This window comes from Bos indicus x Bos taurus, chromosome 25 (assembly GCF_003369695.1).
Source record: "Bos indicus x Bos taurus breed Angus x Brahman F1 hybrid chromosome 25, Bos_hybrid_MaternalHap_v2.0, whole genome shotgun sequence".
Taxonomy (NCBI): Eukaryota; Metazoa; Chordata; class Mammalia; order Artiodactyla; family Bovidae; genus Bos; species Bos indicus x Bos taurus.
In genome coordinates, this window is record NC_040100.1 from 41693198 (window position 1) to 41815093 (window position 121896).

Below are 121896 nucleotides of genomic sequence, written 5' to 3' on the forward strand. Positions count from 1 at the left end.
AACCTCTCTGAGCCTCAGCATCCTCCTCAAAAACCCAGGATCATAATTACTGTCCCTCTGGTCCCCTCCTCTGGAAGTTTCCAGGAGAGCCCTGCCCCTTCCCTGAGCCTGGACTGGGGTCCTTGCGGCCCCTCGGTTGGGTGACCCCTCCCCAGTGTTTCCCCGAGCTCCTCTCCCTGGGGAAAGCCTTCCATGGGGCACCCTTCTCTCAGGGATTAGTGTCAGAGGCCTCAGGGCTGTGTGGTGGCCCGGATGGAACAGGGGAGGGGGCGCACCTCTCCCCACTCCTCGGAGACCTGCCTGAGGGCCTGAGTCCACTGGTCCATGGCCAGGCGGTGGCCCCTCCCGCAGGGGGACCACCATCCTGCACGGGGGCCAGCTGATGCCCAGTCACCTGGGTGCTGGGCATACCCATTTGATACCCGTTTGGTGGGGGCCAAGCCCAAGGGTGGCCCCCATACCCCCCGAGGCTCCTGGTAGCACTGAGACCCTGTCTGGTTTGAGGCTCCCAACTGGGGGCAGCCTCTCCTCGGCTACCTCCTCTTGCCCAGCCCCCTAACCCTGTCCCTCCATGAGACAGATCAGGTCCACCTCTGAGCCTGTACCCTCAGTGGGCCACAGCACAGCACCACACGGGGCTCCCTGATCCCCTGGCACCCTTCAGCCTCTGTGAATCCCTGCGAACAAAGCTGGCAGTGGCCACTGGGAGGTGTGAGCAGCTCACAAATGCTCCTGACGCAGCCCCAGCGCCTCAGGGCCCTGCGACCGAGGCTGAGACGTGGGGCTGGGGCACGGGTCTCTGCTTGCGGCGCCTCTTTTCTGATGGACGATGAAGATTTCCCACCCTGGATTGAAAACCGGGGGTTTCAGGCCAGCCGACCGCTCCGGCCGTCCGCAGGGCCCAGAGAAGCCGGTTGCGGTCCCTGCTCCGGTGGGGCAGCAGTGAACCCTGCGGGCTGTGGGGGCCTCCTGCCACCCCCGTCCGCCCTCTGTTGGCTTTGCTGCCCGGGCGAGGGGCCAGCCTGGCTGCCCCGCACCCTCCAGCAGCTGGCTGGCAACTCTCCGGGCGGCCGGTGCCTCTGCTCAGCTGGGCCGGCCACACCTGCCACAGCAGCTGGTTCAAAATCCCCGAGTCCTGAAAACCGGCCCCACTTGGCCAGGCCAGGGAGTCCTTGGCCCTGACGGTTGGCCTGTCCTTTGCTGAACTGGCTGGCAGGGACTGAGGCCAGGCAGGCCAGCAGACAGCCCCAGGGCCCGGAGAGGCCAGGGGATCCAGGCTGGGCAGGCTGTGCAGACCCTGGGCCTCTGGGCAGAGTGGACCTGTCCTCACGGCAGGGCTGGGTCTTGGGGGCCTGCAGATTCATGTGTTAGCAGAAAGGCCTGGAAACATTTAAGCAAGAGTCTGGGCACCCTGGCCACCTCGGACCAGAAGTCGGAGATCTGGGTACTGTCCCTCCGAGACAAGGTGGCCAGTGGGGAGGCTTCAGCCCACAGTCATGATGGGGACCTCAGGACCTACATGGCTCAGAGAGAAGGCGCCAGCGTTATCGCAGCTCCTCGGCTGGAGCTTGGTATCTAGTCTGCTCCCAGGCCTGGGGTGAGACCCATTGTCCCTTGCTTGGGGACCCCCGAATCTCAGGCATGGGAAGTGAGACCAGGCACTGCAGGAGTGAAGGACAAGCCTGGGCCGCTGACACCTGGAGAGCCGATGGGGTCCTGCCATGTTCTGGGGCGCCCACAATGACCCTGTGGCCCCCACGCGGGGCAGCCCCTGTCACCCCATCCGCCAGGCTTGCCCCACCGAGGCCCCCAGCCTCCATCTTGCCCCCTGCCCTGCCCACCTCCACTCAGCCTTGGGGAGAGGGTGGGGGATCCCATGTGCTGCCCAGAGGGTTAGTGGAAAGGGGTCTTCCTACATCCTGGGCTGCAGATGGCTGCTGATCAGAGATTCAGACCTGGAGCACGGGAGGCTGAGGGATAGTTTCAAGTGGGTGGCAGGATCCCTGGGCCATGGGAGGGGGTGGACAGCCACGTCCATGCTGACCCCCACCCAGGGGAGTCCTGGTGTCACACCTGGGGACTGGGCAGGGTGCTCCCCTCCTCCACCCCGCCCCATCGTCTCCAAGCATCTGCAGCCGCTGTAACCAACCCCCAGGGGGGCCGGGGGCAGCCTGGGCTCTGCTCTCCTGGCTGTCCAACCTCCGGCCCAGCTGTTGCTGGGGAGGCTGTGTCTGTCCCAGGGACTAACAGCTGCAGCCCCGGAAGCCCCCCACCCTCCCCAGAGCAGGTGTGCCCCCCATGGCCCAGCCCAGCCTGCCAAGGGCTGGTCCCAGGGGTACAGGAGGCCCCACACCCTCATCTCTTCAGTCTTGGAGGGGCCCTGGGCTGGGACTGGCATTCAGGGTGCTTGGGCCTGTGGTAGCAGAGGCCAGGCCCTCAGTGGCCAGCCTGTGGGCTGTGACCAGTGCCAGGAGTGGGCCCTGCCATGTGTGCACACCAACACCTCAAGGCCGGCCGTGAAAATGCACACAGGTGTCTTGTCCAAGGTCCCCGGGGCAGAGAGCAGGAGGTGCCCCGAGGCCCCCTGAATGAGCAGCAGTGAGCAGCCCCGGGAGCCCGCCCCCCACCCTCTGCCCAGGCTCAGCCAGGGCCCTGCCCTGTGCCACTGCCCACCCTCAGGGCCCAGCACCCGCAGTGTGCTCCCCAGTCTGTTCCAGGACAAGGGGCCCCTGAGCCGTGGAGGCCACTTGTGAACATTGGTTGAGGGCCCTCCCTCTGCCTGGGGTGCTTCTAGCAAACTCTTCCTTGCTCCTTGCAGCATGGCCGCCTGTATCTCGGGCCTTCTGAGGCCACAGTGGGAGGAGCTTAAGGCTTCAAACCAGGGCCCAACTTGGGGATCCCATTCCCTCACCCCACACCAGCACACTGACTCCCCGCCCTGACACCCTACCTCTGCCCGGCACCACATCTTTGGCCCTCGGAACCCCCAGCACACCCTCCCAGAACAAAGCGTGATTCCTGCATACAACGGGGCCTGGGACGGTTGCAGGCAGGTGGCCCTGCTTCACAGAGGAAAGACCGGTACTCGGCGAGGGGTCTTGCCCCACAGGCGGGCACGAGCTGCCCCTCGTACCACTGGTGCCTTGACTGGGTTGAATAGTGTCCCCCAGATTCACGTGCATCTGGACCCCCCGCTGCGGTCCTATTTGCAGGAGTGGTTAAGTCACGGTGAGGCCGGGCGGGGCCGAGGGAGCACCAGCGTCACCAAGTCACTGATGTCACGGGCATGGTCTCATCCTGGAGGGATGTGGCCCCAGACCAGGGGCTGCAGAGGCCTCCAGGAGCTGGAGCCTTGGGGGGACTGAGTGGGGCCTGCCCACACCCTGACCACAGTCCTGGCCTCTGGCCTGAGAGGGTCCCTCCTGCTGCTTTAAGTCCTGTTTGTGAACATTGTACAGTGGCCGGCCCCAGGATACCAGCACACACCTGTCCCTGGACGTGGCAGACGGGGGCTGGGCTTCCTGGCTGTGGCCCAGTTGTGCTTCAGTGCCTGGTGCTCTGGGGTGCCCAGCAGGCCCCCCTCTGGACGGTCCACCAGCCCGCCTATCTCTGCCTTTTCCCCAGGACCCTCACCTGGGCCAGCTTGTGGTGGTGGCTCCTGACGGGGCCGGGCCTCCACAGCCCTCGTGCGTGGGCAGCATCACCTGACCTGTACACTGGGTTTAAATTTATGTTGTCAACTGAACTGCTCATTCTGGGGGCAGGAACCCAGATCAGGACCAGCCCTGCTGTGGAAGGGGCCCTCGGGATGTCAGGGCTCTGAGATCGAGGCTCACCTGTGTGGGCTCCAGCCACACCTGGTGGAGCTGCCTCATGTGCAGACAGGTGTATTTCTACTCACCCCGGGGCCTGGAGGCCTCTGTTGCACGTGGGGGGCTATAAATCTTCATCTCTGTCGAGCCCCAGGTAGTGGGTGGGGGGATAGAACAGGTGGACCACACATGGGGCCTGAGGACAGCGAGCAGGCCAAGGGACCTGGAGGGGTGGTTCCTGGCGCTACAGCCGGGCTGGGCAGCATGGCTCCGGGCATCAGGCCCTCATCCTGCTCCGTCACCCCACAGAGAGAGGCTGTGATCCCCCTGACGTCCACCTCTCCTCCGCAAGACTGTCCCCTCTCCAACAAGACTGACCCCCAGGCACAAAGCAGGAGCCCCCACCAGGGGGAGCATACAGGGTGATTTATCTGGGCTTCCAGGATTGAGGAGGGTGGCATCAGCCCCTAGGTGGGTACAGTTCTGGGGAGGAGGAGAGACCCTTTTCTCCTGAGGCAGGGACTCCCGGGGGCTGGGGGTGGGCTGGACCTCTCTGGCCAGCACCATCAGACCCCCAGGCTGCCTGGAGGGATGTGCTGGGAAGGTCAGGAAGTCATTTCTGCAGGAGTATGTGCAGGGCTTGATTAGTGATGTCTGCCCGGGCACCACAATGAGCAGTGATGCTATGCTGGTGTTTGCTGCCTGGCTGAGATGGAGTGGGAGATCCAGACAGCCTCTGATGATCCTTCCAAACCAGCTGCCAGCCTGGGAGTGCTGGGGCCTTGAAACAGCGCCAGGCGCCCCCTGGGAGCTATCTCTTCCAGGCCAACTTCAGGCGTCCAGCCTGGAGTGGGCTGTCCAGAACCCCAGGTCTCCAGGTGAGTCCAGGGCTGCCTGGCAAGACAAGGAGGGAATGGGCACACCAGCTCCCCTGGCTGGTCCCCTCCTGACCCCCCAGGAAAGGAGGCCTGGGCCAGACACGTCTGGTCAGGCAGACAGGGTCCCCACGCCGCTTCCGGGCCCCCGGCACCCCCAGTATCGGTTTCTGCAGCCCCTCCTCGGCACTCAATCCATCAGCAGCCTTCAGCACAGGCCCAGAGCGAGTGGCTCATGGCTGTAGGCAGGTGATTTATCTGGGCTTTGTTTCTCCCCAGCATCTTCAAACCGACATCTGACGGTTTTATTTCTGCGGGGCGGCTCCACGCGGTCTGCATTTCCCATCTCCGGGATCGTGCACTTCTGAGCACGGCTGAAGCCATGCATGTTTCTTTTATCGCTTCTCCCCACGCAGGAGTTTAATAATCCAGCCGCAGGCTCGAGGCAGCTCTGCACAGACCTCTCTTCTTTTCCAGACCCCTGTGTGCATGTGCCGGCTGGCCGCAAAGCATGTTTTCCCTCGAAAGACGTGGCTTTGCTATTAAGATCTTCATTTCAGCTAGATGACTCTACCATTCCTCGTGTGAGCCCAGCTGCCCGGGGCCAGCAGCAGCTCCCCGGGGCTGGACCGGCACCCATGGCAGGTCAGCCCCGAAACGCCTGCCCGAATCTCAGCCCAGACGCTTGGGCCACACTTTCGAGCCAGACGCTAGAAAGCAAAGCTGGGCCTCACGTTGGCCCCTCCCTTGGGCACCTCCCTGCTCTGGAAGACAGCCCCCAGGGTGGCAGCCACCTCTTGGGACTCTTGGGTCTGGCCTGGGCCAGCGTCCACTAGCGCTCATTAAGCACCTACTGTGTGCCCCTGGCTTGGCTTGTCCATCTCTAAACTTGACACTTGTGGCCTTCCCTTCATAAGGAGGGGTGCGAGGCTCAGAGAGGCGTTAACAAATTCTTAGAGCGCTCCTGTGCACCATTGGAAGGCCTCCACGGAATGTGCCCCGTTCTCTCCACCACAATCCAACACGTGTATGACTATTAGCCATTCCCCAGATAAGGGAACAGAGGCCCAGACAGGCTGAGCACCCACATGGCAACCAGAGGTGGCAGGTGGGCAACTGGGCTGTCCCCTCCCCCTGCTCTGCTGTGTGTGCATTGGGGGAGGGGTTCTGATGAAGAGGAGGGGTTCAGGGGCGACTTTAGGAAAATCCACTGACTGAGGAGGCTTGGGGGTACCCTCCTGGCCCAGACATGGAGGGGCCTGGGTGGGGTGGGCCAGGCACGTGCTGCCTTGGGGGGCAGGGAGGGCTGAGGGACTGTCCCCCTTGTGGGTCCCACACCCTTGAGGCCCTCCCTGTCTCATGACAGACTTGGCTAATTGCCATCAAAACTGGATTGTAAAGCTCAGAGCTGCAGGCCCTGTGTTCCCGGGCTCACCCAGCCCTTCTCAGCACCTTAATTTAAACTGCCCTGCCCAGCAACCCCCACCCTGAACAGAATCCATGGCTGGGGACCAGGCTGGGTCTCCTCTCTCCACCTGAGTCCTGGGGCTGGAAGAGTGGACGGCTGGCCTTGGGGGAGCTGGGCCCCTGGAGGACCCCCTAGGTCATGGGGACCCAGGAGGCGCGGGGTCAGGTACAGGTCCTGGGCAGCCGAGGTTATCAGGATGACACGATGGGGACCCCCCTGGCCCCGACGAGAAGCAGCAGCTGCAGCTGGTCTGGTCCCCAACAGCCCCAGGCACCCCGCTGCACCGATGCAAGGTCCCGGACCCTGTGCCACCGGTGGGCGTGCCTCCTGCCACCAGCCCGTACCCAGACCTGGGTGCCCAGTGCAGAGGAGACATGTGCGGGTGGTCAGGAGCCTCAGGAGAGGCCGAGGGTGGCCCCAAGCTCCAGGCCCTCTGTGTGTGCCCAGCCAGGTCCCCCAGATGGTGGTACTAGGCTTCCTCCTCAGACGCAGCCCGACAGCCCCTCTGCCCGCAGATGCAGGCTCTCAGGCCACGGCGCTGGGACCGGCTCAGCCCCAGCCCCCACCAGGCCCCCCCGAGCTGCCCGGCGGGAGGGGCTCCAGTGAGCGCCCGCCCGCAGCCTGCCTCACCCCTCAACTCGCACACGTGTGAGCGCAGCTGTGGGCCCCCGGGCCGGAGGAAATCCTCAGCTTTGCACAGGCCCCGGGGGATGCTGCTAGTCTAGAACAGCTGGGAGGGAGCACGGCCGGCGGGGGGGCCTGCTCTCCCACTCCTGGGGGGCTGGGCTGGGCTGGGCTGGACTGGGGGCACCCTGCCTGAAGAGAGGGCAGGCAGGGGCTGCTCTTCCACCAGCAAACTTGCTCTCAGCCGCTGAGGAGACCTGCTAGAGGGGCCTGTGTCAGCATCACTGGGGGAGCACCTCCACCTCAGGGCAGGGACGATCTGCCCTGAGCAGCTGTGACTGTCCATCCTCCCCTCGCCAGGACAGAACCGTGTCCCTGGCTCCTGAGACAGCCAGGTTCTGGGTGCAGCCCCCACTGAGGGCGGAAGTGGGGGCAGAAGGGGCTCCTCAGGGTCCTGAGCCTGAGGGGAGGCGTGACCCCTCTCCCCGCTGCCCTGGAGCAGGTCTGGGGGCCACACGGCCGTGGCCTGGGGTGATCAGGAGACACAGGACAACCCCCCAGGGGTGCTGGCCTCTGGTCAGGTGCGGGAGTGACCCTAAGAGCCTGGAGGTGCAGTCCATGCTGCTGAGACCCCGCCAGGCCCTGCTGGACGGATGCATCCTCATGGGGCCCCTGGCGGCCGCAGGGTCTCCCTGCCCGCTAAGTGTTGCCCTGAGGGGCAGGTCCCCAAGGAGGGGGGCTATTTGATGGCCCCGAGGGGTGGTGGGCCAGAGTGGGGCCGTGATTCTCCTCAGGCCCATGCAGGGGCAAGGGCACAGGCTGCTGAAGCCTGACCACCCAGAGAGCAGAAGGGGCCAGGCTCCTTGTCACATGTCCTGAGCGCGTCTCAATGCCCCTCCCCACACCCAGGGCCCACCCCATATCCTGGAGCAAAGGACAGAGGCATCAGACTCCCGGAAATAAGCGAAAAGCACCAGCTCCCAGATCACGAAGTTGCAGCTACAGCTTCAGGCATGGCTGGATCCAGGTGCTTGGCTCAGTATTTCTGTGCTCTCACTATCCAGGGAAGATGGCCCCCTCCACGCACTGAGCTCCTGGGTATGGGAGGACCCATCTCTCCTTTGTCCTGCTCTGGGGTGGCTCAGGTTGGCCCCGTGGTCACATGTCACATCCACGGTGGAAAAGAAGGCTCTGTGATAAAGCCCCTGTCCACCACATGGAGCCAAGGTGGCCAGTGGGGAGGGCCTGTGGGCCTCTAATGTCGCAGGGTTGGCATGTGGAGCTGTCGGCCTACAGATGGGGCATCTCTGTGCCAGCAGAGACCCTTGGCCTTTTGGGTGACACCCCAGGGTATTCGGCAAAATCCGAGGATGAGAGCCCTGCACTTCGCAGCTACACTAGGAAGCAGCTCAGCCCTGAGCCTTGAACACCCCGTGTCCCGAGCTATCTGTGCCTGGTGTCCCAATAGCCCCACCCGGGGGCACAGCCAGCCCTCCTCTGCCGGGTGCCCCCCTACCCAGAGCAGCACCTCACTGGCTCTCTGGGGACCCTCCCCAACAGGACGTGTCCACCAGCCACCTCAGACCCCTGGGAGCTGCGAGATAACTCCTGGGGTGGCTTTAGAGCCACAAAGCACATCCCACCACCACCCTCCCTACCCTGGCCTTGAGGAGGCAAGGTCTGGGGGCCAGGGGCAGACAGTGCCTCATGGTGGGTGCTCAGCCGCAAGACACCCCAGACTCCCCAGGAAGGGGCCCTGGCATAGAGTCCTCAGTCTGGGGAAGCCCACCTCTCCCTAATGGGCTTCAGGGGCAGGAGCCACACGGGGCTGGGGGCCCAGGCCTGGCAGCCATGGGGCCTGGGGCGGTGGGGCCCGCCCGTCCGGCTCCGTGCTGCCCAGCCTGGGCAGCCGCCCCACACAACAGGGCTCTGAGCCTGGGGTGGGCCGGGAGGCGCTGCCCGCCGCCCGCCGCCCGCCGGCGCACAAGGGCCCCATTGTGTGGCTGCGGCTGTGGGCAGCAGGTGGCTGCCCGGTCCCACACGGGGAGGCCCTGCCGCCAGCCGCGCGAGCGGAGGAGGGCACGGCGGGCACCAGCGGGGCGGGGGGCGCAGGCAGGCCGGGGCGCGGCACACACGGAGCCGGGGCTAGAGCATGAAGGCGCCTATTCTCCTGGCCCAGCCCCGCCCACTCGGCCTGGACAGCATGCAGCCAGGCGGCCCCCACCCCACCGCAGGCCCCTGCCAGTGCCCGGCCGCACCCAGGACGCGGATGCTGGTGCTGTGGCCTGCCAGCGGCTGGGGCTGGGGACACAGGGCTGGTTCTGAGCAGAGCAGTCCCAGCGGCTTCCTGGAGGTGGTGAGAGGTGAGAGGAGCCAGAAGTGGGCCTCAGAAGGGCCCAGTGTGACAGGGAGGCTCCCAGGATCCAGGGCGGCTGTCAGACCCGCTAGGGCAGTGGGACACCCCTCGGACAGAGCAGCACAGACACCGCCCTCCTGGCCACCGTGGGCTCCGACAGTGGATGCCCCTCTCTGCCTTAGTCTCCCTGCCCGCGGAAGGCACACAGCCCCAGGGTCACCTGGAGGTGTGGGGAGCGTGACATGAGGCCGCCCACCGACAGGCCCGGGTTGGGGGCTCCTCCCTCCCTTCAGGGCCGAGCACAGGCCAGACAGCCCTCCCCTCCCCCATCAGCCCAGGAAGCCCCCTCTCCCCCAAGCTGGCTGGTACTCCGGCAGCTGGCAGGGAGGGACCCCAGGAGGGGCTCGGCCTGCGGCCTTCCCTGGCCCCCAGCTCCTCCCAGCCCTGCCCCCCGGGGCCTGTCATGCAAGCAGCGAGCCGGCGCCTGGCCGCCCCACTCTGGACACTGGGCAGGCCACTCCAGGGAAGGCGGGAGGCCTGGGCTTGGCTCCCACCCGGCCCCCAACCCCACGGCGGCCGGGAACACATGTGGGGGCGGCCGCCCGGCCTCCCGCCCCGCGGCGGCATTAGGTAAGGACAGCTGGAGCCAGCCGGGGAGGCTGGCGGGTCCGACGGTCAGGCAGGCCTCTGGCAACCGGACACTGGGCCAGTTTCCCCACTGCTCCCCAGCTGGCCCGGGACTCTGGATCAGGCCGCCCCTCCTTACCCACCCAGCAGTCGGAAAGGGCTGCCCAGGGCCCAGGCCAGCAAGCAGGCGGCCCCCCCCTCTGGGCTGTTAGTACAGTTGTCCCTTAGAACAAGAGGTTGGAGTTAACACAGTGTTAACGTTCAGGATGTAACGGAAATAAAAGGTGAGAATCATCAGCCCCAGTGGCAAGATTGGAATAAAAATAAAATTTGGCCCAGGGCCTGAACACCCCCAGGAGTGCGGGAACTGCACACCAACCCAGGTCTTGCCACGGCGAACGCAGTATCCCAGGGGCGGGACCCAGGGTCGGGGCTGCGAACGGCCACTGTCGGGGGGGCCGCTGCCCCAGGTGCGGCCCCAACCCCCAGGGTGACACCGAGGCCAGAGCCCGCCACGGCCCAGGGGCTGCTGCTGGACCACCCCGACGGCCTCCTTCTGCGGAGGGGCCGCCCCTTCAGGCTCCAGGGCTCATCCCCTGCACGCTGAGGGCCAGGTCCCCACAGAGAGTCCCTCAGGGACAGGCGGCCAGACTTGCCTGGGGCCCCCCGTCCCCGGCCGGCTTCTTGGCTCAGCCTCCTGGCAGCCCTGCCCGCCTCCTCCCGCCCTGGCCTGGCCACAGAGGAGGCCCCCCGGGGCCTGCTGGGCGACTCGGGCGCTCAGGGAAGCCGGGCGTTGGGGAGAGACGTTCCGGGCGATTGAGAGCACTCAGCCAGGCATGAGGCGTGCGGTCGCCTCGGGGCCCGTGGGAAGAGCACATTTGGTTCACTGAAGCCGGAGCCTTGAGGGCTGCCCGCCCAGGGCCCGGCCCACTGAGTGGCTTCCCTGCAGCCCAGCCCGCTGCTGCTTGTCACCGGGCCCCTCACCAGCTCAGGGCTGCCTCCTCCAGGAAGCCTGCCTAAGGCCGCCCTCCCCTCCCTGAAGCTCACAGTAGGCTGTGAAAGAGCCCAAGAAGGGGAAGTGGCTGCGTCCATCCATGGCCTCCCTTCATCTCTGACTTCGGCTGCCCAGGCCTGGAGATGCCCCTCAGTCTCTGACACTCCCCACAGGAGTGTCTCTGTCCTTGGGGGATTCAGGCCAGGGCATGACTGCCGTCCCTGGGTCCCGTGCCCAGCTGAGTGCTGGCTGGCAGAGCAAGCCACCTCGAGACCCTGCTGGTCTCCTGCCTTTGGGGGTGAGCAGGACCCCGGTGGGTGGGCCCGACCCACTGCTCCCAGCTCCACCTTCCCGGTGGCGCCAGCAGGCTGTCCAGGGGTGTCCCAGGGGTATGTCGGGGGGAGAGGCGGGGACAGGATGGCGGGGGACGGGCAGGGGGCTCCCTGCCTGCAGTCCTGGATGGGGCACAAATCAGTGCTCCCCCAGTTCCTCTCTGGGCCCATCTGGAGCTGGATCAGAGGAAGAATTCCACGGCTGGCGGAGCGGAGCCAGGCTTGACGCCGAACAAGCCAGCTCCCCACTGCCCCGCCCTCCCCAGCGAGAATCACAGCCAAGGCCCATTACCCGCTCCCACCCACCACGCCCTGCGGCTCAGGGCGGGGGGCAGCCTGATGCCCCCAGAGGCCCCAGAGTTTCCCCCCTCCAACTGCAGCTCAGTCTGCCCACTGCCCCCTCCCCCCGCCCCCACCAGGAGAGGCGGGCACTGGATGCCAGGTGGGGCCGTGCTGTCCCTGGAGGACCAGGCTGGCCCCTCCGTCCAGCAGGGCTCCTGGCAGCTGCCCAGAGCTGCTCCGGCACGTCAGCTCCAGTGGATGCTGTGTCTGTCCAGACATGGGGCCCCCCGAACGTGGGCTCCATGGCTGCAGAGTGACACCACAAGGCACATCCAGAGTTCTCAGATTTTAAAATGTGCCACCGGCTTTGGCTTTCGAGCACGTTGGTTGGACGGGTGTCCCTGGCCAGGAGGGTGCACCTGAAAACTGCACGTGGGCAGCTGGGCAGAGGCTGAGCTGGGCTCCCACTCAGCGGCCCCAGCACCGTCTGGGCTTCATGGGGCCACCCGCGCCAGGGAGCAGCTCAGCCTCCCTCCACTGGGCCCCATCTGCGAGGAGCCTGCTCCCGGCCCCCACAGCCACACGCACAACGGGCCTGGGGACAGGATGTCCTGGCCGCCTTGCTGATCTCTCTTGGCTCACGGGTCCCTCTTTCTGGGGCCGACGCCTCCTGCTTCTCTGGTGGCCCTCCAGCCCCCTCCCTGCTCGGGGCCCTGCCCAGGGGATGGAAGCCCCAGGGCCTTTGCTCTTCCTGGACGCGCTCCACCCCAGAGCGCTGTGCCTGGGCTCCAGCCTGACCATCAGATCCAGGCAATGAGGCCACCTCCTGTGTCTTGGTCCCCTCCAGCTGCTGTGACAAACCATCCCAGACTGAGCACTTTAAATAGCAAACCTAGATTTCTCACAGTCCTGGAGGCTGGAAGTCCCAGGTCAAGGTGCTGGCAAGAGTCTGCATCTGGGGAGAACCTAACCCTGATTCAGAGATGGCCAACCTCTTGCTGTGTCCTCCTCATGGAAGGGCAAGGGGCCCTGGGATCTCTTTTAGAGGGCACTAGTCCCATTTGCAAGCGTCATGGCTTAGTCACCTCCTAGTGTCCTTTATCTCCTGACAGCGTGACCTTGGGGATAGGATTTAACATAAACATTTGGTCCACAGCATACCCTGAGGCAAAGAGACGACTCATTGGAAAAGACCCTGATGCTGGGAAAGGTTGAAGGCAAACGGAGAAGGACAGGGCAGCAAAGGATGAGATGGTTAGACAGCATCTCTTTGAGCGAAGTCCGGGAGATGGTGAAGGACAGGAAAGCCTGGCGTGCTGCAGTCCATGGGGTCACAGAACTGGACATGACTCGGTGACTAAACAACAACACAGGCTGAGAAGCCCTTCCTAACCAGCCACTCTGCCACACTGTGCTGTCCTCTCCCCACCCTGGCCCTCTGATCTCGTGTCTTCCCCCCGGTCGCCCATCTCCTTCCAGACCGTCTGCACCTCAGCTCCACGCACTGTCACGACCCTGAGGTCCAGTCCGGCCCTGACCCTCGGAGGGTGGTCAGTGTGTGACGCCCTGTGAATCGTGCACGAGCGGCCCTCAGCACCCCCTCTAAACGGAAAATAGCGACCCGGCCGCTTGGTTACATGATCCGCTGACATCTGGCACGTGATTCTTCTCACTGAATTAACCAGCTGTTTCAGAGTCACGCATAACCGGGCTGGTTAAATTCATTTTTGCGGGTTGATTTGAGTTGATGGATTGGAACAGAGGGTTCAGCAACAGGTCTCACACACGGAAACTTAGCGCGTTGAGAGTCGGTGAGGGAAGCAGGGGTTCTCCAGCGACCGGTGCGGGTGTGGGGACAACCGTCTACCCGCAAACACCAGTACGCTCAGATCCCTACCTCACGCCACACACACCGTGAATGCCAAGGGGTGGCGCTTAACACGGCCAAGAAAGTGAGCACTAACCCTGCAGTCCAGCCCGTGGCGCCTGACGCCAAGGGGGCGGACCCCGGCCCCTCACGGATGCATCTGATACCTCGGGAGTGGCCCTGCCACCCGCGCTGGAGAAGGTTACAAACAGTGGCAACATCGCCTGAGGAGCCGCTGGGAGCAGGGCGGGAGTCTGAGCTCGAGAGACACAGGGGCAGGAGGTCCTGGGAGGTTGGCCCTTGATGGGGCGTGAAGGGACGGGGGTCCTTGGCCGTCACTGTTTCCAGGGGGCACAGGGCTCAGGAGGGCAGATGGAGGAAAACCTGGCGGTCACAGGCACGGGGCCCCTCTGAGCACACAGGACCCCCAGGCAGCCCGTCACCCTGAGTCCAGCTCACAGGCCCCGGGGACCGTCTAGTCACACGGATGCCAAGTGCCCGGCGGGGAGAAAAACCAGAAGCTCCGTGTGGCAGGGCTGTGGCCACACGGCGAAGAGGCCAGGAAGCCTCAGGGTGACACTTGTGTGAGGCAACAATACCCTGTCTGAGGTACAGGTCAGCGCCCCAGGGCGCTCACACGGAGCGTCAGGGCTCCCATCTGGCAAGAGGGAGTTCACCTGCCTTCAGCTCCTGGGTGACAGAGGGAAGTGGGGAGGGCATGATGGAGATTCTGGGGGGAAGGTGGGCAGGCGTCCTGGGAGGAGAGGTGAGGGGGGTCCCCAGAGGAAGGCGGGGCAGGCGTCTGACCTCCTGCTCAAGCTCAGGCAGGAGGCTCTGGGGTCACTGGCTGGTAGCTGGGGAGCCCCGGCCCCAGGCTCCTCGGCCTGAGCAGTCCCCCAGCCCCTCACAGCATGGGGTGTCGTACAAACACCCTTCGGGCCCCCAAGCAGCGGCTGACGTGCTCTCGGACGCTCCTCTCTCCAGGCCCCAGCCCTGCTGGAAGCCCACTTCCCTAATTACACGTTGGGCCGCGGTGGGCCAGCCTGGCGGCAGCCTCGCCCTACCTGTTGTCTCAGAGGGAAGTTTCCGGGCTCTGGGCCCCAGGGGACCCCGGACACGTCCGTGGCTGGTGGAGTGGGAATGGCTGCGCCCTGAGGTCCCACGCTGGGCTCCCACGGCCAGGCCAGGATCTGCCCCCGAGAGCCGCTTCCCTTCGCCCCAGCGACAGAGCCTCCTCATTCTCGGACTGGAGTCCCCACCCAGCGCACCCACCAGCCGTGTGACTCTGGCCAGGTCGCTTCACCTCTCTGAGCAAGTAAGGCGGGAATTCTACTAAGTGCGTCTCCCAGGGCCAGGCTGGGGCTTGAGGCCAAGGAGGGGCAGGCCGCCGGGGGCATGACCTTCAACCTCACCGGAAAACGGTTACCAAGTGAGCAGGGATAAAAGATGGACATGGGAATAAGGCCTCTCTCCTGCATCCAGGAGGGCCACGCAGTGCAGGGTTTGGGAGGGCAAACCCAGAGACGCCCTCCCCCGCTGCCATGGCACCCATATTCCCAGGGTCCGATCTGAAACACATCACAAGTGGATGGGGTGCAGGACGTGGTCCACCCAACAGCAACCACAGTGCACAAAAATTAACACCCTGGATGCCCGTAGAGGGGGATGCTTCTGCAGGATGGGCCAGCTGATAACGAGAACTCAATGGACAAAATAAGGCCACACTGAGGCAAAGGCCAGAATGAGGGCAAAAAAGGGTGGTGTGGTGTATTCCCCACTGCTGCTGGGGGCTGGGCGTGCCCCCAATTCCTATGTTGAACCCCTAACCCCCAGTTCCTTGGGATGCACTTGTATTTAGAGAGTAGGTCTTTGAAGAGGTAGTGAAGGTACAATGGGGTCATGCGGGCGGACCCTAATCCAGTGGGAAGCAGAGGTCAGGGCACACATGTGCAGATGGCACCACGTAGGGGGACACGGGGTGGGGGGCGGGGGAACAGTTGTCTGCACCCCCAGGAGAGAAGCCGCAGGAGGAGTCGGCCCTGCCACACCCTGGTCTCCGCCGTCGGGATCTCTGTGTTCTCTGGGACAGTGAGAGTTCCACTGTATAAACCGTCCCGTCTGTGGGGCTTTGCTGGGGGAGGGGGGCCATAACACACTAGGGGGGCTGTGCGAACAATCGCCCCCAAACTTGCCTGCCTGAAACAACTAGACACACCCCCTGTCCACACAGCTTCGAGTCCGGGAACCCGGGAGCGGCTCCGCTGGAGGGTCTGGCTCCCAGTCCTCGTGAAGACGGGATCACGCTGTCGGCTAGGGAGCATCCTCTGGAGGCTGGACGGGCCCTGGAGGGTCCGCTTCTACTGGTCCCAGCTGTCACTTGGGGGGCTGGCACGTCAGTGCTGGTGGGCAAGTCAGCACCCCTCTGGCGTTCTCCCAGTGCGGCAGCCAGCATCCCTCAGGCGAGTGACCCAAGAGAGGCTTTTAGGACCTGGAGACAGACAGCACACTCTGTCACTGCCCTTTCCTGCCACCCATGCAGGCTAGCCCTACTCAGCACGGGGCCCACACCGAGTGGGAGCACCAGGGAATGAGAGCCACTGGGACCACCTTGGAGGCTGGCTGCCCACTGGGGTTACAGAGACTTGATCCCAGGATGCTCTGCAAGAATTCAAAATTCAAAGACACTTGCTCCTTAGAAGAAAAGCTATGACATACCTAGACAGCATATTAAAAAGCAGAGAAGAGACATCACTTTGGCTACAAAGGTCCATCTAGTCAAAGCTATGGTTTTTCAAGTAGTCACATATGGATGTGAGAGTTGGACCATAGGCTGAGCACCAAAGAATTAATACTTTTGAACTGTGGTGCTGGAGAAGACTCTTGAGAGTCCCTTGGACTGCAAGGAGATCAAACCAGTCCATCCTAAAGGAAATCAACCCTGAGTATTCACTGGAAGAACTGATGCTGAAGCTGAAGCTCCAATACTTTGGCCACCTGATGCCAAGAGCCGACTCACTGGAAAAGACTCGGCTGATGGGAAAGATTGAAGGCAGGAGGAGAAAGAGGCAACAGAGGATGAGATGGTTGGATGGCATCACTGACTCAATGGACGTGAGTTTCAGCAAGCTCCAGGGGATGGTGAAGGACAAGGAAGCCTGGCGTGCTGCAGTCCATGGGGTCGAAAAGAGTTGGACACGATTGAGTGACTAAACAACAACAAAATGAACATTCCAGCTGCATTTATAGGAAAGTCATCTGGACAGACATGAATCCCAGAGTTCCCTGGGGTCACACGTGTGTGTTTGGCGGCCACGGTAGAAATCTTGGAGCTCTCTTTGCTGTAGTTGCGCGTTCTAAAAGGGTTTGTGATGAGCCTGTCTTGTTTGTATAATACAGTTTCAAGCTTTATGCAAAAGATGAAGAATATGAGCAAGACCAGAGATGCCCGAGGCCCGACCTTGAAGCTGAAGGCTGTGCAGGGGGTCAGACCAGCCTTCCCAGAGTTCACCGGCCTCCTGAGGAGGCAGGAGGCCTTTAGTCCTCCAGTGCGAAACTTCTCGTCATCCATGGTCACCTCTGAAGCTGGGCACCCGGCTCCGTCTTCCTTCCCTATTGAAGGCACTGGGGCATGTTCCTTCCGGGGGTTCTGCTGGCACCAGGGCCAAGTCTATACACAGAAAAGCTGACTGACAGTCACTAGCAGGAGAAGAAAGTCATGTACGGGAGCCAGGCTCTCAGCTAAGACCTAAGACTGACACCTCCTCCCTGTAGCACTAAAGCCCTGGGGGCGGAGGAGGTGGGGATAGAAGTCGGCCTCGGTCAGGACCCTGGTGTGCTCACGTGCGCTGTGCCCATGACGACAGGCCCAGAAAGAGGGCCGAGCACACGGCAGGCACTGGGCACAGGCAGATGCCGCTGCATGTGAGCACCTACGCTCCCTGGAGCCCCGACCCGACCCTGAACCCAGCACACCGGCCGAGTCATGAGATGTGTCATGGTGGCCGCTGCCCTGGCAGCTCCTGGAACCTCCATGGCTGATGGCCGTGCAGGGAGGACAGGGGACCCCATGGAGGTACAGGAGGATGTTGGGGATCACCTGGCTGGTGGGATAGGATGGGGACGCCCTGGGTTGAGCCCCCGCCTTGCAGCAGAAAGCACCTGCGGGCGGTAGAGGCCGGGCCTGCCCAGGACCCTCCGGGCCCCACCAACCAGGTGCCGCCAGCCTCTGGCCCTCTGGCCTTGGTGCCCCCTGTCAGTCACGGGCTGTAACCAGCAATTACCAGGGAAAACCACAAATGGCTGCACGAAATGGTCCCAAATCCCCAAAGCAGGGAACGCACAAACCTCCCAGGGACGAGGGCATCTGGAGGTGCATCCGGCTCTCAGCGCCCCCTCAGACCCCTCCCGAGCCACCTCCGGGCGGCCCCACTTCCGCCCCCTCCTCATTTTGGCACCTCCAGGACTCTGGCTCTCCCGCAGGAAGCCCGCGGTCCCCGCAGACGTCGCGGCTTCCTTCGGAAGTTGCTGGCTGGAGCCTGAGGTTGGCGGCGAGGGGAGCAAGTCCTGCTAATTACAAGTGAGCAGCGATGACCGACCATCGGAAATGGAGCGATTACACGCTTGGGGCGGAGCGCTGCACAGGGCAACCTGAGTTATAGCCGTGGGGCGACTTCCCCGGGACTCGGCTCCAGGGTCCCCTCCTGACAGCTGCTGGACACACAGCCCCCTTCCCGGCCGGGACTGTCTCCCTCACATTTGAGGTCCCCCAGGGTGAGAGGGACACCCTGATGAGCCCCAGGACATGGAGGGGTGGTCTCTCACACCCCTCCCTGAAGTTGGGGGCCCATGGGCAGGTGGGGAACAAGGCAAAGCTTCCCAGCCCCCTCCCTCTCTGAGATCCCACATGAAGCAGCACATGGGGAGCAGTGGGGGTCCCAGTTCGGCCCTCTGGGCCACTGGGCAGGAGTGCCAGAGGGGAACCCCAGACAAGGCCTCAACTCCTAGAGCTTCTTTGTGGGGGGAGGGGACAGGGCAGGAACAGCAGCCAGTGAGGGGCTCCAGCGCATCTGTGGGGTTGGAAGCCGGGGTGTTTATGTGCCAATTCCCGGGGCCTGTCCAGTGTCCAGAGGGCTCCTGGGCTGGCCAGCTGTGGCAGAAGCAGAGGGAAGCACCCCTGTGGGGCTGGCAGTGCCCCCTGTGGGTCCCTGGTGCAGGGCAGAGAGCATGGCTAGGGGACCATTCCTGAGCACTCAGGCATACAGTAGGTGCTTAATGAATGCAGGTAGTCTCCTGGGAGTGAAAAGCAAAGTGAATGAGGGAAGCTGCTCCCTCTCCTGCTCCCTGCCCGGCCCTAAGGGGTTAACAGCAGGCTGGCAGGCAAGTTCCCCCGTGCCAGCCCCTCCCCACCCCCATGCCCATTCATCCAGTCCACACAGGGCTCCGTTGTCCACCAAGGCCCACGCTGGGAGGAGGGGACTTCAGGCCACCGTCCGAGCACACGCGGGCTCGGCAGGACCACAGAAGAGGCCGCTGGCCTGCTCACTGAGCTCCTGGGGCTGCCGGCCGGTTTGAGGGGCCCCCAGGATGGGGCTCTGGATGGGCCCACCCACCCCTGCCTCTCACTGGCCTCTATCCGCAGTGGCAGCCAAGAACGTCGGCCCTGCCACTCCCCACTTGCGTGGCCCAGAGCCTCGGTGCCACACCGCCCCTGCACCTCCCAGGGAGTCTGGGAGCGTGAAGTGGCCGTGTGGGTGGCAAACGTCCTCCCCTGCTCACAATCCCTCCCAAAACCAGGGTCTCATCTGAAGCCAAGGTGCTGGACTCCTTGCAGCTGCCTGTGGCCAACTCTCCCCTCAAGGCTCCAGACTGGCCCCCTGGGCAGCCCAAGGATCACTTCCAAGCCTAGCAGCCTTGGCTCATCCATGCTGGTTTCAGGAACTTGCAGAGAGGGTGTCTGGTCGGAGTCAGAGGTCACTACACCCCAGGGAGCATCCACTTGGGGCCAGAGGCCCCGGTGATGTGTCCGTGCTGTGAAGCCAGCCCCACCCCAGGCCCAGCACCCTTTTGCTGGGTTCCCAGGGCCCTGGCCAGCAGCTCCCCCTCCTCAGCCAACCCGTCCCCCAAGGCTGGCACCATGTCCTCAGGCCCCCGCGGAGCCTGGATGGATGGATGCTGGGAGCTTGCAGGAGTCTCTCCCACCTGGCACCCCTGCACTTTCACAGCCACCTCCTTGTGCCCTTGAACTTCTGCCCAAACCTCCCTCGTCCAGCCTTTCTGTCCTCTCCCTGGTCTGAATCAGCTTGGACCAGCACACACATCTTCCCGCCCTGAGGCCACCCCCCACCCGTCCAAAGGAGGGTGAGTAATTACACTGCTGTGAACTGGAAACACTTCTCAACTGCAGCGACAGAACAAGCAGGTCCAGACTCCCACCCAGAGCCCACAGCTGCAGGCTGGGCCGCCTGCCTGGCGGCGGGGAGGGTGGACCATGTGGTCTGTCTGGGGCTCCCCTCCCCTCCCACTCATTCAGTCACCCAAGGTCAGACACTGAGGGACGGGCCGAGAGAGGGACAGACAGACAAACACTGATAGACGATCGGATGGACTGATGGACAGACGGCTGGGTAGATGGACTGGTGGCCGGGTGAATGGGGGACAGATGGATGTTTGGGTGAATGGACGGACAGACAAATGAACCAAATTAACAGGGCCTGGGAGGCAGTGGTCTGGCCAGGCTTTGGTGGGGTGGTGCAGAGCCTTCAGCTCCTTTCTCAGGGGTTCATGGTGACAGAAGCACCAGCTGGGGGCTGAGCCCAGCCCTCGCCTGAGTCCTGAGTCATCCTAACCTGCCTCTGAACTCGGCGAGGGGGTCCTACAGGTGAGCGCATCGAACGGGACCCCCACAGCTTCCTGGGCTCTCTCTTTCAGAGGTCAGGCAGCAACCTCTGTCCTCCTGGGTGACGGGCACCCAGGACAGGAAGGCCCTGGGTGGATTCCAGTCCTTGTCACGTCCGGACCCCTCTGTGTGCCTGGCCAGGGGTTGCTGAATGGTAGCCCCAAATTTGTGTTTGCCAGAACCTGTGATGGGGCCATGTTTGGGAAAGGGGTCTCTGCAGATGCAATGAAGCTAAGGCTCCCTGGATGAGGTCATCCTGGATTGCCCTGGCCAGCCCCAAATCGAGCGCCAAGTCTTCAGAAGAGATGGAAGAGACACCCAGGGGAAGAGGCGGCTGCTTGCCGAGGAGCACCAAGGATCGCCAGCCTCCACCAGAGCACCTCCTCCCTCCACCCGGGGCAGGCTGCTCGTCCCCTGCCCCCTAAGCCTGGCCCCAGCCACAGAGGCTGGGCACCCAGTTCACCAGCTGCGCCCGGCGCCTGTCCTGGGTGTCTCCCCAAACCCTGAGCCCCAGGCAGCAGCTCCACCGGCCCCACACTACCCCCAGCCCTGGGGAGGGGGCCTGGAGGGAGACTGTGGGCCCAGCCCACCAACTCCACCCACACCACTCCCCCTCCCCTCCCTCCAGCCTGGGGGGGCCAGGCGGCTGCTGCCCATCCCTGCACGCGTCACCCCACTCCACACCCCCATCGAGGGGAACTCAGCTCCCTCTGATGAAAACGCCTTGGGAGGGGTTCTCTTTCTCAGCAGGACCCTGAGTGAAGGGCAATCCTGCCAGGAAGCCTCATACTCCCCCCACGGCCCAGGGCCACAGGTTGCGACCGCCCCACCTCCACCTGAGGCCTCCTGAGGCCAAGGACACAGGCAAGCGCTCGCACCTGAGTCCTGCTGCGTCCTCAGGCATCTAGGTCATGGGAGTGCCCCCCACCCGGCCCCCAACCCCCTCCTCCCAGACAGGCCCTGGTACAGGTCGACACGGGCCAGGCTGAGTGGCAAGGGGTCTTCTCAAGGGCTGTGAGCACGAGGGTCCAGGCTCACCCCGGAGCCCGGGGCTCGGGGCATGGTGCCTGTGGCAGGGCTCCCAGTGGAGGACCCCAGCCCAGCCCCCAGGGTGCCCTCGGAGCTCTATAGGCCTCCCCGGCCTCCCCACCCTCTGAGGTCATTTTCCGCTCGGCCCACACCCGCTGGAAAGAGAGACCAGGACACCTCACTGCCAAGCCAGGGGGGCCGCCGGGGAGCAGCGGGAACCCGACCAGGCAGCAATTCAAACCGGGAGGCGCAGCCCGCCAGGGGAGGGGCTGTTGGGGCTGGCGGGTGCCCCGCAAGGACAGCGGCCTCCCCTGGCCCTGCCACGGGGCGCCGCCGCCCCCCCGGCCCCACCCTCACCGCGTGGCACAGACTCACAGGCTCACTGTGCCCACGGAGCACGGCCTCACTCACACCCAGTGGCCCAGATCTGGGCTGGTCTGGGAGCCCCGCCAGCAGGGGGTGGGCGGGTCAGCCACTCAGTCCTGGGGCCACTGGAGCAAAGGACTGTAAGGCTGGACGGCCTGAAACAACAACACTAATCTCTCGAAGTCTGCAGCCCGATGTCCAAAATCGAGGTGTCGCAGGGCCGGGCTCACCCAAGACTCCAGGGACGGCCCTTCCTGCTTCGTCCAGCCTCTGGGCGGCCGGCGTCCCCAGGCTTGTGGCCACGTCCTTCCAGCCTCTGCCTCGTGGTCACATGGCCACCCTCTTCCCCGGTGTCTATCGGCTCTCCCTTTTTTCGCAAGGACATCAGCCACCTTCCCCCAACCACGCCAGTCCGACCTCAACATAACCTGCTTCGACTGCAAAGACCCAATTTCCCAAGCAAAGTCACTCTCTGAAGTTCTGGGTGGATTTTGAGGGGCCTGTGCAGCGTCCCAGGATGTGAGCAGAGCCCCTGAGTCAGGAAGCTGCCTCTGACAAACATGGGGCAGCTTACAGAGCCCAGGCCACACGGTACAGGGCAGGTAGCACCCGGTCCTGAAGCCCAAACGCAGCTGAGTGTCAGGAGCCGCTGGAGGCCGGGGCAGACCCGCTGGAGGCGGGGAGCCACTTCTGGGTGCTCAGCTCAGGCACGTTCTCACTGGTGCCACCATCACCGCCGCCTGTCTCAGAACGTCCTCTGTCCTCATCTTCCCCAACTGAGATGCCATCACTGGCTACATCCAAAATACCATCACTACTGTGTGTAATTAATACTAAAATTATTGATGAGATGGCTTACATTTTCCGCATTTATTTTTCTAAAGATTTTTTGACGTGGACCACCTTCAAAGTCTTTATTTGAACATTGCTTCTGGTTTATGTTTTGTTTCCTTGGCCAGGAGGCATGTGGGATCTTACTTCTCCGACCAGGGATCGAACCTGCACCCCCTGCAATGGAAGCCAGGGTCTTGACCACTGGGCCCCCAGGGAGGTCCCACAGATGTTCAAACCAGTTTTACTGAGATATATCTCACATACCATACAGTTCACCCAGTGAAAGTCTGCACTTCGATGGCTTTTAATATATTCAGAGTGATGTAACCATCTCAATTTTATTTTTTACTTTTTAAATACTTTGTTTGGCTGTGCTGGATCTTAGTTGCGACCCACAGGACCTTACTCACCAGGGATCGTACCCAGCCGCCTGCCCTGCACTGCGGTCCGTAGAGTCTCAGCCATTGGACCACCAGGGAAGGCCCTCCACAGTCAGCTTTGGAACATTTTCATCCCCACAAAGAGCAGCCTCCCCCAGCACCCGCTCCCCTCCCAGTGCCGGCACCACTGAGCCACGCTCTCCCCCCATGGACATACCTGTTGTCGATGCTTCCTGTACGTGAACCGCACAGTCTTCCGCATCCAGCTTCTCTCACTGAACATCGCATCTTTGAGGTTCACCATGGGGTAGCCTGTGTAAGCGCTTCATTCCCTCTTCTGGCTGTGTAATGTCTCATCACGTGGGCTGCCACATTACATTCTTGCTCTCGGTCTTGCAAACCTGGCCAGCATGTCACACAGATGGTTCATCTTGACACGGACAGGCCACATTGCGGGGCAGCAGCCGAATGGCCCCTTCAAGCCCTGACTGTCCAACGGCTGACCATGCTGTGCCTTAGACTGCACCAAGACGAGGTGAAGTCAACAGCTCTGATGTTTCAGAAAGGAGACTGTCCTCGAAGATGTTTTCCGACTGGCTCCTTGCCTTTGGTCTTCTAACGCGACAGTTTGCGTCTCTGGGGGCAGGTGGGCGGGAAGCCTGCCGTGTCCTTTCAGGTGAGGGGTCCTGATCACATTGTCACGCTGCTCGAGAGGGGCTGGGGCATGGGACAGCGCGCCTGGACCAGAGGCCACCGCCCCGCTCCTGAGAGACGCAGACACTGCCCACACCTCTCCTCCGAGGGTACCCCCTGGGCCTCAGCCGTGTCCATGGGGACATCAGCCTCAATGCCCCAGAGACAGTGGCTTCTCAGGGGTGCCTGGCGTCCCAGTCGGTGAGCTGATCCCAGGTGAGCCCTGGCCCACAGGGTCCCTTCACCTGCTAGACGCCAGCATGTCCACCCACTCCCTGCCTGCAGGCAAGGCCACTAGAGCGTCCGCATTTGGCTGTGACCCTGGGGTGGACACACAGACCCTTTTGCCCCCGGTCCCCCGCCGTCCCAGCACTCCAGTCTCCAGAGTCTGGATCCCATGCTGGCCCTGGGGCTGGGTGCTGGCGCCCCTTTTACAGACAGGGAAACTGAGGCTCGGGGTCAGGTCAGGGTCACCCCTGCTTGGTGGGGCTGCGCTGACTCAAACCCAGGGTGTTTGGCTCCTGTCTCCTCTGCCTCCTGATTAACACTCATTGTGACCACTCCTCACATGTGGGGTCTCCTCAGCAAGGCCAGGGGTCGGTGCGGCCACTTCACATCTGAGGACTGAGGCTCTGAGAGACCCCGGGGACCACCTGGGAGGAGGGTCCCCACCAGCTCCCTGCTCAGTGGATGGACAGCCCGTGCTGTGGGGTGGGGCACGTCCCACAAGGAGGAAACCGAGGCCTGGTGAGAGCCCTGCAGTGCCCGGCAGGCTGGTCTCCCCTGGCGTTAGCCTGAGCCGCCCCTCAGGGCAGCTCCGCAGCTCCTCGAGGAGGCCTGATGTCTGCAACCAGTCCCTGACTTGGCCAGTCATTGCACAGGGTCAGCGGCCTCCGGCCCCAGCCAGCGTCTCAGGGCTGAGGGACAAGGATGGTCTTATCTGAGGCCTCTGCCCAACCCAGATGCCCTGGGGTGGGCCTCTGGGCTCCCAGCTGCACTACGCTCCCTCCAGGAAGCAGAAGCCTGGGTCCCTGGCCCAGGACGTCCTGACAGAAGGCCCTCACGCACCAGGAGGGGCTGCCTGCCCACCAGCTCTGCGTCCCCACCCCCAGCCCCACAGAACTGGGAGCTGGGCACCCATGAGTCACCCTATGGAATTCCACCGCACATCCAGCAGGGTGGGGCCTCTGGGTCCCGTTGCTCTTGTTAGAAGCAGAAGGAACGTCCTATAGAGGTGCCCCGGCTGCTTGCCAAGTGGACTCCAGGGTGTTTTCCAGGCAGATCAGGAAGTGAAATCGCTCCTCATGCAGCCCTCTGGGGCTGGGGCAGGGGAGGCACGGCTGGCCCCCAGGCAGGGAAGGAGAGCCACCCACCGACTCACCTTTACCGGGGCCGCTGGCTGCATCCCCTGGACCCTGCTCCCAGCGTCCTGCTGCTAGGAGCCATGTGCTGGGCAGTCAGGGAGCCCGCCACGCCGCGCCTGGGCGGAAGGGACAAAGGACACCTTCCAGGGTGAGGCCCATCCCTGCAGAGCTGAACCCAGGCTGGAGCAAGGGTGGGGCGGGTGGGGGGTCGTAGGTCAGACCCCGAAGGAGGTGCAAAGACCCCAGTTCTGGGGGCAGGAAACTGACCAACGAGCTCAGGCTGAGCTGAAGAACCATGGAGGGATCTGACCCCCTGACCAGACCTGGAGGGCTGGACGGGGTGCAACACAACGCCCACTGCCCATCCCCCAAGGCGGCCTTGGCCACCAGAACCCCCTGCGCACCCTGCATTCCAGCCAGGAAAACCCCTCTTCCCTCTCTCTGCTGGGGTTTGCCCAGAAGCAGAAGTGTGTTCAGGTCACCTGGGAGCCTGGTGAGGGTCACGGCGGGGTGAGGGTCATGGCAGGGTGAGGGACACAGCCTTCCACACCACGCCCCTGACAGGCCCCTGGGCACAGAATCCACTGCTGGAAGTTCAGGGAACCCCTAACACCACGGCTCAAAGTGAAACCCGGGGGTCTCGATGGCTGAGCCGATTCCTTCTGGGTGGAGGGGACACGGGTCAAGGATCAGGGTCTCCATGTCTCTGAACCTGCGTTGGCCTGGCTGCAAACCCTGGCTAACTGGGTCCCTCTCCCAACTTGGGGGCAGTGTCTGCTGGGTCTGTCCTCCGCCCCTCTGGCGCCAGACCTGCCTGCTGGGGAGGGGCTGCGGCCAATTAATCTATCAGTTCCTGGTGTATCCTGGCTCCAAGCCCCGGAGAGGCCAGTAGCTGCTCACGTGGAGCCCGCGGGTGGGCTGATAACCCAGCCCCTCCTGGGACGACCCCGCCAGCGGGCTGGAGCCGGGGCCAGAGTTCAAACTCATTAGCACACGCAGAGCTCAAGGCGGGGCCCAAGGATGCCCTCCAGCCCTGACCTCCCAGGTCTCCTCGGGGAAGGATCGTGGCCCTCCTCCCCGCTGCAGCCCTCCTCCGAACTCCCTGGTACACAGGGGGTTCTGGTGGCCAAGACCGCCTTGGAGGATGGGCAGCGGGCATTGTGTTGCACCCCGTCCAGCCCTCCAGGTCTGGTCAGGGGGCTCAGATCCCTCCGTGGTTCTTCAGCTCAGCCTGAGCTCGTTGGTCAGGTTCCTGCCCCCAGAAGTGGGGTCTTTGCACCTCCCTCGGGGTCTGACCTACAACCCCCACCCCCGCCCCGCCCCACCCTTGCCACCAGGCCCTGGGCCGCAGTCACCCTGAGTATGAGCCCCACTAGCTGGTGCGGCCTAGGGGTGAGGCCAGAATGCAGACCAGGGCTGCCCCGGGTCCGCCACGGCTCACCCCCCAGCCTCCACCCCCACACCTGGAAGGCCCCCCAGAGACGTGCCCTCAGACTCAAGGTGGCGGGAGATGTCTGCACACAGACCACCCCCCAGCTGCTGGCCCGCCACACGGCAGCACACACACTCCACGTGCATGTGCACGCCCTGCTCCAAGCACAGGGTGGAGAGGAGCTGCAGAGACCCTCAGGCCAACATCCTGCATCCGCCTCGAGAGTCCTGGTGCAGAGGCTGTTTTTCTGGCCAGGCCGGGGCGGGGGTGGGGGCCTGACGGGGGAGGGAGGTGGTGTGCTGCCGCCGACCCAGTGAGGAGCCTAGGGGACAGAGAAACTGTCAGAGCACTGCCCTGGGAGGTGAGTCTGTACCTTCAGAGATCTCTAACTCAGGGCGGGATGCCCTCGCAGGTTGGCCACGAGGCTGCCTGGGGCTCTCACACACCCCGGCCTCAGACCTGTCCATTTGCACGGCAGGGCAGGTGTCGGCCACACCCCGGGGAGGGCTGGTGCCCCCACAGACTTCCAGGGCACGGGGAAATCACGGCCACACCCCCGGAGGCCGCCCCAAGGGCTGGTCCAGGACAGCTGCTGGCATCCCTCAGGCTGTGTCCAACAGGGGGGCCGGCCCCGCCCTCGCACACCTGGACTCCAGTGACCTGATTACCGAGCTCACACATCCTCCGGGGGCGGGCCACTGGGCTCCACTGTCTCAGCCAAACCCTGGTACCTCCAGACTGCAGTGAGACAACCGTGAGCATCTCAGGGTCCCCACCAAGAGTGGCAGGGTCCCCACAATTCCTGAAGATGCAGGAAGAGAGAAGGCTGTCCAGGAGGACCCCAGCCTCTCCTGCACCTTCCGCCTGGGACTCAGATGGCTCTGCCGTCCATCCACGTGGGTGCAGACGGCCTCGGCTGGCGGGCTAGGGAGTGGTGAGCCTGTGGGCCCAGCCGTAGGCACGCTGGGGGCCGAGACGCCAGCCCGGCCGGCCGTTGCCCTGTCTGCCGCCGGCCCATGGCGCGGCGCGCTGAGGCTCAGCTGCCTTCTGAGAGCGGGGTCCCCTGCTTGCTGGTTTGTGGCCGCCTTAATCCCGCACTAATTAGATTTCTGCGTTGGTGGTGAAAGGGCCCCGTGCGTGCCAGCCCCCGGGTAGCCCAGCCCTCGGCTTGTTTTGCACAGAATTTTAATTGTTTCCAAATTAATCCTCGGACTCAGTGAGCTCAGCGCAGATAAGCCATCGCAGGGAGGGGAGCGGCCGCCTTCCCAGCTCCCGGCTGGGGCTGGCCGCCTCCAGCGGGGTGGCGAGGGGAGGCCGAGCCTCGGACATGACGCGATCGCCCAGAAATGTCCAGGCCTTCTCTCGCCTCCGCGTCCGAGGACACGGCTGGGCTGCCCGGCCCGGGGACTTTTCCTTCTGTTTGCTCTTGGCTCAGCTCCTCTCCTAATCCTATTTTCGCCAGTTTCTATCCAATTTAATACAGCTTCTGTAAGTCAAAATTAATTACCCTGTGTGCTTCCAGCCCTCCATCTCCGCTTGCTGTTCCGGGGCTAGGCTCAGAAACGAGGGGCTTGGAGGGCAGGCAGGTGCGGCAGAGGAAGACAGCCCCACACCTGGAGGACACTTTGGGGCCCCACTTCTGCCCCAGGGAGCCCCGCCAAGCTGAAGGGGCCAGGTCCTAACGCCGCAGCGAGAAGGACCAGCCTCTCCCTCCAGGAAGCCTTCCCTGACCACCTTGGCCTCCCTCAGCTCCGCTGACAGCCACGTGTGCCAACACCGAGCCTATGCTCCCCACTACCCTCAGGGAAGGACCCATGAGGGATTCACCTTACAAAATGTGTCCATTACAGTCGGATAAAAAAAGGAATCAAGATACCAAAAGCGTAGATGACAAAAGAAAAAAAAGAGATAAATGACTTCGGCAAACTAACAGCTAGCATGCTGAGAGATCCCTGGGGGCGTAAGAATCCACTTGCCAATGCAGGGGGCATGGGTTCAATTCCTGGTCCAGGAGGGTTCACGTGCCACGGAGCAGGTAAATCCATGCGCCACAACTGCTGCGCCTGCGCGCTGCAACTACGGAAGCCCTGAGCTCCGCAACAGGAGAAGCCCGTGCGCAACAACCAAGAGCGGTCCTCACTCACCACAACTAGAGAAAGCCTGGGTGCGTAGCAGTGCAGACCCAGCACCACCAAAAAATAAATAAGCTAAAAAAACCCCACAACTTGTGCTGCAAAGGCACCCCCAGGAGAAGGAGAAGGCGACCTGCAGGTCAGGAGACGTTTGCAAATCAGGTTTCTGATAAAGGAATGGTAAAGGGGTCTAGATTACACAGAGAACTCAAACAACGCAACAACAGGAAGACAAACCGCCTACTTTAAAAAACGGGTAAAGGATTTGAACAGACATTTCTCCAAAAGGAGACACACAAGTGGCCAGTGAGCACGTGAAAAGATTCTCAACATCATCACTCATTCAGAAAATGCAAACTAAAACCATAATAAGATACCACCTCGCACGCACTAGGAAGGCCAGGATCAAGAAACAAAACAAACCAACCCCAGAAAATGACGCGTGTTGGGGAGGATGTGGTTCGCGGAAGCCTGTGCCCTGCTGGCGGGGACGGGAACGGCGCGGCCCCGGGGGAGACAGTCACTGTGCCTCCTCCAGAGGACAGACGCAGAGCTGCCACGAGACCCATGATTCCAGGTGGGCACCCAATATAATGGGAAACGTCCACACAAGAACTTCTGCACACGTGTTCATGGCGTGATCCACACCAGCCCAAAGTGGTAAAACCACCCAAACGTCCAACGGAGGAGTGGATGACCCTAAAGTGGCCCATCCACACAGTGAGTCTGATTCAGCCACGGAAGGAAGCGCTGATACATGCTACACACGGGTGAACCTCGGAAACATCGCACTCAGTGACATAAGCCAGACACAGAGAGACACATACTGTGCGGCTGCCCCCCCATGAAGTGTGCTGAGACAGAACGTGGACTAGTGGTTGTCTAGGGAGAGGGGCTGAGGGAGTGCTGGCCGAGGGGTGGGGGCTCTCCTTCAGCGAATAATGAATCGTTTCAAAACTGGCTGTGATCCTGGCTGCCTGACTCTAGCATCTGTCACAAGGATCAAGAACCACTGAGTCTTACACTTTAAACTGGCAAATCTTATGTAGATGAAGTACGACGTGTGCATGCTGCGTCGCTTCAATCGTGTCCAACTCTGCGACCCCATGGACTGTAGTCCACCAGGCTTCTCTGTCCATGGGATACTCCGGACAAGAATACTAGAGTGGGTTGCCATGCCCTCCTCCAAGGAAATCTTCCCAATCCGGGGATCAAACCCGCATCTCTTACATCTTCTGCATTGGCAGGTGGGTTCTTGACCACTGCACCACTTAGAAGCCCACAGGTGAAGTATAATAACAGAAATGATTAATAAGAAATGAATAATGAGTGGAGAGAGGAAGAGGAAATATCGAAAGAAACCAACACGTTGAGGGAGTGCCCAGAGCCCCCAAGGCAGGTTGAGCTGGGTCACACCCTCTGCTTGGCGCTTCCTGGTGGGCAGGGCAAAGACAGAAACATGCTCACAATGATGCCCTTTGCTTCTAGGCACTTCTCTTGTGTCTGTCAAGTTTGACCCCAGCAGAGTGGGCAGGAGGCTGGCTTCACAGCGGAGAACCCCGAGGTATATCCAAGGTCACGAGCTGGCCAGCAGCAGAGCCCAGGCAGGCACTTCGCACAGTCTGCAGCCACCCCACCTGCCCGCTTGTGTCCATGGAGGTGTGCGTGGTCACCACCAGCAAGAGGTGCCACACAGGGCCTTTCCAAAGGGGGTTCTGTAACCTGTTCTTGAGGGCGGGGAGGGAGGGGTCCACCCCCGACAGGGTGACCCACGGGACTAGCCCGGTGTCCTTTGCACAGAGGGCAGCGGTGGGGGCAGCCCCAGGGAGCACCTCCAGGGCTCATTACAGATGGCTGCTGGCCAGAGAGGCTGCCTCTGGTCACCACCGTGACTAAAGCCTAAAGAATGCTTGAAGCCTTGAGGCTTTTACGAAAGGACCATTCCCAAGGGTGTTTGGGAGCGTCTTGGTCCCTGGGTGGGGAGACCCTGGCTCCTGAGGTCATCGGCCGGGTCCCCTCGGATGTGTACACCCCATGGATCTGAGCAACCCTACAGACGTGGCTGTCTCTCCGAGGCCCCGGGCCCTGGGGGGGTCTGGGCTTGTGGTCTCAGTGGTGTCTTCCTCTTCACCACTTTTCCCTAGCAGAGGGGGGAGCGGGCGCCAGGAGGCCACAGTTCCCACGGTCAGCGGCCCCTCAGAGGCCTCCCCAGAAGCCCTGGCTGTGCCCCCCCAGAGGGGGAGGCTGGGGTCCCCACAGTCTGCACTTCTCCCGCTCTCTCTCCTGGGGCCCTCAGCACAGGGCTCTGCCCCATCTGCAAATGCCCGGCGTTGTGGTCCCGCAAGCGACAAGCTGACCTCAGGTCTCCAGCAGCGCCTGGCTCAGGGGCCAGGGCCCCGCAAACCCCAAGGCCCTTTGCCAAAGGGAGCCACGTTGCTGCCTGCACCCTGCTTCCCTCTACAGGACTGCGGCAGGAGGGAGCGCCCAGGCCTGCAGCAACCCCGCCTGGAGTTTAGACGAGTGGTCAGGCCTGACCTCCGATGACTGAGCTCTGAAGGGGCCCCCAGGGTGGACGGGAGGGCAGGAGGCTCCCCGGGCTGCGGCAGGGTCTATCCTGGGTCCTGTCCAGTTGCTGGCAGATCCCAGGTGCCAGGCCATAAGTCCCAGTCTCCCCGCATGCACTGTGTCTACAACCTTCCCCAAGGATTCCAATCCCCTGGGTTAGGGTCCGCCTCACTCAGGCATAGCCACCACTTAGCTTCACTATTAATGCAATGGCTGTGTTTCCAAATGAGGCCCACCTGGAGGTCCTGCGGGTCAATGCTTCAGCACAGGGATTCAGGGACACAGTTCAGCCCTTAACACTCCTGCCAGAATTCCACCATCAACATGACTTGCATCTGAGGAGTGGCGCTGGCCACCACCACTGCCGGCCTGGGTGCAGACTCTGGGCATGAGTGCAGCTCTCCCGGGCTTGGCGCGGGGAGCGGGGGGCGGTTGGGCCGTGGTTCCTAGGGGTGCAAAGTCCCCATGGGCTGCACTGGGACCAGAGAGCATCTGGGTGGGCCAGTGTCATCTCAGGGGTCTTCAGACATAGAAGAGGGGGCCGGGGAGCCGCAATGCCATGAGTAGGACCCAACCGGCCATTTCTAGCTATGAATGTGGAGGAGGGGCCACAAGCCAGGGACGGAGCGTCTGCAGACACTGGAGAAGGCAGGGCACGTGTTCTGCCCTGAGCCTCTGTGGAGCCCGGCCTGTAGATACTCCGATCTCAGCCCCTGAGGCCCAGGTGGGGCTTGCAACCGCCAGCCTGGGAGAGAATGAGCTTCTGTCCTAAGGTGCTGAGTGTGGTGGTTTGTTAACCAGCGCACCCCTGCCCACTGGGGCCCCAGGATCCCACAACCAGGCCCAGAGCCCTGAGCCGCCACACAGATACAGCAAACCAGGCACACAGCGTTCTGACTGAGTGCCGGCCTAGCGCCACGGACGGTTCCGCAGAAGGACGGCCACACACCTGACACCATGAAAGGCCAGACCCCATGAGCGCCATCTCAGTAAGGACCGCTCACCTTGCTGGGTGACAGGGGCTCTGAACGTACCTGTCCTCATGGCTAGGGCCTGGGGCCGCTTTAGGGGCCCTGGAGCACATGGGGGCCCATGGGATCCCGACAGGGCTATGCACCCTCCTGTACCACCCCAGGCCCTGGAGGCCTCTGTCCTCTGCCAACCCTGGCCCGAGAGCCAGCCATCCCAGCTGCTCCGAGCAGATGCGGCCACAGAGGGTGGGCCCAGACCCAACACACATGGCCCCGAGCTCTGGCTGTGAGCAGCACCCCAGGGCAGGGCCACCAGCAGGCAAGGGCACTGTCTCCATCACTGAGACTGGTGGGGTCAAGCTGCCCCAAACTCTAAGCTTGGGCAGCGTGCACTGCGCTCCAGGCCAGCCCCCTGCTCAGACAGGGAGACTGAGGCTCACAGGGGCCACCAGCTCAGAGGTCCACCCCTGAATCCCCACCCCCAGGGACAACTCAACCATCCCCCCCTGTGGACAGACTCAGGGAGTGGCCATGAGGTGGGTAGACACCCAGAGTGTTCAGGCTGCTACTGGGTGGGGCTTCTGGACCTCGGCCCCCACCTCCCAGGAGCTGGAAACAGCTGCTCGAGAACTATCAGGCCTGGAGGAACCCCAGGCCCCTGGCCCATCTCCAGGAAGCGCAGCTCGGGTGGGTCTCCAGGGCCCACCCCTTATCAAGTGAGCATGGTTCTCCCAGGGACCCCTCCAGCCAGCCACTGCCCATTCCCACAGACCTCACCTGTCCTACTCACTGCCCCATCCTCCTGGCTAAGGCGCCCAGGGCCTTACGCTGCTCAGAAACAGAGCTCCACCCAGACCCAGAGCCCACCCCCCAGCCCAGCTCCTCAGAGCCCAGCACACAGTAGGGCCCCGTCAATACCTGTCACATGCAGGCAGAGGGAGGGTCTCCTGGCCGCTGGGACTGAGCAGAACTGGACTGCTCCCCTGGGCCCCACCAGCCTGTGCTCCCCACCCTCGGCCAGCTCCTTCTGGAGCCGCTGGAGGTCAGAACAGCCCAGGAGAAGCCATTAGGGGTCCGGATGCCCAGTGGGTCTGGGGTAGGCAGGACATTCGAGTAGGAAGACTCTGGCACCTGCTTCACAGGCAGAGGAGGGTGCAAAGGGAATCATGTTGTACCTGCTAACTGCATGGGTCCCTGTGTGTGTGCACACGCGTGTGTGCACAAGAGCACGGCACTGTGTGTACACGTGTGTTCACACATATGCAGGCGAACTCAGCACTGTGTGCACACGTGTGCATACATGTGTGTGCATCTAACTTGGGAGTGCTCCGGAGAGCTTTGGGCGCCATGGAGGACCCAGCCCAGCCCCAGGATCCCTGTAGGCCATGGCCACATGTCCTCCGTGGACACTGCTGGTACCTGGCCCTGGGCCTGGGGTGGGCTGGGCGGGGCCCTGGGCCCTCAGCCCCTCAGCCGTCCCCCTGCCTGCTCTGTGGCCGTGGGAGGGCCTGTGGGAGGGGGGTGAGCAATGGCACAAACAAAGCCAGGGAGGTGGGAGCCAGCTCGGCCTGTCCCAGGACCGGGCAACATCAGGGGGACGCGCCTGTGTCCCAGGACCCCGGGTGGCCCCTTGCAGCGCTCTGTGGCGATCCCAGGCTGCCTTCCCAGAGTGTGGATTCCGGAGCAGCTGTCCAGCTATCAAATCACCTTGGGAAACACAGGCGGAGGCTGCCAGGCTGTGCGGGTAATCCGCGCCTTCCCGGGGACATGGTGGCCACCGGGGAGCCCTGAAGACTGATTTTCCACTCGATTTAACCAGCCCTCATCCCTCCCAGTGTGGCCCCCACCGTGCTCAGGCAGAGCTGCACTGGGCCTCCCCAAACTCAGCCCCGCCTGCCTGTGGGGTCTCCTGGGTGTCAGCAAGCTACCCTCACCCCAAACAGGCCCCACGCTGAGCAATCAGGGGCCTCAGTGAGAACCCGACTGGCCAGCAGGTCTGTGCTTCTTCCAGTGTGTGTGGGCCAGAAAGAGAACTCCACCAGTGTCATGAACCACCTCTGGAAGCCTCTTTTCTAACAGGCTTGAACTCAAGTGGATCATCTTGAAGATAAGCAGGTCCCAGGCCGCCACGGGTCCAGCAAGGCGAACAGCACTGACAACATCCCCCTTGAGTGCGGTCACATCCAAACAGGTGTCAGGCGGGCAGATCAGGTTCACTGGCGTCTTTCAGCACCTACAACACTCCCAGCTCTGTGCCATCCCATGAGCAGCTTCAGGCAGAGAAGCATGTCATCCCTGAGGCCCAGAGGCTGGGGTCCCCTCTGAGGTTGGGCCAGGGGCAGGGGCCAGATAAGCCCCCAGGTTTCCTGACCTGGGTTGGGGGGCGAGTGAGGTCACAGCCCAAGGGGGAGGGAGCTGAGCCCCTGACCTCATGGATGCCCAGCCGGTCAAGCACAGAGATGGCTTCTTAGGCTCCCACAGAGCCTGCGGGGGCCACGTGCCTGCTCACCCCTCCTCAGCCCCAGGGCCATGGGAGTCAGGACAGAGTTAACCCCCCAGGAGCCTCCCCTGCTGTGTGGTGCGGGGCAGGGAGCTGGCGACAGACAGAGGCAGACTGAAGGGATGCGGCCACCAGCCAGGAGCACCACAGACGTCCCAAGACCAGGCAGCTGCAGGAAACCTGAGCAGACGTGGGCCAGGAACCCAGGATCACAGATAGGCTTAAAATGGGAACATACTCTATTGCACTCTGGACGCCAGCTAGGAAATCGACAGGTCAGCAGGGTTGAGTTCTTCCTGAGGCTCTAGCGGAGGGTCCTCCTGGCTCGTCCGGCCCTGGTGGCCCCTGGTGGCCACATGGCCCCGGCCTCTGCCCCGTCCTGACACAGCTGTCCTCCCCCGTGTCTTCACAGCGTCTCCCGTGGCAGGTGAGCCCGGGCGGTGCCCTGTCCTGCACAGACGGAGCCCACTGCCCATGGCTCTCAGCTGCTTGCTTGCCAGCACTCCTGGGGTCACAGTCCTCCTGGAATCCCCGTCCTCCTGGAATCCTCGTCTCCAGAACCCAGGCTGGGATATGCTGGGCTCAGACCAGCTCCCTTGACACCTGGAGACCAATGAGGGGAGACGCTGGCTGGGAGACACACTCAGAGCTCAGTAGCCACACATTTCTGATCCTTCTCCCATGGAGGGGAGGGTTTCCTGCCCGCCGACAGGCCATGTGGATGCATCGCCGCTACCCCGGAGCGGAAGCAGCCGGGGAACCCACCGCGCTGCGCGCTCACCCATCATGCTTGCGAGCACACCTGCGCTGTGGCGCTGTCTGGCTTCCGCATCTGGCGCAGGCGTGTCCCAGGGGCTGCCCTGCTGGTTAACAGTCTTGTTTTAAACTCAGGGTTAATACCACAGTCCAGCACCCGGCACCTCAAACTGACAACAGGAAGTCCTTCAAGGTCCCTCCACGCCCGGCCTTTCTCATGGCCTCACACTCAAGACGCCAGATGCCCCTGCCCGCCCCACCCCAGGGAGGCCGAGGCGGGTGGACATGCTGGATCTGGATGCAGGATGGGGCACTGGTCGCCTGGAGACACAGCCTCGGCTGGGCCGTGCTGGCCAACAGCCTGAAGCTGTTGCTGCTGCAGCCTCATCAGGTCTGGAGCAAGCCAGTCGGGTGCCCCGCAGCCAGGCCAGAGCCCCACCTGGGCAGACCCCATGTTCCTCCCTCCGGAAGGACCAGGAGACCCGCCTGGTGGGCGTTGCGCCCACCTGTCCTTGTGCAGGCGCCCCAGGCCGGGGGCATGTGATCTGCAGGTATGCGGAGGACGGGGCTCTGACCACCACAGCGTTCCTGGGCTTCGGGTCTCCCTCTGCCAGCATCAGGGTGTCCTCTCATTCCCACAGAGCCCCTTCCACGGCCCCTGTCTGGACACCTGCTGGGCATCCAGCCGCAGATCGGGCGTGCACACTCGCTCCAGGACGCCTCGTGCCCTCCATTGCCTCCTCTTCTCAACAGGACCTGCCACCACCCCACCCTCATCCCCGGGGAGGAGGCTCTGCCCTCAACTTCCTCTCCTTTTATTAAAAGCACAAGCCAGGGAATTCCCCAGGGGTCCAGCGGCTAGAGGACTCTGCATTTTCACTGCTGAGGGCACAGGTTCAATTCCTGGTGAGGGAACTGAGATCCCACAGGCTGCACAGTGCGGCCAAAAAAATAAATAAATAAATCAGGCCAGACCACCTGCAGAACAGGCTCTGGGTTTGCCATCTGCCTGGTCCATCGGGACCCCCCAGTACCCCCAGGAGGCAGCTCCAACCTCACCTGGGGGTCCCTCCTGCCCACAGGCCCCAGTGCCCCCAAGAGCAGCCCCTGGCCTGGCCTGAAGGATGGTCTGTGAGCAATGAGGTCCTGCCTCCCTTGGGCAGGCTGACGGGGGTTGCGGGGGGTGAGGGTAGGACACCGGCCAGGATGCCCCGGTCACGGGTGGACCCAGGAGCCTGGGGGACAGGGCCTGAGAGACCAGGATGAAGACCCCTGCCCAGAGTCTGCAGGCCCAGGTGGAGGGCACAGGAGACCCTGGGGGTTTGGGGACCCGCAGAGCCTCATGGGTCCTAGGAGCCCCACCACGGCCCCAGGGAAGCAGGCAATTGGGCCAGGTTCCCTCACTGAGGGCCTGGCAGAGCCCACAGGGGTGGGAGAAGGGCATGGAGCCTCCCGAGGAGGACTGGGGACAGCCAGCTGCCCCCTGCGGGCTGCACCTGGGCCAGAAGGGTGTCCCCGCCAGGCTCTGGTCACCTGGCCTGGCAGAGCTGCCCGAGGCTCCGGGCACGTCCGTCCTACTGGGCATCCATGCTCTCCTCCCTATGCTGGATGCCGCTGGAGCTATTTCAGGCGCCTGGTGAAGACATGAGCCGTCTGGCCAGACAGAGCCATGCCCCCGCCCACAGGGCCCTCCCTGCAGGGGCGTCCTGGCCCTGCGTGCTGTGGTGACTCACACCCGCCATTGGCCCACTGGCCGGCTCAGTGCAGGGCGGCCCCCAGGGGCTGCTCGCCCAGGCCCACAGCAGGGAGTCCCTGGTGTTGAGGACCACCGGGCAGGGGCCACCAGGCTGCTCCTCCCGGGGTCCTGGGCCCAGCCTTATGCCCCCGGGCACCAACGCACATCCCCACCAGATAAAAGAAGTCATACGTACAGCGACGTTCTTCATGCTCCCTCGGGGTCCACGCCCCCCACCACGCAGCACACCATCTTGCTCTGGGCCAGCTCTCAGACTGCCCCCCAATGCTGGGGGATTGAGTGAAGGGCCCACCGCCAAGGTCCCAGAGGCCAGGACAGCCATGGTGACAGCGTCCCCTTGGACGGGGTGGGACTGACCGGCTCCAGGGCTGTGGCCACGGAGGGAGGGTCAGATGCTGAGACTGGTCCCCAACTGGCCGTCACGCCCCAGGGGACAAGACCGCAGACTGCCAAGGTCCTATGCCCCTTGGGGCCGGCATGAGTTCTCATTGGTGGTCCCGGGACCCCAGCCCTCACGGGCACCCGGCTGGGAGGTGGGTGCGAGGGAAGGGCTCTGGGGCTGAATCTGAGATGCCACCCTGCGGGTCAGGCCCTTCCCAACACACGCGCCTGCTCCCCTCAGAGCAACCCTGAACCCAAGCCAGCCAGAAGCCCCAAGCTGGGTGCTGTGGGCACCAGCACCTCCGATCCCAATGAGGGGTTCTGCCCACAGGGCAGAGCAAAACTCAGAACCCGCACCCACCTCCATCACCTCCCCTTCCTCCCCACCCCGTTTTCCGAGACTTCAGATATGCACAGAAGCCAGAAAAGGAAATTTCTTCTGCCCAATTCAAGCTGCAGTTCCCGTCCCACTCTTGATGTACCAGTTACTGGAAAGCAATTCCACAAACGCCTTTCTGTAAAGGATGTGTTTTTGGCCAGTTTATACAGCTACCCTTGTTCACCCAAAAATCTGGAAGCTGCCTTCCGCGAGCTGGACCCTCCCCCTCGGACACTCAGGGAGGTGTTTCTGCGTGAAATATGGGCCTGCTCTGAGGCAGAAGACGAACGGGCGCAGTAAATTCTGGGGTGGAATTTGTTTAACCTATCAACCCCCCCCCCGACCCGCTGGCAGTAAGTACGACTCTGGGCGGCCGGAGCACTGATGTATTTTTATGACACTTGGCAAGGCTGCTCAGGAGGCTGGAGAAAACGCGCCAATCGGAGCTGCCGCAGAGGTGGGCGCGCTCCCCGGCCGGCTCCTCACCCAGAAAATGTCCTGAAGCCTCACAGACTCTGCAGCAAACCCGTTCATTCATTCATGGCCGACTTCCCTCTCTAGCCAGGCAGGCTGCTGCTGCTGGACAGAACCAGGAAGACACTGCCCTCAGCCCAGTTCCCCAGCCCCCTGATGTGATGGGACAGGCCCCAGCAGGCGGGAAGTTTAGTAACAGCCCAGCAGGAAGGCAGGAGAGGCCTGCCCTTCAAGACATCCTTCCAGGTGCCTTCACAGGGAGTGAGCCCCCTGTCTCTGGTTGTAAGCAAGGAGAAGCTGGGGACCCCAGAGAGCAGGCTGGGCCAGGTGAACCTGGGCCTCTCCAGAAGTGCCCGTCTCGCTGCTCAGACGTGGTGTGCTGCCCAGGCCTGTGTCTGTAGCCACGGGGCAGTGCTGTGTCTTCCTGCCCAAGGCCGGGACTTAGGAGGAGGTGGTGGGCAGGTTGCGAAGGTGGGAATTTGACCCAACACACACATCCATGGTAGAGACACAGCCCCTTGCCAAGAGGCCCAACTCACCACCCTACCGCCTTGGGTCTTGTGAGACAGCGACTTTTCAGCTCCAAAGCACAATTCAGGCCTGGGTGACGTCCCTCCATGGCCACCAGTCCCCAGGGGCTTCTGTGGGACCTGGACCCACAGGGCACTCAGGAAAACGGGAACAGTTTCAGCTCCAACACCCTCCAAATATTGATGTTTAATCATCTGAATCTTAATTGAAATAAATTAGGAAAATTCTCCCCCACTTTGTTTTGCAGAGAAAAGAATTGATGGATGTGAGATGGGGAGGGGTGCCCCATGCAGGTGCTGTAGCCCCATCTCTGCCCAGCTCAGAGCCCCCAGTTCCAGCTCAGAGCCCCCCAGTTCCAGCTCAGAGCCCCCCAATCCAAGTTCAGAGCCCCCCAATTCCAGCTCAGAGACCCCCATCCCAGGGCACAGACTCCCATCCCAGGGCACGGACCCTATCCCAGCTCACGGACCCCCCATCCCAGTTCATAGACCCCCCATCCCAGGGCACAGACCCCATTCCAGCTCACGGACCCCCATCCCAGGTCACGGACTCCCTATCCCAGCACACAGACCCCATCCCAGCTTACAGTCCCACATTCCAGCACAGAGACCCCTTCTCTGCCCAGCCCAAGGACTCTGTCCAGCTCAGGCCCCGGGCCTCTGGCAGTATTTGCGTGGCCGTCCTGTGGGCTCCCTGTACCCTGAAGGCCTGTTGGGCACGACCTCTGCTCTGCATCAGTATTGACCTGGGAGTGGGGGGCCTGGCGGCCCACAGGCAGCTTGCAGAGTCACTCACGCTTGCCATGCTCCCCGGGCCCCTGAATGTTTATGGAAGACTAGAACCCACTCTGGGCTCCACATTTACATCAGGAAAAATAACATTTTTTTTTTCTTCATGAAGTTAGTTAAGGGCTTCTGGAGGAAAAGAAACCTTGAGTCCTTGGTATTCAACTCACCAGGGGTGTGAACCGCACCGTTGTGCCCGCCACGCGGCCCGGCAGGCATCGAGCCAGGGCGGAACATTCCGGGGCGGCCTCTCCTGGAGTCCTGATGCCAAGGTCTGGTTTGGGGGAGGGCCAGTGTGAGACCAGGCACAGTGTGTGTCCACACCAAGCTCCCTGCAGGGGGAGGGGGGCTGCACAGGCAGCCTGGAACCCCGATGGGCAGATGTCAAGGTCACAGAAGCTTCTGGAACCCCTCCCAGGGTGTGGACACAGCTGCCTGTGTTAGGCTGTGCTTGACCAGCAAGTATTTCAGTGGCTTCTGCTGGCTCAGGCCGCCAGAGCAAAGCCCCACAGACCGGCTCAACGGCAGGAGTGTGTCTCCTCCCAGTCCTGGTGCTGGACATAGAGACCAGGTGGTGGGCAGGGCTGGTCCTCTGGTGGCCTGTCCTCAGGGAGCACACAGCCGCCTTCTCCCCGGGTCCCCGGGGTCTCCCCTGTGCCCTTCTGTGTCCTGACTTCCAAAGGACACCGGTTATGTTGATTAGGGCCCCCCTAATAACCCCAATTTCGGAGAAGGCAATGGCACCTCACTCCAGTACTCTTGCCTGGAAAATCCCATGGACAGAGGAGCCTGGTGGGCTGCAGTCCATGGGGTCGCTAAGAGTCAGACAGGACTGAGCGACTTCACTTTCACTTTCCACTTTCATGCTTTGGAGAAGGAAATGGCAACCCACTCCAGTGTTCTTGCCTGGAGAATCCCAGGGACGGGGGAGACTGGTGGGCTGCCGTCTATGGGGTCGCACAGAGTCGGACACGACTGCAGCACCCTTTATGTTATGTTTAACAACCCCAATATACCTTCTCCACCTCTCTAAAGGCCCTGTTCTCCAAATACAGTCACGTCCTTGGGGAACCAGGGATTAACCAGGAACTTGAGGGACACGCCCTGCCCATGAGCGCTTCTGTCTCTGACAGTCACCTGGGGGCGATGAAGACAAGTCCTGGTCCGCAGGCTTTCCTGGTGGGCCCATGGTTAGGAATCCGCCTGCCAATGCAGGGGACACCAATTCGATCCCACCAATTTGAACCCTGGTCCGGGAAGATCTACATGCAACTAAACCCGTGCACCACAACTTCCTAGCCTGCGCTCTAGAGCCCCTGCTTAGCAAGAATAACCACAGCAATAAGAAGCCCACACTCCACAGTGAAGAGCCACCCCCACCCATCCCGCTCACCACAACTAGAGAAAACCCCGCACAGCAACATAGCAACAAGGACCCAGCACAGCTGTAGATAAATAAGTCGTCACCTTCTGGGCACTAAAAGCTGTGCAGGCGCGTTACCCCCTCAGCCCTACAAACAGGGCACCGGGATCCCCCACCCCATGGACATGGGGACACACTCGCTTGTCCAGGGGTCCCGGGCCTTTGCTATGGGAATCCCAGGGGACAGGCAGGACCACAGGGTGAGGAAGAGACTGGAGATGACTCTTAACTCACTCTGTACCCCCAAGGATTCCTAGGGCCTGCACCAGGTGCCACCCCTCTCTGAGCCTCAGTATTCCCATCTGTAAAGTAGGTGCAACCAGCATCCCCCAACCTGGAGGTCACAGGCAGAGGTGCTTTGGCCGGGGCTGGAAAAAGCTTCCTGTCTGGGGCAGCTGTCATCATCATCACGGATCAGGAAATCACATCCAGGTGCAGAGGCAGGTGGACAGCACACGACTCCTACCAGAGGCTGCACGCAGACGGGTGCGAGTGACCCATGCCCTGGGAAGCCTCTTCTCCCCAGGAGGGCTGCTGCCTGTGCCCACCCCTGCCACACAGGCCTGGCCTGTACACCACAGAGGAGCACAGCCTCCCAAGATGTCACAGGCTCTGGGTTTCCAGGGGCCACTGCCTGAGGCCAGCACTTCCCGGGGGACCAAGGCCTTCCCCCATGGAGATGCACCGGCCTCTGCCTAACTGTTACTGGGGTCTGACAGCCAGCACATGGTGGGAGGGGACACTGCATGGGGCCCTTGGTGGGAGGTTGCCACGTGCTGCTGTCTGGGGAGCTGGGCGAGCGGGGCTCCGGGTGACCAAGGGCCACTGCAGCACCTTCTGGGGCTGTGTCTGGGCTTCTAGCCCCGCCGGGCGGTGCAAGGGGCCCGTCTTGGACTCCCACCACCGGCAGCACTTTCTGTAAAGCCTGGGAAGTCTCCCTGGAGCCACCCCTGCCCCAGAGAGTGTGCGACTCGGGGAGTGAGCTCTGAGCCCCAAGGGACACGCGGATGAATGTGGGCGCAGGGGTGCCTGAAGCCCTCGGGGCTGGACGTGGAGACCCCAGGGTAAGGGTCTAGTCTGGCCCCAGCCCCGCACTCTGAGCCTCATCCTCGGCGCTGGGCAGGATCCCTGGGCACTGGCCAAACCCAGAGAGGCCAGGCCCTTCGTGCGCCTCTGCAGCCCCCTCTCCACGCTGGCTTCTCCACACCCCCGGCCTGGCCCAGGCCCGACAAAGACTCACTTCTCAAAGCCGCCCCCTGCCCTGGGGTGGCCCAGCCTATGTCCACTGCTTGGGGGACGGAACGCTTACGCTCCAGTTCCCTCCTGCCTTGGAGAAACCCCTGCGTCAAGCCAGCCCGGCCCCTGCTCAGCCAGGGTGCCTCTCTCCTCCTCAGCCTAAGCGACCTCACTTGGGTCTTTCAGTTTGTGGAAAAGTTTGGATCTGTCTTTAAGCGACCACAGTGCAAATGCTCTGGATGAGTTAGCCCCACACCTGAGTCATCTTGGCTGCCACGAATCTTTCTAATTTATCGAGGTGAGATTCCCGTAACACAAAATTAACCATTTACAAGGAACATTCTCGACGTGATGCGACCACCACCTCCATGCAGCTCCAGGATGGTCACGCCCTGCCCAGCCCCCGGGGACCACTGACCCACCCTCTTTGCGGATCTGCCTGCCCAGGACGCTCCACATTCGGGGCTCTCTCACCGTGTGGCCTTCTGCGTCTGGCTTCTCTCACTCAGCGTCGTGTTTTCGAGGCACACTCCTACCATAGCAAGCGCCCACACTCCCTGTTCGGGGCCGAGTGAGGCTCTGTGTGCAGGGGGCCACACACGTCTCCCCCTTGGCCTGGCTGGTGTCACCCGCTGTCCCGGGGCTGCGGCAGTGCGCACGGCCGAGCCTCCCTGCGCGGTCCTGGCCCACAAACCTGGCCGGCGCACACCAGGTGTCAGCTTCGCACCTGTTTATCTTCCGCACGGGCTCTCCAAGAACAGGTTGGATTGGAATCATTTTAATCAGCCCCCGGTGAGGCGTATCAGGGCTTCCCAGGTGGCTCAGTGGTAAACAATCTGCCTGCAATGCAGGAGACGCAGGAGATGAGGGTTCAGTCCCTGGGTGGGAAAGATTCCCTGGAGGAGGGCATAGGAACCCACTCCAGTGCTCTTGCCTGGAGGATCCCATGGACAGAGGAGCCTGGCGGGCGACAGTCCATGGGGTCTCTAAGAGTGGGACACGACTGAGTGACCGGGTGAACACACACACACACACACACGGTGTATCGGGGTCCTGGGGGCTATACAGGCTGCTCCTCTATGCAGAGGCACTAATTCCCTGCCTGCAGAGGTCACACATGCCTGCTGTCCCCACCGAAGGGCAACCCCGGTCATTCCAGAAGTAGGCTCTGAGGCCGGCATAAAGGGGCTGCCTGTGTCCTGTCACCTGATCCCCAGGGAGCACCCCGATGAGGAGCAGCGCCCAGACAGGCCGAGAGCCGTGTCCAAGACCAGGTGGCCGGCCGTAAGCAGAGCTAGGAGGCGAGCCCCCAGCCCGCCCAGGGTCCGGCGTCCCTCTCTGCTCTCCTGAGCTCGGCTTCCAGCTGACCATCCTGCTGGCATTCCGAGGAAAATCAGACCCTCCCGGGTGGAAACAGCGTCCGTCCAAATGAGTTTTCCGAGTCTGGTTTAAAGCACTCTGAGAAGCTCCAGGAGAGAAAATGTGGTTTTGATTTTCTGGGGCAGCCAGAACCCCGAACTCAGCCCCTGCGGCCCGAGAGCCCCTCGCTGCTTCTCAGCCAGACGCAGCCGTCACGGGGGGAGCTGTCGACAGGCAGCCCCTCCCTGGGGCCTGGGGCTCCTCCAGCCCCACTTCAGACAGAGCCAGCAGCTGAGCTCACACCGGCCACTTATCGAGGTCACTGAGAAACTGGGGCAGGGAAAGAGTTGACCCCGTGGGGCTTCCGGGAGGTCAGGCTGGGGTCAAGCTGCCGCCTCCGGCCTGGGATGGCCTGGGATGGCCTGGCCAGGTGGTAAGCTCCCCGGCACAGGCAGGATGCCAAGGCAGCCGGGCGTGAGGACAGAGGGGAGGCCCTCCCAAGGACCTGTGCCCACTCGTCTCATCTGAGCTCAGGAGGTGTCGCTTGTATACACCTCTGGCTGGAGCATCCCAAGTCCAAAGACAGCAGGAAGGGTCTGGCCACCCAGAGTCTATGTTGGGGTCCCCAGGGGCTCCTGCAGACTGTCCCAAGCCAGGTTCTTGGAAGTCCACAGGAGCAATCTGGGGGAATCTGGTGGGCTCCCGGGACTAGGATCACAAGAAAAGCCCTCCTTCTCCCAGGATCAGTCCCCTAAACCTACATCAGCTGAAGGGCAACTCAAGAGGTCTCACCAGGCACTTTGTGACACGAGACCCCATTCTCCATCGACAGATCGGGGAGACCCCCACCAGGCAGGGAGTCTGAGTGATGTCATGAGGGGCGCTGGCCAGAGCTCAGCCCACGGACCTCCCACCCAGATGCTATCCCCGGATCCCCTGTCCACCCTGATGGTCAGCTCATGTGCCTGCATGAGGTGCTGAGGTCAGCAATGACCACAGTAGGCTCCCCGCTGCCCTCTCGGGGCACATGGCATGTGGGCAGGACTGAGTCCCACCCTTCCTCCCCAGATGCTGAAAACAAACAGGTAGCCCTCTCAGTCCCCTTAGGTCTCCTGGGAAGCGGAAATGACCATTCTGGCTCCAGCTGAGCCAGCTGGCTTCCTGCTACTCCATCTCTGTCTTGGGTACAGGGCCTGCGGGGAGCCCGCTGGGCTCTCCCTCTGGACTCACCCCCCCCCAACACACCTCCTCCGCTAGCCCCGCAGGCCCCGCCCACCGGGCCAGGCCCCGCTGCATGTCGCTTGATGCCCAGTCGGGAGCCAGTCCGCACAGCAAGTTAATTATTTCCACGGTTAGGAGTCCCCCTTCCACGAATCTCCCTCAGGGAGCCCCTCAGCCTGGTCCAGCGCCTCCAGGACCCGAGCTGTCTCCATTCCGCAGGCGTTTCTTGAGCTTCCTCCCTGGGGGCCCCCAGCCTTGCGGTGCGGGCCCCAGCACCGTGGCTCTGGCTTCTCCACCATCTACGGCTGAGCAGGAATCTCACGTTTTAGTTCCGTTTAGGCTCCGTGGGGCCCAAGCCTCTGCTCCTTCAAGCTGACCACCTTGGCTGCCCACGGGAATATCGCTCCTCTCTTCCCCTGGTGGCTCCCTCGGCCCCCGTGGTGCCCAGACAGGTGGACCCAGGTGCCCATTTCCCAGATGAGTAAACCGAGTCTGAGCCTCTGGGACACGCCCGGCACGGGGGTTGGGGGTGGGGTGGGGTGCGAACCAGCAGGGAACAGAAGCGGCCTCTGGCTGGGGTCCCAGCATCCTTCCGGATGGCGGGGTGGCGGGGCGGACGAGGGGCTGCATTTTGCAGACAAGCTTCAGGGGCTCCACACCAAGGAAAATTTGGGTGGGGCCTCTCCCGAGCTTCATGCAAATGCGCCTCCGCCGTGCTGTTTTGTACCGGCGCGGGGAGCAGCCGCGCCCACACTCCGGATCTGCCGCGCCCGCCGCCGCCCACGCGCCCTGCGGAATTAGCTCGCAAATGGGAGGAACAGGTGACGGGCGCCCGCGTGGGGTAGCAGCCCCGCCGAGCGCACACACGGTGTGCGGAGCTGGAGGCGGGAGGGGGCGAGGGCCCGCGACCCCATCGACCCAGCACCGTCGAGAAGGAGTTGGTCTGCTTTCCAAAGGCACCGGAGCGGGCTGCGTCCTGCTTTGCAAGAATACAGCTTCCATGCCAGATGGAAGCAGGACGCCCACCTCCCGGAGCCCCAGCGCCGGCTTCCTCCGCGACAGCGCCTGCTCGCTGCAGGCGCTCCCGAGGCGATGGAAACCCCCGCTCGGCCGGCCTGCGACTTCCATCTGCCCGCGGGCGGCCGGGCTGGTGTTCCAAGGGAGGAAACACTGCCGCCGGCGCTTCCCGATCGGGTCCTGGTGCCGGGGCACCTCCCGCCGGTCCGGCTCCAAGTCCCGCAGCCCCCGGTGTGCGCCCCACACCCCCCGGTGTGCGCCCCACACCCGGCCGGCTCCCAGGGGCCAGCCTGAGTATCCAGCCGTGCCCACTGCGCTCCCGGGGCGGGCAGAGGGATCCAGAACCTTCTTAACTAAGACACCAAGAACGCGTCCCCTGCGGGTGATGCCAGCGCAGGGGGCTTATGGGCAGTGGGACCTTGGGTGGGACTCAGGGAGGCCGAGCCTGGGAGCAGCGCCTTGGCCCACAAGCCCCTCTGTCCAGCTGCTGGGGCGAGGGCACTTCCCCTTCCCAGCCGGCCAGGGCCAGACAGCCCACGCCTCTCGGAGTGCAGACGGTGCAGCGTCCATCTTCACAGCGGCAGAGCCTGGCCCGTCCCGCCCCCCGGGCCTCGCCCCACTTTGTTCCTCTGCCCGGGGCTTGGCCTGGGCCGGCCAGCAGGGTGCCTGTGGGGAAATCACAGACCCTCAGGCCTTGGCTGAGATAGCACAGACCCGCCCAGCTCACCCGGCTGGTGGCCGCTATCCTCACGGCCCCTGCCCCCTCCAGCACACCCAACTGCCCCCCAGCCCTTGTAAATGGCTTCCCCAGATTCTCACGCAGCAGAGCGCGGAGATGTCCTCCTTTCACAGGACCGCGCTCATGCCTGGACATTCCTCTCTGGGGCCTCAGGCAGCTGTGCGGGGGGCTCCTGCCCTCCCCTGCCCCCAGCAGAAGAAAGATGCCCAGGACACCCGGGACACAGGCTCTCCTCACCACTACTCTCCTGTCTTCAGCGTAGTTTCTCTCCATCTGCTGAGTGAAATGGAACCTTCCAGAATGTGGAGACTTGGGGATGTGGGTCCCCCCACTGTGGGGAGAAAAACTTCCAGAGACCCCACTTCCCGTAGAGAGGTCAGCAGAATTTGGGGTTGATCTTGGGAGAAATCCTTCCGTGTGTTTTTCTCACTGCCCTGCCTTTAAAAACAAGAAAACAAAAGTCCTCATCCTGGAAGTGAATGGAGTCTTGCGAGATCCCTGCCCCTGGGGGCGCACCCCGAGGAGCCCAGCTCCTTCTCCTAGCTGCGTTGGACCACAACGTGTGGAAAGACATTCCCTTCCTTACTTGAAGGGCATGTGGGAAGCTCCCCGTCTATCTCGTTAGCACGAGTGCTTTCATGGGTGTGCATGTGCCTGGAGCGGGCTGCCACGCCACAGGGTATGCGCATGCTCGCTGCTGGAGGACGGAGCCCATTTCAAGGGATGAGGCCCCGGTCCCCACGTCCTCTCCAGAGCTTCATGTTTTCCCTTCTCTAAATGTTGGCCGTTCTGGCAGGCGCCCTCCCCGCCATGCCTTCTGGAGAAGGGAGCTCAGCACGTGCTTCAGATGTCTCTCGATCATTCGAGGTCTCGATCATCAGTGATCCTTATCATTCTCTATTAAACAGCTCAGAGCAGGCCAGTCCCCCACAACAACCACTGTGTGTGGGCCACCAGCCTACCACCCAGGGATGCCCAGGGTGCCCAGGGTTCCTTTGTGTCTCTGGTCCCACCAGCCACCCCTTTTCACTCCCTGCTAGGCCTGTACAGGGAGCCGCTGTCTGAGGCCTATTGAAAGAGAAACAGCCTGGCTTCCTGCCCTTCTGGGGCCACTGGGCAGTCATCTGACTTCAGGCTTTGGAGAACTGAGACTTGCCCCATCTTCCTCCATTCATGCACGGATTCACAGTCAGCAAACACTCCCTGAGGATCTGGTCTGTGCCCAGAACAGCCTAGGTCAAAGGTGAAGTTCAAGCACAGCCAAGGCTCTGACCCTGTTGAGCTCGTAAGGCCACCCAGGGGCTCACTGCCCGTGTTGGGATGGGGTTACTCCTCCCCTTGCCCCCATCCACACCCCGAAGTGTGTGTTTTCCATAGCAGGGCAGTGTGTGAGCTCCCACCCCTGTCTGTTGGGTAGCCATCGTTCAGGTTCTCCAGGGACAGAGGGCCTTCTCGGACACGTGACAGTCAGTGTTGGGAGAAACCAGAATGAGTTGGGACCCAGAGCTGTGAGAGGCTGCGCCTGAGTCCTGGCCTGGAGATTTCTGCCTGCCCCAGGCATGGCTTGGGGCTGTGTCTCCTCACTGCTGCTTCCCACTCATGCCCAGCAAGAAAAGAACCAGCCAGATGGGCCCCTGGCACTGAGTGAGTGTGCGTAGGATGGTACCATTTACAGGGCCAGCCCTGCCCAGCAGGCCGACCCCTGGCTGAGGTGTGATCCCAACTTCAGCTCGAGATCCACTCTGGGGGATGTGTTTGCTGGCTGCTCCGAACCCAGTCCCGTGCTGAGCACTGTCCACCTGCATCTCCCATGCCTCTGAGCCCTGTTCCTGGGTGGTCCACATCATCCTTCTCATTTTACAGTGGGACCGCAGAGGGCAGAGAGGCCCTGGGCAGGGGTGGGGGCAAGCTCCCCAACGCTGGGCACCGGACCCCGCCGAGATGACCCTCTCTTCCTGTCTGGGTAAGGTAGACGCCTCCAGTTTCTAGAGCCAGGGTCACTCAGGCCCTCTCCACGTTCATCTCATCCCTCCCTTCCCGTCCTTTAGTGAGCCGGTTCCCCAGAGGACCCCAGTGGCCCCAGAAAGGGGGGAGAAGGGAGAGGAGGCCCCCTTTTAGGGGTGATGCCCAGAGGGTCCAGGCCGCCTCAGTCCCACACTTGTGTGTCAGAGGGGATACACATCTGACACAATTGTGGGGGTGGTTTGTCCAGAGGCCCTGCCGCCAACAGGACCAGGTCATCTGGAAACAGGTGTGGCCTCTGCTCCGTGCAGCCCTGATCTGACAGAGCCCCCATCCTCAAAGGCAGCCAGCACCCCCCCTCCGCCTGTGCGGGGGCAGGGTGTGCGGCAGGGGGCTGACCGTCCCTCCTGTGAAGGTCTCAGGAGCCCAGGAGCCCCCCGGCCTGGGCTTGAGTGCCGAGACCAGGGACGCGGCCTTGGGCTCTCCTCCTCCGTCAGCCAGATCACGAGCTGGGCAAGCAGTCCTGGGGTGGTGCCACCTGTCCCTTAACATCCAGGGACAAACCCTGCTGGCCCCCCACACTCCCATCACCTGCGTGGGGAGACCCCTTTCCTCCCACCTCTGAGAGGACACCCCGCGGGGCACAGGCCATTCTGTAAAGGAGCAGGGGGCTTCTAGCAATTACCAGCTCCAGCCCCCTGGGGAGCGGGTGCACAGAGGGGCCGGCCAGCCTCCCCCAACCCTCCCCGGTGCACTCCTAACTCGCAGGCTCTCTGCTCTGCCCTCCCAGAGCAGCTCAGCTTTTCTGGGTGGGAGAGCTGGATCTGTAGGTGGCACTTTTTTTTCCTTGTGACGTCTGAATAACCATGACAGCAGCAGCAGGCGCTGGTGGAGCCTGGCTCTCGGGAGAGCTGCTTCTGGGTTTTCCAGGCTCCCTCTCCCCTCTGCACTCGCCCCCTCTCCTGTCTTTTTCCCCCTCCTCTCCTCACCTGTCTCCTCCTCTTTCCTCTCCTTTCAGTCTTTCTCCTTCTCCCCAACCCCCGCCTTCTGCTTCTCACAGTGCAGGGAGTGGGGGGCACCCCCTCTGCTGGCCTCTGTCCCCTGAGCCGGGAGTCGAGTCTGGAGGCCAGGACGGCCACCCTAAAGTCCCCTCTGCCGCCAAATATTTACGCTGTGTCTGCACACAAAAATTAATACATCGATTTTGTCAGCCGATTCCCACTGCCCGCGTGACCACCATGGCAGGGCCCACAATGCCGCCCAGGCCGGCTGGTCGCGCATACAAAGCACCCGCCCGGCCATTATGATTCCAGAGCTGAAATCCACCCCTGCGTGCATCTCATCGGTCATTCAGCAGCCCTTAATGACTTGTCAGTTCCTTGCCCTGCCATTTTCTGTCTAATTAATTCTTTTATTGTGCACCGGATAAAGCAAGACAAAGGCCTCCCGGCAATAATGATTCATTAAAATGCAGCGCCTTCGCCGGCTCTTGGCCCCGCACCAGCCCGGCTGCGCTCCACCCGGCCTCCAGCACCTTAACCCTTTGCGGGGTCCCGTGGGGGGCGCCCTGGCCTGGGAGTGGGTGAGCAGGGCCGAGCTGACCTGGGGAGGGGCCTCGCGAAGAGGTCTGTCCAGGGACCTTGCGCTTTCCCAGGGCAGCTGGAGCCCCAAGCCCCCCACATTCTGGCCTCAACCCCCTAGGAACAACAGGGGCTGAAGAGAGCTGGGGGGCGCAGGGAGATGTTTACGGCTCACTGGACTGTTCCCCGCCCCCCCTGCATCCTGGGATAGCCCTGCCCGGGCGGGAGGCAGGAAGGCACCCTGGCCTCCACCAGCCGGTCTGGGGCTGAGCTGAGGAAGTCACTGGGTGCCTGGGGGGAAATGAGGGGAGGGAAGACCCCAGGGGCCCAGGACGAGTCCGTCCGCTGGAGGGGGCCGGAGGGCACTGGTCCTGTTTGTCCGTGCTGGCCCTGGCCTCTCTGAATGCACCCTCAGGGCACCTTGGCAAGGCCGTCGCCACCCCGTGGTCATGGGCGCAGAGGGGCAGAGCTTCCAGCCCCTGGCACGGCAACCTTCCTTCAGGCACTCAGAGCGGCAGGAGGGGTCCGGGGCGGGGCTGGGAGCGGGCATCCCAGGCCCCCCGCCTTGGAATGCACATTCTCTGCCCATTTCATTTCACTTGATTTTTTTAAGCAAATCTGCCTTATTCTGCTGAGCACGGAGCCGCATGGTGTGACTGGAGGTGGTAATGGCTCCAGGGGCCGCTGTCAACCGTCTGCTCAGGCCCTAAACTTGCTGGTTCTGCCCAGCATGTTAGGGGGTCACTTCCATCTTACAGGTGGGGAAGCCAAGGCTCCCAGAGGGAGGCCAGGTGCCTCAGAACCAGCTGGAAGAGGCACGAGAGAGGACAGCCTCAGAGCCTGGGTGCCCGGCACACGGTCCAGGGTGGACGCGCTGGGCCCTCGGGGCCAGGCCGCGGCCCTGCTCCCTGCTGCAGGACCGTCCTCGGTGGTAGCGGGGCCGCAGCCCTGGGTGTATTTCTGCCTTCTGCTCCTTCCCTCCCTGGCTTTTCTCCTTGGAGGGCCCCCACGCCCCATCGGGGCCAGGGGCCTGAGTTTGAGGGCAGAGTATGGCTACACACCTCCTTCCTCAAGAAGGAACCCTCCTCACCCCAAGCGCCTGGCAGAGCACCCCGTCTGCCCTGTCTCAGGTCTACACTGGCCCCGGGGTGAGGGTGGGGTACTTGGCACCGCTGGCTTTGTGGCGTCCAGACTGGGTCGTGGTCAACACGGGCTTTCCATGAAGCCTGTTGGAATGTGTCCACCGAGGCCATCCACACAGGGTGTGAGGGCTTGCCTGGTGCCGGGTGGCCCTGAGTCACCACCTGGAGACATTGTCCACCCACCGCCCCTGCCCCACCTGACGCCACAGACCAGACGTCGGGGAGGAGAGAGTGGCTCCACACCAGGCCAGAACCCTCCATCTGTAATGTCCCATCCAGGCTGTTGTCCCATTAAATGTGGCCCAAAGTCACAGCAGGCTGGGTGGGTCCCGAGCCCAAGCCTCGAGATCTGCAGGTGAGCAGGCTTTCGGGCCTTCCCCAGGCAGCTGCCCAGAGGACCCAGGCCTGCCCGGGAGCTGACGCCACGTGGGCTGTGAGCTCCCATCCAAGCAGGAAGTCCCCTTCTGAGAGCCAATGTCATTCCAGGAAGGGCCTTCCTACTTCACCTGAGCAGGGCTGGGTCGTGAAGGCCAGTTCCCCTTTCTCCCTCACCAGAGGCAATGCTCTCGCTTCTGGGTGAGGAAGTGAAAATTGAGGAACTTCTGCCAGGCTGGCCCTGGGGTGGGAGGCCTCCCGAGAACAGGACTCCGAACCAGCTTGCAGCCCGGCTCTCCTGGACTCAGGGCGAGGCCGGGCGAGGCCGGGTGAGGCCGACCTTGGAGGGAACATTGTTAGCCAAGCTCTCCTCAAAAACCCTTCACCAGGGACTTCCCTGGGGGTCCAGTGGTTAGGACTCTTCCTTCCACTGCAAGGGGCTCGGGCTCCATCCCTGGTGGGGGAGCTAGCATCCTGATGCCTCGTGGGATGGCCAAAAAAGAAAAAAAATCCTTCTCCAGCCTGAGGACCAGGACAGGCCAGGGACCCCTCCCAGCAGCCCTGACCTCTCGGGTGTCCACCCTGGATGCCTTCTGAGAGTGTCACTGAGGGGTCTGGCATTTGGGGAAACAAAGATTCCCATCACTTCAAGGCCCTTGGCTGTGGGCTCAACCTGTGATGTTGGAAAATGCTCCCGGCGGGGGCAGGAGGTGAGCCACCAGCCTAGCCCCCAAAAAGGGGAGGGAGCCCCTGGAGGGGCAAGGACACAGCATCTCCAGGCCCTAGGCCAGGCAGGGGTGGGGACTCACCTCTGAGCCTCCGGAGCTCAGAGGTCTGAAACCCATGGGAACCCCACCCAGGGTGAGTCGGCGGGAGAAGACCGGGCCCTGGGGAGTTAACTCACAGGAGCCCCTCCAAGTCCAGACAAAACCAGCAGAGCCGCCAGCTCTCGGGAACCAGGGCCGTCCCAGAGCAGCACAAGGGAGGCCTCCTTTCCTCTTGTCAGCAAGCTGGACGCCGGGGCCTTCCTCGATTTGGGGCATCAGTATGAGGGCTCGGAAGGCCATATGGACTTGGACAGCCCTTGGCCGGGCACAGGCCGGGCGGGGTTGGCTCCGTGAAGGCAGCCGGCTGTGAAGGCCGCGGGCATCCGTGAGCCTGGCTTTCTGCAGCCCCTTCCCAGACCTGGGAAGCTTGGCACACACTGACCTCACGAACCCTCATAAATCCGGGCAGCTCTTCCCAAACGCTGCTCTTGGCAGGCCCTGGACGCAGCTCCCTAGCGCGGGGCGAGGGACGCGCCCTGGACTGCAGCCACGTGGGCGGCTGGGCCGGCGAGGGGACGGGGTGTGCGCCCCCCTGCCTGCGCTGCCCCATTAAAATTACAGAGGCAGCTGCCTGGCGTATCTCGGTTCTCATGAGAAGTATAATCTCCCTCTCAACCTTCTCAACCCAGCCGAGTCTGCGCAGCTCAGAGGTGGGTGCCCCCGGGCTTGTGAAGCCCCCGCATGAGCCGCATGTGCGGGAAAGGCCCCTCGCTTGTCGTTGCTCCCACAACCGTCTCTGCCTAGAAACCCTTTCTGCTTACCAGACAGCCCTGCCCAGGGCCTGCGGGGCGGCTTTTATCCAGCTCCCGGCCTGGCTCCGAGCCAGCGCCCGAAAAATGCCGTCAGCCACCCAGAGACCAGCTCTGGGATTCGCCCAGGAGGAAACCGCCGCCCGAATCTGGCTCATCTGGACCCATTTTTCCTCCTGAGGAGCCTCCCCCCAACACCCGCAGGAAGATGGAGGGTGGTCTAGCCAGCCGGCCCCTTCCCGGGGAGCCTGGGGTTAACCCTCACAGAGCCCCGCTTTAAAACGGGACCCCCTCGGTCTTGGAGACCCACAGCTCCCAGGCTTACAGGAAGCAACACACAAAATGCAGCCCACGTAGATAAAAAGCATTTTTTAATTTTTATCAAATCAATCTGTACAAAAGTTAGCGTTGCTTGGTCAGAAAGGAGCGAAACACAGCAGGTAAGTGACAGCGAAAGTTCAAACTTGACACCAAAAAATAGATTGCATAAAAAACAGTTTGCTGCAGCCCCCTGCCCCCACCCCCAGGAAGACATATGCAAAAAAAAAAAATTTTTGTTCTAGAAAAAGGTAGGAAAAAGTAGAAAAAGTAAAAAGAAGCAACATCTCAGATGTACTTAAATTTACAAAGTTTTAAAGGCACAATTTTCCAGGAAGTAGGCGGTTATCGTCGCTCAGCGCACAGCGGAAGCAGGACAGGTAAATCCGGCATTTTTTTTCTAAAACTAAGAATCTAAAAACGCTTAGTGGAGAAGGTTCTAGTTTCACAGCTTGTAGGTGGCGCCTGGTTCCTAAGAGCCAAGATTAATGCGTTTCTGGAGCCACCGAGTCCCAGGAAATCCCCGCCTCCACCACTTGGCACGGCCTCGTGCAGGGATGAAATTCAGTGGCGCTCTGCCTCCTAAACCTTGACTTAATGCCCGTGCCAGGGGTACCCCAACCTGATCAGAGAAACCACAAGACAAGCCCCTTCTCCTGCCTAGGTGCTCCGGCCACCTCCGGGGGACCCGGAGCTGGGGCCCTGCCACTCAGAGCAGGGACCCCCACCCTCTGCCCCGCCCACGCCTCACCCTCAGCTCTCCGGCTTCTGTTTCGTCTTAAATTCTACTCTCTGCACAGATTATTTCATTAATTAAAGATAAAATAACACAGAACATAAATACATTTTAACAGCTTTCAAAACAAATCAAACACATTGAAGCTTCAAAAATAAAAATTAAAAAAAATAATAAAATAAAAAGAGAGAAGTGTTAATCACAGCCAAACCTTGCTCGGAAGAACCCTAACTACAAGGAACACCTCCAGTCTAATGGGCTGGTCCCAGGAGGTGTTCCCTCGGACGCCTCCCGGCCACGGGAACGTCATCCGTGGGCCCTGCCCGTTCTCAGTACCAAGGCTGGCCGGGCCTTCGGAGCTCAGGGGGCCCGGAGCCCCCGCGCCTCTTCCCTCCTTTTGTCTTTTGTGCTGTGGCTGCCGCTTTGCAGCCATGGAGAGGCAAAACCCAGGCTCCCGTGCCTGCTCGGAAGAGGGGCCCGGCTGGGCTTCCAAGCCGCAGTCCCCACAAAAAGAGAGGGAAGGGAAAGAGGGCTTTGTCCGTGGATGGGGGTCTGGGAATCTGGAAGCAGAGGGGGCTCATTCACACAGCCTGGCTCCTCACGGACCTCGGCAGGCACTTGACACAGCCACGACTCCTGCCCTCGCTGCACCTTCCAAGCCCCTGGAGGCTGTGTGTCTCTACCAGGGCGAGGAGGTCCTCGGCCGGCGCCCCTCCCACGGCCGCACCCTCAGGGTCTGGTCAGGGTGGTGTACACGGGCTGCTCCCAGTTACTGGGGGGGCTGTGGGCGGGCGGCACAGACAGGCCCCCGAGCAGGGGCGAGGCGTAGGGCCGGCGGGGCGAGTGGAAGTAGGGGTACTGGTAGAGGCCTGACGGGTAGCCAGGGAACGGGCCGTAGTAGCTGGGTGCCTGAAGGTCGGTGTAGTCGCACTGCGAGCTGGTGAAGGAGCTGGCGGCTGCGGCGGGGGCGGCGGTGGTGACGCTGGCCTGCGCGCTGTAGGAGCCGTAGTCGGCGTGGCCCGGGGAGCCATGTGACTGGTCGCCGTAGTGCCCGGGGCTCAGCTGCTCCGTCTTGATGTGCGGCCGTGGGGGGCCCGCCTCGGTGGGCGATGCGGAGGCCGACGGAGTGCCCTTGTGAGCCCATACAGGGGACGCCCCGATGCCGGCCGCCCCGGAATGCGAGTAGGACGTGCCCCCATAGGAGCCGGCCGCCGCGGGCTGGCCAGGCTCAGCGGGCAGGGCCGAGTGGCCGTTGAGGGGCAGGTACTGGTCAAACTCGTGGACGTCGAAGGTGTCCATGTTCCCGATGACCTCACTGCTCAGCTCGGAGATGTCCACGTTGCTGAAGTCAATGTTCTGACGCCCACTGTCCACCAGGCGGCGGCCTTCCAGCTTCAGCTCCTGCTTGCCCCCGTGGTGCAGGTCAGTCTTGGGGGTTGTGGGCGGGGTGGGCGGCCCGTGGGTCTGCCCTGGGGACAGAGCACATTTCAGGGATGAATGCCCCTTCTGTAGGGGGCAGCTGGGCTGGCGACACACACACGGGAGGAAAACCCGCCCCGCTAACTGCCGCAGGTAGGAATCAACGGCTTTTTGTTCCCATGTATTTCCCAGAAATTCCAGTAAAGCCAGACCCAGACCTCACTCCGCAGCCAAGGAAATTCCGTTAAGCACTGTTCTGGGGGAAGACCTGGGGCCAGGGAGGCCCTGTCGTGACCACCAAGGTGGGGGTGGGGGGAGGAGAGGAAGCACCCAGTCCCTCACCCATGGCAACCACAGGGTCCACACCAAACCTGTCTCCCCAGGCCCATTGCTTTCGCCAGCTCGACTGAGACTGCTCAGCTGGCCGGGATTCCACCCGGGTCAGTCTGATCCTGAAACTGAGCTGCTGACCACCAGCCCAGCAGCATGAGTGAACCCGAGGTCACAACCAGTAAAAAGGCCAGGGGAGCAGAAAGGCCTTCCTGAAGGACAGAAAACGCCCAAGTCACAGGGCACTGGGCCAGGATGAGCCCTGAGGCACCCAGTGTCAGAGGAGGCCGAGCAGGCCCCGTGGGCGTCGGAATAGCTGCCTCTCGGGGCTACAGGCCTTTCTCAGGGGACCCAGGGAAGGCCTGGTTCTCTTGTGGGCCCTGACCTGCTCGCTGGCCCCGGGAGCCCACCTGTGTGGTCACTGTGGTGGTGCGCATCCCCCAGGCCAGCGTCGGTCTTGTACATGCTGCCCGGGTGGTGGCCCAGCTCGGCGCCCGAGTCCGAGTCGCTCTGGCCGGTCTTCACACTCTTCCTGCGGCGCGGCTGGTACTTGTAATCGGGGTGGTCCTTCTTGTGCTGGACACGCAGCCGCTCCGCCTCCTCCACAAAGGGGCGCTTCTCACTCTCACTCAGCAGGCTGCGGGACAGAGGGCAGGGGTGGGATGAGCAGGCGGCCGGCACCACATCGGTGAGCCTGGGAGGTCCAGGGGAGCTGTGTGCCTGCCCGCACCTCTGTGGGGGTGGGGGCCCCAGGCCGTGCGCCCCTGCTCCGAGGTTGGGCGGGAGTAAGCCAGGGGAGATCGGAGGAATGAGCCAGGAAAGACTCAGGTCCTCCCGTTTCCATCTTCTCCCTCTTACTTCCCCTCCCGAGCCTGTTTGTTCCCTCCCTTTGGGACTTTCTAAGGCAGGCGGGTGCAGAGGCCAGGACCCAGCTGAGCATACACTTGGACAAAGGGAGGCTTCCTGGGAGCCAAGCCGAGACTCCGGGCAGTTTGGCTTCCCAGGGCTCCAGAAACACTGGCATGACCCAGTGGTCCTCACTGAGTCTGTGAACACACACTGGCCCCTCATACCCTTCCAGAGCTCCCCTCTAACTGCCTGTGGGCCAGGGTCTGGGGGCACAGCACTAACTGGACAGGGGCAGGAGCACAGAAGACACAAACACAAGGTCTGAGTGCCCACTCGCAAGGTGAGGGGCAGGAAAGGGGACCAGTGCCCTGACCCCCAAGCCTCCCACTGTCAAGCCCAGTAGAGAGCATTTGGTGGGGGTGGGCTGCCCCGAACGAAGAGCAGTCCTGTCGCTGAGGCCCACTACCGCCGTAGGGCAGCTACTTTCTACAGAATGGCCAGCCTCATCATGCCAATGTGGGCACCAGCGCTGAACAGCCCCTGCGTTCCCCTCTGTCCCCGCTGAGGGTGCAGAGGTGGAGAAGAGGGAGAAGCTGCAGGGAGATGCCATCAGGCAAACCACACCCTTCCATCTGCCTCTAGACTCCTGCAATGGGGTGGTTCGGGCGTCCTTTCCAAGGAGAGGGCACCTCCAGAGATGGGTCCTGCTTCTAGAAAGAGGCCACTTTCCACTGGGAGGGACAGGCCTCCAGGCTCTGGGGCCATTCACAGCTGAGGTCCCCTAACTCAGCCTGCCATCATGGCCTAGAGGGGGCTGTTTCTGGACTCTAGGCGTGTTCTCGGGGGCACACTCCTCCCGCTGCCCTCTGCCTGCCCAGTCTGTCCTGTACCCCGCACCCGACCGGCTGGCCAGATCGGGTTTTTCCACTAGGACTCGCCCTGGGAACAGCCACTGGGAGAAGGGCCGAGGCCGGGCGCTGCGCCACCTCCCAGCTCCAGGCACCCCAGGGCCCGGTCCCCGCCCCCGGCCTGAGGACAGGCACTCACCGCCACAGCTTGCCCAGCGTCTTGCTGAGCTCGGCGTTGTGCAGGTGCGGGTACTGATCCGCCAGCTTGCGGCGCGCTGCCTGCGCCCACACCATGAAGGCGTTCATGGGCCGCTTCACATGCGGCTTGGCCTTGAGAGCGCCGCCGCCGCCGCCGCGCACGGGCATGGGCACCAGGCTCCAGTCGTAGCCCTTGAGCACCTGCGACACGGCGTCGCGGATGCAGGCGGGGAAGCGCTCATCCGCCGCCTCGGCCGCGTCGCCCCGGCCGCCGCCCCCCGCGCCCGCCGCGCGGCCCAGACCCTCGGAACCGGCGGGCGAGGGCGGCGCATCCGAGTCCGAGTCCTCCACGTGCGACATGGAGCTGGCAGTGCCAGACGGGCTGCAGGGCGGCTGGGCGCGGGCCTCGCTCATGTCCAGCATCGGGGCCGCGCGCGGAGAAGCGCGCACCAGGGAGGCGCACCGGGTCGATGGCCGCTGCGCTGCAGCCGCTCTGGGACCCGAGGTTGCCGTGCGATGGCCCGACCCCAGCCCGCTTACAGCCGCCGCTGCCGCCGGAGATCGGTCCCCGCGGGGCGACCCGCAACAAGTTTCTTTAAGCGGCTGCCACAAGGCTCCGCCCTCCGTCCTGCTCCCCATTGGCCGGCACGCACCCCACTGCCACTGGGGGCGGAGCTTGGCCGCCCCCCGCCCCCTCCCCCCACCTTAAAGAAAGCGCCGCGATTCCCGCGGCGCCCCCGCCCGCCCCGCCTGGCGCCTCACCACGTGGGGCCGGCGCGCCCGGCAGCCGACGATCGGAGGCCGGACTGTGCATCACGCCGTGGGCCCCCCTTCCAGACGGGGAGGGAAGGGGAAGGGGGCAGCGGCGGGGAGCACCGAGCGCTCGGGGCGCCCTGTCCCTGCCGGGGTGCTCGGCGGCGCTCCCTCTGCTGGCGCGTCCCGGCCCTGGGCCCAGCCCCCAGCCCCCGCTGCCCGCTGCGCGAGGAGGCGGGCCCTCAAAAGCCTCCCCCCGAGGCCTGCGTCGAGCCCCGACGTCTTGCCCACAGCCCAGAGGCGCCGGGGTCAACTGCCCGCCAGCCTGCGGCCCAGGGCGGGGATCGGCTCCCCGCCCGCAAGGCCGGCGCGAAGTGGAGGAGCCTCCCGCGCGCCAGTCTGCACGCCGCGCACGTCCAGGTAACGCGCGCTCAGGGGACACGGCTCGGAGCTGGGCGACCTCAGGACCGGTCCCGTCCCGGCGTGGAAAGTGCGGCGGGGGCGCGGCCGCGGGAGCAGCGGCAGCCAAAGTGGGCGGGAGCGCTGGGCGGGGCCTGGGCTGACCCTCGCTGCAGAGTCCCTAGGGCGGCCCGGCGGATGGCGTGGCCGGACGCGGGGGCCTAGGGCCTTCCGGACGTGATCCGGGGGTTGGGGGCACCGAGGCCGTCCGGCGGGGCGGTCCTGGGTGGTCTGGCGGAGGCGGAGGTCGCTCCGGGCGCCTGGAGTGGAGGAGGTGGGCGCGCCAGCCAAGGAGAGAAGGGGGCGGGGTGTGCCGCCCTGGTGGGGACCGCGGGGTCGGAGAGGGGACATTTCCCCGGAGGCAAGCGCCGGGCCGCGGCTCCGAGTCCCCGCCCGAGGCCGCCCCCGCGAGTTGGCCGCGGGCCCGGCGGTCCCCGAGGGCGGCTCGGATTCTTTCGCCAAACCCGCCCTGAGACGACGGACCAGCCGCCCAGGCTTCGCCAGACTGCACCCCTTGGGCAGCCAACTCTGAACGCGCCTGTCTCCGAACTTGTGGCCCGCCCAACCCGAGTGACCCAAGGCAAGGGTGCCCAGTCCCCAACCACGCACCTCTGGTTCGGGTCATGATTCCCTGACTAGCAGCGGTGCAGCCTAAGGAGTAGAAGGGGCTGGTCGGTTAACTCCAAATTGAAAGTCGGTGATGCTTTTACCAACTTGAGGGCTGCCACTGAGCCTCTGACCTTGTAGGGAGAGCCTCTTGCCCTCACCCCACTCCTTAGCCAGACGGTGCCCCCAGTACCTGGTCCCTCCCCCTTCCTACCCACAGAGCCCGAGCACCTGGGCTGTGATCCCCTTAGAAATGAAGATTCTGCACACTCCACCTTGGAGAAGGCCTAGTTTCAGGCAGATGCCAAGTGGGCTCCAGGGGCTGCCTGGACCCCACAGCCTCACATCTGGAGCCGCTGGCACCAGGGCCCAGAGGCAAGTCCCTGCCACTTTTGGGTCAGGGACGGGCTGCCCCACTTGCCCTGGGTCAGTGACCCTGATCTCCAGTCTCCCAGGAAAGCACCCTGAGGCGCCTTGCTCTAAAGGTGCTGGAGAAGGCCCCGACGGTGGAGGGAGAGCCAGCCTCCAGAGGGGCCTGTCCCTGTGCCTCCCCTCCCATCGCCTGCCCATCTTTGCAGAGTCACATTCCCCTCGTCCGGTGGCTTCCCTCCTGAGGCCCTGCCCTCCTCTTGGGGCCCCACCCTACAGCCAGAGGCCCAAGGCGGGGTCAGGGGGGGTACCCCAGGGCAGCCGCCGGACTTTTGGCCCATAGGGACCCAGGCACCCTGTAGATGCGGGGATGTCGGCAGGGATGACAGACCTGCCCTGGGGCCCGGATCCCACCCCGCTGTACTGCGTGTGCCCTTGGGCACCAGGTCTGTGTTTCCATGAAGAGGAGAATGGAGCCCAGGCTGCATTGGGCACACTGGGCAGGGCGGCCTCTCCCTGCTCCCACCGACCTGTGGAGGGGCACCGCACAGCTAGGACACAGACCGGTGACTGATGGGACCCCTGGAGGAAAAGAGGCTGAGCTAGAGGAGCCCAGCGCCTGATCCAGGCCACAGTGTGTGGCATGTGACCACCCTGGGCATCCCCAGGCTGCAGTGGCTGGGACTGACACAGTGCTGTGGGCAGCTTGTCACGTATGTGCAGGCCACCGTTCCCCGCCATGGGGCAGCAGACCCCTGCCAGGGCTCGGCTCGTTCCTGCTGCTGATGCCCAGAAGTGCCCCTCAAACCCCCTGGCTGGCGTGAAGGCTGTAAAATTCTCCGGGTGCACTCCAGCTCCACCCATGGGTGCTGACCTGGGTTCGTCTCCTGAGTTTCCAGGCAGTCTCTGAGTGGACCCGGGATGCAGCCTGCAGAGGAGGCAGGGCCATAGCTGGTTCCTGTACCGATGAGGTGCCCGCTGTGTGCGGCAGCCTTTCTGGGCAACACACAGTCCCAGCCCAGAAGGTGCTGGCGTCTGAGGAGGGCCAACACACCAAGCTGCGAGATCTTACCACCGGTGGGCACGGGCGTGGGCGGGGTAGTCCAGGAAGGCGGCTCTGAGGAGGTGACAAGTTGAGGCCTGAAGCTTCTGACCAGAGAGGAAAGAGTATGGTGAGGAGGGGGCACGGAGCATGTGTCAAGGCCCTGGGGCAGCAAAAAGCACTGGTGGTCTGTGAACACAGTGAGGTGGGGGCAGCTCCCAGTTCCCCTCCTGGCCCCCCCTTCTCCTAGCTCTTCCTTCCTGTCCTGCCGACCCCAGTCCACATGCTGCACCTTTACAGAGCGGGCTGTGCTGTTTCAGGGAGATGATCCGATGGGCCAGGTTTGGAGCAGGACCCTGACCCTCGACCATCAGCCTGGGAACACTGATGTAAGCAAGGTTTCTAGGCCAGCATCCCCTGGCAGAGGCTCCAGGGCCCTGCAGAGAAGGGGGTGTGGGCTGCCAGGCGCCCCTGTGCCTATGAGGCCCGCCAGCAGAGGGCTAGAGAGCTGCAGGGCAACCCCTTCCAGGTGTAGAGACCCCCCCGGCCCACCCACCGCAGCTGCTGGACCTGCTTGGGAAGTCCCTATCTGAACGGGCTGCTGAGGGCCCCAGGCCACTGCAGAGAAGGGTACCCTGCCCATCCCCGCCCGTCCCCTGGCTGGCTCTCCTCGCCGACTGTCAGGGAAGCCATGTCTGTAGTTGGCCTTGTGGGGCGGGCCACGTGGGCCCCTGAGCCCCAGCGGCCGTGTGTCCTCTGTGTGTCCGCAGCCCCGGCCTGGGCCTCTTGGCAAGCAGCCCGAGGCAGTTGGCATGACATCCTGGGAACCCCAGCTGAACCTCAGGGATTAATTGGTACTTTTAATTACTGGCCGGTCTGCAGACACCAAACACCCAAGCCAGAGATGAGGGGGCAGCTCTGAGCAGAGGCCCCATGGAGGCAGCCTCATCCTGGCCCACCAGGTCCCGGAGAGAGAAGACAGGCGCCCCAGGGTTCCAGCAGCCCTGGTGACAGACCCTCGGGGCTCGGAGCCAAGCCTTTTGCTCAGCCGCCCTCCCCAGCATCGTTGCCAGCTGCTGTGGAAGTTCTGGTCTGGGTGGAAACTGGCCCCTGGGTTGGACCAGTGTCCCCCAGGGGTGGGCAGTGGTGGCCCTCATCACTCTGTGTGGAGGACTCTAGAAGGTCGCACCTGGATCTTCCCGTCTCTGCCCGTAGGGCAGGGTGTTCGGGGCCGCCCATGGCAGGTGCAGGCCCTGAGCAATCGCTGCATCCAGCGGGCACCTCCACAGGCGCCTCCCGGGCTCCAGGCACAGGGCCCAGCCCAGGCTATCCCTCTGCACCTTGTCACCAGCTCCAAGGCCTCCTGATGAATAAACGCACAGCGCCTGGGGGTGCCTGCAGGCTGCCAGTGGGACCCCCGTGCTGTGGCCGTTCTTCTTTGGGGAGGGATGATGCTCAACCCAAGGAGATGGGCCCCCATGCCCAGTGTCTGCCCAGTGAGATGTGCGCACAGGTGTGTCGGGACAGCTGCGGTCTCTGCTCCGCCTGCGTTCACCCCCCCACCCCCACCCCAGGTCCCCGAGCCTCCGGCTGTGCCCATCCGTCTCTCTCCAGCCAGCAGGCTTGGAGCTGGCTCCACCCGCAGCCATTAGGTCTCTGATGGCAGGAAGAGGGTGATTCTGCTGCCAAAGCCGCCTTCAGGTGGGGTCCCCAGGGTAGAGGGAGCCCCAGGGGGTCCAGCCAGGGCCAGCAGCATCTTCCCCGGAGTAACTGGGCGCCGAGGAGGCATTGGGCTCTGCCTGCCTCTGGACGGCCCCTCCCATCAGCTGGTAAATCCACTCCCTGTCCCTGCAGAAGGGCTCTGCATGCCACTGGACTCCTGGATCTCCGGACCCCAGCCCCATTCTGGGCCCTCACCCTGGGGACCCCAGCAATGGGACTGGAGGGGTTTCCTCAGTCCACCTGAAGGAGGGGGACCAGGGTGTTGAAACTGACTTCAGAAAAACAGCTTTCTGAGCCCAAACAGGCTGCCAAGAGCTATGCTTTTCCCTCCAAGCTTGACTTTCTGATTTAATGAGGCTTCTTGTCCAAGTTGGGCTTCCCTTGAGGCTCAGCTGATAAAGAATCTGCCTGCAATGCAGGAGACCTGGGATCAATCCCTGGGTTGGGAAGATCCCCTGGAGACGGAAAAGGCTACCCACTCCAGTATTCTGGCCTGGACAGTTCTGTGGACTGTATAGTCCGTGGGGTCACAGAGTCAGACACGACTGAGCGACTTTCACTCACTCACTTGTCCAAGTTGGGCTTTCCAGGTGCTTCAGTGGGTAAAGAATCCTCCTGCCAATGCAGGAGACACAGGAGATGCTGGTTTGATCCCTGGGTTGGGAAGATCCCCTGGAGAAGGAACTGGCAACCTACTCCAGTATTCTTGCCTGGGAAATCCCACGGACAGAGGAGCCTGGCGGGCTACAGTCCATGGGGTCGCAGAGTCGAACCTGACTGAGAGACAGAGGACGCACTTTGTCCAAGTTCAACTGCTCAGCACCAGCCTGTGTCAGGTGAGCCTAGGGCGGGCCAGCGTGGCTGGAAGTAGACACGTCACAAAGAAAATCCCCTTTCCTAGTAAGGGGCTCCGGCTGGCCAGGCCCTGGACACCTCTGGAAGTTTTCACAGACCCACTAGTGTCCAAGGCAAGTTAAAGCACACTCTGTCACAGATTTTCACTCAGGTGTTTGTCTTTCTGAGCACGGTGAAGGGGGTTTAACCAAGGTGTTCTCTGGGGGAGATGCTGGGGGTCGCGGTTCTCCCGCAGGGAGGTGGGAGGTGCTCAGACGCGGGCCAGGCAGAGCCTTGCCCCTGGGGCGCCAGGCTGCGGCAGAGCCCTCGGGGCCTCCGGGCCTGGCGGGGCAGCAGCCGGCTCACCCCCTTCTTGGTGGGACGCGTGCAGGATACGAGCAGCAGCCGCCTGCTCCTGTACCCGGGACCCCAGGACTGCGAGATGGGGGCCGGCTTTGCCATTCACACTGGTGGTCGCCGCCCAGTCACCTGGTGTCAGCTTGAGAAGGAATAGGCTCCCTGGCCAGGCATAAGCAGGGCACCGGCCAGTCATCAGAGGAGGTAGCTGGGGGCCCGGGGGCAGATGGATCGCAGCCTCCTAACGGCTGGGCCGCTGCTCCCTCTCCGAAGCCCCTGGACACAGGGCCCTGCTCAGGCTGTGCGGAGCTGAATGCCAAGGGCCCTGGATGCACCGACTCCCAAGGCTCTTGACCATGGAACCCCTGAGCATCCACTAGAGGATCAACCCGAGAGGTTAGAGGCAGTCTTCCACAGCTTTCAACACTCTGTAGTTAAGAAACGGAGAGCACCCGTGGCCACTGAGCAGGTCTGTGAGCTTAGATTGGGGGTGAGTGTGATGTGTTTTGTCGCTCGTTCTGCAAACACTTCCAGGGCTTCCAGGCCAGACCTGCGTTGGTGCTGGGACAGCGGATGACACTCGCGGGGTTGGCCCTGCAGAGGCTTGGCCTGCAAAGCGTTCCAGGAGGTGTGGCTGGAGGTTTCCCAGCCGGCCTGTGAACAGGAGCTGAAGGCTCGTCCCCGCCCAACCTCCTGCCCTGGGGGGCTGTGGGGCTCCCCCAGGGAGCATTGGGGTCCCTTCAAGGAGGGCGCTCCCAGCTGCGGATCCTGATGCCATCCTCTGGCCTCTAGCTCAGGCGAGTTCTGGCATTACTCTGGGCAGCAGGGAGCCCGCGACACCTGCGGGAGTGACCCTGCTCCGTAGGATGCTGGGTGTGCCATGGACAACACCCCATGTGTCTTGTGTCCTCCCTGTGAACTCCGTCACAGGAAGCTGGATGCTCTCCGGGCACGTTGCCCATGGGCAGGTCTGCTGGGCGTCCTGCAGGAGAGCCCGGGACAACAGTGCTGCTCGCCCCTTCCGGAAGTGCAGGCTCTGCTTCACCACTGGGTGAGAGTCACAGGAAGGCACGACCAGGTGCGGCTGGCCCTGGACACAGGTTCCCCCGCCCAGCCCTCAGCACCCCGAGGTCTGGGCCACATCAGGGGTCCTGGAGGCAGGTCCCTTCAGGAGCCAGGCAGGGAGGTGGGCGTGGAGGCCACTGTGGGCGAGGCTGTAAGGTGCTTGTGCCAGGCTGGCTGGGGAGCACTGCCCACCAACCGTGACCTGTGGCTTTGAGGCTGTTTGTTATATGGCATTACCGTGGGGTTTGGTAACTGATACAGCCCCATGGGCCAGATTCACCTATGGGGTCCTGACTGTGACCTTGGAGGTTTCCAAGACTTTTTCCCGTTCAGAATGTGATTCCACAAGCTTAGCTGTCTGTTCTTTTCCCCTCAGGGCTGTGCAGCCAGAGAGGGTAACTTTCTGCCCATTCTGCCTGGCAATACTCATGTCCCACCGCCCTGCAGGGCCGCACGGGGCTGGGCTCCTCTGGGGGTGCAGGGTAGACTGCCCAAGCCGCGGGGACAGGAAACGGCGAGCCAAGCAGAACAGCCGCCCGTGAGTCACCGTTCCAGAACAACCACAAATGGCCCGCACCTGCTCGTCCACCCCCTCCCGCACCTGCCAGCCTCACCAGGGGCTTTTGGCTGCTGGACAGAGTGGAGCTGGTGCACACTGACCACCTCCAGAAGACAGTGACAGATGTTAGCGCCAGCAGGTCCTGCCCCTCCCGTCAGCAGATGTCAAGACATGAAAAATTGGGGTAAATGAAGGGTGCACGATTAGATTCGGGCGCAAGCTGGGTTCTTGTGGGTGCCAGAGACAGCTGCAAAGGCACGTCGGGGACAGGTGCCCTGATGCAGTGGGGGCTGCTCGGCCCGGGTGCCCGGGGACAGCTGGACGAGGTGCCGACGTGGCCCTTCCTCCGTGGACCGCCCCGCAGCTGCTGGGAGCACCGCCAGCCATGAGCCGTGCGCCCCAGCTCCGGGCCCACCCCGGGGTTCCCAGGACCCCAGCCTATCTCAAGCTGATGGCTCTTCTCAGGGGGCCCCTGTTCTCTCCTCCCCTTCTTTCTGGGCCCTTTCTGGTTCTGTCTAGGTGGGGTCGGCTCCGGATCTTCCTGCAACCAGCCGAGAGGGCAGTCAGGCCTCTTCTCAGCACCTCTGGCCTTTCTCGTATCTTTTTGACTTATTTTCATACAGTAATCTGCTTGTAAATGTGGGTTCAGGAGCCTCTCCAGGCCCTGGCGTTGGCTAGTTGGCAGCTCCACCAATACTCGTGCAGGCGTGAGCTGGGGAGCCAGAGAAGGCACCTCAGAGCGCCATCCAGCACCAGGCCCACAGCCCTGTGGCTCAGGGTTGCAGAAAAAGGTTTGTTTATGAGTGGGTTACCCTTGTGGGGCACAATAATATCTAAGATTATTTTACAACTGTTAGCCACTCCCCACACTTTGGCCACCTGATGTGAAGAGCCAGCTCATTGGAAAAGACCCTGACCCTGGGGAAGATTGAAGGCAGGAGGAGAAGGGCACAACAGAGGACGAGATGATTGGATGGCATCACTGACTCAATGGACATGAGTTTGAGCAAGCTCTAGGAGTTGGTGATGGACAGGGAGGCCTAGTATGCTACAGTCCATGGGGTCACAAAGAGTCGGACACAACTGAGCGACTCAATAACAGCAATATAGATCAAGATGTAAGTTTAGTATAAATGACAAGACCTATTGTGACTGGTAAAGCAGTGCCTTTTTAAGTGATTCTGAAACTAGGACCAGAGCAGATATCTTTTTTTTATTTTGGTGAAACCCACATAGCGTAGAAGTAAGTATGTTTAGGCGTACAATTCAGTAGCATTTCGTACACTCGCCATGTTCTGCACCACCTCTCTATAGAGTGTTTCCTTCATCCCACAAGGAAACCCTGCCCCTGTGAGCAGTCTCACCCCCCACCTCACTCCCTGGGGCCACTGGTCCACTTTCTGTCTCTGTGGATGGACTTAACTCTGGATGTTTCATGTAAATGGACTCGTATAATACGTGGCTTTATGTGTCTGAATTCTCTCACTGCACACATTTCAGGATCCATCTATGTTGTAGATACATCAGTACCTATCTCTTGTTTTATGGCTAAATAATACACCAGTGCATATTTTATTAAATGCAGGTTGAAACAGCCAAGAACTTGAGTTTCTGGCTGGCCTTTCTATGGCCAGGTCCTGCTCGTCAGCGTTCATTCCCATGGAGGTTCTAGACTCTCAGATGGACTGGACCTCTGTGGTCAGCTCAGGAAGGAGGACCCTGGAGGGGACATGAGAACATGAGCTCCAAGAAGCCCTCTCTGGTGGCCTCGCCCACCCTGGGCAGACCCGAGGAGGGAGCCCAGAGCCCCGGGAGCTGGAGGCTGGACAAGGGGCCCTTTTCTGCTCTGCACAATGTCCCATTGTGCCCTTCTGAGGGGGGGGGACAATGCAGCGCCGGCCAGGGGAGGCTGAGGACAAAGGGCCCTTTGTGGCTCCATCCCCACCTGAAAGGCAGCGCCCGGGGTCCCACCTTGCAGCAGCGCAGCCCTCCTCGCCCCCGGCCCCTGCGCTGCTCCCACTGCTCGGAGCGCTCAGTGAGGACCCAGGGATGCTCAGGCAGGCTTGGGCCAGGGGCGCTGGACTCTCCCTCGCTCCCCCCAGATGGCTGCGTGGGCTCATGGCCCACTGCGGGGGGTGACAAGGCAGGATGGGGGAAGTGCGGCATGTGGGTTCCTGTGGAAGGACCTGGAAGCAAGGCCTGACCAGGTCCTTGGGCACACGCTTGTCTGCTGGGGGCTCTCCACGTTGCGGGTGTTTGCACCTCTGTCAGAACTCTTAGAGGTGCTACTCTACAGACGAGGTCTGAAGGGAGGGCTTTTCATGGAAAAGAAAAGGGAGCATTTTAAAAGAAAAACACACACTGTAAGAAGCATGTGTGTATGGACGCTCAGTCATTCCGTCGTGTCCAACTCTTTGCGACTCCATGGGCTGTAGCCCCTCTGTCCGTGGAATTCTCCAGGCAAGAACACTGGAGTGGGTAACCATCTCCTTCTTCAGGACATCTTCCCAACCCAGGGATTGAACCCGAGTCTCCTGCATTGCATGTGGATTCTTTATCACTGAGCCACCAGGGAAGCCCAGTTCAGTTCCTTCACTCAAAATGCTACCAACAGCAACAGCGGAGGCTGGGGCGGGGGGTCCAGAAGTTGCTGATCAAGCCTATCTGGGAGAGCCTCTGTTCAGAGGCAGCCCCTCTCCTCATGGAGTCCACATGACAGGTGGTGAAGATAGAATTAAACAAGCCAGGAAAACTGGTCATTTGACCACATAACTATTGGTAACACACCAAACATTAGGAACAAGACAAAAAACCCAGAATGAACATTTGTAACATACATAGAAGAAGAGGATCTTTCTTGACAAAATTCACCACACACTCGTCTGGGCATGTGTTGGGGGCATTTCACATGGTATGACAAGGTGGTTGTCCCTCCCCGGCTAGACTGTGAATTCTTTCAAGATCAAGAGCTGTTTCATATTTACCTTTGAATTCTCAGTGAGCAACACAAAACTGCTGCATATGCTCAGGGAATAATTAGTTACAATGAGAGCTATACCTCATGGACTTTGATCTGTTTAGAAATTGAGGACACTGTTCTACTTCCACTTTGGAATGGAAAGATAGTCTAAAATAAAATCTCAAGCAATATGTGTGTGTGTGTGTGTTAGTCACTCACTTGTGTCCGACTCTTTGTGACCCCATGGACAGTAGCCCGCCAGGTTCCTCTGTCCATGGAATTCTCCAGGCAAGAATACTGGAGTGGGTTGCCATTCTCTTCTCCAGAGCATCTTTCCAACCCAGGGATCAAACCAAGGCCTCCTGCATTGCAGGCAGATTCTTTACCATCTGGGCTACCAGGGAAGCCCTAAAGAGTATGTTTAATACATAAAGAGCTCTAGCAAATGAATAAGAAAAACCCACACCTGTCTCAATCATTTCCTTTCAGGTGCTCCACAGTTCACCCAGTAACCCCAAAGGCTCTATGCCTGCCCTTTCGCACACCTCTTGTTTGCTCTGAGGAATGCCTGCGACTCCACCTGCTCAGAGGCACCTCTCCTGTGTCCTCAGAAGGTAGCATTGCTGGTGTCCTCACTGGGGTGATGCTTGGGTCATTCATTCGTCAGTAAGTTCTTCCTTCCTCTGAATCCTCAGCCCACCACTGTCCCTTGTGGCTGGAGGGCCAGAAGGAGCGCTGACTGCCTAAGGGGGCTTTGCTGTCCAGTGCAGAGCTGTGGGCTTGGGGCCAGGGGGAGGGCAAGGAAGCTGGAGGGTCTGAGATTTAGGGCCAGACGCAGCCCGCACTGTCCCTCACTAGTTCTGTCAGGGTCCCCCCAGCGCCCTCCTCAGGCAGCAGAGATGGGGCGCTGGGCAGGAGACACCTGTGCGGTACCTGTACACACCCCTGGAGCCCTGGGGCGCAGCGGCTGCTCCAGTCGTCCGCACACAGCCAGGGCCCGCTGAGGAAGCGCAGGACCCACCGGCGGCCTCCCGATGCCCACATCTCAGCCACTGTGGACGCGGACCAGGCCTGCGGTCAGATTCGTGCTTTCCAATCACCTCTTTCACGTTGCATTTCTGCTTCTTAAGTGCCTTTCCGCCCTCTCTACCGTGAGGGTCCCGGAGGGCGGGCGCCTAGGCAGGGGAGTGCCCAGGAAGCCCCTGCAACGGTGGCCGAGGCAGTAAATGAACGGGCGGGTGGGGCGGGGGCGCGGCTGTACAGGCTCCCACGCGCTTATGCGGCGGGGCCTAGCGGAGCGCGCGGCAACAGGCCAGGAGCTCGCCCCCGGCCGGCAGGCCTGGCCTCAGGTGTGGGCGGGGCCTCGCGGCGGGGCGGGGCTCGCGGCGCCCCGGCGCATGCGCCGTGCTGGCCCAGCGATGGCGGCGCCCAGGGAGTCGCTGAGGAGACGCAAGGCTGGGGCTGGGGACCCGGAGCCCGAGGCTCCGCCGGGGCAGGGGCGCGACCTCAAGGGCCGCCCGGCCCGCCTCCGCGCGGGCACTTTCTGGCTGACCAGGATCGTGCTCCTGAGGGCCCTCGCTTTCGTTTATTGTGAGTCCGCTGGGCCAGGCCCCTAGTGTGGCCCCTCCGCGCGCGCCCCGTCCGCCACGCCCAGGGCGCCCCTGAAGCGTGTTCGCGGCCGAGTCCCGGGGTTCCCCGGCCGATCCCGCGCTGACCAGAGCCGGTGAGGCGGTGACTGCGGCCCCGCAGCTTTGGTGCCGGGGCAGCAAGTGCGGGTTCACCTGCGGGGCGCGGCCCGAGCCAGGCGTGAGCAGGTGGAGAGCCGCGCGCCCCGCGCCGGCCTCGCCCACCGGGCCGCCCCCCAGAGTACGACTGGGCGCCCGGAGACCCCCAGCGTGTGTGCGTGCCCCGCCCCGGCCCCCACGCGCGGAGGGGCGCAAACCCCCGAGACCAGCAGTGGCACCCGACGCCAAACAGCTTCTCGAACGAACGTGGCAGCGCGGGGCCGGCAGGGCTGGGGGCGGCCACCGGCAGAGTGGCCTGGGCCCGTGGGCAGCCTGGTCCCAGCGGGTCCAGAGGGCACTGGGCACCGGGCGTCCCCGCGTCATTTCTGAGTCGCTTCCGCACACGACTTCGAAGGGGGCGCGCGTGCCGCTCTCTGCCCGGCGACCTTCTGCCAACCCGGAGTGGGCACCCGGGGCCCCGGTCCGGGGAGGGGAGGGGCGGCAACTCAGCCACGACTCTCGTCTGTTCTCCAGTGCTCTAAGTTACTGCAAAAAATAGTTCTTGCTGCTATGCTCTATCCTCCACGGGATTAAACAGGCATTCTAAACGTTTGAGCTGTCACTTAGGGAAAGATGAAGTCAAGACAATGTTAATCTGCGAGGCTTTAATAGACCTGGCGCCGTTAACAGTGGGAAAAGCCCGCTAGCGCCTCGAGCAGAGAGCGCGGCTTATAGAACCAGCCCGGCTGGCTTTGATCTCGCGAGGACCCTCAGTTCAGTTCAGAAGGAAACCGTTCTGAACCGCTGGGTCAGGCAGATAGTTTAAGCCTGGCGCTGAGCACAGAGTGAGTTGCTTTGGTGTATGAAATTTTTCTCCACCTACCTTTTCTCACTATGTGGAGTAGGATTGGAGTTTGTCAGCCGCCTTAAGGAACCAGTTTACCATCTTCGGCGACGAGGGTCCCTGGCTGAGACGGCTGGCAAGTAGGCAGCGTCCTGGGTTGGTCTCTTCTGGAGGCTGCAGGTCTCCTGGGGACTGCCAGCAACCTCAGCATAACTTAAGTCCCAGGAACTTCCCACAAGGCCGTGGGGTCCACACCTTCTACCTGGTGTTGAGTGTAACCCACCAGGAGGCTGAGTGATGGGCCTTAAGCTTCCGCGCCCTCTGCACACGTGACGGGGTTCTTAGTGCCGTTGTCCTGCCTGTCTGTGCATCTCCCTGGGGGCTCCTGCAGTGGGGATGGTGTGTAACACCTCTGGCCTCTGTCTTCTGGGAGCGGCTCCTGCTCCATAAATTTCCCTTGACTGTTTTCAGTCTCTGTCATTGCTCTGTGCCACCACAAGACCCTTTTCCACCTGTGTCCTCCCCCCCGCACCCCGCACCCCAGCCCCTGGGTGTGACACTCAGGTCAGAGACTGCCCACCTGCAAGGCCCCTAATCTAAGCCCCAGGAACCGGGCAGCGCCTCACACCTTCCAGCAAAGGGAGGGCCACGCCTGTCCTGGCTCCCGGGTCACCAGTCTGCTCCTGCTGGCAGGTACACCCCGTGGCCAGCCATGCCCCCCACAGGCCCATTGCCGACCTGGCAGCTCCGCCTTCTTGGCAGCCCTGTCTCAGGTCCCGGCGGCCCGCAAGTACCCCGGGAGGAGCGCGGGGAGCCGGCGGGCAGCCCACCTCCAGGCACTCGATGTTGGCCTTCAGGCAGGGCATGCAGGACCTCAGCTTGCTGTTTTCCTTGTCCAGCTGCTGCAGCCTGGGCACAGGAACTAGGCTGGGACCCGCAGAGCTGTCCCCGACCACCACACGCGCCCACACAGGGGCCAGAGCTCCTCACAAGCCAGGACGGCATCTACACCTCAGGTGTGGGGACGCCTCACGTTTACAGAAAAGCTGTCACCACCAAGCAATTCCCTGGACCCCGAGCCCCTAGCGGCTTCTTGAGGCGTCCGCTCACCCTCGTGGCATCTGTCACACTCACACTGGAAACACGGGTGACCAAGCCACGGCCTCGACCCAGCCTCCCCCCAGCGCCCCTTCCCGTCGGGTCCCCGCACCGCGACACCGTCACGGCTCCTCTGTCCCCTCAGGGCTGCAGCATCTCTGGGCTTCCCCGCTCTTCATGACCTTGATGTACTGAGCGGGCCTGGCCCTGTGTTTGATGGACGCCCTTCAGGCTGGGCTCATCTGGGGTCCTCTGGAGACTGGACAGGCTGTGGGTCTGGGGAGAGCCCTACTGGGGCCGGGGAGGAGCTCAGCTTCTCCACTGGATCCTCATTTAGCTTCAGGCTCTGGCCTGAGCTGGGGGGTCGCAGCAGGTTGGTGGTTCCCACAGGGTGCGTGTTGGGCCCACTGGGGGTGTCTGCACAGACACGGGCCTGGAGTCTGCAGCCTGGGCGGGGCCAGAGGAGTTCATCCAGAACTTGGGCAGGAGTCTCACGTCTGAGCCTACCCCCACTTAAGACTCCAGTGTTTCTCTACGGAGCCCTTTGTCTTTGACCTTACATTTCATAGTTTTTACTCAAAACGATTTCCGAAGTTAATTAGGCCAGCCCTCCCTCCCGCCTTCCATGCTGCATCTGCGTGGCCGTGTTGTACGTCAGCAGCAGAGTTGCACTCACGTGTCCTGGTCTGCACTCTAGCCTGGCATCCCCTGGGGTCCTGTCTAGGTTGTTTTGATAGTTTAGATAAGGTTCCTGTTTTGTGATGTACAGTTTTATGGGTTTTGACAGATGCATAGTAGTCCATCACCCCAGGACTAGACAGAACAGTGCCATCCCTTCAGAGTCCTCCGGGCGCGTCACCGACTGCTCCCCACACCAGCGCCTGGCGCGCTCTGACCGTGTTCGGCCCCGGGGTCCGCCTTTCCCAGGAGCCTTTGGGTCTGCTTCCTTTACTCAGCAACACGGCCTGGAGGTCCTCCCATGCTGTTGAGTGAATCAACATTCCACTGATGCTCCCTGATGCACCACACTTTGTTTACATATTCCAACACTGAGGGACATCTATGTTTCCAGTTTTAGCAATTATGAACATGTAGGCCTTTGTGTAAATCTAAGTTTTCAGTTCACTTGGGTGAATACCTAAGAGTATAATTGCTGGGTTCCATGGTAAATCTGTGTTTAACTTTATGAGAAACTGCCAAACTGTCCTCTAGAGTGACCGTACCGTGTGTGTCCCACCAGCAGGGAATGAGAGTTCCCCTTGTTCTGAATCCTCTGGAGCATTTGGTATTTTCAGTTTCTCGGATTTTGGCTGTTATGATAGGTGTGTGATGATATTGCATTGTGGTTTTAATTGGCGTTTCCCCAACAACAAATGATATTGAGCATCTTTTCATGTGTTTATTTGCCATCTGTGGATCCTCTGTGTGAAGCAGATGACTTTCAGCGTCTGCTCAGATCTTTTGCCCTTTGAAAACCTGGGTTGTCTGTTTTCTTGTTGAGTTTTAATGGCACTTTGAGTATTCTGGATGCAAGTCTTTCATCAGATATGTGAGCTACAGATATGTTTCCTAATCTGCAACTTGTCTTTTCATTCTTTTAAAAATATGTTTTACAGAGCAAAACTTTCTCATTTGATAGAGTTTACTGGCTTTTTCTTTCATGGATCATGGTTTGATTGTTCTTATCTAAAAACGTATTGCAAAACCCAAGTCACATCCATTTTCTTCTATATTTTCTTTTGGAAGTTCTATACTATTATGTTTTACACTTAAGTCTCTGGTCCTTTTTGAATAAATTTTTGTATAAGATGTGAGTTATATATCAAGGTTCATTTTTTTTTTTTTTGCATATGATGGCCAGTTATTCCAGCACCACCTATTGGAAAGACTGTCTTTCTCCATTAAACTGTCTTTGCATCCTTGTCAAAAGTCAGTTGACTATCTTTGGGTAGGTCTACTTCTGGGTTCTAGACTCTCTTCCATTATTTATGTATCTATACTTTGGCTAATACCACACTGTCTTGATGACCATAGCTCTGTAGTAAGTTTTGAAGTTGAGTAAAATAAGGCCTTGAACTTTGTTCATTATCAGAATTATTTTGCCTATTCTAGTTCCTTTACTTTTACATACACATTTCAGAATCAGCTTGTCGTGTCTACGGAAAACTTTACTGGATGTTTTGATTGAGATTGCGTTGAATCTATAGATCAAATTGGGGAGAAATGACTTTTTAATGATGCTGACTCTTCCAATTCATGAACACAATGAATCTTTGTATTTATTTTGATCTCCTTAGATTGCTTTCATTATGTTTTGTAGTTTTCCACATACAGATTCTGTGTATATTTTGTCAGTGTTTTTAGTCTAGACCCTGTGTTTGGTGATTGTTGTAATTTTTTAAAAATTCAGATTACAATAGTTCATTGTTGGTATATAGTAATACAGTTGACTTTTGTTTGTCAATCTTGTATTCTGTGACTTTCATAAACTCACTTATTAGTGCTATGAGGGCTTTTTTTTCTTCTTTTCAATTTTGGTTGATTTTGGGGGATTTTCTACAGAGGCAGTGTATTAATAGAAATAGTTTCCTTCCTTCCTTTCTAATCTATATAGCTCTTATTTTTTATACTTGCCTCATTGCCCTGGCTAGAATATCCTATGCAGTGTTACTGGAGTAATGAGAGAAGAGAGAGTCTTGCTTTGTTTCAAGGCTTCAGGGAAAAGTATTGCCATTAATCTCTAAGTATGAACTTGGGTGTAGGTTTTTTGTAGCCACCATTTACAGATTGATGAAGTATCCTTCTATTCCTAGTTTGCTAAAAAATTTTTTTATCGTGAATGAATAAATTCTTTCATGTACTTTTTGTGTGTCTATTGATACTATCATATGGTCTTCTTATTTAGCTTGTTAGTATGGTGATTGCATTGGTTGTTCTTTGAGAGTTGAACCAGCCTTGCATTTCTGAGATGAAATTGGTTGGTTGTGATGTATTATCTTTATTTCTTCTTTTGTGAGTTTTGGTAGTTTATGTATTTCAAGTAATTGGTCTGTTTCATCTAAGTCATCAAATTTATGATCTTAGATTTGCAGTATTCCTGTATTATCTTTTTGTCTGTGAAATCTCTAGCAGTGTCCCTTTTTTCATCCCTGATATTGGTGTCTTCTCTCATTTTCTTGGTTATTCTGACTAGACTTCTATCAATTATATTCATCTTATCGAAGAAGGATAAGATTTTGATGGTTTGGTTTTCTTTTTCCTGTTTTCAATTTCATTGATGTCACCTCTTTTTTAAAATATCTTTTCTGATGCTTGTTTTATATGTAATCTGCTCTTTTTTCTGATTTCTTAAAGTAGAAGTTTAGATTTGAGGCCTTTCGACGTTTCTGACATAAGTGTTTTATTGTAAATTTTCTTTAAGCAAAGTTCCCTCTGGGATGGTTACCTAACCATTTTGTGTAGCCGGTCACATACTTCCTAGAGCCGCGTGTGTGCTGTATATGCACACACACACCGTGCACACGCAGGAGCAGCACACAGGTGTGTGCCTATACCTGTGCCCTGTGACTTTTCCGGGTCGGATCTTCTACTTTCTCCCCAGAGACTTGTGAAACACTCAGACTCCTCGAGTCCACACTTTGATTCCAAACTGCTGCTCAGACCCTGCCCAGTCTCCTCCCGTGGCCGGGCCCCGCACGTCCGGGAAGTGTCCACAGACGGCTGTGCTCCTGCTCACACTGCTCTGTCTTCTCTTCCTTCCAGTTGTGGCATTCTTGGTGGCCTTCCATCAGAACAAGCAGCTGATCGGAGACAGGGGACTGCTGCCCTGCAGGGCGTACCTGCAGAGCGTGCAGCGGCACTTCGGAGGGCGAGTCAGCTGGGATGCCCTGAGCTACGCCCCCACCATCCTCTGGCTGCTGGACTGGTCTCACATGGATGCCAACCTGGACGCCCTGGCTCTCCTCGGGCTGGGCATCTCCTCGTTCATCCTGGTCTCCGGTTGCGCCAATATGGTCCTCATGGCTGCACTCTGGGTCCTCTACATGTCCCTGGTCAACGTGGGACAGATCTGGTAAGAGGGCGGATGGGGCACCTGGGATGGGGCACGGTGACTCGGGGCCCCAGGGGCATTATGCTGAGCCTAGCAAGGCCTCCTGGCAGCGGGAGCGAGTGAGCAAACTGTCTTCTTATATGAGTTCAGAAAAGACCACCCGTTTTCTTAGGCTTTGGGGGCACTGCTGGTTGCATTCAGCCCAAACCCAGGAGCCTCCTGCTTCGGGAGTAACTTTGATTCTGTTGGGAGTATCACGGCCGCACCTGAGACCATGCTGCCCGCCTCCTGTGCTGGGGGACTGTGCGATGGGGGGAGTTGAGTGTCCTGGGGATCAGGGACACTGAAGAGACACAGAGCCAGAGCTCAGGGACTGCTGCTGCAAGTGACTCGCAGGGACTGACCGGCCCGGCACTGTCCTGCTCAGATGCACGGGAAGCCCGAGTTGTCCCTTTGGCCCCAGGCTCCTCGGTTAGTGTCAGCTCCCCCAGAGGCTGGGTTTCTGGTTCTGTTATCTGTGCTTGGCCATGGCAGGAATCCTGAAGGGCTTCTTTGTTGTGCTTAAGGCGGCGTGTGGCCGCCCTCCCCCCTCTCCACCTTCCCGGCCCCCACAAGGAAGAAAGGATTATCTCTGGAAACTTGGAGCGAGGTTGGGCGCTCCGGGAGTCCCTTCCTGCAGAGGAAGCCGCCTTGGCACTTGCCTCTGGCAGAAGGGACAGAGGATCGACTTCAAAGGGCCGGGAGCTGATGCCCAAGGGCCACAGAGGTGCTGAGGGACCCCTGCATCGTGGTCGCTAAGGAGGAAAACTTTATCTTGGCCTAAGACTCCAAGATGTCCAGGCTCTCCTGCCCGCGGCCCTGGTATAGACGGATTTGATTTGGAGAAGTGGATTTGATGCTATGGTTTTTCAAGGTCTGGGCAGCAGTGCAGTGCCATCCCCACCGCATGGCTGTGCAGGGGGGCCCTGTGCCCATGGGGACACCCCAGGCCTTGCGGGAATGGTGGCTCCCCACTGCCCGTGGTCATCGGACGTGACATGGGCCTTCTCTGCTCCCGCTGACGGCACTGGACGTGGCCTTCTGTGCCATGGTGGCTCCTGTGTTCCTTAGCTTGGGGAGGAGGGGCCGTCACCCACTGGCTGCATGGCCAGGCCACTGCTTTAGCTCCTCTGGCCTTCCCGTCCAGCGCTGCTTCTGTTCAGCTGTCTTCAGGGGCGCTCATAGGCTCAGCCTGAAAGAACCTGCTTTGTTAGAAATTCCCGTCCACCTGCTTCCCGAGTGGAGAAATGCTCCTCTGCAACAGGCAGGAAGAATTACGCAGATTCAACGCTGCCCCTCCTCGCCCCCTGCCACCAGCCAGGGGAGAGCAGATAAAATATTTATCCCTGATGCCCTCCTACAAAGTGAAACATCTCCAGGAACCCGGTTCAGTGTTCCAATCACCTGGCGCAAAGGCCTCTGGGTGACTCGAGGCCGAGGGCTATGCACACAGAAGCGGGGGCGGGGGGCTCCCCCACCTCAGTTCTCTGCCTTCCTGCCCGTGGAAATGAGTGGTCAGTGAACTGTGGGCCACCCTTGGTGGTGGTGGCAGTGTTGTCTCTAGCAGACAGTTGGAGGTGAGGCGCTCACACAAACCATTTGGGAGCAAAATCTGAATCTCTTAGAATAGGGTGCACCTGAGTTTCTTTAAAAACCAGAACAATAGACCATCCCCCAAACTGGTTCTGTGAATGGCTACCTCTTCTAACATAAGTTCCGGCTGTTAAAAATACAATAAAAGCTGTAAAAGTCTAATGAATACCTTTTAGCTTTTCACATAATTAGATGTAACTACCTATTTAAAAATCTTGTATCAGGCAGCCTTGAGATTTAAAATTCAGAATAGGCGCAGATACGAAAAGGCATTTCCTAACGCCCTCAGCAGAGGCCTGTCATCGAGTCCACTGAGGGACGCTGCTCTTGTGGCCAGGCTGTGGGCGGGGGCCGGGCTGGCCAGCTGCCCTGTCAGCTCCCAGGCTCCTCCAGCTGGTTCTGAGAGACACCGGCAGCGTCCACTCCGTGAGGTTCGGACAGTCAGCCCCTTCTTCTCCTCTGCTCACCAAGGTCACTTATTGGAAGAATTTACTTCTTCCATCAGGCAGCGTGTGACTGGCCGTTGTAAAGGGTTTACTGTGGAAACTAAGGCTCCTGCTCATCAGAGAGCTCAAGCCGTTTCCTGTCTTCCTCCTCCAAGCGGTGTTCCCTGTGGGAAGCCCGCCTCTCTCGGGCTGGATGGATGAGCACCCCAACTCCGTGAGGAAGGGCCCCTGGCCTCACCGCGTGTCTGGTTGCCAGGCTGATGGGGTCTGCGTCCTACCTTCTCCGGGGGAAGGTGCCTGGTGTAGGAAACAGGCGCTCGGGGGCCCCTCGGACCTGCCCTCCCCTCCCTGGGGGCTTGCAAATCTCGGACTCCCTGTCCTTTCACGTGTCAATACTTCATTGAACAAATGTTTGTCCTAAAGCATCTCTATTTACATACCACAAAATGTAACTAGTTAACTTATGCAAGAACAGCCACCATCTACCTCTAAAACGTTTCCTCAGCCTGCGTCCCCACTCACCCTCGGCACCGCTCTCCGTGTCCTGTCTGTGCCTCACACGGCTGGGGACACCTGTGGCCTCCGCGTCTGGCTGCCACCACCGAGCAGGCATGTGGCTTGTCCGTGGTGCAGCCAAGGCCAGTGCCTGGTCCTCACTCACGGGCACTCGCTGAGCCAGGCAGTTGTGCCCTTTATCCCGGGGTCCGCGTGCTGGCGTTGTGTTGACCTGGGGAGAGGATTCATGGTGTGAGGAGTATCCTGGGTCCACTCACGTTACATTGTGGGGCTCCCTCCCATGACCTGGGGTCACACACGTGTGTGCTCCCCAGGGCCCCAACTCCCTCAGGGAAGGCATGTCTGACACGTGCTCCCCTTAGGGCTGCTTTTCTAATAATCTGTGCTCAGCGTAACGTGGTGTCATTTGAAATGAACGATTCCGGGGTAGGACATTTTCACAGTGCTTGAAGGAGATCACTGCAGTGAAACCAAGCGCAGGTGACCTTTGAACGGGGATCAGAATTGCCTGAGCCCCATCTACACAGGCTTTTCACCAAACCTCTAAGAAAAACCACTCCACTGCAGAAGCATCAGCCCGCCTGGCTCCAGGTTGTTCAGGGGTGAAGAGCGTTACATGTACTTTTCCAAACAGACTTACTCATGCCCTGCTGTGGGCATAGGCCTGCAGTGCGACTGTGCGGTGGGGCCAGTAAGAAACTCCTGTCAGTGACGGTTACCTGGGAACCTAAGGTGTGCCCCAGGTTCAGTAAACAAGGGCAGGTCTCCCCTCACCTCACCTGCACTCAGACGCCCAGGGCAGGTGCGCCTCACCGAGCCCCCCACTCAGACACTTGAGTGCAGATTTTCCTCAGGTTCACCTCCACTCAGACCTCTGAAGACCGCTCTCCCCCTGGCTTCCGCTTTGCTCTGCCACCTGAGGGCCCTTCTTCCTTGTGGCTCAGTAATGTGACCTCTGACCTCTGCAACCTGTGCCTGTTCTGTTTGGAGACAGTGGGTCAGTCTTTCTTTAGCAGGTAAAGCGATGCATTAATTTGAAGCTGTTTGGTGACAGCTCTTCTCCTCTTGTCTTTCAGGTACTCCTTTGGTAAGTGGCGGTCACATAATCCCGGTGTCGGCTGCTCACGCCAACGGGTCTCGTCTCCCGCGGCTGCACCAGCTGCCTCGGGCCTGAGTCCTCACCCGCAGTCTCCGCCAAATGAGGCCAGATGCCGCCTCACGCCTCTGCCCATCACGCCTCCCATGCTGGCTGTGGGCACCCAGCCGGCGTCCAGGATGTCGGCACTGGCGTTCCTGCTGGTGACTGAAGGGCCATGGTGCCCTGCAGGCCGGCCCTCACTCCCCGGCGTGCACGGGGACACCCCAGAAGGCGCAGGATTCCTGGGGCCCCACAGGCTTGGGTCTTCCTGGGTTTCTGCCGGGAGACTGCGGGTCCCACTGTGCTTTGTGGGTAGCGCCACCCCACGGGCCCCCGAGCTGGCAGAAATGCAGGGCTTGGGGAGTGCGGCCAGTCTGGACCCCAATCCTCTGAGCTTGGGAGCAGAAGCAGGGGCTCCCTGTGGCTCTGAGGCCTGCACTGGGTGGGGGGCGGCGGGGCGGCGACCTCCCACGCTGGGTGGTGGTGGGGGCGACCTCCTGCGCTGGCCTCACCTCAGCATCCAGGGCCACCCCCGTCATGGTCTCTGTCTGGCCTCTGTCGGAGGTCAGTGTCTTCAGCTTCACTCCTCAAAGGTCACTCCCTCACCAGCAGAGCAGGGCCACCTGCGATGAGCAGGACAAATGACCTGGGGCTTGTGGCCTCGAGCAGGGACTGCAGATGGGCTTCCTGGACTGTCTCGCAGCCATTACTGGCACAAAGTGGTGCACATCATCTCTCTTTGGTTCTGTGTGGGTTCCCTTTGGGTTCTGTCCAGTGGGCTCCCAAGGGAAGAATGGCCGTGGGGGCGGGGCTGGTGCTGGACAGAGGCCCCGGGTGAGGATGGAGGCGGGGGTGTCAGGGTGGAGACTTGGGTGGGGTCTCCATGAGTGTGAGTGCTTCTTGAAGGCTGGCGTGGGCATACGGTTCTCTGAGGGAAGCCTGTCCTCTTTGGCTCTGAGGATCCAGGAGGAGCTGGGGGTCGGGGGGAGCCGGTGGAGGAGCCACAGATTCTCCTGTGGGCTCGGGCCAGTCCTGCTGACCCCAGGCCTGCACACGCGTGTACAGGTGGACTGCCAGGGGCTGCCCGCACAGTTGAAACAACAGACGTGCTCTCCCAGGGGTGTCACACCCTTACCCACAGCAGGATCCCGAGCACAAGGGGATGAAGGACTAGGGCCACAGGGGAAAAAACTACAATGTCTGGAATAAAAGCTCACGGGTAGGGCTGGATACAGGGGGTGGGGTCAGGAATGAATGGAGGAGGAGGAGCCACCAGCCCAGGGGTCTGGACTGAGGAGCAGAGCCCAGCCTTTGGGGGGAGGAACGGAGCCCACAGGGCCTTGCACCTCGGGGCACAGGTGCAGGGGGCCGAGGGGCACTATTTGTGGAGGCGCAGTCCAGGGGCAGGGTGGCAGGAGGGGAACCATCCACCTGCCGGGACACGAAACCTGCGTTTCCTCCTCTCCTGCTCCAAAACACGGGACAGGGGCTTTCTGGTGGCCCAGGGGTAAAGAACCCACGTCCCAGTGCACGGGACATGGGCTTGATTCCTGGTTGGAAAACTAAGATCCCACACGCCTTGGGGCAGTGAAGCCCATGCAGCTGGAAGGACTGATGCTGAGCCTGAAGCTCCAATCCTTTGGCCATTTGACGTGGCTGACTCACTGGAAAAGACCCTGATGCTGCAGAGACTGAAGGCAGGAGAAGGGGACGACAGAGGATGAGATGGTTGGTTGGCATCACTGACTCAATGGACATGAGTCTGAGCAAACTCCAGGAGTTCGTGATGGACGGAGGCCTGGCGTGCTGCAGTCCATGGGGTCACAAAGAGTCAGACACGACTGAGTGGCTGAACCGAACTGACTGCAACTAGAGTCCATGTGCTGCACCCCAGGTCCTGCATGCCGCAACTAAGCCCCGACACAACCAGATAAATAAACAGATGTAAAAAATAAAGTACAGGAAGGTTTAAAGCGAAAGTAGGCACGTGTCTTGCAAGGAGGACGCCTGTGACAGACACGGTGGGGGCAGGACCCTCCTCCTCTGTGGAGTGACTCGGTGTGAACTGAAGGTAGGTTTGAGAAGTTAACGGTGGACGTTGTGTCCCTAGGAAAGTGTACTTGCAGCCAGAGCACCAGTACTCAGTGCCCATCCAGGGGACCCACAAGGGCAGGATGGACAAGCAGGGACAGGACTGAAGTTTACAGGGAGCAGAAGTCAAGTGTAAGCTAACCGGCGGTGCAGCAGCCGTGCTGAGACACCGGCAGCCTGTGGTCCTCAGGGTGGTGGCGCAGGCCACAGCCCACGGAGGGGCCACGTTTCTGGGTGACTTTTTACCTCAGTAGCTGCTGTTTCTCCACACACGGTGTTTGACACCATGACAGATTACTGGAGATGCACAGCCCACAGAAACAGGCCTGCTGCAGAGTGGGCACACCTGAGGAAAACACTAACAAACCTGAAGACGTGGGCCTGAAGGACGGTCACAGCCTGAAGGTGGGGAGTCATGTTGTATCAGGCGGGAGTTTTTAGGACTTAGGCCCAGGAGGCAGCATCTCTAGTAACTCTGAGAGGACTCCTCCAAGGGGGCCGAGGCAGTAGCCAGGTTATGTAGAAGTTTTGTAACAAAGGGCCAATGGTATAGCTGAGAAGAGGAGAGAAGCTAAAGGCAAAGGAGAAAAGGAAAGATAATACCCATCTGAATGCAGAGTTCCAAAGACTAGCAAGGAGAGATAAGGAAGCCTTCCTTAGTGATCAGTGCAAAGAAATAAAGGAAAACAATAGAATACGAAAGACTAGAGATCTCTTCAAGAAAATTAGAGATACCAAGGGGACATTTCATGCAAAGATAGGCTCAATAAAGGACAGAAATGGTATCGATCTAACAGAAGCAGAAGATATTAAGAAGAAGTGGCAAGAATACACAGAAGAAATGTACAAAAAAAGATATTCACGACCCAGATAAGCACGATGGTGTGATCACTCACCTAGAGCTAGACATCCTGAAATGCAAAGTCAAGTGGGCCTTAGGAAGCATCACTACAAAGCTAGTGGAGGTGATGGAATTCCAGTTGAGCTATTTCAAATCCTAAAAGATGACGTGACAGTGCTGCACTCAATATGCCAGCAAATTTGGAAAACTCAGCAGTGGCCACAGGACTGGAAAAGGTCAGTTTTCATTCCAATCCCAAAGAAGCAACACCAAAGAATGTTCAAACTACCGCACAATTGTACTCATCTTACCTGCTAGCAAAGTAATGTTCAAAATTCTCCAACCCAGGCTTCAGCAGTATGTGAACCAAGAACTTCCAGACATTCAAGCTGGATTTAGAAAAGGCAGAGGAACCAGAGATCAAATTGCCAACATCTGTTGGATCATAGAAAAAGCAAGAGAGTTCCAGAAAAACATCTATTTCTGCTTTATTGACTACACCAAAGCCTTTGACTGTGTGGATCACCACAAACAGTAGAAAATCCTTCAAGAGATGGGAATACCAGACCACCTTACCTGTCTCTTGAGAAATTTGTGTGCAGGTCAAAAAGCAACAATTAGAACCGGACATAAACAATGGACTGGTTCCAAATTGGGAACAGAGTACATCAAGGCTGTATATTGTCACCCTGCTTATTTAACTTACATGCAGAGTACATCATATGAAACGCTGGGCTGGAGGAAGCACAAGCTGGAATCAAGATTGCTGGGAGAAATATCAATAACCTCAGATATGCAGATGACACCATCCTTATGGCAGAAAATGAAGAGGAACTAAACAGCCTCTTGATGAAAGTGAAAGAGGAGAGTGAAAAAGTTGGCTTAAAACTCAGCATTCAAAAAATGAAGATCATGGCATCTGGTCCCATCACTTCATGGCAAAAAGGTGGGGAAACAGTGGCTGACTTTATTTTTGGGGGCTTCAAAATCATTGCAGATGGTAACTGCAACCGTAAAATTAAAGACACTTGCTCCTTGGAAGAAAAGCTGTGACCAACCTAGATAGCATATTAAAAAGCAGAGACATAACTTTGCTAACAAAGGTCCATCTAGTCAAAGGTATGGTTTGTCCAGTGGTCATGTATGGACGTGAGAGTTGAACCATAAAGAAAGCTGAGTGCTGAAGAATTGATGCTTTTGAACTGTGGAGTTGGAGAAGACTCTTGAGAGTCCCTTGGCCTGCAAGATCAAACCAGTCCATCCTAAAGGAGATCAGTCCTGAAGGACTGATGCTGAAGCTGAAACTCCAATACTTTGGGCGCCTGATGCAAAGAACTGATTCCTTAGAAAAGACCCTGATGCTGGAAAAGATTGAAGGCGGGAGGAGAAGGGGACGACAGAGGATGAGATTGTTGGATGGCATCACCGACTCAATGGACATGAGTTTGAGTAAGCCCCAGGAGTTGGTGATGGACAGGAAGGCCTGGCGTGCTGCAGTCCATGGGGTCACAAAGAGTTGGACACAATTAAGCAACTAAACTGAGCTGTCTGAATGTCAAAAGATTATTGTAAATTAAAGAAAACCAGATATGCCGAGTTCAGCGCTTCTCTGTGTGTGGGAAGACGCATGAGTCTGCTCTCACTGAATCACTCCTTGATGGGCACCTCAGCTCTTGGCGCTGGTGTCCCGAGTTTCCACATCCTGAGTATCCTCGGGGCTCACCAGCTCACATCGAAGGGGTGCAATCAGTGAGGGCTGTGACAGCCTTTGTTTACTGATTTGGCAGGAAATACTCCATTTCTCAGTTTCCTCCTCTTAATCTGGAATTCGACAAATATTTGGGAGACATTACATGACCAAGTTCTGTCCCATGATACTGGAGGCTCATCCTGCGTCAGGTGAAAGTTCCTGTTGATATGCTGTTCCAGCTGCTAATTTCTGGATTAGGCCCCATTGATAATTAAAGATTCTCTGGATCCTCCATCTTATTACTTACCACTATGATCCAGGAAATGTTTTCCCTTGTTGCTTCTTCCCATGCCTGGGAATCACACTATCACAGTTATTTTACATGAATCCTAAATGTGATCTGTTTCCCCAAGATGTTTAACCATCCTCAGTAGCGTCCAGGCTACACAGTGGGCGCCTTAAGAGACAACAGGATCCAAGTAATGCCACCAGCACCCCTGACAAAGCCACCATGCAGCAGGGAGACATGGAGCACAAACAATTTGGAGACAAAACAATGATTTGTGTAACTAGTTAAAATCCAGTTGCAATAAACCATGAAGTCCACAGGAGAGCCAGCTGGAAAGCGAATTCTGGCAGGATCAAGTAGAGAAAGATAAAATGTTTTCATCTTTGTTTACAAAGGCATATTTTATCAAGTTGTAGTAGGTCACAGCATAGGAGAGCAGGCTTTACTGGAGAACGAAGGTTTGAGCTGGCGTGTTTTCCCCAACGGAGCCGGTGGGGGTGACCCACGTGAGCTGTGCCACGTGTTGTGCACGTGAGCCGAGAGCACAGCGGATCCTCCAGGCGGCACCTCAAGTGGTGAACCACAGTGTTTGAAATAAACATGAGTGGGCTGTGCAGGAGGCCGTAGCGGGGCTGGCAGGGGTCTGGCAGGGAGCCTGGGCTGCAGGCCGGCTGAGTTGGGTCACCTGCCGCCGGGTCTCTGGTGCAGAGCAGCGCCCGCCCTTGCCCCCGCCTGTTAGGTTTGCCTCCAGGCTGGTCAGGCAGCCGCATGTTTAAGTGGCCTGGATGCTTGACCCCCGTTCCCTGTGACAGCGGCACCTCCCGCCAGCTGTTGCAAATTAAAGGCTCCCTGTGACCCTTACCTCTCTTAAATTCATGCTTTAAAAACAGCTTAATGAGGGCTTTACTGGCCCAATTGGAAGTTTTTATTAAAACCCGTCAGTGCTGGAGTGGAGCCTGCCTGCAGGAAGCGATTGGCCAGCCTCGAGTTCAGAGCTGCTACGGCCACAGCAAGGCCACCAAAGCGTTTTCAGACCCTTGCCAGCCAGCTCGAGCTTTGCCTGGCCCTCACATCAGCCCCATGTCCCAGAAAGCAGTTTCTTGTGATTAAATTCCCGTGATCAGAGGCAGTTGAGGACACCCTGCCATGAGCTCACCCTTCCAGCGAGCCCTGCCTCCCTTGTCCCAGCCCTCTGACCTCCCAGAGATGTGGGTGCTGCTGGGCTGTGTGGTTCTGGCCTCATGTCTGGTCGTGTCCTTGGAAAGGACTGAGAGCCTAGGTCAGGTGACTCGGGGCTGCCATGCACCCAGAGGAGCTGGTGGTTCCCAGAGGGAGGCAGGAGGCGCCACTGTGTCCTCACCGTGCGTGGCCGGGAAGGGGCCCTCGCTGGGGTCCCAGCGCCACCTGCCCCTCTGGCCTGAGCCTCCTCAGGCTGCTCTGGGCCTTGCTGTCTCCTCTCTGTCCCCTCCCGGCCACAGGGAGCACAGTGCAGGAGACCCACTGCCCAGGGGAGGGGCTGGGGTGGGGGAACCAAAGGCGCCACCCCATGTTCAGCACCTGCCTGACCTCCGTCCTCACCTGGAGCCCGCTCAACTCTGTAAGCGTGGACACAGCTTGTTGGCATCCCCGCACGACCATGTCGGGTCCCGCCTTTCTCTTTTCTCACTTGGCAGAATCTGGTGACCGTCACTTAGTGGAACTGAGAAGAAAATATATTTTGAAGACTTTTTTCTTGTTTACATAATTATTGAGGCTTTAGTTTTTCTGAATTTCTCCCATTACATCTCGTTACCCGTTTGTTTCTAAAACAGAATAAGCAGAATTCTAGAATACTGAAGAAACCCTGAATTTGAGGGCTTTTGTCTGGAATCTTCTAAATTGCCTCGTACTTTTATTCAGTCGCGTAGGTGTTGGGCCAGTGTTTCCTTTTCAGTTCACAGTATAGCTGATGATGAGCATCGCAATGGGCAGAAGGCTCCTGGGTGCCATCGCCCAGGCTGTCGAGGCAGGCTCATCGGCACCCGGTTCCCAGAGGCCCGCGGCTGGTCTTGCAGCCCCAGTCTGCTTGCTGACCAGCCGCCCTCCCCCTGCCCCCAAGCCCAGCCCCACGTGACAGTCCTGTGACGACCAGAGCCTGTGTGGCCCCTCCGCCCTCCCACTGCACAGTAGCCATGTGGCTCCTTTCAAAGAACTGGTTTTATTTATCAGATTTTTTTAAATGTGTTTTGGCTCATTAAATTTTACTTTTTATAGGTCGCTTCCTTCTGGGAGGAAGGAATTTAGTATTTTCTAAGATCTTGAGTTGATTAACTCATTACTTGTCCACTCTTCTTACCTGAAATGAAAGCGTGGAGATGGGTGGTCACCCCCCTGTGACTGGTCCTGGGCCCCTGTGGGCTGAGGCCCGGTGTCCCCGACAAGGGACAGACACGCAATTTCATAACCTTCAGGTGTTACTGCCTCTTTAGCCCAGGTGCTGTTTAAAGAGGGTCAGAAACTCCAAACGCTTAAGGCTTTGTAGCTTATCTCTGGTTGGTCAGTTTCTGATTTTATTACACTGCAACCAGAGAGCATGGCCTGAAGATTGTTCATTATTCTTTAAGTTAGGTGTGTGAAGGGATTAGAAATTCAAGACGTATTACACAACCTGTAATACAAAGAGCTCACCGTGGTTTTCCTGCGCTCACCCCATCGTCTTCTCGGGGTGACTCCATCTCCCCAAGCAGTTCTGCCTTTTGGGTTTCCATTGGGTTTATCCAGTCGTGTTTCCGTCGGGTTTACCCGGTCGTGTTTCTCTTGGGTTTACCCGGTCGTGTTTCTCTTGGGTTTATCCGGTCGTGTTTCCGTCGGGTTTCTGTCGGGTTTCTCCTGTCGTGTTTCCTTCGGGTTTCTGTCGGGTTTATCCCGTCGTGTTTCTGTTGGGTTTATCCGGTCGTGATTATCTGGTTGTGTTTCCGTTATCCGGTCGTGTTTCCGTCCGGTGCCTCTGCTGTGTCGCCTCTGGACGTCTTCCGTGCACTTCCCGCTGTTTTTCTCCCACCTCCCTAACGCTCTTCCTCCATCTCAGGTCAGCCATCACAAGTGTCATTAAGTTAATATTTGGTCTTTACGCTGCAACTATGTGAATATTGTTGAGTGCTAAGCTGATAGTGAAGTGTAATAATTTTCTCTAATTGGCGGGATCCACACAGCTTGTGGGATCTCATTTCCCCAACTGGGGAGTGAACTCAGGCAGTGAAAGCCCAGAACCCTAATCACTGGATGGCCAGGGCACTCCCTGGCTGCCTCTTCCTTTGCTTTGCTTTTCATCTCTGATCATGCTAAACTCAGCAGCTTTTCCACACTCGCCAGCACAGCGGCTCGGCCCCTCCCAACACTGTTTATTTCTTACCAATGTGACACGTGAGAACCTGTCAGTGCCCCTCAGTCCACAGAGGCTCTGCTTGCTCAGTGTTACCATTTGGAGTGGGGACTTCCAAGGCCTTGGATTGGGGTAGTGGGCAGGTGGACGCTCTGTCTGAGCAGGTACCACTGATGACTCGCTGCCCTGTTCATCCCAGGGCCCTTGTGGTCTAGGGCCAGGAGCCTCACTGTGCTGGCATGAGGCCCGAGGCGCAACACCTCCCTACCGCCTCCTCCCGGAGGTGTCCCGGAGTGCATCGTCAGGGTCGTTTTTAAGAAGCCCTTTTTTTGATCACATTTGCACAGAACAGCTAAAAGCAGCTGGCGAGATGGTCCTCGTCCTTGTTTCCTCAGCACTGATCGTCACCTGAGGCGAGGCCAACAGGCAGGCTTCATTCCCATCGCCCCGGCGCTGCTCCCGTGCCAGGGACATGCCTGTGTCCTGAGCCTGAAAGGCTCTGAGGAGCGAGCGAAGGCCTTAGTCTCAGTGAGCCCACTGCGGCCCGCAGAGAAGGCCCTGTCTCTGAGCCCACTGCGGCCCGAGTCCGGAGTGCGTCCCTGGAGCATCTGGCTCCCACGCCCCGTCATTGGGCGCGGGAGGAACACAGCGTCGGCAAGCCTACCCTCTGCCAGCACGGTAACAGGGAGAGACATTGTTAGGTCGGCCTGGGTCAGCAACTATGTGCCAGTTCCTTTTGTGAAAGCTTTGATATTTTAAAACAGCAATTTTAAACTAGGAAGCCATGCTTTGTTGCTGTCACAATAGCAGCTCTTGTCCGGGTGGACCCGCTGAACGGAGACCGACACCGGCACAGTTTCCTCCCGTGAGCAGCTCCCAGTGCGTCCAGCAGGCCTGGCGGCCATGTCCTCTGCTTACCGGGGAGGGGCCACCTCCTTAACCCAGGATTCTGCACTCGTCATGGGATGCTGGCTCGTCTCCAGTTCATGTCCAGTTGACACGGTTTTCCATTTGGCTTCAGCCTCAACGCCTGTCTTTTGAGCATTCAGAAGACAGACCGGATTCAGGGGTGAAACCTGCGTGGTGTCCATGGACCCACGTGGGCCTCAGCAGGGACTGCTCTCCCCAGGGGCTCCTCCAGCCCCCTCTGGCCTGCACCCCCACTACCTCTGATGTAGGTCTTTGGTGGGTGCCAAAACCCTCCCCACAGCGCATCGGCCTGGTGCCCGCTGGAGCGCGTCTCCGCTCCAAGCCTGCAGGGGGCGTGGGGCTCAGGTCCTCTGAGCGGTCACTGGCAGCAGCGGGCAGCCCCCTAGACAGGAGTCTCAGTGGGGCTCCAGGCACCTGGCTCAGAAGCCGGGCTGGTGGTGCGCTTGCTCATCATGTCGAGAGCCCCGAGTCCTCGTGTCCTGAGTGTCCGTGGAGCAGCTGCGCTTGCTGTGAGGTGTCTGGAGTTTGGGGGCCTCCTCGGGCTCTGCACAAAGGCCGGGTCTTGGGCTGGACCCAGGTGGAACGCTGGGTGGAAGCCCTGCAGGCAGAGCCCCTGAGCAGCAGCCCAGTCGGCAGTGGGATGGGCCACAGCCCCAGCCACGCAATATTGGGGGGCGGCTGAGGCAGAGCTCCCAAGTCCACCCTCACGAGGCAGCTCATCCTGATGAAAAGTGTCAACACGGCCTCAAAAAGATCTGACGTGGCTTCCCAGTCTGTTCAGAGTCCCTGGAGCCCTCCGCCCAGCCGCTCCATGGACATCTTACTGAGCCAGCCCTGGACACTGCAGCTGGACTGGAGACTAAATTGGGCTTGTCTGCTAATGGCACCCCACTTCAGTACTCTTGCCTGGAAAATCCCATGGGCGGAAGAGCCTGGTGCACTGCAGTCCATGGGGTCGCTAAGAGTCAGACATGACTGAGCGACTTCCCTTTCACTTTTCACTTTCATGCATTGGAGAAGGAAATGGCAACCCACTCCAGTGTTCTTGCCTGGAGAGTCCCAGGGACGGTGGAGCCTGGTGGGTTGCCGTCTATGGGGTTGCACAGAGTCAGACACAACTGAAGCGACTTAGCAGCAGCAGCTGTTTTCTCAGGACTGGGCAGGCTGGTGCCCGCCCCTTTGGAGCATGTCGTGCACCTCCGGTGGCCTGCCCCTCGGGCTCCTGCAGCAGGACCAGGAGGTGAGGGAGGGCGCCCCACTGTGGGGGAGTCTGAGGCTCAGGTGGGGAGCTGGTTACATACACGCTACTTCTGCTCCCGTTGCTCCACGATAAGGTTCACTCAGCACAGTGCTGTTCAGCGTGCAGGGCCATGTTTACGCCACGTTAAGCAGTGTGTCCTCTATTCCATCTTGCCTCTAGAAGCTGTTTTGAAATCCATGACCAAGGAGTTAACCAGCTTTACCCCTGGGTGAGCAGGTCGCTTCCTACTTCTCTCTGGTTCTGAGTTATCTTCACTAAACGTTTTTGCTTTCTGTTAAGGATGAATGTTAGTTTTAATAAGTTAGCTTTAATAAGTGAAGTCAAAGGTGAGTGGACGTGAGCTGGGCCAGGGTTATCCACAAGAGCTTCTAAAAGCCCTGTTGGTGGCTGTCCAGGCTGGAGGAGTGTCTCCACCTCACAGGAGGAGCTTCACGCCCTGGGACGAGTCTCAGAGTCTCAGCAAAGAGGAGGCGAAGGTGGGGTGCAGGCAAGGTTCAGGCCCCACCTGGGTTTGGGGCGGGGCCCAGCATCCTGGGATTTAGGAGGGTACAGGTCTTCAGGGCTGGAGGGTAGCAGGGTGTCCAGCCGCCAAGTAGGACCCGTCTTTGGCCAGTCCCAAAGTTGGCCTGCTCCTGGGACCGCTGCCTGGCAGGAGGTGCTGCCCAGGGATGCCTGGATCCCACAAATGGGCCATCCTCCCTGGGGACAGTCCTTACAAGAGGGCCCTCTGGCGTGGAGTCGAGCAGGCAGGATGGGGCTGGGACAATCTCAAGGTCTGAGCTTCCAGACGCCCAGCAACGGGTGCAGAGAGCTCCTCACCTGGCTGCCTCCTCCTCTGTGCCCGAGGCCGGGGCTGGGGGCAGGGGTCACTGGGACCCCGCCAGGCACTTGGCGCTGCATCGGCGCCCGGTAAGCTCAGACTACGCCTATGCCATCTGTGCTGTGTCTCGGGTTCTGTCCGTTTGGACGGTGAGAAATCTCCTTTCATCTAAGGAAGAGATGTTTGATCTCCTTCAAGAGCAGCAGCGGGACCCAGGGATGGAAGCACAGAAGCTAGGCCCTGACCTGCAGGCAGCCCTCCAGCCGCAGGCCTCCCGGACCCTCTGTGGCTGGGCCCCTCCTTCCTGTGCTCCATGTGTGCGTGTGTGGCTTTGTCCGGAGGCTTGTGTGGTGGTCTGTTATTGATACATCCATGCATCTCAGGCCTTAACTTGGTGAAAAGCACCGTCCAGAATGGAGGGAGTGGGTCTCTCTGTGGTCCATTACACAAGACAGTGAGGTAAGGGTCAGGCTTTCGCCATAAACACTGTCGTGCGTTCCCTCCCGCCCCCACCACTCTGCCACTTGGTTCAGGACCCGCATTCGGGACAGCCAGCACCGTGAACGCTTGGCTCATCTTCAGTACCTGGATAGCTCTCTTCCTCTCTTTCCCTTCTGAGAGTGCCAGAATCAGCCGTGCTGTCATAGCGCCCGTGGCGGCCTCCGCTGGAAAAGGTCGGGGTGTGCGGGCGGCAGCAGCTGCTCTGGTTTGGGAGCCGGCGGCCCCGGGCGGCGCCCTCTGTCTCACCTGCACCTGAACTGGCGCAGAGCCCCTGCTGCACAGAGGACGCAGCGTGCCCGGGTCCTGCCCTCCTTCCCGCAAGCTCCCGTGCGTCTGCGCTCTGCGTGGGGGGCTGTGGGTCGCACACTCGGGGCGGGCTCTGCTCACCCTCACTCCTGCCTCTGGCGGCGCCTGCACTGCCCGAGTGGAAACACGGTCAGAGGCATCCGTCAGCCCACGTCCGCCTCCTCACGGAAGCCATCACTCTGAAAAACACATCTCTTGCTTTGTTCTGGAATAAGTTTTGTGTTCAGAGTTACACCTGAATACTTTGTTCAGACTCAGCACCACAGCCCCAGGACGGCGACTTGGAGCTGTCCCCTGAAGCCGACAATGCAGATCCGCCCCGACCTCCTCCAGTCTCAGAGCGTCGGCCCTGCGTGGCCAGCGCGGAGGCGGATCAGAACTCGCCCTCGGTCCGGTGGGCCCGTGTAGCACCGCCCGCCTCTCGTGAGGAGTCTGACTCGGCTCTCTGAGACGAGCCAGCTAATTCTCATGCACAGGAAACAAAAGACAAAGAAACAGTAAGGCACCGTGCCCTCCAGCCTGATATATGTTAAATGTTTGGAATATGTTAATCCTGAGAAATCTGTTGCCAAGTCTCATTTCCGGTGACAGGAAGCATTCCTGTGTGTTACCCCAAGCCCGCAAAGCCAGCCAAGGTCATTACTGTGGATCTTGTTTTGGGCTGGCTGGTGACACCTGCATGGACCAGAGCAGCGGGACACCTGGGGCGCTGAAGTCTGGTTGCCACAGCAACCGAGTATTAACCAGCACCGTGACCAAGTGCAGCTGGAGGAGGGTCACCGCGCAGGTCACACGGGTCACTTCCTGTTCCTGCAGCGCCCAAGGATGTCCGTGAAACCCAGACTGGCAATTTGCTAAATGCTTCCTAACTGGGAGCGTGCAATTTAAAATTATTTTATTTAAAGCGTGAAGCCTTTAACCAGCTCTTTCAAATTCACCATCCAAGCTCTGGCTGAAATCTTCACAGATGTGAGAAGTGACCAGGAGGCTCCTATCCCAGGAGACCTGCGAGCTCACACCAGCTCCAGAGGATTCCTGGGCAGATGGGGTCCTGGGGGTGGGGGGACAGTGGACTGGAGGCCAGACCCAGCCTGGGGCAGTGGGGGGACGGAAGACGAGCAGGAGCAGCCACACGTCTAGGCGGGCAGCGGTAGTACTTCTGGGGCCTGAGGGTGGCCCAGCTTCCTCGAGGACAGGGCATCTTTGCCGGCGGTTCCAATAGCTGGAGGGGTCAGCGGACCTAGGCAAGGCCCCACGCAACGTGGGGCCTCTGGGAGGAGTGCGAGGTAGACGTGAGGGGCTCCTGCCCTCACTGGACAGGCTCGCGGCCTCCTGGTGCCCCATCCAGGCGGGAACAGACGGACATGCGTGTCCCATGACGTGCGGCGGCCGGCGGCTATGTAAACACCGGTGGGAGAGTTTCCTTCAGCTTCTGCGTGGCCTCCCTTGTGCTTTTCACCTGGTCTCATTTTGTATTTTGTCTCAACCAAGGGAGGCATGTTAGCTGCATGTTGGGCAGGGAGTGCTGAATGGACGGCGGTGTTGGCAGGGGTCCCATCTGGGTGAAGGGCGGGTGGAGGTTCAGTGTCCGGCTAACCGCTGTGCGGCTCGCCCCCCTGGCCGGACACCGCACAGCAAAGCTGCCCTTCGTTCTGGAACTGTGTTCCTTAGGGGGGGCCGCCTGCTGCTCCGGCCCCTCCGTCTCCCGGCTGACCTGTGACCCCAGCCCCCACCCTCCACCCCCTCGAAGGAGGTGTGGCCTCAGGACAGAGGAGCGTCCCCAGGACGTGTCCCAGGTGTGAAACGGCCCTTCCTTGGCATCAGCAGCAGTGGATGGCTGCTCTGCCTGGAGACCTGCAGCCCCACGCCCCGGGGAGGCGCCTTCACCGTCTCCCACTCCTGACCGTGAGGCTAATGGGCTTCCTGCTCACCCCACGGAGGGCGCTGTCATCTGTAAAGCATCCTCGCCTGCCGCACTTAACTCCTCTCCTAAGTAACTGTCACAGTTCTGAGGCGGCTGTGAGGCTTCAGCTGCTCTCGGAGCCCTGGGGCGGCCATGGCCGCTGAAACCTGCTTTAGGTCACCTTTCCTCCCTGTGTGTGCTGCCCATGACCCTGGGTGACTGACCACAGCACCTGGGAGCCCCCTCTGAGCCCCCGACGGTCAGCAAGCATCTCTCACAGGAACAGCCTGGCCCCACCCACGTCTGTCCTGCAGCGCGATGCCCACCCTGTGGTGGCCACGTGCTCTGCAACGCAGGCCACCGGGGGGCAAATTTTCTGATCCTTGGTCCTCAACATAAGAACGTCTCCACTCTTCACAGGCCCGGAGGACAGGGCTGAACGCCGGCACCGTGTCCAGGAGCAGTTCTTTGGGGAGCAGGTGCCCCAGGTGTGGGGAGTGAGGTCAGCCGAGAGGCTGAGGGCAGTGTTCAGCACACCATGGGCCTCCCTTGGCCGCAAGCAGCCCTGGCAGGCATGGGCCAGGAGAGAGGCGCTTGGGAGCTCCGGTCTGCACACCTGCAGCCAAGCTGGCCCACAGGTGCCCGCAGCCTGCAGGGTGGGGAGTGTGTCTGCACTCAGAAATGGAGACCACCGTCAGCGGCCGGCCTGAGCCCCGGTCAGGACGGGACGGGTCGACACCTTGTGTCCCTGTCGGGCTGTCCCCTGAGACGGTGGGTAAGCGGCTCCTCGGGAAAGGGGGACCACGGAGCTGCCCACGCTCTCCTCTCCCGCATGCAGGGTGGGGTGCCAACCCTCAAGCTCGCAAGGACACCTCCCACACATGCTGGGCCAGCCTGGGCAGTGTCCAGGAAGCCAGCCCGGAGCCACAGCGGTGGGAGTGTGAGCTGCGGGCGGTGTGGTCAGGTAGGTTCCTGGCCGCCTGCTCACCGCCACCCCAAAGCCCCTGGCAGGAGGTCCCCTGCTGCAGGCGGAAACTTCCAGCCCCACGACGGGCCTGCGCTCGGCGAGGGCCGAGGGTGTGCGTCTGGAGGAGGGCTGTCCCGGGCCGCAGAGAACAATGGGGCTCCTTGTGTGCGCCGCAGCTGCTGACCCAGTGGAGGATGCAGAGCAGGTGGGTACCAGTGAGCGCTGATGGCAGCAGGCCTCAGCCTGGAGGGCGAGACGGGGTGCCCACGCCCCGCAGGGCGAGGCAGCTTCCGGGAGCAGGGAGCAGGCGGGAGAGCAGGTGACACGTGCGTCCCTGGGGTGCGGCAGGCCCGTCACCTGCTTCCCGGCACTTAGCAGCTCTCTGGGCGCCGCCGTTTGCACGTCACTTTGATGGGTGTCACTCAGGCAGCACATTAAAATTCTGTGTGTCGCGTCTGTGCAGAGCGAGGTGACAGGGAAGGCAGGCCGGGCTCTGGGGACCCCTCCACCCACCCACGTGGGCCCTGCGAGCTGTGGAGGGCCTCCAGGGAGGTGGGAGGCAGGCCCCTCACGGGTGGGCATGTGCTGCTCCTGCCTTGGCCTCTCTGGGGTCTGCCCACTCGCGGGGCCGAGCAGAGGCGGGTGGGGTTGAGCAGCCTGTGAGGGCCCTTCTCAGAGTGAAGTCCGCCCGGAGCCACGTTACTGCCGCTCCACGTTCTGCTGCTGTAGACCGCAGGTTATAGAATGTCCCCGTGGCGCTGGAAAGCAGTCCAGACTTAATGATCACAACCTCTCAGGACAACACCAGAGAAGCTGTCAAGAAAGGAAGAGTCTGCTTCTTCCTTTTGAGACAGGAAGGGGGTTTGAAGCGCCTTAAGAAGCACAGGTCATCCGTGTCCACAAGGAGGACAAGGCCTGGACGTGGAGTGGGTGGCTCCGGTGTGCGGACCCTCGAGGTTCTACACGGGGAAGGCCCTTCCTGCTGTCCTGGCTGCAGCACCTGGGGGGCCAGCGGGCCCCTCTCCCCTTGGCCAGTCACCCTGGGCTCCGCTTTCCTCTCCTGATCACAGAGCCCCCTTGGGGCTCTGGGGCCCACCTTGCTCAGCTCCCTCCTAACAGCACGCCTCCCCGGCACCATCCAGGCTTCTTCTGCTTCTGGAATCACCTCCAGACTGCGTGGGGTGCACTGCTGTCCTCAGAGCCCACAGCCCAGAAGGCTCAGCCGAGGCGGGCGGGGCCACCCCGACGCCCACACCGCCGCTCCCAGGTGCCGCTAAAAAGCAAACTCGCCCGCTTCTTTACAAGAGGAGAACTGAGTTTCAGACAAAGCGAATGAGAGTCAGTGGGATTTCTGCCTCCATATTTTACTAGGAAAAATTTCAAGCTGCCGAGTTTCAAGCAGTTGTGCAGGGAAAACCCACAAACCCACCAGCTCCACCTGCCTTGGCTGGTGCTGTACTCGTTGGCGTCGCGTATCTGTGCGTTTCTCCTCTGAACACTCAGTGCGTCTCAGAGCGAGCAGCGCAGACGGGGTTCAGAATTCATTCAGGTTTGTCTGGGTTTTGAGGAAGATGTTCACAAACACTGAGCACTTGGGTGTGCTGCCCACACCTGTGTCCCTCACACGGGCTCCCGGCGGGAAGAGCGACCAGCCCCCACCCGGTGGGACCGGGCTGAGCCACGCAGGGCCTGGACCTGCATCCCCCACTCCCAACCGGCTCCCCCTCCCTGGGGCAGCCGGGATCACGGTCTGCTCTGCGCTCAGCACCTCCCAGGGCCATCCTGCCTGGGCTCTGCCGCGGGTGCCCCAGGAAGCTGCTGCTCACGCGCTGTCTGTTCCTCAGGGTGGGAGTCCCAGCTCCTGGAGACGGGCTTCCTGGGGATCTTCCTGTGCCCTCTCTGGACACTGTCTGCGCTGCCCAGGGGCACCCCCACGTCCTGGGTCGTCATGTGGGGCTTCCGGTGGCTGATTTTCAGAATCATGCTTGGAGCGGTGAGTACAACCTTTATCCGTTAACGTCCGGGGGCGGGACATGCCCTCCTGCCACTTCCCTGAGGTCCATGGACCTGTTTCTGAGCCCGTGACTCCCCCGAGGCCCGGGGGACAAACGACACTCAGGGAGGCCCCTGTCACCCCTGCCCCCTGCCCTCCTAGGGTGTGCGGAGTGTCCGACCCCACCCCAGGGAGGCCTCCTGTCTCTCCTCCCAACCTGCCTGTGTGACCGGTGTCGCTCCCGAAGGCCGCATGCTCAGCGTCCCCCTTCCTGCCGCACGCTCCTCCCAGCCCTCGGACCAGGCCCCTGCCCACTACGCGGCCGGCAGAAGAGCACATCTCAGTTTTAGCTACACCTGCGAGCTTCCAGAAGCTTAAACTAGGAGTGAGGGGACTCACCAGGCAGAGGCCGCGCAGCTCTGTGGTCGGTGCCTCCCACCTCTGCCCTGCTTGTTCCGCTAGAGTCACACCGTGCAGACGGGCTGGCGTCTATCTGCTCTAAGCTGTTCCTCGTGGGCAACCACGCGCCTGCAGGGAGTGGGGCCCATGTGGTGGGCGCGTCCCTGCCCCAGCCTTGCCGGCCCCCTCAGAGCCGCAGTTCTTCAGGCGTCAGCAGCCACTGTGACTCGGCGGGACTCTATGCCCCTCCTCACCCGTGTTCCGTTTACTCGAGGGTGTCTTACACCAGGGGGGCCGCGTCCCTGCAGCACAGTGTCCGACACCCTCGTTCCTGCAGGCCGCAGTGAGCGTCGGTCCTCCAGCAGGACAGCGTGCCCCCAGGACGAGGCGCCATGCTCTCAGCTCCGCACACTGCCCAAGCCCCGACACCAGGTGCCGGGGATGAGCTCCGTAGGGAGCGGTCAGAGGGGTGGCGCGGGCTCCTGACCCAATCAGATAGGAGTGGCTGCGGCACTGGGAGACCCTGCATCGGGTGACTGTGTGTGCAGGCGCCAGGGTGAGTGCAGTGCTTCCCTCATTCACACGTAACTGGAGTGGGCATGGCTCACGGGTCCCTCTGATGAAATAGGAGACCACGAGCTGTCCTGACAGCGCAAAGGCATTCTTAGCTTCAAATCTGTCTTAGCAGTTCCTTGCCCACCTAGGGCTCGACTCTGGCTTCTCTTTCAGCTGGCTTTAAAAAGCATGAAAACGTACGCAGTGTTTCAAAGGCCTATGTCAGGATCTCCTATGATGGCAGCCTCGTGTGTGGCACTGAAGCCAAGGGCCAGGGTGGAGCCCAGCCAAGCGGGTGCAGAGCCCAGGGTGGTGGAGCCGTCGGGCTGCTGAGCACAGCTCGCTGCTGAGCAAACTCCCACGACGCCTCAGAGGCGGTGAATCATTAGCATGTTGTAAACCACCTTTTTTGGAGTTTTGATTGACAGTGAGCACCAGCTGGATAAAAGATTATCAGGTGCAGTAGAAGTTGTAATTACTTGATTCAATCTGTACACTGGATATTATTCGCCGTGCTTTGTAGGAAAGCAGAGCGACAGGGCTGGCTTGATGAAAAGGAGGGGCAGCAGCAGGGGTCTGTCCGTGGGAGCTGGGCAGACCTGGTGCCTTACGCCCCCGGGACCAGCCCGGCAGGTCGTCCTGGATGGTCTTTGCCAGCATCTCGAGGATCCATGTCACACCGTGCGTTACAGCCTGAGGAGCCGTCAGCCAGGGCGTCCGTGGGAGGCTGCTGAGAGCCGGACGGGGCTGAAGCAGCAGGGACACGTGTGCAGGGTCTCCGTGCCATCTTTACAGCTCTCCTGAAGTCTAAGGTTTTCTTCAAAATACAACGTTAAAGAGAAGTAGCATGACAGCTTCGTGCGTGGGCAGTGGGCACTGAGAGGACCCAGAGGTGGGTGTGCAGCACCGACATGAGAGGGCCCGCGGGGCTGAGCTGTCGTGTGAACTGAGTCAGTGAACACCTCCCACCGAAAGCCCCAGACCACTCCACTGACGAGTCCAGTCAAATGTTTAAGGAAGAATCAATACAAACCCACACACACTCATTCAGAGAACACGAGAGGGAACCCTTCCCAGTGTACTCCTGAGGCCAGTGGACAATATATTTCAGACAGGGAGGTTCCAGAGCAGTGTTCCTCAAGAGCACAACAGAAACTCTCAAGGAACGGTCAGCAGGTGGTCCAGAGTACTTGGAGGGTTCAGGTCCACACGGTTTCCCAGGATGCAAGGCTGGTGGTACGTGAATTCAGTTCAGTTCAGTCGCTCAGTCATGTCTGACTCTTTTTGACCCCATGGACTGCAGCACGCCAGGCCTCCCTGTCCATCACCAACTCCCGGAGTTTACTCAAACTCATGTCTATTGAGTCAGTGATACCATCCAACCATCTCATCCTCTGTCATCCCCTTCTCCTGGCTTCAATCTTGCCCAGCATCAGAGTCTTTTCAAATGAGTCAGTTCTTCACATCAGGTGGCCAAAGTATTGGAGTTTCAGCTTTAGCATCACTCCTTCCAATGAATATTCAGGACTGATTTCCTTTAGGATGGACTGGTTGGATCTTCTTGCAGTCCGAGGTAATTCACCACGTTGCCAGACATAAGGAAGAAAGAGATCAGATGACATATTTGTCTCATACGATGTAGAAAACGCGTTAGACAGTGTTAAACACTTATTCACAATTAACAAAAAAGTTCTTAGCAAACTGGAAATAGAAGGAAATGTCTTCAACCTGATAAAAGATAATATACAAACTGCCTACAGCTGACATCAGACTAAATGGTGAAAGACTGAATGTTTTTTCCTATAAGCTTGGGAACAGGGCAGTGCTGGCCACTCTCCTCATGGCTACTCGGCAGTGTGTTGAAGATCTTAGCTTGTCTTTAAAGAAAGAAAAAGCGATGAAAGCCCTGAGGACTGGAAGGAGGAAGTGAAATCATCTGTGTTCATCCCACACATGGATGATCACATGGGCTGCAGAATTAGGGAGTGAAGCTGACCCACATGCAGGATGTGGCCAGTGTTTCCACCTGCTAGCAAAAACTGTCAGAAAACAAAGTTACAGATAAACCCTGCTGCTGCTGCTGCTGCTGCTCCTAAGTCGCTTCAGTCGTGTCCGACTCTTGTGCGACCCCAGAGACGGCAGCCCACCAGGCTCCCCCGTCCCTGGGATTCTCCAGGCAAGAACACTGGAGTGGGTTGCCATTTCCTTCTCCAATGCATGAAAGTGAAAAATGAAAGTGAAGTCGCTCAGTCGTGTCCGACTCTTAGCGACCCCATGGACTGCAGCCCACCAGGCTCCTCCGTCCATGGGATTTTCCAGGCAAGAGTACTGGAGTGGGGTGCCATTGCCTTTATCTCCGCAGATAAACCCTAACAACCATAAAATACTTAGGAAGTACTCACAGAAGTGTGACACTTGGGCCCTGAAAACCCCTAGACGGTGCCTAGAGGAGCCCTGGGCAAGGAGGTCTTCCTTGTTCGTGGCCAGCAGTCAGTTGTCCCCATACTGGTCGATAGATTTCATGCAGCCCCAATATAATCCTAGAAGAGTTTTTTTTCAAAATCGGTGAACTGATTGTTTGGTGAGCACGGAAATGCCCAGGACCGAGTCTTGAGTGGGAGTAAAGCAGTTGGCTTCATGCTACTTATGGGTCCCGGATGCTCCAGGGACCGTGGCTCTCGAGGTGCCAGGGAGGCGCCAGCAAAGCTGCAGCGACAGGCGGGTCAGCGCGTGCAGACGGCGCCACACTGACGTCAGGCGAGGCTGCAGTGACGGGCGGGTCAGCGCGTGCAGACGGCGCCACACTGACGTCAGGCGAGGCTGCAGCGACGGGCGGGTCAGTGCGTGCAGACGGCGCCACACTGACATCAGCGTCAGGTGACATTTGGACAAGGCAGCGAGCCAAGTCGGCTACGACAGAAAGGAGCTTCCACAAGAGGTGCTGGGTGTCCATTGGGTGCACGAACCCCCGCCCCACCACACCTCCCACAACAGGCGGCTTGAGGTGGACAAACACATAAAACCAAGACACCTCTCGCAGATAATGTAGAACATCTGCAGTCCTGGGAGAGGTGAAGCCTGCTCACAGCACAGAAACCACTAACTGTTAACGAAAAGACATGGGTTAACTGGACAATTAAAATCTTGAGCTCTTCAAAAGACACCACTGAGAAACGGCGAGCCACAGGCTGGGGGCGCACTCAACACAGCGGGCAGAGCCTCTGTGTGCAGCCTGGGAAGGACGCAGCCCCCACTGACGACGGGTCATTCAGGAGAGGGAGCGGTCTGGGCAGGCTTGAGCACAGGCGGGTGTGCACACAGCCGTCCCCGCGCTGGGTGCCCGTCAGCCCCACAGAGCAGAGCCCCACACACCCCAGGGCCGGGCTTTCCTGGGTGGAGCAGCAGGTGACGCCACATCCTTCAAGCCCTGGAAAGACTGACCGGCAGCCCCGCCAGGTGCCGCCGCTTCCCGCCTGTCTCCCGCACAGACTGCAGGCCTGGCCTGTGCTTCGCGGGTTCTCATCTTCTTTTTCGTTTCCGCAGACGTGGAGGTGACATGACGGCCCCAAACTGTCCCCATAGCAGCCGGGGGGCAGGGGCGTCACCACAGGTGGGGGCCGCGGGCCTTCTTCCTGTAGGAACCTGCCTTGGGGCAGGGGCTGCCTCACAGAGACGTCCAGGGCCCACGAGGACGGCAGCCAGAAGACGCAGTGTCGCCAGAGCAAGGGCCGTAGGAACCTGTCTGCTGCTGGACGTCAGTGGGGGCGCCCTGCTGGTGGATATTGGGGGAGGGTGGGGAGACCATCCGGCTGCCAGGTGTGGGCGGGGGCCTGTCGGCCTGCACCGCTTAACTAGGTTGTTCGTGTGGCTTTTCTTCTCCTGCGTGTTCTCTCTACAGTTCTTCCAACGCCTTTCACTACCTTTCCCCAGGTACCACGTTGTTTTTATTATTGCTTCACATTTTAAGACTTAAGAACTTAGGACCCTAAATTCTCACTAAGCAACATCACCGCTAAAGTCAGCAGTTTTCACCGAGAATTGCATCTTTGCTGTCGCCGGAGCTGGTGGTGTTTTTTGTTGTTTTGTTTTGGGGTTTCTTTGACCATGCCACACAGCTTACAGGATCTTAGTTCCCTGACCAAGGACTGAACCGGGGCCCAGAAGTGAAAGCACCGAGCCGTAACCACCGGACAGCAGGGAAGTCCCTGACGCAGGTGGTTTTTACCTGACGTAAATGGAGAGGTCACAGCATGAAAGGAGACCGCGGAGAATCGGGGCAGGAGGACAAGCCTCCGGGCCCCCCAGGGGCAGCACGAGGATGCGCTTTTCTGTCTGCACCGGGCAACCCGCATGCCTGCAGGCTGCGGAGGACAGCCTGGGCCTGGTTACCGCCCACAGCTCCAGCCTCACACCTGCACACACACCCTGGGATCCCCAGCTCTTGGTGTGCAGACCACACCTGTCTGGTTAACACACAAAACTGCATCTAAATTGGAGAAAGAGACACCCCCAGAACCCACTGTGCAGAGGCCAGGATGCAGCAGGGCAAGCCGTGATTGAAGGCCCACGAGAAAACACTTTCTTCAGATAAAGGCGGTTTTGTCTGAGACTCAGCCATAAAGTCACCCGGACTATCATGAAAGTTTTGGGCAAGTAAATTTGACAACACAGATGAAATGGACAAATTCCTTCACAAATGTAGCTCACCAAAACTGAGACAGAAGGAAAGAGGAAATCGAAAGGGCTTCCTATCTGGTAAATAAATTGGATTTGTAACAAAATGTAAAAAACCATTCCAGAAAGAATGTGTAGGCACAGATGGCTTCAGCAGTGACATCAAACATCTAAAGAGGAAGTAAGGGCAGTCCTACACACACCCGGGAGAACAGCGGAGGCGGGGCCGTTCCCCAGGTCCTTTCACGTGACCAGCAGAACCCGAGGAGGCCAGCGCAGAAGGAAAACCAACCAGCATCCCTCACGAGCAGAGACACAGGGACTCCAAGCAAAACACCGGCAGATTGAGCCCGGCCATGAGAGGTGTGGCTTACCTCAGAAACACACTTCAGTACAGCAGCAGAATGAAGCTGAAGAGCTGTTTGTCCGTCTCAGCACAGAGCACACCGAGGAGCCCACGCAAGGTCATCTCAGGGGGGGGCTCGTGCGCCGTGATGAGGGAGAGCATCCACGCATGATTAGACAGGCCTGCTGCCTGTTTCTGGTGCTGCTCTCCAACACTGTGTTGAAATCCCAGTGCAATAAGACAGGAAAAAGAAATAAAGGCACAAAGATTCCAAAAAAGGAAGTGAAACATTCACAGATGTGATTATACAAAACCCCGGGAATCTTAAAAAGCAGCTACCGAAGTGAATACATTAATTTAGCAAGGTTGCAGGATACAGTCAATGTGAAAAATGAATGGTCCATCATATACTATAAAGAAGTCATTTGAAAATAAAATTCTGAAAATACTATGGGCCATTGCTTGAAAACTCCAATGCCTCATAATAAATCTGATTAAGGATGTAGAAGACATGCATTAAAACTGCAAAATATTGCTGATATGAACGTAAGACCTACGTAAGCAAACAGGTGTCCCCCACTCATGGGGCAGAAGACTCAGTATTGTCAAGATGTCTTTTTCACCTGGATGTATATGTACATTCAGGGTGATTTCTATCAAAAAAGCCCAGTGGGCTTTTTTGAGGGAAAGACATGTCAATTCTAAAATTCACATAAAGAGAATCTTGAAAAATAACAAAGTTGGAGGACTCACACTTCCTGATTCTTAAGGTTAATTTAAAGCTGAAGTATGAGGTTGATCTAAACTACAAAAATACATCCGTGGAGGAGAGGAGAGTCTGGAGAGAGACCCACCTCTGCTGTCAACTGACTTTGAGCCAAGGTACCAAGTCAGGTCAAGGGAAAAGGAAACTCAATTTTGCAAACAGTGCCAAAATCACTGGGTGTCTGTGTAGAAGGAGAAAATGAGCTTTGAGTGCCGTTTCAACAAAGAAGATCAGATGCTCAGTAGGAAGAGCGTCCTCTCCCGAAGTTAGTCCCTGCAGTAAAAATCTTATTAACGTGATAAAAGAAACACGGGGATGCAACACATCACGCCCCCCAAGAACAAATCAAGTAGGCATCCCGGCCACTTCCTTGTGGAGCCTGCAGTCTGTCACCCCGGCTCCTGGGAGGCATCCTGGGACCCTGAGGAGCACTGTCCAAGGGCTCTGACCTCTACCCAGCTGCACCCCCTCACAGCAGCTCCCCTCCCCGTCCCTCGTCTCTGACCAGCCACAGCAGGACAGCGGTGCCTGGACCTGCAGTGGTGGGGGGCCCTGGACCGTCCCCCCTACCCGCTCCGTAGCTCTGGCAGGTCTGTCCCCGGCAGAGGTCATCTGGGCAATTTTCACAGGCTTCCGGGGTTTGGGGAGGGGGCATGATGAGCCCCCCACCAGCATTATCCAGTTTCCCTCCCTCCCTTCACGTTCAGCCCAGAGGGTCCCCCACAGCCGATGCAGTGCCCCTCACCTGCGTGCTGCCTTGGTGAGCTCAGAGGGCAGGTTTCTGTTTGACCCCACCTGGGATTCTGAAAGCAGACACTGCCCCATCCTGGAGAGAAGGGGCCCGTGGTGGCCCCGGATTGGCTGGGACCCCTTCAGATGTGGACTGTTCAGTCCTGAGACCCCGAGCAGACCCATGTGCACTCAGGTGAGGTCTGAGCGCTGAGCCGTGACCCTCAAATGCTGCGTCATCAGGAGACGGGACACAGGGCTCCCCCACCTCTCACAGAGCACATGGGGTCCCGTGGGTCAGCTCCGCAGCCAGAGAAGATGCAGGGCGCTGCCAGATTCAATCAGAACTGAGGCACCCCAGCCCGCATGCCCACAGCTGTGGACACATCCCCAACCAGCAGGCCTGCTCCAGGGAGAGCCGGCCCCCTTCCTGCACCTGCAGATGTGCTGTGTCCACTTGTGGGAGGAGCAGGCAGAAGGCGGCCGCCTGTGCTTACAGATGAACAGTGGGGTTCCTGGAGCAGACTCTGAGGGGAGAACGGGGTGCAGGGCACGTGCAACACTGGGGCGCTGGCGAGGGAGCTGGTGCTGGCTCGGAACCTGAGGCCGTCACCCCTCCCCCTGCCACAGGCCTGGGAGCCCCTCACCCAGTTAGGTGTGGGGCTGATGTAGCATCAAGCAAGCGATGCTCTTTCTGTGGCCAAAGACCTTCTTTCTCCCATTTCCAAGGGGGAGATTTTCAGAAGCGAGTTCTGGGACCTGTGAGCTTCAGAGAGAAGCCCCTCTGCGTCCCCTGGGCACTGTCCCCGCCCGCTGCCCACGAGGTGAGGCCTGGGCCCCCTCAGCCGCCCCAGAATGTTCCCAGGTCCTGGCACTTGCCCTTTCCCCAAGGAGAGCAGGGGCTGGGCGGACAGCTGCAGGTCACTTGGTGTCTTACTGGCCTGTCTGTGCCATTTTTTTGGAATTAATTTTGGGCTGAAAAAGACTCAAAGAAGGCTTTGTTCCTTTGACACTTACTCTGGAAGAAAAAAAAAATCCGTGGAAAATCTGACATCTGCATTGTAGAGAGAAATCAATAGATGGGAGGAATATAATTATCCTCTGCTCCCAGAAGAACATTTCAGATTTTTAAGTGTCTCATATCAGCTTAGAATTTGAATGACATTTTAATTATTTTGTTTTTTTTCTTCTCTGCCTGGCGTGAATCTCCAAAGAGTGCCACTCTCGGGTTCCGGGGGATGTAGGGAGCGGAGCCGTGCTCACGGGGAGCGTCGTGTGAACTGGCACGTTGTCCTCAGGAGCCAGCGGGGCGTTCGGCCAACAGGATGCTGGGGTCTGCAGCGCTGCTTCTATGCAGATGCAGCCGAGTCTGGGGTGTCCATGCTGGGAGCTGTCTCCTCAGCGCGTCCGTGATCTCAGCAAACCCCCTTTCCAGAGCCTCAACCCCGCCCCCAGAGTGACCTGTCTCGAGAGTCTGCAGACATGGCAAGCAGGTCCTCGGGCGTGGTTCCACCTGACTGCGAGGCGCCCAGGCCCCCGGGGGCACTGCTTGACAGCCACCAGGGAGGATGGTGCCCAGGACAGTTGGGTATTGCGGCCTCCACGGGACACACGTATGAACTCGCTGCTGGGCCCCACGGCAGACTCACACCTGGCCTGTGAGCTCGGCCAGGACACAGGTACTTGGCCAGTGTGGCTGCCACAGGGCTCCACTGTTTCTTGTGTCTGTTCTGGGTGCCACGGCATCCCTGCCTCCCACAGGGGCCCAGGCCGGGAGCTGGCTGTGTCCTCGGCCCGTCCTGTGGGCTCCTTGCTCCCGGCCAGGCCGGAGTGGGGCACGTCTCATCTCCTGGGCAGGCATCCCGCCTTGCTGGCCACCACAGGTGGGGCAACTCACACTGTCTACTCTTGGCTCAGAGCCCTCAACCGTCCCAGAGTCCTTCCCATACAGGCTGCTGTCTTTGTGACGCGGTTCTCACCTTCCAGGGCAGCTGTCCATTGAGACAGACATCAGGGTGAACCTCTGTGTCAAGCAACAGCCTCACTCCTGCCAGGGGGCAGACGGCTTCTGACTACGTGGGGGTCAGGTGGAGCTGAGATTCCCAAGGGCAGGTGAACAGGATGTGTGGCAGGCACGGGAGCTGACTGCCCTCATGGCCACTGAAGAGCAGCATGCTGGCCACTGCCTGGCGGGGAGACTGGCAGAGCTGCCGGGAAGCTCACCCATAGGAGCCCCTCTCTGCAGCGGGTTGCCCAGTGGACTGGGTAGCAGAGGAGTCCCTGAGCCCGAGGTCTCCCTCATGCTGTGCCTGAGTGCCGGGGTCTCCCATGTGCTGTTTCCCATCATGTCAGCGGCGGGTGGATACTCTCTCTGAGGCCCAGTGGGACATCGTCCCTCCCCCATCTTGGCATTTCTAAGTCAGGTTGTGTTCTCGTGCTTTATGAATTTGCCTTTTCTAAAACCTCAAAGTTGCATTACTGTGATGACACTCAGAGTCTAAAAGCTGGGTTTTAAAGAAACACAGGAGGAACTGACGTTGTAAAATGGAGAGTGTTTCTTTTTCCTGCATTTGCTGTTACTCCTGAGACGCTGAATGTTCCCTCCAGGAACACTGTTTGCAGTTGCCCTTCTGCGTCACCCCTGCATGTCTGTCCAGGGGTGGCTCACGGTCCTCTCCATCCTTGCAGGGCCTGATCAAGATCCGAGGGGACCGGTGCTGGCGGGACCTCACCTGCATGGACTTCCACTATGAGGTGAGCAGGGCGGCCAGGGGTGGGTGGGGGCGTGGGTACAGGCTGAGCCCACCATCCCCTCAGGACGGGCCCTCCAAATCCCTGTTCCTGCTCCTGCTGACCACACTCAGGCTCATGCTGGGGCCTTTCCGTGATTCACCTGAGGGCATCTGGCCTCAGAACAACCTTCTCCTGGCGTCGGCTCAGCCCTCTTTGCCTGAGCTCCTCAAACCAGCCCTGTCGTTCTCACCCGGTCTGGGCACCACCTGTCAGGCGGGATGTCTTCCTTCCCCAGGGCGGCTTCGGCCTGCTCCCTTTGAGGGGGTGGGGGGTCCCAGAGTTGGGGTCCCAGTGCCCAGATGGGGGGCTAGAGGCAGGAGCTGGGGGTCCCAGAGTCGGGATCCTGGCACCCAGATGGGGGTTAGAGAGGCAGGAGCTGGGGGTCCCAGAGTTGGGGTTCCGGGGCCCAGACGGGGGGCTAGAGGCAGGAGCTGGGGGTCCCAGAGTCAGGGTCCTGGTGCCCAGAAAGGGGGCTAGAGAGGCAGGAGCTGGCAGGTCCCAGGCCCCGGCTGCTCTCATGACCAGGACGTCATCGGCAACAAGCAGAAGAGTGTCATGGCCACTGTGCTCCTACGAGACCCAGACAAGGTCATCACAGCTCAGTGTTAGGAGGCACAGAAAACTACCCGAGGAGGAAGGGGCTGGAAGAAGAGGGACACCTGGGAAGCTGGGCATCCAGGTTCCTTTACTGTTCTTGCAACTTCTCTGGGCTTCCCTGGTGGCTGAGCAGTAAAGAATCCGCCTGCCAATGCAGGAGATGCAGGTTTAATCCCTGGGTCGGGAAGATCCCCTGGAGGAGAAAATGGCAATCCACTCCAGTATTCTTGCCTGGGAAATCCCATGGACAGAGGAGCCTGGCAGGCCACAGTCCATGGGGTCACAGAGTTGGACATGACTGAGCAACTAAACAACGACTTCTCTGTAAGATGGAAATCATGTCCAATTGAGAAGTTAGCAGGAAGACATTCTCCCAAGGGGGGTTGGTGGCCCTTCCCTGGGGCGTCGCACTTGGAGCCCCCACCTCCCTGTGTCCAGCGGGACACTACACCCTCCAGGCACCTGGGCCTGCGCACTCTGACCGGCATCTCCATGTGCCCACCGCACACCAGGCGCCTCAGCGTCCACAGCTAATCCGCGAGGAATCATACCCATGGCGGGGAGGGAGAGGGTCAGGCCGCAGCCACACCCAGGGCCAGGGTGCACGGGCCGCATGGTTGGCAGCTGTAGGAGAGTGCTTCCTTTCGCTGGGCTCTAAGCCGTGTCCAGGGGGAGTTACCACCATGAGTACCGTTTACCTTTGGCCCAGCCCTTCCCTCTGCAATGCGGGAGACCTGGGTTCAATCCCTGGGGAAGATCCCCTGGAGAAGGGAAAGGCTGCCCACTCCAGTATTCTGGCCTGGAGAATCCCATGGACATATAGACCATGTGGTTGCAAAGAGTTGGACACGACTGACCGACACTCACTTCCTCTGATGGCTGATGGCAGCCATGCTGTCTATATGCGTGCACGTGTGGGCTGTGTGTGTGCAAAGGACACAGGGCCCCGGAGGGGGAGTGCACAGCAGACCCCAGTGCCCTTGTCAGACCCGCTGTGCACAGACACGGAGAGGCGCACTCCGAGTCGGTGGGGCTGTGGGTCCACTGGGTCTGGGGCCGCAGAAGCCTGGTGTCCCGCCCGGCACCGTGCCCTTCACAGACAGCTGGATGTCCACAGCGGCTGCCCCGGCCCCACACAGCATCGGCACAGCTGGCCCCTCTGCGGACGGCTGCATGTGCAGGGAGGACAGGGCCCGTCAGCTGGGCCCTGGGCGCCGGCGCCACGGCTGAGTCAACACACAGGCCTTGGGGACCTGCCGCGCCCGCCCACCCCGCACACATGTGGAGGCCATTCCCAGGAACACACACATGGGGCCGGGACCCTGCGCCCCCAGCCTGCATGTCCTCGGAGAGGAACTCCACGTGTGAGCTCCCGCCATCCCGCCTCCTCCCCACACCCCATCCCTTCATGGGGGTTTGCCAGCGCCCGAGCAGCTCAGCGCTGTGAGCACAAGTGCCCCCTGCCCCGTCTCTGAGCACCTGGTCACCAGGGCCCTCGGGGGTCCCTGAGGGGTCGGCGTCAGAAGTACGGGAAGTCTAGGAGTGCCAACTCGGCCGCGTGAGCTGCTGGAGGGGGTGCCTCTCCGGCAGGGCCGCCAGGGGGCGCACAGGGTAGGGTGCAGGGGGCGGGTCCCCGGGGGCCTCCAGGCACAGCTCAGGGCCTCCCTCGCCCACAGACACAACCGGTGCCCAACCCTGTGGCCTACTTCCTGCACCGCTCCCCGTGGTGGTTCCACCGCTTCGAGACCCTCAGCAACCACTTCCTGGAGCTGGTGGTGCCCTTCTTCATCTTCCTCGGACGGCGGATGTGCATCGTCCACGGGGCCCTGCAGGTCCTGTTCCAGGTGAGCAGCCGCGCCCACGGAGAACCTGAGCTCCCACATCCCGTCTGCCGCACCTGTGGGGGTGGACCCGCAGGGCCCCCGTCGCCCTGCGAACCGTGCCCCCATCTTCCCGCTCCTCGGCATGGGGCCCGTGTCGAGCTGCCCGACGTGGGCTCCGTGGTGCCAGCGGGGGAGGGGCCCACACCAGGAGGGGCCTGCGGCTCGGTTGGTTGTTTACTGTGCCTGCTTCTACCAAGTTCTCTCGTTTCTTGTTTACTAGAAGTTTTGTGTTTTTTGTTTTGGGTATTTTTAGTCATGAGTGGGTGAGGTTTAGCAAAAATGCAGCCACAGTCAGTTACCTTCCTAGAATGAATCAGACTCAGTCGTGCTGCGTACATGCCAACACGTTGCTGGGTACACTTGCTACCGTTTTGTCTGGGTTTTTCGCACTGTCAGTGAGGTTCTTCAGTGGTTTTCCGTCCACACTGGCCGTGTCTGGCTCTGCTCTGGGTCTCACTCTCACCCTCGAAGACAAGACGGAACTGTTGCTCCGACATCTCCACTCGGCCGGGGCAGGGGCTGGTGGGCGGAGCCGGGTCTGTGTGGCCACTGACAACCTTTCGTGGCTGCTGAACATTAAGGGTCTCTGTTTTCTGTAGGTTTTTTAATGGCAAACATTTTCCTTGGAATTTGTCCGTTTTATCTGCTTTTAGACGTCCTGGTCAAGGAACAAGTGTGGTAGTCTCCTATTTTGCAGTCTGGATTTGTGTCCTTTCTTGGGAGTTGTCACTCATGATGCTCAGAGCAGATTCTTTTCCAACCAGCCTCATGCTCGTTCAATGAAAAGTTCCTGTACTTCAGCAGGTGCATTTATTTCCAAAGCTTTGTTTTCTCTTTGCCCTTGTTTAGCTCTCCTCTGAGGTTTTTCTCATTCTGTTATTTTCCCTCTCCTAATTACCAAGTATACTGTTTCAGGCGAGCACATGCTGAATCCCTGTCCTCGCCGCCATGACGGTCCTGTGGCTTCAATGTGCCGTCATGGTCTCCCCTACCCACCTGCTTTTGCTGCCAGTATTTTAAGCTCTACTTTGCTTTTAATCAACCGTCTTTTTAAGAACAGTGTTAGATTTACAGAAAAACTGAGCTAAGAGTACAGACTGGCCCTTACAGACTGGCATCTCTACTTAGTGACGTGCAGCTGAGGTTGCTTCTGTCCTTCTGTGGGTAGAGAGCTCATCTCTTACTGCTGACTGATATTTCACTGTCTGGATGCACCACAGCTTCTTCCGGACTTGACTCTAGGGCAAAACCCTGGCTGGCCGGTGACCCTTCCTCCCAACAGCCTCTGAGGAGGGACACCCCCAGGAGCCCAGGGGTGCTCCTCCACGTCCCTGCCGTGCACACACTTCAGCTCAGGCAAAGGCTCAAGCACCCTTGAGGTCCAGCAGCACGGACACAGCCTCACACTGGACGGTCCTCCACCGGCACAGGATGCCCAACTGCGGGCTCCCCTTTGCTCTGGCGATGGAGAACATGGATCCTGCTCCCGAGGCAACTCGGAGGACCTGCCTGGAGCACAGCCTCCACGGGCACCTGGGTCTGCTCAGCCTGCATGGTCACCAGGGTGACCGTGAATCGCTCTTGAGGCTGTGGGGCCATTGATGAGTTGCTGCTTCAGCTTCTTTCACCAGCCTGGGACCACTGGAACCCTCTCAGGGCTGTAAACGTGGCAGGGGCCCTCCGGGCATCCCTCAGGCTTCACTGACTAGTTTATGTCCAGAAATCTGGGCCCAGCTCTGGCAAGCGGTAAGGAAAAGCAAATGGCCATGTCACAAAAAAATAATTGAAGGAAGTTTGGGTTACTGGTGCAGGTAGACGGGTTTAGCTACTTGAAAATAGGATTTGGGAAGGTATTTATGTTGACATTTGACCCAGAAGCCTCAAAATGCCTTTGTTTGTTCCCAGTGCACGTGATGTCTCATGGCATTTTAGGATGAGGACCCTCTAACTGGACTGGCCTGGCTGAGTGTGTCCTGGGCCAGGGTGCTGGCACCTCCACCGTGGGGGCCATGCAGACTTGGGGGGCTCAGGGGTAGGTGGCTCCCAGGCCACATGGCTGGTTCTCCACCCAGCTCTGGGTCTGCTGCCCGGGTGGACAGTGGTAGACGGTGTGGCACACGGACACTGGGCAGAGAGGAGCCAGAGCTGGACCCTGAAAGATCAGGCCAACTTGTGGCCCTGGACGTCACTCTCAAAGGCCAGCCATGCACTCGCCTTCCGTCCTCCAAGGCCCTGGGAGCCTCGGTCCAGGTATGTCCCAGCGTCATATTCCCCCATCCACATGGTGCCCAGGACAGGCCCAGGCTGCGGCTCTTCTCTGAGGCTTGCTCTGTTGCCCTCCTGGGGCCAGGCCTCAGCTCTCCAGAGCAGAGAGGATGAATGGCCCCCGGCTCTGCAAGCCCGCCTCCCAGGAACACGGCCCTCTGCAGGCATGGCACTGGGTGCTGTGGGTTTGCATGTTGCTCTGTCTCCACACCCGCAACCCCGAGGGTCCCTGGCTCTGTTTGTTTCCGTTTGTTCCCCAGGAGAGGGCTGAGGATGTGAGCACTCGCACCTCCTCCCACGCTCAGTTTGCACAGCTGTTCCGGAAGGTTCTGCGAGTTCTCCAGAGACAGCCTGTTGTCTACATGGGGAGGCGCACCACCTCGACCTCGGACCCCCATGCTCTGCCAAGGAGAGACCCTGCAGGGCCAGTGGTCAGCTTTTGCTGTGGGCCCAGCAGGACCTCCTATCCCGACGTGAACCAGGCCCGTGGCTCCTGGTCCACGCAAAGTCACATCCCAGACTCCCGTCCCTACCTCCCACCACGTCCGGCTTTTTCTAAACTCCATGACATCAGCCACAGCCCAAGGAACATCGCTGTGGGGACATCACTACAGCTTTGGGCACAGAGAGCTGCCCCCACCAGCCTGAGTGACCTCTCCACAGCTGGGGTAACAGTGCAACTGCCCGGGGCTTCTGGCCACAGAATATCACCCACGAGCACCCACCCCTCCTTGAGGGGCAACTCCTGGGCCCAAGGTCACACCTCACAGTTCATCTTCCCACTGGCCCCTGGCACGGGGTCATGGCCAGTGTGTGCTGGACAGGGGTGCCACGACAGCCTCCTGAGTCCTTGGGGCTCCCGCTGCCGTGTTAGAAACAGGCCTCCATCCCCAAACGCTCTGGTGAACCTCATTCTCTGGGTCAGACCCCCCAGCTGGGCACACAGTGAAGTGACAGGGAGGGGTGTCTCTGGGCCCAGGGGACCCACTGAGGCAGGACTGGGGTGGGAAAGCTAGGCATTGCTCAGAGGTCGTTAGGGCCACACACAGACTTAGGCTGCCGAGTCCTCATGCAGCCGGAACTTGCCAGGCCAGGGCGTTCTTGGTTGTGGCCTGTGGACCAGCACCTGGGGCCCTGCCTCGCCCCCCCAACAAGAGCCCCTCCTGCCACATCCAGACGGTCACAGCCACTCAGGTGGCCGTGCCAATGAGGGAGTGTCATCTCCTGGGCTCCAAAGCTGGGGAGCCTGAGCCAGTGGCCGGAGGACCACGCCCAGGGCAGGCTAGCCAGACGCCGGCTGTCGTGGGGGCAGCTTGTGGCCCTGGCCCTCCTACAGCTGTCAGAAGAAAGGACCACCCTGGCGCTGGCCCCATACCGTAACTCCTACAGCTGAGTCTGCAGCCGGGACACCGAGGTCACTGGGCAGAAGGCTGAGGCCAACCAGCAAAGCCTCCTCAGGACACAGAACTCAAAGACCGAGCCAGCAAGGCCAAGGCACCGAGTGGACGCACTGCCCCAGACCTCGGAAGGCTGCATGGCCCCAGGCCTGTGGCCCCCACAGCTCTGGCTAGGAGTGCCAGGGCTCACACTGGTGGGGCCATTCAAAGATGGAGAAGCCCCCCTCAGAAAACACAGGGTCTGAGCTGACTCCAGGGGTCCCAGGCCCACCTGTGCTGAGCCACTCGACCCCTCCCTGTGGTGCTTCCTTGGCCCCCAACGGCTGCAGTCAGACCAGCCATGTTTGCCATGAGCGGCTGGGAGAGACTATGGCCCCCAGGGGTGGCCTGGTGTCTGTCTCTCCAGGAGGGCTTGGGTTACAGCCAGTGAGACGATGGGGTCCCAGACCAAAGCTGGGGGGCATGTGCAGCGTCATCGCTGTGGGAGCCACGCCAGCTGAAGCCTTGCGCCCATGCTGAGCCGTGGCCCTCATGGGTCCAGAGGCACCCAGGGCCCCTCCGATGGCTCTCATCCCGAATGGGAAATAACTGGCTTGGAACAGAAATGAGGGGAAGAAAGGCCCCCAGGGAACCCTGCTGGGCATGTGGGGTCTTCTCGTCACAACCACAAGTTCGCAGTCACTGTTAAAGCTTTGCAGCCGTCACTCCAGCAGCTGCGACCACGCTGCGCAACTGCCTCATTTAAGCAGCCCACAGGCTGCCGTGTCCGGCCCCTGCCTGCCGGCGTGCGCGTCCTGCTCGCCCACTTTCCCTTTGTGTCCCGTAGTTTTCTAACATTTCTTAGCAGAGGCTGCTGGCAAGTGACTTCCCTTCAGCCCTCTGGGGTCTCTGCTGGGGAGTCTGGGGGCCCTGAGCCCCACCCCTCTGGCCATGACTCCTCCCCTCTGGCAGCCTCTGTGATTTTTCTTTTTCAGTTTTTCAGCATGTTGATTCAGTGTGCCTTGGGTGTGGCTTTCTTCGAGTTTATCCTGTTTTGAGATTTCCTAGGCTTCCGTGATCTGTATGTAGTTCTCATCACTGAGAAGTCTCTTCATGTTCCTCTGCACCCCTCCCCTCCCGGGGTTTAGGTCACTAGTCTGCCAGGCTGCTTGGCTGTGGTCCTGGCTCAGATTCACCAACTCCTTCTTCTACAGTGTCAGTTTTGTCAAAAGCCTATCCAGTGAATTGTTTTATATGTTACTTTTTAAACTCTCGAGTTACTGCCCAGTTCTTTGGCATTTTCATATTTCTCTTACTTAGGACTGTCTTAAGCCCCTTAATCTTTGACAGTAGCTGTTTTCACATTCTTAGCCCGTTCTGGCTTCTGACTCTGCCCCGGGCAGGTTTTTTCTCTGCCTGTGCCTTCAGGCTACTCAGCACTTCCAGGCTGTTACCTTTCAGTCACTGCTGGACGCCAGTGTTGCGGATTCTCTCCTGACAGCCGCTGATTCCCTTACAAATCGCTTTGTGAGCCTCCTGGACACACAATGTCTCTCCACATGAGTTCCCAGGACTCAGGGGTCTTCCAGACCCGAGTAAGGTCAGTGAGGACACGCCCTGGGTGGGTCAAGCACTTACCCCAGCCTCACAGAGGAGGCCCCATCCTCCGAGCTCCGTGGCCAAGGGAACCGAGGCAGGACTGCAGCTCTCGGTTCCTGAGCCCCCTGCCGTGTGCCCACGTGGCGAGCCAGCCCCTCCAGCTCCCGGCATCTCAGATGCTTCGTTTTTCCAAATGCAGTCATTTGTGTGGCCTCTGAGCATAAAGCAGACAGCCCTGAGGTGCAGCCCTGCTCTTGGGGTGGAGGCGGCGGTGGTGGGGTCTTGGCAAACTTGGCTCAGCAGGGCAGAGGAAGTGTGCGGGGAACAGGGGCGACGCCAGTGTCCCTGGGCCTTGCTCTCGATCCTCGTCCGTGGTAGGGGTGGCGGGTCCTGACACTGCCAGGCGTCATGCTCAGCTCAGCTCTCAGGAGGGACCCTGCGTCCTGATCACCCTTCTTCACGTTCCTGCTGCTGCCCACCTCCCTCTCATTCCTGGAGCTGAGTGGAGACCACTGAAGGGCTCCAAGCTCAGTTGGCAGGTGTCCTGCCTCCCTGGGCTGCCTTCCTCACTTTTCTTTCCTTTCTTCTAATTTTTTAACATTTTTCAGGCTAAAGGCTTACACTGTTTTACTTTTGACTCATCCTCGGAAATGGGAAATGGCCAGAACACGTGTGGGCTGAGGTCTCGCTCCAGTACACTGTCAGGCACCCTCATCCCAGGCCTCCTCAGGCCCGAGAGCACCGCCCGCTCTGGTCCGGGAGTCGGTCTAGGAGCTGTTGGCTCTGCTGCATCATCTCCCTCAAAGGGCCTCGTGCGCCTGCGCCACATCACAGACAGCCCCCACTCGGTCTCCCAGATCACGATTCTCCCTGAGCATCATTCCTTCTGCTGCTCGCCTGTCTGGGTTTCAGCGTTGCATGTGTACATGCGAGGGTGCAGAGGAGCAGATAATGCTCACTCCTCGGGGTCCTTCAGGCTAGCAGCATCCTGCCTCGGTTTCTCTGGACGCCTCTGGGGTCTCGGGAGCCCATGTGGCCGCAAGGCGAGGCTATGGCTCAGTGAGGGTGCAGGCTGCACCAGCCACACCTGGGAGGTCCGCCCTTGGGCCACCTGGGGTGAACGTGGGCGGGTGGCTCCAGGAAACCCCTAGCTGCCCTGCTCCGCAGCGTGACGGGGGCAGTTTGAGTGTGGCTGGAGTGGTGGGACTGGTGGCTTCTCCCAGAGCCCTGCGGCTCTGAGCACACGCCGCCTATCCACTGCCTGCGGGGCCCGAGCAGTCACTAGGCCCGAGGGCAGTGTGACAATGGATGGGGCCGGCTGCTCCCCGCACCTTCTCAAGGGCTGTGGAACACGGGCAGGGCCCCCAGGGCCAGACCCAGAGGTGTCTTCGCGACGGAGGCTGCAGTGCGCCAGGGGTTTCTCCCCAGCTCTGGCGGCCGTCTCAGCCAAGAACTGGGCAGTAAGCAGAGGGCTTGCCACCCACGTGGCCCCACAGCTGCACCGGATGGCAGCCCCGGGCCCCGCGTGTCCCCACCTCCGTCTCCAGTGCCAGTGGCCATGCTGCACAGCTGAACCACGGAGAGAGCGGCCATCCGGCTGAGCAGCCCACCCGCAAGCACAGTGCGCTGGCGGGGCTGTCAGGAGGGGTGAAGGGACAGCCCCCCAAGCCCGTGCTGACACAGAGGAACCAGTGGAGCATCTAAGGACTTGATGGTCTGGAGACAAGGTCTGCCCAGGGGGAGCTGGGCCCGGGCCGCACGACCCCTGCCGCCCCCGTGGTGGTGGAGGGCCTGCTGGCACCCCAGCCCAGACCCTCAGGATCCTGCGGTCTCAGCAAACCCCAGGGCAAAGCCCCGTCAGCCCCGAGCAGCCCTGCCAGCTCAAGACCAGAGGCCCAGGGACCTCAAGGGGCTGGGCGTGGCTGCAGGAGAGACCACCAGACTAGGGCAGGCGCAAGTGGGACCACTTTGGGCACCAGGGTTTGTTAACATCCTAGACAGTGAAACATAGAAATTATTTTTAGGCTCTGAACCAGGAAAACTAGCTTTCCAGAGTAATGCAGGGAGAGACCTCCCTGGTGGGCCAGTGGTTCGGATTCCGCACTTCCACTGCAGCGGGCACGGGTTCGATCCCTAGTTGGGGGAGTAGGATTCCCCCTCTGTGCAGCACAGCCAAAAAATCCCAAAGTAATCCAGGGAGAGCTGTGACTCCACATCTCACATGACACTCTGTGAAACCCCATATGGTCCATGAAACTGACTGGTCAAAAACCCAGCTCCTCGCTAGACCTGGGTCAGGCTGGTGTCTGTGACCACATGTTCTCCCTGGTCACCAGGATGGAGACGCAGCTTTAACGATAAATCAAGGAGTGGGTATCAGCTGGGCCTCACCTGGCCGCACAGCTCCGGCCTGGGCCTGTGGTCTCACCTCCTCCCTCAACACCCCACTCAACCCTGACCCATGAAGCAGAGGAGCCCATGGGCGGCAGATACGCACGCAAACGACCTGGGTGGGCACTTGGCCACTCTGCTACTTGGGGGCTGTTGGCTGGTCCGGGTCTGACTGCTCTGCAGAAATGTGACCATCTGGTTGGACAGCTGAACTTGATGAAGTCCTCCTTACTCTTCTCATCACCATGGCGACTGCGCTGTGGTCACTGCGGGTCTGCTGTCACTGAGGGTCTCTTGTCACTGAGGGTCTGTTTACTTGCTGGTGCTACTGATCCCCATTTCCTTCTACCTTGCTGACCTGCAGCTCCTGGTGTCGTTTCCCCTTTTCTGAGGTGGTGTTTGAGGCAGTCTCCCTGTAGACACCGCCGCATGGACCGCCCACACCTGGGACCCCCGTCGTTCCAGAGCCCCTGCTTCCTTGCAGGTCTGAGCCCCACCACCCCCAGGGGCAGAGCCTGGACCAAAGCAGAGCCAGTGTGACCTCACACCTTCCCCAAAAAGCTAATTTGAAATAGATCCGAGACCTAAACATAATAGCCAGACCTGGAAAATTTTTAGATCTTTGTATCTCTGAATGAAGAAGATTTCTTAGATGGGACGCAAAAAGCAAAATTGTAAAGTTTTTTAAAAGTGTAACTTGGACTTCCTGAAAGTGGAAAATGTCACCTCTTTGAAAACCAAATAATGAAAGTCTCTGCCAGGACCTGCACTCAGCGAGGCCCTGGGGTGTCCGGGTGCTCCCCTCACCCTCCCTGGCCTCCAGCCAGCCCCCTGCTGAGTCACCTGGAGCCTCCTCCCCTGTGTCTGTCACTCCTGTAGGGACCCAGAAGCTCTGTGTGCAGTTGGCCTGGGGCCCTGGGGCCCTGTGCTCAGAGGTGCCTTCCGGGCACACGGGCGGGCATGACCCTGCAGCCTCTTCTGCCTTGAGTGAAGACCACCCCACTCCCGGCCACACCCTTGACAGCCAGGCCTGCATCAAGTAGAATGTGCCACTTTGAGTCTCTAGAACAGCTGACAGACATGCGGTCACCAGAAGGGACCCTGTGGAGCTTCTGGCTGGGAGGCACCCCCGGACGCGGGCGGCAGCACTCATGGACGGGCCGGGGAGCGGCGCCCCTTCCGTCCCGCACGCGGGGGGCCTCAGTTCTCACAAGTTGTCTGCTCAGGGCCAAGCCCCGGGGACTGAGGACGTGTGGGCTTCTTGGACCCTGGTCATCCAGGCTCACAGGGACACTCGCCGGATCCAGCTGGGCCCATGGAGGCTTCTCAAGACGGGCAGTGACCAGACTCTCGGGCAGCCACCCGGCAGATAGCACTGGGAGGTTCACGAAGACAGGTCCAGCTAAGGCGCATCCAGGTGCAGGCCTGCCCCGCAGGCTGCCTGTCCCGGGGAAGACTCGGGCCCAGGGCCGGCCTCGTGCCTGGTCACTCCGTGGTGGAAGCCGGGCTGGCACAGGCGCAGGCACCAGCGCATTCCCCAGTCCTGGTCCAGGGGAGCAGCAGGAGCCCCATCCAGACCCCGTCCCAGGGAGGGACGCGCTGCAGGGCCCCGGGGCTGGCTGTCGAAGCCATGCTGGGCCTGCTGCTCACTGGTCACAGTGACAGCTGCCACAGACACAGATTTGTCCTTTCCCGGCTGTGAAGCTGAGAACCCCAGCAGCCTCCACACGGGGGCAAAGGCCAGACTCAGGGTCAGCAGGAGGGGTCTCACCAGAGGCGCAGGGCAGAGCCCACCTCTGAGGTCGTTTGGGACACGGGCATCCCTGGGCCAGTCTGAGGGAGGCAGGGCAAGCGGCCTGGGTGGGGTAGGGGACTGGGCACCTGGGATCAGCACAGGCTTCGGGAAGGGCGCGACCCGGGCCCGTGCGTCACCACAGCTCGTGAGGAGCAGTGGCTGGAGCCTGTCTCCCCGCAGGTGGTCCTCATCATCAGCGGGAACCTGAGCTTCCTGAACTGGCTGACCATCGTGCCCAGCCTCGCCTGCTTCGATGATGCCACCCTGGGCGGCCTGTTTCCCTCAGGGCCTGGCCGCCTCAAGGACCAAGTCCTGAAGATTCAGGAGGAGGAGACCCGAGGGGCCAGGGCCCCGCGGACACGCGGTGGGTGACACTGGAAGGCGGGCGTGGCTGGGGAGCCCAGGTGGTCTCCGTGTCTGGTGCCAATCAACCCCTGAGGCTATGGCACCCAGCCCCATGCCCACCCCAGTGGCCTGGGAGATAGAGCAGTGTCTCCACGCCTGGGCAGGGTCACTCGCCTGCGTGGTATGGACGGTGTGTCCTGCCCCGGCACAGTGACCTCAGGTGCTCCAGCCCAGGTCTTGGGACAGCTTGGGGGCTGGAGGAGGGCTGAGAGGAGCGGCTGTGTTTCCTCATCAGCCTGGAAGGTATCCTAGGCTTAGGGAGGAGGGGCTGCACGTGGTGGGAGCCCTTCCCAGACTCCCCAAGGGACCAGCTGTACCTCTTTTGGTCTCCGTGGGCCCAAGGGGCCGCAGAGAGGCCAGGCCTGGGGGCCACAGCCCACCCATTGTGCCCCCTCCCAGCAGGCAGCGTGGCACGGGGCACGGTCAACCTGGCGCTGGGCATTCTGGTAGCCTGGCTCAGCATCCCCGTGGTCCTCAACTTGCTGAGCCCCCGGCAGGTCATGAACAGCTCCTTCAACCCCCTCCGGATCGTCAACACGTACGGAGCCTTTGGCAGGTACCTCAGGGCCACTGAGACCCCGGGGGAGACGCGCACATGCGGCCAGCCCCCGCCTGCATCCCCAGCCTTACCGTGGCCTGCTCGGGTCGGGGGTCAGGGTGGGGAGGCTCAGCCCTGACTCAGCCCCTCCCCGTCCCTGCCAGCATCACCAGGGAGCGCACGGAGATCATCCTGCAGGGCACAGCCAGCGCCAACGCCAGTGCGCCTGACTCCGCCTGGGAGGACTACGAATTCAAGTGCAAGCCTGGGGACCCGCGGCGGCGCCCCTGCCTCATCTCGCCGTACCACCACCGCCTGGACTGGCTCATGTGGTTCGCGGCTTTCCAGGTGAGGCCCTCGGCGGGGAGGCCCCGCAGACACAGGATGAGGTAAGGGAGTCTGTGCTGGGGCTCTGTGGGTGCCCAGGGCCGGGCCTCCCTGTCGGCTTCTCAGAGTGCTTCCCCCAGAGCAGACAAGGCAGGCATGGCCAGCGGCGGGGCAGCCAGCATCCGCGGAACCTTCGCTCAGACCCGAGCAAACCGGCAGGACTGTGACCCCCGCCCAGGACGACAGCCTCTGGGAGGCTCAGTCACGTGTCTGGGACCCCTGGTCCTGCCAATGACAAAGCCAGGCCTGGCCCCACTCCACCCAGGTCTCCGAGGACAGGACAGTGGGGAGGCGCCCAGGAGAGCAAGCAGGCGGCGAGAACAGGAAGGACCAACAGCCCGGGGTCCTGGCCCCAGGAAAGCCCACCCAGGAGAGCTGACTGCCAAGCGTGCTGCGCCAGGGCCCCCAGGCCGGCAGCCTGAAGGCTGGCAGCCGTCAGGAGGGAGGGGCGGGGCGCACACACGTGGGGGCTCTCAGCTGTGTGCACCCCGAGTGTCCCGTCCTCTCCTCACCCCCAGACCTACGAGCACAACGAGTGGATCATCCACCTGGCGGGCAAGCTCCTGGCCAACGACGCGCAGGCCCTGTCCCTGCTGGCCCGCAACCCCTTTGAGGGCCGGGACCCCCCCAGGTGAGATGCCCCTGCCAGACAGGCCCCGCTGCAGCCTCGGCTGCCCCTCAGGGCTTCTCCCCTAAATGCAGAGCTCTGCCCTGGGGACCGGCCTGGCCCAGAACCAGGCCTGGACACAGCAGTCCCGAGGCCCCACATACCCACTGAGGACCGCGGGCTCAGTCCGCAGGCCCTGAAGCTTGTCCCTTCTGCTCCCAAGCCCCGCTGCCCACCATCACGGGCTGGGCCTCTGGCTGCTCCTGGCCGGGCACAGCCCAGCTCTGTGCCCAGGGCCGTCCAGGGGTAGAGGTTGCCCGCTGCCCTCGCCTTGCAGGTGGGTCCGAGGAGAGCACTACAGATACAAGTTCAGCCGCCCCGGGGGCAGGCACGCGGCCGAGGGCAAGTGGTGGATCCGCAGGCGGCTCGGCCCCTACTTCCCCCCGCTCAGCCGCCAGGACCTGAGGGGCTACTTCACGTCCCGGCAGTGGCCGTACCCGGAGCCCGAGTAGAGGCGGCCAGGGCTCGTGGCAGGAAATAAAGCAGGAAGACAGCGGCTGGTTGCTCTGAGTGGGGGTCTCCGTCCACAAGGACGTGTGGGAAGCAGGGCTGGAGAGAGAGGAGGGGCTGCTGGCCCGGATGGGGTCCACACTTCCTCGTCTGCCTGGGCCCCACGTCGCTGCTCACCAGGGGGTCCTGAGGCCCCCTCCCTGGCTGCGCTCCCAGTCAGCAGGCCCCGGGCACTGGCGTCCCAGTGCTGCCCGCATAGCCTCTGCCCCCAGCCGTGCCTGCAGCACCCACTCTGGGTCCTTGGCACCAGTGGGCTGGTCCTCGGCCCAGCGTGTTGTGTGCCAGTGTGGCCAGGAGAAAACCCTG

The 121896-nt window shown here is 60.4% G+C and overlaps 2 protein-coding genes and 1 long non-coding RNA gene across 4 annotated transcripts; 1 reads left to right on the forward strand and 2 right to left on the reverse strand.

Moving 5' to 3' along the window:
• Positions 1 to 53444: 53444 nt before the first annotated feature.
• On the reverse strand, positions 53445 to 58443 carry SOX8 (SRY-box 8). Its single transcript, XM_027528131.1, has 3 exons — positions 57790 to 58443; positions 56304 to 56530; positions 53445 to 55613 (listed from the first exon to the last, which is right to left on the reverse strand). The coding sequence occupies exons 1-3, from the start codon at positions 58425 to 58427 to the stop codon at positions 54874 to 54876; spliced, it is 1605 nt and encodes a 534-aa protein (XP_027383932.1). The 5' UTR covers positions 58428 to 58443; the 3' UTR covers positions 53445 to 54873.
• Positions 58444 to 66747: 8304 nt separating this feature from the next.
• LOC113883935 lies at positions 66748 to 69867 on the reverse strand. Its single transcript, XR_003508772.1, has 2 exons — positions 69059 to 69867; positions 66748 to 67273 (listed from the first exon to the last, which is right to left on the reverse strand). It is a non-coding gene; the product is annotated as an uncharacterized LOC113883935 (long non-coding RNA).
• Positions 69868 to 69872: 5 nt separating this feature from the next.
• LMF1 (lipase maturation factor 1) lies at positions 69873 to 121576 on the forward strand. Of its 2 annotated transcripts, none has more exons than XM_027528128.1 (11): positions 69873 to 70103; positions 75942 to 76251; positions 79901 to 79911; positions 96767 to 96915; positions 107073 to 107138; positions 109451 to 109618; positions 119264 to 119447; positions 119888 to 120044; positions 120191 to 120374; positions 120932 to 121044; positions 121358 to 121576. In XM_027528128.1, the coding sequence occupies exons 1-11, from the start codon at positions 69911 to 69913 to the stop codon at positions 121530 to 121532; spliced, it is 1710 nt and encodes a 569-aa protein (XP_027383929.1). In that variant the 5' UTR covers positions 69873 to 69910; the 3' UTR covers positions 121533 to 121576. The 2 variants fall into 2 exon arrangements, with proteins under 2 accessions (XP_027383929.1, XP_027383931.1); XM_027528130.1 differs by having other exon boundaries at positions 119891 to 120044.
• Positions 121577 to 121896: the final 320 nt, after the last annotated feature.

What these genes read in the sequence shown, in the direction of transcription:
- LMF1 (XM_027528128.1), top strand. Translation starts at nt 69,911, where the DNA reads ATGCGCCGTGCTGGCCCAGCGATGGCGGCGCCCAGGGAGTCGCTGAGG. An exon ending in GGCCCTCGCTTTCGTTTATT is followed by an intron (nt 70,104 to 75,941) that starts GTGAGTCCGCTG and finishes TCTTCCTTCCAG; the next exon opens with TTGTGGCATTCTTGGTGGCC. An exon ending in GCATGGACTTCCACTATGAG is followed by an intron (nt 107,139 to 109,450) that starts GTGAGCAGGGCG and finishes CCTCGCCCACAG; the next exon opens with ACACAACCGGTGCCCAACCC.
- SOX8 (XM_027528131.1), bottom strand. Translation starts at nt 58,427, where the DNA reads ATGGGGAGCAGGACGGAGGGCGGAGCCTTGTGGCAGCCGCTTAAAGAA. An exon ending in ACGCTGGGCAAGCTGTGGCG is followed by an intron (nt 56,531 to 57,789) that starts GTGAGTGCCTGT and finishes TCTGTCCCGCAG; the next exon opens with CCTGCTGAGTGAGAGTGAGA. An exon ending in CCACCACAGTGACCACACAG is followed by an intron (nt 55,614 to 56,303) that starts GTGGGCTCCCGG and finishes CTCTGTCCCCAG; the next exon opens with GGCAGACCCACGGGCCGCCC.